General features: G+C 41.0%; 1 protein-coding gene and 1 long non-coding RNA gene across 2 annotated transcripts; one reads left to right on the top strand and one right to left on the bottom strand.

The window, feature by feature from the left end:
- Positions 1 to 33,421: 33,421 nt before the first annotated feature.
- LOC131403247 (centrosomal protein kizuna-like) lies at positions 33,422 to 107,934 on the bottom strand. Its single transcript, XM_058537522.1, is given in 11 exon segments — positions 33,422 to 33,522; positions 36,613 to 36,717; positions 51,364 to 51,429; positions 52,556 to 52,660; positions 52,663 to 52,714; positions 53,342 to 53,398; positions 60,813 to 60,960; positions 68,667 to 68,780; positions 98,886 to 99,201; positions 99,646 to 100,249; positions 107,896 to 107,934. Coding segments are annotated over 11 exon segments (1,707 nt in total).
- A 274-nt stretch (positions 107,935 to 108,208) lies between these two features.
- Positions 108,209 to 117,642, top strand: LOC131403242 (uncharacterized). Its single transcript, XR_009219325.1, has 3 exons — positions 108,209 to 108,300; positions 115,140 to 115,187; positions 117,544 to 117,642. It is a non-coding gene; the product is annotated as an uncharacterized LOC131403242 (long non-coding RNA).
- The last annotated feature ends 26,537 nt before the right edge of the window (positions 117,643 to 144,179 follow it).

Below are 144,179 nucleotides of genomic sequence, written 5' to 3'. Positions count from 1 at the left end.
ATATCTTTAAATCTTCAGCATTGTTTGCTATGCAGTTCCAACAGTGTTGCTAAGAAAGGAAGGCACTTGAACTTGCTGCCATATTGTTCTCTCTGTGTTACTGCAGCCATTTTTACTGTGGCATTAAAGAAAATGATTTACCTAACAGTAAGTCACTTTTTGTTTTTTTATTTATTTAAAAACTGCAATGTTTTTCATTAAACTGAGTGAAACTTTGATAATATCCTGGATTGAGTATCTCACAACTTTAAACATTGCTGAAAAAAATGGTAGACATTTCCTTTTACACACTGATGCTTACTATATACGTCTTTGTTATCACCATGGCTTTACACTGCCATCAGCTGACATATTCAAACCACAACAGACACGTAGAGTTAGGTTCATTGTCAATAATAATGATTATATATCCTTTTTACCAGTAGTCTTCTTTGTAATTTCTATGAGTTTTTGGCTGGATTCTTGTCATATTAATTGGATCGTTATAGTTTTTGCCTTGTAATGAGGTAAACGGGGAATAAGGGGAATGGAAGTGTCAGCTCTGCCGTTTTTTTGTTCCTTTCTGCTTGTGGTATTAGGGTTATATTCAATCTGTGATTTCTTGACTAGAATATTTTAAAGTCACTTTCCCAAATTGGGAGAGTTAATTTAGTTAAAGCTAGAATTATATAACCTGTACACCCATTTAAGGAGCTCACAGAAGTGCCCTTTGTCACAGTAGCTGGAAAGCCACCAAGCGAGCGTGCCCCTCTCAGTTCTTTGGAGTGGTGGGATTCCCACATGCCCCTGGGGTACTTCAGGTACCAATAATGCAAGACTGACACACAGACCCAGGAAAGGCATTAGTGTCAATCTGTACAATATATTTCAGTGAAGCCTAATCACTTTGCCATTTTTGTATAAAAACTTACAAATAGAAGTCTTATTTTTTTTCTTCACCCAATGGATTGTTGTGCATATCCCACTTTGGAGACTCTGGCTTAAGGTGATGTGTGTGTGTGTGTGTGTGTGTGTGTGTCTGTGTAGCAAGAGAAGTGAATCAACATTTATAAGCCATTTCCTAGTGCCAAGCACTGTGCTATGTGAGTTATTTAATAATATCACAGCAGGTCACATCGATTATTTATGATGGGTCTCACCAGGCTAAGCTCTTCATGCATATGCCCTGCAGCTATCCTGTGAGTTAGGTATCATTACTTCCCTGTTGTATAGGTGAGAGAGGCTAGGTATTTCCTTGGTTCATCTGGAGACCTGTTATGGGGGAAGGGAAATACCTGGAAACACACAACCTTGCTCATTTCTCCTTCAGAACCCAGCTCAACATCTTTGCTTTTGACCCTTCCGGTTTTTAACTATTAAAATTCTTTTAGTTTTTAACTAATACTTTTTTTTTTTATAGTGGGCATCCATGCACAATATAAAATATCTCACTTTTCACTTGTGTCCAAAATGGTAAGCTCAAGGGGCAGGAACCCAGCCAACTTCCACACAGTTATACCATTAGTGTCCAGCAGAGTATCTGGCAGAGAAGTCATGCATATCTTTGTTGAATGAACAGATGAATGAAGGAATTGCAAAATTTTACTTCATTGAATGAATGAATAAATGAATGAATTACAAGGACAGTAACATAGAAGACCATCTAGAATATATGATGACTTCATCTTTTACCGTGTCTCTTTTATAAGCATCCTTTAAAATTTTTTCTCAATTAAAGTAAACAAACTTTATACGACCTTGAAAATTGCAGTACTCTTCTTTATATTTGACTAATTTTACTAATGTTGCCTTCAGGAAGGCTTCCCTTCATAACATAGAAATTTCCAAATAGGTGATCACAATACCAGCTGAAGCCCCAGGCTTTGCAATCTGGATAAACGAAGTCTCCGCTTTAGGATATGTATTAATTGCATAGACGTGAGCAAACGGTTAACTATTGAAAATCTAACTATATTTCTAAGCCTATTTGTTTAGAATTTTAAATGGACTTTTGAGTGTGTTTCTGAGAGCATTTGTAAAAATATGCTCAACCTTTTCTGAACTGGGGCTCAGCTTATTTTTCTTTCCTCACTCTCAAACTCGGCATCAGTGGCTCATTCCTAGAGTTTTTCTACCTGACAGCCCGAGAGACTGTTAATTTCCGCAATGTTGCGTGATTTTCTGCCAAACTGAGCTTGCTCAACCGACTGGAGCTCACTGGAGAAGTTTTATGGAGAGCAAGTTTTTAAATGGTTCCTTTCAAAGTAACCCATGACCTCAAGGATTACTCTGTGGCATATATACCCTCTTGTTCCCTCAGTTCTCATTGTTTTCTAGAAGAGGTCCTGTTGAAGCCACCCTACAGAATCACAAGGGCTCCATTTGGTGACCCCTCCAGCTACACCACCTATTTACTTATAACTGAGCTGGAACCCTGGGGAGATTTCCCCTCAGCTGGCCGAGATTGATATGACATGAGCTACAGCTAAATCTAAAACTGTAAATAAGCTGCTAACAAGCAGAAAAGCTCTTTCTGGTGTAGCATCTTCAAGGATGGAGGAACGTCCACGCAACACGGGAACAAATGTGTTAAAATCAGTCTGACTGGATTAAGGGTCTCCTGGCCGGTGAGCTCTGCCAGTGAGAATCCTTCCTTTGTCTCCGCATGCCCCCAGCTGGCACGCGGGGCTCACAACTGGCTTTCAAACGTCTTGGTCTGGCCATGGAATCTGTTTAAAAGGAAAAGAGGCACATGAAGATTTCCCCAGTCTGCAACACCCTGGGCAAATAATAGTCTTTGTGGGGCGATCTCTGGATGTTGCAACACGTGAGGATTAACCATTCAAATAAAGTTCCTTCTCTCTTTGAGAACAAGCAATTCATTCAAGCACAGCTTATCTGCTCCAAGCTGTGGTCTTTCGCATTTTTGCATCAAAATTTTCCCACTCTCTCCATCCCTCCTCCAGCAGATAGGGTGATGGAAGAGGGCACATAAATTATAGTCAGGGTCCCACTCACTGCTCTGTTATAATCTGAATGGTTTAGCCAGTAGGCCCATGAAGGGCAGGAGAAAATCTGAATTCTGAGTTTCGGCAGTTGCCGGAGTGTAGCAGATGCTTTCAGGACCCTGCCCATATTCCTTTAGCCTACCCCTGAGGTGGCCTGCAGACAGTTCCCTCACCCACTAAGCTTCCGTCATTATGCATAGGGCAGACCACCAGTGCCAGGAGGGACCCTCAATCAATGAGTGGCGGGCACTAGCACAAAAACATTCCAGTGTCCTGGCTTCTGAGGAAATGTCCTCAGGACAATTCCCCATAGCCTCTCAGAGGGTCCCGCTGGATTGAGTTCTGGGTGCCCACAGTGGTAACACACTCACTAATGCACATTGGGTTCCCTCCTGCCTCACTTGCATCACTTCCTCACAGGGCTTCCTGGGATCAGCCCCCAAGCAGACCATCTGAACTCAAATCCTTCCACCTGATGCCTCAGCTCTGCTTGAGGAACTCAAGCAGAGAACTTTTTGAGGGGGAACGCAAACTAAGTAAGGCAGCCTTTACCGCTGGCTGGAGCTGCCCAGGGCAGGCCTGAGAAGCAGTGGGCAGGAAAGGCAGCCTGGTCTGTAGCATCCCCTGGAGGCTTGGGGTTGTTTACCAGGTCCCTTCCCATTTTAATTTGGTTCTTTCCCCTCATTTACAACCACCACAGCCAAAGCAAGACAGTCTCCCGTAGGTTCCTGAGTGCAGTGAAGCACAGGGCACCACTCAAGAGAGGGACCAGTGGAGACTGAGACCCCCTGTCCCAAGGCATGGGGCTGGGACAGCAGAGGAAGGGGAGCTTTTTGCTAATTGATGCATCCAGAGGGGCCACCAGTTATATCCCCACAGGGATGACTTTTCTAATTTGCCCAAAGATTCAAGTCTGGCAGCTGTGGCCAATGGAGGATTACCAATTGGATTGCCAACTATGGCCTCTTCTCTGATTCCTGTCTTCTTGAGGAAGACTCTCTGCGCTGCCCAGGGCAAGGTCCCAAGGCAACCCAAGGCTCTGTTCCCGGAGGACTCTGCTCCAAGATCACCACCTCAAAGGAAAAAACTCTGGGACTCAGGTCACCTCTCACCATCACAACATAAAAACAGCTGCAATACAGCACAGGTGTCTGTTTGATTTCCATTAAACTGATTAGTATAAACTCGTATTCACATGTTATTGAAAATAAATAACTCATAAAAGCTATTGTGCAGTTTCTACTAAAGCTAAACATGGTGGCGTAGAGATTAAGTTTGCACGCTCCACTGTGGCGGCCCAGGGTTCACAGGTTTGGATCCTGGGTATGGACTGATGTACCACTTGTCAAGCCATGCTATGGCAGTGTCCCATATAAAAAAAAATAAATAGAGGAAGATGGGCACGGATGTTACCCCAGGGCCAATCGTCCCCCGCAAGAAGAGGAAGATTGGCAACGGATGTTAGCTCAGGGCTAATCTTCCTCACCAAAAAAAAAAAGAAAACAAAACTACAGACTAATATCTCTTACGAACATGGATGTAAAAATCCTCAACAAAATACTAGCAAACTGAATCTAGCAAGATATAAAAAGAATTATACACCATGACCAAGTGGGATTTATCCTAGGGATGCAAAGTTGGTTTAACATCCAAAAATAATTAATGTAATACATCATACAAATAGAATGAAAAACAAAAAATCACAAGACCATCTCAGCAGATGTAGGAAAAAGCATTTGACAAAATCCAACATGCTTTCACAATTTAAAAAAACACTCAATAAACTAGGAACAGAAGGGAAGTTCCTCAATATAAAGGCCATCTACAAAAAATCTCCAGTTAACATCATACTTAATGGTGACATACTGGATGGTTTCCCCTTAAGATTAGGAACAAGACAAAGATTTCCACTCTTGCCATTTCTATTCTAAATTGTAGCGGAGGTTCTAACCAGGGCAATTAGGCAAGAAAAAGAAATAAAAGGCATCTATATCGGAAAGCAGGAGGTAAAACTATCTCTATTTGCATGAAGTGATCCTGTATATAGAAAATCCTAAGGAATCTACCAAAAAACTATTAGAAGTAATAAATGAGTTCAGCAAGGTTGCAGGATACAAGATCAATATACAAAACCCAATTTAATTTCTATACATTTGCATTGAAAAACCCAAAAGTAAAATTAAGAAAACAATTCCATTCACAATAGTATCCAAAACCAGGAATAAATTAACCAAAGAAATGCAAAACTCATACTCTGAAGTTGATTCTAAATTCATACGGAATTCTAAGGCAACAAGCTACAGCTAACAAAACAATTCTGAAAAAGAAGAATAAATAGTGTAAGACTCATACTTCCCAATTTCAAAAGATACTACAAAGCAACAGTTGTCAAGACAGTGTGGTACTAGTACAAGGACAAACATACAGATCAATGGAACAGAACTGAAAGACCAGAAATAAACCTATACACCTATGGTCAACTGATTTTTCACAAGGGTGCCAATGGTGCTGTGACAATTGAATAGCTATATGCAAAAGAATGAAGTTAGACCCTAACCTTATCCCATAAGCAAAAGTTTACTCAAAATGGATCATACACTTAAATTGAAGAGCTAAAACTATAAAACACTTAGAAGAACACACAGGCATAAATCTTCATGACCTTGTATTTGGCAATGGACTCTTAGATCTGACACCAAAAGCAGGAGCAACTAAATAAATGAATAAATAAGTTAAACTTCATCATCAAAATTAAGAACTTTTATGCTTCAAAAGACACTATCAAGAAAGTGGAAAGACAATCTAGAATGGGAAAAAATATCTGCAAATCATATATCTAATGAGGACCTTGTATTCGGAACACATATTAAAAAGCTCTTGGGGCCAGCCCGGTGGTGTAGCGGTTAAGTTCGCGCGCTCCACTTTGGCGGCCCAGGGTTCATGGGTTCTGATCTCAGGCACAGACCAACGTACCGCGTATCAAGTCATGCTGTGGCTGCGTCCATATAAAGTAGAGGAAGACGGGCACGGATGTTAGCCCAGGGCCAATCTTCCTCAGCAAGAAGAGAAGGATTGGCAACAGAAGTTAGCTCAGGGCTGATCTTCCCCACCTCCTCCCCCAAAAAAACTTCTTACAATTCAGTAATAAAAAGACAACCCAATTTAAAAATAGGCAAAGAGGGGCCGGCCCGGTGGCGCAAGCGGTTAAGTGCGCGCGCTCCGCTGCGGCGGCCCGGGGTTCGCTGGTTCGGATCCCAGGCGCGCACCGACGCACTGCTTCGTAAGCCATGCTGTGGCGGCGTCCCATATAAAGTGGAGGAAGATGGGCACCGATGTTAGCCCAGGGCCGTCTTCCTCAGCAAAAAAAAAAAAAAAAAAAAGGAGGAGGATTGGCGGATGTTAGCTCAGGGCTGATCTCCTCACAAAAAAAAAAAAAAAAAAATAGGCAAAGAATCTGAACAGATATTTCTCCAAAGAAGATATACAAATGGCCAATAAGCACATGAAAAGATGCTCAGTATCATTAGTAATAAGGGAAACGCAAATCAAAACCACAATAAGATACCACTTCATACCCACTAGAATGGCTAAAATTAAAAAAGTTAGATAACAAGTGTTAGTGAGAATGTGGAGAAACTGGAACCCTCAAACACTGCCACAGGAATGTAAGATGTTGCAGCCACTTTGGAAAATAGTCTGGCAGTTTCTCAAATAATTAAACATAGAGCTACCATGTAACCCAGCAATTCTACTCCTAGGTATATATCCAACAAATGGAAACGTGTCCACACAGAAACTTGTACATGAATGTAACAGCATCACTCATAATAGTCAAAAGGTGGAAACAACCCAAATGTCCACTGACACACAAACAGATAAACAAAATGTGGTATATCCACACAATGAAACATTATTTGGTCATAAAAAAGAATGAGATACTGACATATGCTACAACATAACTGTACCTTGAAAATATAATGCTAAGTGAAAGAAGCCAACCAAAAAAAAAAAAAAAAACCATATACTATATGATTCTATTCATAGGAAAGTCAGAATAGGGAAATCTATAGAGACAAAAAGTAGCTTAGTGGTTGCTTAGGGATGGGGTAAACAGGGTCAGGGGATAAAGGGATGGTAGCTGAAGGGTTCAGGCTTCTTTTTGAGGTGATGAAAATATTCTAAAATTTACTGTGGTGATGGTTACACACATCTGTGAATATATAAAAAAAACCCACTGAATTATAAACTTTAAATGGGTGAATTGTATGGTATGTGAATCATATCTCAATAAAGCTGCCTAAAAAATGTAGTAGCCAGCTCCAAAAAAAAAGCATCATAGTGAAGAAAGCAGAATGTAGGGTCAGGGAGCAACATCGCTTTTGTTCATTATTAATCCTTCCTGACCTTAAAGCCATGCCTGCATGTTTGCAAAAAAAAAAAAGGACTAAATGAAGTAGACGAGTGACAGGAAAAAAGCAGGGTAGGAAACCTGGATTTCACCACATGAAAAGAGCACAATTCTACACTATGCAATGTCACCAAAAATTAGACATAAAAATATTCTCACTTAGAGGGGTGACGTCAGCATCATGGCGGAGTGAGCTTTCCCGTGAATTCTTCCCCCACAAGATACAACAAAAGCAACAGCCACAGACCAACAACGGAATCCCAGACAGTGAAAAGCTGGAGCGGAGGGATCCACACTGCCGCACATCTGAGAGCGGAACGTGCTGGGCCCCCGGAGGAAGTGGGGAGAGGTAAGGAGAACTCCGCTCCCTCCCCATCAGATCAGCGATCCGGTCCGCGCGGCTCCCAGACAGGGGGGAGGGGCGGCCCTCGGCGGGAAACTGTAGCTCTTCGGGCTCTCTCAGCCAGTGGGAAACTCCCGCACAGAGGGCTCAGAGGAGCCACAGGGCTACCATCAACATCTGAGCACCCCAGAGAGCGGATAAAGAGGGGCAAACGAGAAGCCTCCCACGTCAGGGACCCAGAGGGCAAAAGAGAGAGCTCCCCCCTCCCCGCAACCCGTGGTCTGCAGCTCGACCAGACCTAGCGATCCGAGGCAGACCTGAACAAACTGGACTGGACCCGTGGATCGCAGTGGGGGGGAAAAAAAAACAAAAAAAACTGCGGATCGCTGCAGAAAAACTGGGGCAGAGCACAGGGGGCTTAGACTACACAGCCCTTTACCACCAGACAGTGGCGGCAGGTGGAAATTGCAACCAGAGACTTCCAGGATGAGGAAAATCAAAACCAACACAGGAACGACAATGCAAAAATATATGAAATCACCAGACCAGAAACAAAATGACAAGCACCCAGAAATCAACCCCGAAGACACAGAAATCCATAAACTAAATGACAGACATTTCAAAATAGCTATCATAAAAACACTCAATGAAATACGAGACAACACAAACAATTAAATGAGATTAGGAGTTTCTTCACAAAAGAGATTGAAATCATAAAGAAAAACCAATCAGTGCTGATGGAGATGAAGAACACAATGGAAGAGATAAAGGAGAATCTGGAATCTTTAAAGAACAGAGCTGACAATATGGAGGAAAGAATTAGTACTTTAGAGGATAGGAATACAGATATACTCCAGATGGAAGAAGAGAGAGAACTAAGACTAAAAAGAAACGAAGAAAGACTCTGAGAAATATCTGACTCTATTAGAAAATGTAACATAAGAATTATAGGTATTCCTGAGGGAGAGGAGAGAGAAAGAGGAACAGAGAGCCTATTCAAGGAAATAATAGCTGAAAATTTCCCAAATCTGGGGAAGGAGCAGGAAATACCAGTAAGCGAAGCCAACAGGACGCCTATATATATTAACAGACAAAGGCCTTCACCACGACACCTACTGGTAAGGCTAGCCAGGGTCAACGACAAAGAAACAATATTAAGGGCAGCTAGACAAAAACAAAAAATAACGTACAAAGGAACTCCCATCAGGCTCTCAGCGGATTTCTCAACAGCAACTTTTCAGGCTAGAAGAGACTGGAATGATATATTCAAAATACTAAAAGACAAAAACTTTCAGCCAAGAATACTCTATCCAGCAAAAATATCCCTCAAATATGATGGAGAAATAGTAACTCTCCCAGATAAACAAAAGCTAAGGGAGTTCATGGCCACGAGACCCCCACTACAAGAAATACTCAAGAAGGCCCTCAGGCCTAAAAAAAAGAAGAGAAAGGGAACACAAAGCTTGGAGTAAGGAGAAAAGTAGGTAGACAAAATCAGAGAAATAGTAGATCTTTACCGGAATAGGTTAGCAACCACTTAAATACTAAACTCAAAGATCAAAGGAAGAAATTCACCAAAAATAAATTTAACCTCATCACTGTAAACACACAACCACAACACAAGATAGAGTAAGGTATAACAAGAGCAACTTAGAAGGGGAAGAGGAAAGTGACTGAATTGACTTAGTATAAGGAAATAGGAAGCTATCAGATAATGGACTATCTCATACACAAGATTTTTTGCCCAAACCTCAAGGTAACCACTAAACAAATAATCAAAACCACATATGATAAACAAAGAGAAAACTAGAAGAATCATAAGACAGAACAACCAAACTGAATTGGCAGTCCAAAACAAATGGGACAAGAAACAAAGGAAATGCAAAAGAACCGGAAAATAAGTGACAAAACAGCAACATTCAGCCCTCATATTTCAATAATTACCCTAAATGTAAATGGATTGGAGAGTTCAATCAAAAGATACAGAGTGGCAGGATGGATTAAAAAGCAAGACCCAACAATATGCTGCCTTCAGGAAACACATCTTAGCACTAAAGACAAGCACAGGCTCAGAGTGAAAGGATGGAAGACAATACTCCAAGCTAATGGCACACAAAAGAAAGCAGGTGTTGCCATACTCATATCAGACAAAGTAGACTTCAAGATAAAACAGATTAAGAAAGACAAAGAAGGGAAATATATAATGATAAAAGGGACACTCCATCAAGAAGACATATCACTTATAAATATATATGCACCCAACATAGGAGCACCAATGTATATAAAACAACTATTAACAAACCTAAAAGGAGAAATCAAAAACAAACAATAATAGTAGGGGATCTTAACACCCCACTTACAGCAATGGATAGATCATCCAGACAAAAAGTTAATAAAGAAATAGTAGACTTAAATGAAAAACTGGACGAGATGGACCTAGTAGACATATACAGAGCACACCACCCAAAAACAGCTGACTACACATTCTTCTCAAGCGCGCATGGAACATTCTCTAGGATAGACCATATGTTGGGAAACAGAGCAAGCCTCAATAAATTTAAGAAGATTGAAATCATAACAAGCATCTTTTCAGACCATAAGGCTATGAAACTGGAAATGAACCAGGAAAAAAAAACTGGGAAAGTGACAAAAATGTGGAGATTAAACAACATGCTACTGAACAACCAATGGATCATTGATGAAATTAAAGGAGAAATCAAAAACTATCTGGAAATAAACGAAAATGATAACATGCCATATCAAACCATATGGGATGCAGCAAAAGCGGTCCTGAGAGGGAAACTCATAGCGATACAAGCCCACCTTAACAAACAAGAAAAAGCCCTAATAGGCAACCTTAAATTACACCTAACAGAACTAGAAAAAGAAGAACAAAGCCCAAAGCCAGCAGAAGGAGAGAAATAATAAAAATCAGAGCAGAAATAAATGATATTGAGACCAAAAAAACAGTAGAAAGGATTAATGAAACAAAGAGTTGGTTCTTCGAGAAGATAAACAAAATAGACAAACCCTTAGCCAGGCTTACTAAGAAAAAAAGAGAAAAGGCTCAAGTAAATAAAATTAGAAATGAAAGAGGAGAACTTACAATGGATACCATGGAAATGCAGAGGATTATAAGAGAATACTATGAGAAATTATATGCCAACAAATTGGACAATCTAGAAGAAATGGATAAATTCTTAGCCTTATACAACCTCCCAAAATTGAACCAAGAAGAAATGGAGAATCTGAATAGACCAATAACAAGTAAAGAGATTGAAACAGTAATCAAAAACCTCCCAAAAAATAAAAGTCCAGGACCAGATGGCTTCTCCAGTGAATTTTTCCAAACATTCAAAGAAGACTTAATACCCATCCTCCTCAAACTATTCCAAAAAATAGAGGAAGATGGAACACGTCCTGAATCATTCTATGAGGCCAACATCACCCTGATACCAAAACCAGACAGAGACAATACAAAGAAAGAAAATTACAGGCCAATATCGCTGATGAACACTGATGCAAAAATCCTCAACGAAATATTGGCAAACCGAATACAACAATATATTAAAAAGATCATACACCATGATCAAGTGGGATTTATACCAGAGACGCAGGGATGGTTCAACATCCGCAAATCAATCAACGTGATACATCACATCAACAAAACAAAGAATAAAAACCACATGATCGTCTCAATAGACGCAGAGAAGGCATTTGACAAGATACAACATCCATTTATGATAAAAACTCTCAATAAAATGGGAATAGAAGGAAAGTACCTCAACATAATAAAGGCCATATATGACAAACCCACAGCTAACATCATACTCAACGGGGAAAGACTGAAAGCCATTCCTCTGAGAACAGGAACGAGGCAGGGCTGCCCACTCTCACCACTCTTGTTCAACATAGTACTGGAGGTTTTGGCCAGAGCAATTAGGCAAGAAAAAGGAATAAAAGGAATCCAAATAGGCAACAAAGAAGTGAAACTCTCACTATTTGCAGATGACATGATTGTATATATAGAAAACCCTAAAGAATCTGTTGGAAAACTGTTAGAAACAATCAACAACTACAGCAAAGTTGCAGGGTACAAAATCAATCTACAAAAATCAGTTGCATTTCTATATGCTAATAATGAACTAACAGAAAGAGAGCTCAAAAACATAATACCATTTACAATTGCATCAAAAAGAATAAAATACCCAGGAATAAATCTTACCAAGGAAGTGAAGGACCTATACAATGAGAACTACAAGACATTATTGAGGGAAATCCACGATGACATAAAGAAATGGAAAGATATCCCATGCACGTGGATTGGAAGAATAAACATAGTTAAAATGTCTATATTACCTAAAGCAATCTACAGATTCAATGCAATCCCAATCAGAATCCCAATGACATTCTTCACAGAAATAGAAAAAAGAATACTAAAATTTATATGGGGCAACAAAAGACCCCGAATAGCTAAAGAAATCCTAAAGAAAAAGAACAAAGCAGGAGGCATCACAATTCCTGACTTCAAAACATACTACAAAGCAATAGTAATCAAAACAGCATGGTACTGGTACAAAAACAGACACACAGATCAATGGAACAGAATTGAAAGCCCAGAAATAAAACCACACATATACGGACAGCTAATTTTCGACAAAGGTGCTAAGAACATGCAATGGAGAAAGGAAAGTCTCTTCAATAAATGGTGTTGGGAAAACTGGACAGCCACATGCAAAAGAATGAAAGTGGACCATGTGCTATCGCCATTCATAAAAATTAACTCAAAATGGATCAAAGACCTGAAGGTGAGACCTGAAACTATAAAACTCATAGAAGAAAATATAGGCAACACACTATTTGACATTGGTTTTAAAGGAATCTTTTCGGATGACATGCCTACCCAGACTAGGGAAACTAAAGAAAAAATAAACAAGTGGGACTTTATCAGATTAAAGAGCTTTTATAAGACAAATGAAACCAGAATCAAGATGAACAACCAACCAACCAGCTGGGAGAGAATATTTGCAAAACATACATCTGACAAGGGGTTGATCTCCATAATATATAAAGAACTCACACAATTGAACAACAAAAAAACAAACAACCCGATCAAAAAATGGGCAGAGGAAATGAAGAGACACTTCTCCAAGGAAGATATACAGATGGCCAATAGGCACATGAAAAGATGCTCAACATCACTAATCATCAGGGAAATGCAAATCAAAACAACACTAAGATACCACCTCACGCCCGTTAGAATGGCTGTAATCACTAAGACAAAAAACAACAAATGTTGGAGAGGATGTGGAGAAACAGGAACCCTCATACACAGCTGGTGGGAATGCAAATTGGTGCAGCCTCTATGGAAAACGGTATGGAGATTCCTCAAAGAATTAAAAATAGAGATGCCCTATGATCCAGCCATCCCACTACTGGGAATCTATCCAACGCACCTGAAATCAACAATCCAAAGAGGCTTATGCACCCCTATGTTCACTGCAGCATTATTCACCATAGCCAAGAAGTGGAAGCAACCTAAGTGTCCCTCGACTGACGATTGGATTAAGAAAATGTGGTATATATATATACAATGGAATACTACTCAGCCATAAAAAAAGACAAAATCGTCCCATTTGCAACAACATGGATGGGCCTGGAGCGTATTATGTTAAGTGAAATAAGCCAGAAAGAGAAAGACAAACACTGTATGACCTCACTCATATGTGGAATATAAACCAACACATGGACAGAGAAAACTGGACTGTGGTTACCCGGGCAGTGGGGGTGGGGGGTGGGCACAAGGGGTGAAGGGAGTCATATATGGGGTGATGGACAAAGAAAAATGTACAACCCAAAATTTCACAATGTTAGAAACCATTAAAACATCAATAAAAAAAAAAAGAAGTCTAACTGCTACTTTGCAATCCAAAGGGTGAGGAAAAAACTTTACTCAAAATTTATATTAAATTTAACTCAAAACACACACACACACACACAAAAAAAAAATCCTCACTTATACCTGGACATACAAACTACTAAAAACTAACTTACCAAATAAATTTCTGAAACATCAAATGAGTCTGTGTAAGGCATTGTTTGAAGAACTTAACTTGTATTAATTGACTTAACCCACACAACCACCCTATGTGGTACATACATAGCTGATCTTCATTATTTACAAGTTCCATATTTGTGAATTCACCTACTCACTAAAATTTTTTTGGAATCCCAAATCAGTATTTGCAGCATTCTCATGGTCATTCGTAAACATGAGCAGAGCAGTGAAAAATTTCAGTCTATCAACACACACGTTCCAGTTGAGGTCAAACAAGGTGACACTCTGCCTTACTTCAGCTCTCATACAGAAATGACCAGAGAATAGAGATGGTAGGGAGCAGTGTGGTGTAATGCAAGAAGCTCCAGTTCTTTAGAGTTCAGGAGAGTTTAAGTCATTTTCCCTAGATCAGAAAGCTAACGAATGGAGGACTGTATGAGCCAAGGACACAAAGTGAAGAAATTGATGGTTGAATGAATTAATAGTTAAAAGGCTAAAAAAAGAGATAAAACGAGATCATAAAAAATACTTAAACCAAAAGAAGAAGAAATGGAGAAGGGAAACAAAAAACAGATGAGACAGAAAACAAACAGTAAGATGATAGATTTAAATCTAACCATATCAATAATTACATTCAACGTAAATGTTCTAAATGCCCCAATTACAAGGCAGAGATTGTGAAAACAGTGTGGCAGTTCCTCAAAAAGATAAACACGGAATTACCATATGATGTTGCAATTCCACTCATAGGTACATACCCAAAGAAATGAAAGCAGGAATCACTCACAGGTATACACCCAAAGCATTGATGTGGCATACAGATACTTGTCCACCAATGATCACAGCAGCATTATTCACAATAGTCAAAAGGTAAAAATAACCCAAGTGTCCAAACAAAATGTGATAAACACATACAATGGGATATTAGTCAACCTTAAAGATGAATGAAACTCTGATATATGCTAAACATGGATGAAACTAGAAAATATGCTAAGTGAAATAAGCCAGACACAAAATGCCAAATACTATATGACTCCACTCATCTCAGGTACCTAGAATAGGCAAATTCATAAGACAGAAGGTAGGGGAGAAGGGAGAACGGGGAATTATTGTGTAATGGGTATAGAGTTTCTGTTTAGGATGATGAAAAACTTACAGAAATGAAGAGTCACAATGGTTTCACAATATTGTAAATGTACTTAATGTCACTGAATTCTAAACCTTATAATGGTTAAAATGGCAATTTTTATGTTGCGTATATTTTGCCACAATAAAAAAAAAAGGGCAGAGATCATCAAACTATAAAAAAGCAGGACCCAAGTGTATTTTGCCTACAAAAACAAACACTTTAAGTATAAAGACACAAACAGGCTAAAAGTAAAAGGATGGAAATAGACCACGCTAGCACTAGTCAAAAGATCTGGCTACATTAATATTGGACAAAGTAGACTTCAGAGCAAAGAATATTACCAGGGATAAAGAGGGCCACTTTATAACGATAAAGGAGTACATTCATCAAGAAGACATAACAATCCTAAGCATTTATGTACCTAATAAAAGAGCTTCAAAATGCAAGGAGCAAAAAACAATGGAACTAAAAGAAGAAACAGACAAATCCAAAAAATTATAATAGGAGATTTCCACACCCCTACCAATAATTGACAGAACAAGGAGACAGAAAATCAGTAAATGTTGTTCAAGTCTTTCATATCCTATCAACAAACGTGATAACATTTATAGAACACTCCACCCAATACCAGCAGCACATATATCTTTTTAAAGTCAAAATGAAACATCTACCGAGACCATATCCTGGGACATACAACAAATCAGATAAGCTTTTAAAAGATTCAAATTATGCAAAGCATGTTCTCTGACAGGGGAACTAAACTAGAAATCAATAACAGAAAAAAAGTCTGGAAAATCCCCCAAATATTTGAAAATTAAATAATACTCTTCTAAATAAGCAATGGGCCAAAGAAGAAGTCAAAGAGGATATCAGAAAATATTGGTTACTGAATGAAAATGAAAACACAACATGTCATTATTTGTGGCATAGAGTTGAAACAGTATCTAGAAGGCTGTTTATGGCACTCAACACCTTTATTATAGAAAATGCAATGTACCAAAGCAATGACCTAAGTTTCCACCTTAAGAAATAAGGACAAGAAACGCAAGCTAAACACAAAGTGAGCATAAGAAACAAATAAGAGCAGAAGGTGATGAAAAAGAAAACAGAGAAACAACAGAGAAAAATCAATGAAACCAAAAGATAGTTCTCTGAGATCAGTCTAACCAGACTATTAACGGAACAAAAGAGAAAAGACAAAATTAGTATCAGAAATAAGAGAGGTGACATCACCACATTTTCTATCAATAGTAAAAGGATAATAAGGAATACTATGAACAACTTTTGTCAACACATTTGACTACTCAGATGAAATGGACAAAACCTGTGAAAGTTAAAAATTACAACAGCTCATTCAAAAAGAAATAGATAATCTGAATAGCTCTATATCTACTAAAGAAATTGAATTTGTAGACAAAAACCTTCCCCCAAAACTTCAGGCCCAGAAAGCTTCACTGGTGAATTCTACCAAATATTTAAGCAAGAAATAACACCAATTCTAGACACACCCTTCCAGAAAACTGGGGAGGGTATATACCGCGCAGCTCAATCTGAGGCCAAGGTTACTCAAAAACTAAAACTAGACAAAGACATTTCAAGAACACTACAGACAAATATCCTTTTTGAACATAAATGTAAAAATGTAAATGAAGAAATCTTTAGCAAATTGAATCCAACAGTATATAAAAATAATATACCATGACCAAGTGGGATTTACCCAAGGAATGCAAGGCGAGTTTAACATTTCAAAATCAATGTAATTCATCATATTAAAAAACTAAAAACAGAAACCATGGGATGAATTAAAACTATAAAACATCTCTAAGAAAACACAAGAGATTAGAATCTTAGTGACCTTGGCTTTGGCAAAGATTGTTAAATACAATACAAAGAGAGGAAATATAAAAAAATATATATAAAACAGACTTCATGAAAATTAAAAACTTCTGTTCTTTGCACTGGTAAGAAGTAAAAAGGTAAGCCACAGAGTAGGAGAAAATACCTGCAAAAGATATATCAACACGTAAGAAACTCTACAATTCAATAAGACAAACAACCCAACTTAAAAATGAGCAAAAGATCTGAATAGACACCTTGCTCGAGAAGATATACAGCACGCAAATAAGCACCTGAAAAGATGGTCAACATCATCTGTCATCAGGCAAATGAAAATTAAAACGACAACGAGATAACACTAGACTAGAACGGCTAAAACTAAAAAAGACTAACCAGACTAAGTGCTGGAGAGGGAGTGGAGCAACCAGAACCTGCACACATGCTGGCGGCAATGTAAAATCGTACAACCACTTTGGAAAACAGCTTGGCAAGTTTTTAAATAATCACACACCTACCACACAATTCAACCATTTCACTCCTGAGTATTTTCTCTAAAGAAATGAAAGCACATGTCCACACAAAGACTTGTACACCAATGTTCACAGAAGTGTTTTGTTTAACAGCCCAAAACTGGAAACAATCCAAATGTTCCTCAATCAGGTGAAGGAACAAACAAAATGTGATACATGCACAACACAGAATACTACTCAAAAATAACAAGAAATGAACTATTGATATATGTAAGAACATGGGCGAATTTCAAAATAATTATTCTGAATGAAAGTAACTGAGCCAGGTAAAACAAAGAGTACATATTATATAATTCCATGTATATAAAATTGTAGAAAATGAAAACTTATCTACAGAGTCAGAAACAAATCAGTGGTTGACTAACGACAGGCAGCACACAGTTGCAGGGAGGAATAACAAAGGGCCAGAAGGAATGTTTTAGAGGTGACGCTCATTATCTTGATTATGGTGACGGTTTCATGGATGTACACATATCTCAAAATGTATTAAACTGTACACTTTAAATATGTGCAGTTTGTTGTAGGTCAATAATACCTCAATAAAGCTGCGAGAGGAGGGGGAGAACAGAGAGACAAAAGAAAAATAAATCAGTCTAGGAGGACCAGGATCCAGAGTTCAGAGAGGGCAGTGAAAAAAGAGGTCAAGAAACAATCAAGGAGCATTCCCTAGAACTGAAGAACACAAGTCCTCAGCCTCAGAGTCAGCCAAGCACCGATCAAAATAAACTGAAATTTTAAAAGAATCTATACCTAAGTACATAATCATGAACACTTACACTACCAAGGATAAAGATCTTGAAAAAATTCAGAAAGAAAAATAGATCAACTACAAAAGAACGAAAGCAGAACATAAAAATTAAGCGCATGACCTTCCTGATTTTGACAATGGCTCTGCCATGTATTAGCCAAGTGACCCTGAGTACATTACTTAACCCCTCTGTGCTTCAGTTTTCTCATCTGTAATAGTAATAATAGTAAGGAGTAACAGTCATGTGGTTGTTATGAGAATTTAATAAATTAATCTATAAAGTGCCTAGAACAGTGCCTGGTATGTGTTAAATACTACATAAGTATCGGTTAAATAAATAAATCACATTAACATTCAACTTCTCATCAAAGGGCCGGCCCGGTGGTGCAACCAGTTAAGTGCTAGCACTCCGCTGCGGCGGCCCGGGGTTCGCCGGTTTGGATCCCGGGCGGGCACCAACGCACCGCTTGGCAAGCCATGCTGTGGCAGCGTCCCATATAAAGTGGAGGAAGATGGGCACGGATGTTAGCCCAGGGCCAGTCTTTCTTAGCAAAAAGGGGAGGATTGGTAGATGTTAGCTCAGGGCCGATCTTCCTCACCAAAAAAAAAAAAAACTCATCAAAAATACTGGATGACGTAAGTCAAAAGAACAGCACTTTCAAAGATTTGAGGGAAACTAATTTGCAAACTCGAACTTGATGCCTAGCTAATGACCACTCATGTGTACAAGGGTAGAACAGATTCAGAAAACTCACACCCCGCACGGCATTTCTTAAGAATTCAATTGAGAATAAAAACCAAGGAAGGATTTAGGGCAAGAAAGATGATCAGAAAATAGTACCCTCAACTGAAGAAAGGAATTTTTAAAAATCTCAGGAAGCAGCTTTCCAGCAAGCCTAAAGAACCAGGTGTGACAGCAACAGAAATAAAGACCTCAAGAAGGAGTCTCCAAGAAGAAAGAGGACTTGATAGAATACCTAATAAAACAGGGAGTTTGGATGTGGAACCATATAAAGAGGAAAACAGAAAGAGAACACCAAGAAAAAGACAAAAGTAGCACAAGAAAAGAAACAGTATCACAGCATAACTTGAATCTGGAAAGTGACAAGAATTTACAATACTATTTGATTTTTCAGCTTTTAAAACAATCCCATATATAGCCAAAGCCCTGACAATTTAATTTGGGATGCCAACAAGGCAAAAGGACAGCTGGCAAGTTTGGGGTGAAGAGTAAGAGCAGCAGAGGTAGAAAAGCTAATACCTAACCTTAGAAAGTGAGAAGTCAAGGGATACTTTAAATAGAAGATGTAATAAAAAAGACACATTACTCAAAGTTATAAAGCTTACCAAGAGAAGAAATAAAGACAGTGATTTACTATTAGGAATGGGGCAGGGGATGCCGCATAAGTGACGAAATCCTCTTCTATCATAGCTAGAAATCAATAGATAGATCCAAAACCAATAAATCAGCCATAATCATGATATCTAAGGACAGAACCAAAACAGTTAAAAATGGTTATCTCTACAGAGTAGAAATGGGATGAGATGCAAGTCAAGTTTGATGGAAGTTTTAAAAACAAAGGAAACCAGCATTCAGTTTAACAGTTTCTCTTTGGGAAAAACACAAGGAATACTGAAACTGCCGTCAAAACCAGCCTTTCGGTTCCTCCTGGATAGGAGCTAAGTAAAAATCAAGATCTCACCAACCTCAGCAAAAGAATGCAGTTCACTGTGACTGACGGGCACTTCCTTCAAAAACGAAGGGGCGAGGGGCATGAAGCGCCGCTGAACCTTCCCAATCCAGAAATTCCAAGCACAAAATCGAACTCGGACGGGATCACGGGAACGATAAAGAGAAAACTCAATCATGGCCAGAAGTCGACACATACATTAACAAACAAACAACCAAGTATTTAAGTGCATCCAGGAATTCTGAAAATTTCAACAAGCCTTCTGGCCAGCAGTCGCGGCACCTAGAGAAGGGGGCACTTATGAGACTTCTGTCTCGTCCTAGACGTTTCTAAGATGCTGCTTTCACCGTAGGATCTAAAACAGCAACAACAGTCCTTTCACACCAGGAGAAAACCTTTCGAGCACGGGCAGTAAACAACAAAAAGCTCGCCGCGGGGGGTGACTTTACAAGGCTGTGAGAGGCTGGGCTCAACACGTGCGCCTCGCTCTCCAGCTAACTCAGCGGACCAGGCGTGCGCAGCCCAACACCTTCGAGCCTGTTCTGAAACCCGAAACGCGCTGCGCCGAGAGGAAACAGCCTCGGGCGGGGCCTTCCGGGCCGGAAACAGCGGGCAGGGAGGAGCCGCCCTCCAGCGAGCACAGACCCCGCTCGGCCCTCGCCCCGCCGAGGCCGCTCTCCCAGGGCCCCGACAACGAGTGTCGGCGACCAACCGCGTGTCGGGCCGCGGCCGCCCGCGGGGCCCACAGAGCAGCGCGGGCCCCGGCGCGGCACCCCGGGGACAGGCGGCGGGTCCCGAGGGCCGCGGCCCAGACGCGCTGGGGCTCCGGGCTTGCCGCCACGCACCTCCTCACCTTCTCTTCCACGCAGTCGACAATGATGGACGGGGACCTGCGGCTGAGCCAGCGAGAGAAAGCCGGGCCTCCTACAGCAGCGGCGCGGCCCCCGACGAACGTAACCAGACAGACAGGCGGGAGCGGCAGCCGCGGCACTGGGACTTCCTCCCACGTGCGCGCCGTCAATGGGAAGTGATGTCACGGCGCCGCCGCCGCAGGGGAAGCCGGGAAGGAGGCTCGGGACCGGGCTGGTTGTCGGATTCGCGGTTCTACGGCTGACCGGGTGGTGGGGGCTGCGGCTGGCCTCGCTTGCGGCGTTAGCTTTCAGTGGTGCCAGCCCTGAAGCCCGAGGTCGACCTCATGTGAGTCGCGGGGAATCCCGGGCTGCGCTGGCGTCTTGCTTCCCCAGCCCTCGGGTTCCACTGGGCCGGGATCCCCGTGCTCCGCAGGCGCCTGGGGAGGTAGGTCTTCCTTGCCGGTTTGATCACCTCCTTTTTCTCACCCATCTCAATTCAGAGTAGAATCAAAGCATCTAAACACACTCATTATTTCTATGTCCTGGTTTCTCCCGGTTTTGTGCCACAGTACGTACTTGGACTATGAAAAGGAATATTTTTAGGTATTTTACACCAATGATGGCTGGTTTGCGGAACTCCCTTTAGTTATAAAATGGGATCTAGCCGGCATTTAGCATCTAATTGAACCTTCCAGCTACGTTTATGAGTATAAAATAATTGCTGATATCACTCTCCAGCATTTACTTGAGCGCTTACCACATACTAAAGCTTTGGCTAAGGGATTATCTCATTTAATTGTCACGTGAACCTTCTGAGAGTGTTACATATTATCATCTTCATGGAACAGATGAGAAAGCCGAGCTGTAAAGGGGTTAAGTTACTTGCTTATTCATACTGCTGTGTTTTAGTCCAAGTAAAGATCATTTAATGCTCTGTCCTTACACTAACAGGATGCTTTTATCCTTTATTTTCTGATGGCTTCAAATCCTTTTGTTAAGCATATACAAAGAGATCTGGAAGAAGAGAGATTTATGTCCATTTGTTCAAGCCTGGAAGCGTTTCTCCATGGAATCCCCTCTTGGCTTGACAAATCACGCTCAGTCCTAAAGGCTCACCTCAAGAGGCCTTTATGAAAGTATTTCTCCGTGCTACCTGGTGTGCAAATATTTACTGCCCCTTCCTCTGTGGTCTGATGCCACTTTAAACTTCTTTAAACTGTTTAAACTGCTGGTGTGGAAATTAAGAGAAATGGTTAGCCCATGTTTTACTTAAGGACAGCCAGAACTATTCCGGAGTATTGTGTCTATTGTGAAGTCCCTCATTTCTTCTGGAAACAGGCCCTCCTCATCAAGTATTTGGTTCCCCTAGGAGGTGCTGTGTTCTTGTAAGACCACACACAAGGTAGGTGATTGAACAGCTGGGCAAATTGGGCCATTGAGAGTCCTTGCCCAGCATTTTTGAACTGAGAACCATAGGAAGGTGGTAAGGCAGTCCCTCCCAGATAGCTGAAAGCTGAAAGAGAATGGGACTTGCTGCCAGTCCGCAATGAGAGAAGCAGATTTAAGTCCCTGGTTCCAGTGGTTTTTTTTTTTTTTTTTTTTATTGATATTTTAATGGTTTCTAACATTGTGAGATTTTGGGTTGTACATTTTTGTTTGTCCTTCACCCCATATATGACTCCCTTCACCCCTTGTGCCCATCCCCCACCCCCCACCCCCACTTCCCGGGTAACCACAGTCCAGTTTTCTCTGTCCATGTGTTTGTTTATATTCCACATATGAGTGAGATCATACAGTGTTTGTCTTTCTCTTTCTGGCTTATTTCACTTAACATAATACGCTCCAGGCCCATCCATGTTGTTGCAAATGGGACGATTTTGTCTTTTTTTATGGCTGAGTAGTATTCCATTGTATATATATACCACATTTTCTTAATCCAATCGTCAGTCGAGGGACACTTAGGTTGCTTCCACTTCTTGGCTATGGTGAATAATGCTGCAATGAACATAGGGGTGCATAAGCCTCTTTGGATTGTTGATTTCAGGTGCGTTGGATAGATTCCCAGTAGTGGGATGGCTGGATCATAGGGCATCTCTATTTTTAATTCTTTGAGGAATCTCCATACCGTTTTCCATAGAGGCTGCACCAATTTGCATTCCCACCAGCTGTGTATGAGGGTTCCTGTTTCTCCACATCCTCTCCAACATTTGTTGTTTTTTGTCTTGGTGATTATAGCCATTCTAACGGGCGTGAGGTGGTATCTTAGTGTTGTTTTGATTTGCATTTCCCTGATGATTAGTGATGTTGAGCATCTTTTCATGTGCCTATTGGCCATCTGTATATCTTCCTTGGAGAAGTGTCTGTTCATTTCCTCTGCCCATTTTTTGATCGGGTTGTTTGTTTTTTTGTTGTTCAATTGTGTGAGTTCTTTATATATTATGGAGATCAACCCCTTGTCAGATGTATGTTTTGCAAATATTCTCTCCCAGCTGGTTGGTTGTTTGTTCATCTTGATTCTGATTTCATTTGTCTTATAAAAGCTCTTTAGTCTGATAAAGTCCCACTTGTTTATTTTTTCTTTAGTTTCCCTAGTCTGGGTAGGCATGTCATCTGAAAAGATTCCTTTAAACCCAATGTCAAATAGTGTGTTGCCTATATTTTCTTCTATGAGTTTTATAGTTTCAGGTCTCACCTTCAGGTCTTTGATCCATTTTGAGTTAATTTTTGTGTATGGCGATAGCACATGGTCCACTTTCATTCTTTTGCATGTGGATGTCCAGTTTTCCCAACACCATTTATTGAAGAGACTTTCCTTTCTCCATTGCATGTCCTTAGCACCTTTGTCGAAAATTAGCTGTCCGTATATGTGTGGTTTTATTTCTGGGCTTTCAATTCTGTTCCATTGATCTGTGTGTCTGTTTTTGTACCAGTACCATGCTGTTTTGATTACTATTGCTTTGTAGTATGTTTTGAAGTCAGGAATTGTGATGCCTCCTGCTTTGTTCTTTTTCTTTAGGATTTCTTTAGCTATTCGGGGTCTTTTGTTGCCCCATATAAATTTTAGTATTCTTTTTTCTATTTCTGTGAAGAATGTCATTGGGATTCTGATTGGGATTGCATTGAATCTGTAGATTGCTTTAGGTAATATAGACATTTTAACTATGTTTATTCTTCCAATCCACGTGCATGGGATATCTTTCCATTTCTTTATGTCATCGTTGATTTCCCTCAATAATGTCTTGTAGTTCTCATTGTATAGGTCCTTCACCTCCTTGGTAAGATTTATTCCTAGGTATTTTATTCTTTTTGATGCAATTGTAAATGGTATTATCTTTTTGAGCTCTCTTTCTGTTAGTTCATTATTAGCATATAGAAATGCAACTGATTTTTGTAGATTGATTTTGTACCCTGCAACTTTGCTGTAGTTGTTGATTGTTTCTAACAGTTTTCCAACAGATTCTTTAGGGTTTTCTATATATACAATCATGTCATCTGCAAATAGTGAGAGTTTCACTTCTTCGTTACCTATTTGGATTCCTTTTATTCCTTTTTCTTGCCTAATTGCTCTGGCCAAAACCTCCAGTACTATGTTGAACAGGAGTGGTGAGAGTGGGCAGCCCTGCCTCGTTCCTGTTCTCAGAGGAATGGCTTTCAGTCTTTCCCCGTTGAGTATGATGTTAGCTGTGGGTTTGTCATATATGGCCTTTATTATATTGAGGTACTTTCCTTCTATTCCCAATTTATTGAGAGTTTTTATCATAAATGGATGTTGTATCTTGTCAAATGCCTTCTCTGCGTCTATTGAGATGATCATGTGGTTTTTATTCTTTGTTTTGTTGATGTGATGTATCACGTTGATTGATTTGCGGATGTTGAACCATCCCTGCGTCTCTGGTATAAATCCCACTTGATCATGGTGTATGATCTTTTTAATATATTGTTGTATTCGGTTTGCCAATATTTTGTTGAGGATTTTTGCATCAATGTTCATCAGCGATATTGGCCTGTAATTTTCTTTCTTTGTATTGTCTTTGTCTGGTTTCGGTATCAGGGTGATGTTGGCCTCGTAGAATGATTCAGGAAGTGTTCCATCTTCCTCTATTTTTTGGAATAGTTTGAGGAGGATGGGTATTAGATCTTCTTTGAATGTTTGGTAAAATTCACTGGAGAAGCCATCTGGTCCTGGACTTTTATTTTTTGGGAGGTTTTTGATTACTATTTCAATCTCTTTACTTGTGATTGGTCTATTCAGATTCTCCATTTCTTCTTGGTTCAATTTTGGGAGGTTGTATAAGTCTAAGAATTTATCCATTTCTTCTAGATTGTCCGATTTGTTGGCATATAATTTCTCATAGTATTCTCTTATAATCCTCTGTATTTCCATGGTATCCGTTGTAATTTCTCCTCTTTCATTTCTAATTTTATTTACTTGAGCCTTTTCTCTTTTTTTCTTAGTTAGCCTGGCTAAGGGTTTGTCTATTTTGTTTATCTTCTCGAAGAACCAACTCTTTGTTTCATTAATCCTTTCTACTGTTTTTTTGGTCTCAATATCATTTATTTCTGCTCTGATTTTTATTATTTCTCTCCTTCTGCTGGCTTTGGGCTTTGTTTGTTCTTCTTTTTCTAGTTCTGTTAGGTGTAATTTAAGGTTGCCTATTAGGGCTTTTTCTTGTTTGTTAAGGTGGGCTTGTATCGCTATGAGTTTCCCTCTCAGGACCGCTTTTGCTGCATCCCATATGGTTTGATATGGCATGTTATCATTTTCGTTTGTTTCCAGATAGTTTTTGATTTCTCCTTTAATTTCATCAGTGATCCATTGCTTGTTCAGTAGCATGTTGTTTAATCTCCACATTTTTGTCACTTTCCCAGTTTTTTTTTCCTGGTTCATTTCCAGTTTCATAGCCTTATGGTCTGAAAAGATGCTTGTTATGATTTCAATCCTCTTAAATTTATTGAGGCTTGCTTTGTTTCCCAACATATGGTCTATCCTAGAGAATGTTCCATGCGCGCTTGAGAAGAATGTGTAGTCAGCTGTTTTTGGGTGGAGTGCTCTGTATATGTCTACTAGGTCCATCTCGTCCAGTTTTTCATTTAAGTCTAATATTTCTTTATTAACTTTTTGTCTGGATGATCTATCCATTGCTGTAAGTGGGGTGTTAAGATCCCCTACTATTATTGTGTTGTTGTTGATTTCTCCTTTTAGGTTTGTTAATAGTTGTTTTATGTACATTGGTGCTCCTATGTTGGGTGCATATATATTTATAAGTGATATGTCTTCTTGATGGAGTGTCCCTTTTATCATTATATATTTCCCTTCTTTGTCTTTCTTAACCTGTTTTATCTTGAAGTCTACTTTGTCTGATATGAGTATGGCAACACCTGCTTTCTTTTGTTTGCCATTAGCTTGGAGTATTGTCTTCCATCCTTTCACTCTGAGCCTGTGCTTGTCTTTAGTGCTAAGATGTGTTTCCTGAAGGCAGCATATTGTTGGGTCTTGCTTTTTAATCCATCCTGCCACTCTGTATCTTTTGATTGGAGAGTTCAATCCATTTACATTTAGGGTAATTATTGAAATATGAGGGTTGAATGTTGCTGTTTTGTCACTTATTTTCTGGTTCTTTTGCATTTCCTTTGTTTCTTGTCCCATTTGTTTTGGACTGCCAATTCAGTTTGGTTGTTCTGTCTTATGATTCTTCTAGTTTTCTCTTTGTTTATCATATGTGGTTTTAATTTGATTATTTGTTTAGTGGTTACCTTGAGGTTTGGGCAAAAAATCTTCTGTATGAGATAGTCCATTATCTGATAGCCTCCTATTTCCTTATACTAAGTCAATTCAGTCACTTTCCTCTTCCCCTTCTAAGTTGCTCTTGTTATACCTTATTCTATCTTGGGTTGTGGCTGTGTGTTTACAGTGATGAGGTTAAATTTATTTTTGGTGAATTTCTTCCTTTGATCTTTGAGTTTAGTATTTAAGTGGTTGCTAACCTATTCCGGTAAAGATCTACTATTTCTCTGATTTTGTCTGCCTACTTTTCTCCTTACTCCAAGCTTTGTGTTCCCTTTCTCTTCTTGTTTTCGGGCCTGAGGGCCTTCTTGAGTATTTCTTGTAGTGGCGGTCTCGTGGCCATGAACTCCCTTAGCTTTTGTTTATCTGGGAGAGTTACTATTTCTCCATCATATTTGAAGGATATTTTTGCTGGATAGAGTATTCTTGGCTGAAAGTTTTTGTCTTTTAGTATTTTGAATATATCATTCCAGTCTCTTCTAGCCTGAAAAGTTTCTGTTGAGAAATCCGCTGAGAGCCTGATGGGAGTTCCTTTGTACGTTATTTTTTGTTTTTGTCTAGCTGCCCTTAATATTGTTTCTTTGTCGTTGACCCTGGCTAGCCTTACCACTAGGTGTCGTGGTGAAGGCCTTTGTCTGTTAATATATATAGGCGTCCTGTTGGCTTCGCTTACTGGTATTTCCTGCTCCTTCCCCAGATTTGGGAAATTTTCAGCTATTATTTCCTTGAATAGGCTCTCTGTTCCTCTTTCCCTCTCCTCTCCCTCAGGAATACCTATAATTCTTATGTTACATTTTCTAATAGAGTCCGATATTTCTCGGAGTCTTTCTTCATTTCTTTTTAGTCTTAGTTCTCTCTCTTCTTCCATCTGGAGTATATCTGTATTCCTATCCTCTAAAGTACTAATTCTTTCCTCCATATTGTCAGCTCTGTTCTTTAAAGATTCCAGATTCTCCTTTATCTCCTCCATTGTGTTCTTCATCTCCATCAGCCCTGATAGGTTTTTCTTTATGATTTCAATCTCTTTTGTGAAGAAACTCCTAATCTCATTGAATTGTTTGTCTGTGTTGTCTCGTATTTCGTTGAGTGTTTTTATGATAGCTATTTTGAAATCTCTGTCATTTAGTTTATGGATTTCTGTGTCTTCGGGGTTGATTTCTGGTTGCTTGTCATTTTGTTTCTGGTCTGGTGATTTCATATATTTTTGCATTGTGGTTCCTGTGTTGGTTTTGGTTTTCCTCATCCTGGAAGTCTCTGGTTGCACTTTCCACCTGCCGCCACTGTGTGGTGGTGAAGGGCTGTGTAGTCTAAGCCCCCTGCGCTCTGCCCCAGTTTTTCTGCTGCGATCCGCAGTTTTGTTTTGTTTTGTTTTGTTTCTTTTCCCCACTGCGATCCACGGGTCCAGTCCAATTTATTCAGGTCTGCCTCGGACCGCTAGATCTGGTCGAGCTGCAGACTCCGGGTTGTGGGGAGGGGGGAGCTCTCTCTTTTGCCCTCTGGGTCCCTGATGTGGGAGGCTTCTCGTTTGCCCCTCTTTATCCGCTCTCTGGGTTGCTTAGATGTTGATGGTAGTCCTGTGGCTCCTCTGAGCCCTCTGTGCGGGAGTTTCCCACTGGTTGAGAGCGCCCGAAGAGCTGCAGTTTCCCGCCGAGGGCCGCCCCTCCCCCCTCTCTGGGAGCCGCGCGGACCGGATCGCTGATCTGATGGGGAGGGAGCAGAGTTCTCCTTACCTCTCCCCACTTCCTCCGGGGGCCCAGCACGTTCCGCTCTCAGATGTGCGGCAGTGTGGATCCCTCCGCTCCAGCTTTTGACTGTCTGGGATTCCGTTGTTTGTCTGTGGCTGTTACTTTTGTTGTATTTTGTGGGGGAAGAATTCACGGGAAAGCTCACTCCGCCATGATGCTGACGTCACTCTCTCCTCCAGTGGTTTTTGAGTACAGCTAAATCCCTCTTCCTGCAGTTTGGTTGGTAAACCTATTCTTTAATTCTATGAGCCAGTAAATTCTCCTTTTGTCCCACGCTAGTTTGGGACAAAACAATGGAGGCCAGAAGGCAGTGGGATAGCACATATAAAGTGCTGAAGGAAAAAACTGTTAACTAAGAATTCTATATTCAGGAAAGGTACTGTTCAAAAATGAAGAAAAAATAAAGGCTTTGCCAGATAAACAAAAATTAAGAGAATTCATTGCTAGTAGACCTGATTTACAAGAAATACTAAAGAAAGTTCTTCAGGCTGAAAACAAGTGACCCCAGTAAAGGTAATTATACATATTTTTTATCCTTTCTATTCTTAACTGATTTAAAAACCAATTGTATAAAATAATATCACACAACGTATCATGGCTTCAAACGCACAATTTAATATAAGTGTAATATATTTCCTAGTAACAGCCCAAAAGGAGGTGGATGGAAGCAAAGTTGCAATGAGCTAAGGAAATGACTGCAGATGGTAAAATGATAATTATAACAATGCAATGTTGAGTTTGTAACATTAACAGATATAATACATATAACAACAATACCAAAAAAAAAAAAAAGGGAAAATGGGAATCAAGCTGCATAGCAGTAAAGGTTCTACATATTACCGAAATTCAGCTAGTACAAATCTAAAGCTGATAAGACGTGTATAGTAAACCCTAGAGCAATTACTTAAAAAAATTCAAAAAAAAAAAAAACTAAAAAACAGATCACTAATGAAATTAAAATGCTACATTAGAAAATACATATAGAAAACAAAAACTAAAATGGCAGATGTAAATCCAACTCTATCAGTAACATTAAATGTGAATAGATTGAACAATCAAAAGGGAAAGATTGTTAGATTGGATTTAAAAAAAACATGATCCAACTATATGTTGTCTACAGGAGACACACGAGAGTCACAGAGACAAAAACACTGAAAGTAAATGGATGGGGAAGAATATCATGCAAACAGCAACCACAAGAAAGCTGGAGTGGCTGCACTAACATCAGACAACACAGACTTTAAAACAAGAATACTAGAGACAGTGACATTTTATAATGATGAAACGGTCAATAGTTCAAGACATAACAATTAAAAACATATATGCATCTATTAATGGAGCATTGAAATACATGAAACTTTTAATAGAAATGAAAACAGACAATTCAACAATAGTTGGAGACTTCAATACCCCACTTTCAATAATGTATAGAACAATTAGACAGAAGATCAACACGGAAATAGACGACTTGAACAACACTACAAACCAACCAGATCTAACAGACTTCTACAGAGCACTCCATCCAACAACAGAATATACATTCTCAAGTACACAGGGAACATTCTCCAGAACAGATCAAATGTTGGGCTATAGAACAAACCCCAATAAATTTAAAAGCATAAAAATAATACAAAGTATGTTCTCCAACCATAATAAAATAAAATTAGAAATCAATAGTAGGAATAAATTTGGCAAATTCATAAATATGTGGGAATTAAACAACACATTCATGAATAACCAACGAGTCGAAGAAGAAATCTAAAGGGAAATCAGAAAACGCTGGTTCTTTGAAGAGATCAACACAATTGACAAACCTCTGTCCAGTCTGACCAAGAAAAAGAGAGAAGATTCAAATTACTTGAATCAAAAACAAAAGAGAGAAAACAACACTAAGATATCACCTCACGCCCATTAGAATGGCTATAATCACCAAGCCAAAAAACAACCAACACTGGAGAGGATGTGGAGAAACAGGAACCCTCGTACACAGCTGGTGGGAATGCAAACTGGTGCAGCCTCTATGGAAAACGGTATGGAGATTCCTCAAAGAATTAAAAATAGAGATGCCCTATGATCCAGCTGTCCCACTACTGGGAATCTATCCAACAAACCTGAAATCAACAATCCAAAGGGCCTTATGCACCCCTATGTTCATTGCAGCATTATTCACCATAGCCAAGAAGTGGAAGCAACCTAAGTGTCCCTCGACTGATGACTGGATCAAGAAAAGGTGGTATATATATACAATGGAATACTACTCAGCCATAAAAAAAGACAAAATCGTCCCGTTTGCAACAACATGGATGGGCCTGGAGGGTATTATGTTAAATGAAGGAAGCCAGAAAGAGAAAGACAAACACTGTGTGATCTCACTCATATGTGGAATATAAACCAACACATGGACAGAGAAAACTGTATTGTGGTTACCAGGGGCAATGGGGGTGGGGGGTGGGCACAAGGGGTGAAGGGAGACATATATATGGTGATGGACAAACAAAAACGTACAACCCAAAATTTCACAATGTTAAAAACTATTAAAACATCAATAAAATAAAAAGACAAAACTGGAGGGAAAAAAAAAAAAAGAGAGGACAAGATTACCAACCTTACAGAAACAAAAAGGATTGTAAACAAATACTATGAATAATAGTACACAAATTAGATAACTTAGATGAAATACACAAATTACTAGAAAAACACAAACTACAAAAATGACTCAAGATAATCTGAATAAACCTATAATAAGTGAAGAGATTGAATCAGTAATCCACAAACTATGCACAAAGAAAAGCCCAGGCCTAAATGGTTTCACTGCTGAAATCTGCCAAACACTAACGGAAGAATTAATACCAATTCTTCCAAAAAAAAAAAGAAGAGGAAGAAACACTTTCCAACACATTTTATGGGGCTAATATTACCCCGATACCAAAATCAGACAAAGATGTCACAAGAAAGCAAAACTACAGGGGTCAGCCTGGTGGCGTAGAGATTAAGTTTGCACGCTCCACTGTGGCGGCCCAGGGTTCACAGGTTTGGATCCCGGGTATGGACTGATGTACTGCTTGTCAAGCCATGCTATGGCGGTGTCCCATATAAAAAAAAATAAATAGAGGAAGATGGGCACGGATGTTACCCCAGGGCCAATCTTCCTCCGCAAGAAGAGGAAGATTGGCAACGGATGTTAGCTCAGGGCTAATCTTCCTCACCAAAAAAAAAAGAAAACAAAACTACAGACTAATATCTCTTACGAACATGGATGTAAAAGTCCTCAACAAAATACTAGCAAACTGAATCTAGCAAGATATAAAAAGAATTATACACCATGACCAAGTGGGATTTATCCTAGGGATGCAAAGTTGGTTTAACATCCAAAAATAATTAATGTAATACATCATACAAATAGAATGAAAAACAAAAAATCACAAGACCATCTCAGCAGATGTAGGAAAAAGCATTTGACAAAATCTAACACGCTTTCATGATTTAAAAAAAAACTCAATAAACTAGGAACAGAAGGGAAGTTCCTCAATATAAAGGCCATCTACAAAAAATCTCCAGTTAACATCATACTTAATGGTGACATACTGAATGGTTTCCCTTTAAGATTAGGAACAAGACAAAGATTTCCACTCTTGCCATTTCTATTCTAAATTGTAGCGGAGGTTCTAACCAGGGCAATTAGGCAAGAAAAAGAAATAAAAGGCATCTATATCGGAAAGGAGGAGGTAAAACTATCTCTATTTGCATGAAGTGATCCTGTATATAGAAAATCCTAAGGAATCTACCAAAAAACTATTAGAAGTAATAAATGAGTTCAGCAAGGTTGCAGGATACAAGATCAATATACAAAACCCAATTTAATTTCTATACATTTGCATTGAAAAACCCAAAAGTAAAATTAAGAAAACAATTCCATTCACAATAGTATCCAAAACCAGGAATAAATTAACCAAAGAAATGCAAAACTCATACTCTGAAGTTGATTCTAAATTCATACGGAATTCTAAGGCAACAAGCTACAGCTAACAAAACAATTCTGAAAAAGAAGAATAAATAGTGTAAGACTCATACTTCCCAATTTCAAAAGTTACTACAAAGCAACAGTTGTCAAGACAGTGTGGTACTAGTACAAGGACAAACATACAGATCAATGGAACGGAACTGAAAGACCAGAAATAAACCTATACACCTATGGTCAACTGATTTTGCACAAGGGTGCCAATGGTGCTGTGACAATTGAATAGCTATATGCAAAAGAATGAAGTTAGACCCTAACCTTATCCCATAAGCAAAAGTTTACTCAAAATGGATCATACACTTAAATTTAAGAGCTAGAACTATAAAACACTTAGAAGAACACACAGGCATAAATCTTCATGACCTTGTATTTGGCAATGGACTCAGATCTGACACCAAAAGCAGAAGCAACTAAATAAATGAATAAATAAGTTAAACTTCATCATCAAAATTAAGGAATATGAGAAATGTAAAGTTCCTGCTTTAAAATTTCATCAGGGGCAAGCAACTAATTCAAATGGAATGCAGTCATCTAAAGGACATCTTTTTAATGAGCAATGCTATTACTAAAGGAGACTTGGGCTGTTTTAAATGATATTTAGCCCAAAGCAACAAGGGAGGTATTTCAGCAGGTGACTGCTTCCATTCCCATCTATAAATTCTTCCCCAGTGACTCAGTGCCCTTGCCTGATCAGTATTTTATGTTGATGACAAATCTCGCACACAACTCACTTATCATTGCTTGAAAAACTTACAAGAAGTGCTACTGTTTAACAAAACTGAAAAAATACATTTTGTCCTTTATGGAAAATAAGGAAGAAAGTATCAGGAAAGGAAAGAATAATTTAGGCCAAATACTCGGTAAGAAACAGGAATACAAAAACAAATAACCAGAAATTGCTAGTATATGTATCAGCCACTTCAGAAAGAAGAAACAGGCCACTTTATTTCCTTTAAGGCCTGACATTTTTCTCTCTGCCCTTTTCCGACACCCTCCATTGTGTGGTCTCTAAGCAGCCCTACTGCGAGCAGCTGTAGACGCTAATTCGTGGTTCACTGAGGTGTCAATTGAGTCTTAAACCAAGGAAACAACAGCTGCAAAACAATACTTGGCTCTGGTGCAAATATTTTCAAAGGTAGACTAAAGTTTCAACTGTTATTTTAGATAAACAAAACCCCAAACCATAACCTTCCATCAAGTCACAAAACAAAAGAACACGCGGCCGGAGTTTAATTCATTGCGTAGCGACGTTTCTCATCTTGTTGCCACTATTTAGACAGGCTTTCAGGACTTTACCTTGACAAACGACTTCCTTCACTAGATGAAAAACTAGCTTCCGAAGCGATTTTGTTAGTTGTCTTTGTCTTGAATGTACCGCTGCCAATATTCAAACCTGTGAGAAGCACAAACATGGAGAGTGTCAGCCACCACGCAGCAACGAGTGAAGAAGAGGGCTCACAATAACTTTGGTGAAACAAATGTCAACAGGGGAAGATGCTGCTCAAGCCACAGAAGGCAGGGAGCTTCTGAGGCAAGGAACATGTTGATAGAACTCTGAAAGGAAGTGGAGTGTTTTCCGGTGATACTTAGAAGCCACAAAAAATAAAAAATAAAATCATTCGAAGAGCTCTATTCCAAATGACCACGATGCACATGTGAGCACATGGGTCTCTACTACAGCACCATGCACTGGATAATTCACCTTGTTATAACACATGGGCAGCAAGGGATCATCAAAATAATGGGTGCTGGGAACCAGGTCTCAGAAATAACTGACACCGCTGGATGACAGTTACCCACCCCACCCACCCTTAAGCCCTCTGCCAAATCCTCTGTTTTTCCATCTCCCAGGAGAGACTGAATCTCCATTGAAAACCATCAAGGCCACTCTTTAACCAGCCTGAAAAAGTTGATGGGGAAGATGCACAATCCACCTCTTTCCTGGAGCCAGGGGAACCAGACTGTTCCCATGATGCTATCAGCGTGCAGGGCAATCCTTGACCTCTGCCTGCTGGGTGACTTCAGCCTTGGATGTTTCTGCTTCAAGTCTGATTCTTAACTGGCATTCACCTGAGATCACGGATAGAGAGTGCATGGGTGTCTCTGCAAAAGGCATTTGCTGAGTTTCTATCCTGTAACCTGCTTGCCTGCATGTAACCTCTGCAGCCAAGCCATTCTCTTAACAATGTGTCCGTGCTCAGCCTGAAGAGGGCTTCCATGTGCTTAACAGCATAAGGCCTTTTCAGACATGGAAAGGAAGGCGCAAGGTGGCAGTGGCTTTCCTTAGTGACAGGTCCAGAGGCAGAGACCTAACACATCTGATGCAGAAAGTAACTGAAACATGCACTGCTTCTTCAATAGTCAGATTTGGGGTGGCTCCTGAGTTCAGGGTGCCCATCCTCACCACTACCTGTAACAGCAGTAGCGGGGTACGCTAACCACAGGGTACGTGGCTTCCATTTCCCTCCACCCTGCCAGCCTGCCTCCTGCTTCTCTTTGGAGCTCAGAGAAGTCCCCAGGATCAGAGTGAGAGCGAGAGAGTGAGAGTGAGAGTGAAAAGTATTGTGTGACCACACGTAAACTAAACGCCAGAGGCCGTATCTGACCTCAGAGATGGCTGACACCACCAGAAGGACTTCTGTGATCCCAACGCAGGAAAATGTGGAATCTTGCAAAGCACATAGTGTAAATTTGAGTGTGGAGTGAGGGAACTGAATCTAGGGGTGCTTGATTATACAACCTATAAAGTATCACTTCACTTATGAATAAATTAATAAACAAATACATTAATCATTAGTATATTAATAGTACCATTTTTTTTTTTTTGTGAGGAAGATGAGCCCTGAGCTAACATCCATGCTAATCCTCCTCTTTTTGCTGAGGAAAACCAGCTCTGAGCTAACATCTATTGCCAATCCTCCTCCTTTTTTTTTCCCCAAAGCCCCAGTAGATAGTTGTATGTCATAGTTGCGCATCCTTCTAGTTGCTGTATGTGGGATGCGGCCTCAGCATGGCTGGAGAAGTTGTGCGTCGGTGTGTGCCCGGGATGCGAACCAGGCCGTCAGTAGCGGAGCGCGCGCACTTAACCGCTAAGCCATGAGGCTGGCCCCCAACATTTTTGATATACATCCAAGGGACTACAACTTATGTCAAATTTACTCATCCTTTGAACTTGTCCAATTAACTATCCATATAAAATAAACTTACCAAACACAGATTTGTGGAGTCACCTTCCAACCACGTGTGTCTGCTAACTGGCTGTAAGGCTCCGAGGGAGGTGCTACTCTCTTGTCGCCTCCTTTTGTAAAATGAGGGGGTTGGATAAATACTTTCTAAATCTCTCTGGATTCTAATTCTGTGACTCAAATGTGAAGAAAGTGGTGAAAAGCAAACGGTTAAGGGCTCACGAGTGCTACATCTTTCCAAAGTGATGAAGCCCTCCATTGGGGCAGAGGCCCTGCTTCATACCTCAGCCAACTACAATGTCTCACATTTGCGGAGTTCACATAACACCCAGCACCACCGCGGCCAGCAGTTGCCGAGGGCTGCTCTCTAACAGGCCCTGTGCTGGGCATTTCGCCTGCAGTGGCTCACTGAATCCTCAAAACAACCAAAATAACAGAATTTTGCAGCAACCAATTCTAACACTAATATTATCTAGGAAATAGCTCTCTGAAGACAGACAGCTAAGTCTAATGCACCACATGTCCCTCGAAAAAATGCCTGTCTGATATAGACATCTTTGAGACAATTGGGAAATCTGGATATGGCCTGGGAATTATGTGATGTTAAGAGATCACTGTTCATTCTGATGGGCGAAATTATGGAATGGTGGTTTATGTAAGGATAAGGAAGTGACTAAGGTGTACTTCCTTCTGTATGAATCCATTTACTTTCACAAAGGGAGCTGAAGTGACATACTAAAAAAAGGTGTAATAAAATAAAAACCAATGAAAATAATAAAAATGCAATAAAGTATACGAAAACAAAGAAAATTACAATTAAAACAAAAATCCTAGATTGAAGGAACTACACTTAAGCTTAAAATTTAGCTTTACTGGGATTTACAGTCTTTTCATTTAAAAAACCCAAAGTTTTCCAACATTCTGGTGAGGGAAAATAGCCCAGGATGATGTTCCCCATTGATGATTAAGAAACTGGAAGATGTGGGCAAAGAAAGAACTTGGGGTGTCTCCTGTGGTACTTAGCGACAAGTTACTATCATGACATGCCAGGTATAATCCAAGGGCCTGTAAGGACCATCGCCATGCCAGGGCTGGCACATATCCCGGAGGGAAGACTCTTCCAAACTCTTGTTTGTTAAGGACTGAAAAAGTACTGGCTGATTCTGATCCAGTGATAGCTTATTACAAAGCAAACTCCAGAAACTTTCAAAGAATGACCACCCTTCCCTGAGCACAGCACTAGCTGCTGCCTTGGATCACCTAGACACTGGCTGTGAGTGCTGAATCTGCTCACTTACCTGACAGTTGTGATGCAGAAGCATCTGCCTTTTGGAACCTGTCTTCAGTTTGATTTGTATTATCCTGAAGGGTAGACCACTTCAGCAACTGGTAGGCTTTTGTTTCTACAGATTTAAAAAAAGGCACAGATAACTGGATATCCACATGCAAAAGAATGAAGTTGGACCCTTACCTTATACCATACACAAAATCAACTCAAAAAGGGTTAAAGACTTAAACATAAGACTGAAAACTATTAAATTCCCAGAAGAAAACATAGGAGAAAAGCTTCAGGACATTGGTTTTGGCAACGATTTCTTGGATATGACACCAAAAGCACAGTCAACAAAATTAAAAATAGACACACAGGACTATCTCAAACTTAACTTTTGCATGTCAAAGGAAACAATCAACAGAGTGAAAAGGCAACCTACACAATGGGAGAAAATAACTGAAATCATATATTTGGAAAAGGGGTTAATATCCAGAATATATAAGGAACTTCTACCACTTGACAACAATAACAAAAATCAAATAACCCAATTAAAAATGGGCAAAGTGCTTGAATAGACATTTCTCCATATACAAATGGTCAATAAGCACATGAAAAGATGCTCAAAATCACTAATCACCAGGGAAATGTAAATCAAAACCACAATGAGATATCACCTCACACCCATCAGGATGACCACTATCAAAAGAACAGAAAATCAGCGTTGTGGAGGATGTGGACAAATCAGAACTCTTGTGCACTGCTGGTGGGTGTAGCTATTAGGGAAAACAGTATGGAGCTTCCTCAACAAATTAAAAATAGAATTACTATATGATCCAGCAATCCACTCTGGGTATATATCCAAAAGAACTAAAAACAGGATCTCAAAGAGTTATTGGCACACCTTTGTTCATCACAGCATTTTCCACAATGGCCAAGAGATGGAAGCAACCCAAATGTCCATCAATAGTTGAATGGATAAAGAAAATGTGGCATGTACATACAATGGAATATTATGCAGCCTTTAAAAAGAAGGAAATCCTGTCACATACTACAGTGTGGATGAACCCTGAGGACCTTATACTAAGCGAAATAAGCCAGTCACAAGAGGCCAAGTACTGTATGATTCCACTCATATGAAGTAACAAAAGTGGTCAAAATCATAGAAACAGAAAGTGGAAAGGTGGTTATTAAGGGCTGGGAAGAAGGGGGAGGGAGTATTAGTGTTTAGTGGGTATAGTGTTTCAGTACTGCAAGATGAAAAAGTTCTAGAGATCTGTTGCACAACAATGTGAATATACTTAACACTACTGAGCTGCACACTTAAAAACAGTTAAGATGGTAAATTTAAAGTTATGTATTTTTTTACCACAATTAAAATAAAAAGTAGAATTTGTCCATGACAATTCAGGTTTCTGCCTGTTGTCCCAGCATAATAATTAATAGAGTTGTGTTTTGTTAATCAAAAGTTTCCTAATTTAGACAATAAATTATATGGTGACGCTACTTAAGAGACATATGAAGCAAATGCAATGCAATGGCACAGTTGGGCTACTCATCAAAAAAAATCAACTGAAAAGATATTTGCTTGGCTCCTGACTGAACACTGATTGGATATATGATATTGCTAAATTGTTATTAACTGCTTTAGGTGTGAAAAAAATACACAGAAATACTGAATTTTCTACTACCTAGAAACAAGTTTCTTGAATTCCTCCTACGACGTTAACACTTTTCAAATGCATGCAAATTAGTTTTTTGAACTGTCCCTTTTTAGAAACTCTGAAAACAAACAAACAAAAAACAATTTAGTTGAACCCAGGTTTCAAGACTCGAAGTCAAGTTGTATGAATTTATTTGAGGTGGCCAAATTCCAGTCATTATTTTGAGTGGGTCTGTGGATAGGTTCACCTCACAGTAAAATGGTTTCTCTCCAGTCCAGGCCTTGCAGAAGCGGCTACAGGAATGAATCAGAGGACACGTAACTGACTGCCTTGGTTGGGCAGCTGGTCCTCTGCAGCACGCGCTGCCCTGGCCCTCAGGCTTGCACATTTGAGTGTGGGGTCTCTGGGCTGAGTGAGGGGCGGAAAGGTCAGGAAGGGGAGGCGGCAGCAGGATGAGCTGGGGGACCCACCGCTGAGAAAATCTAACCAGGCTCATGGTAGGGACAGAGAAGAGCATCTGCAGGGAGCAAAGCCAGGTGCCCCAGAGGGGTCAGCAGCAGCCTGGGCACCCACAGGACACCCTTACCCTGCAGGACTGTTAACAGTGTCTGCTGTAAGTTAAAGTGGGGAAGACTGTTGGGAAAAACAATAAATAATGATCACGTAAAGAACCTGAGAGACACAACTTTCCCATTACCTCAAGTCTCAAGGATGCCTGGATGAAACAGAGGCTGGAGAAATAGAGTTTTAGCACAGACATAACAAAACAGCATCCACGTCCACATCTCCAACGTGGCCACAAACAAAAGGACTCCTGCTGTCAGCACCAGAGGCTGGCAATCACTGCTTTCCTGCTTTTGCTGGTTCAATTTAAGAACTTAACCATGAGCCCCTTATTACTGGATTAAAACTACCGTCACGCTGACGAATAAAAATGTAACTTATCTTGCCCTACTGAGAATCAATCAAGATAAAAATAAGTACTTAAAATGAGCATCATATTTTGAAATATTAAATGCTATATAGTTAAAATATGTACAGATCAGGGACTCAACTCTGAAAATAATAAATCCTAAGGCAACACTTTTTAACATTGCTGGATTGTGATATTAGTTGGGCAAACCTGAACTAGTATTTTGACAAATTTAATAAAGAAAACACCAGATGTCATGCATGCAGAAGGGGAAAGTACTGTTTTGCATAACTTCTGTAAATGTGTTGGGTACTGGCCTGGGACAGAAAGTGTTTCTTGCTGTAGATTAGTCCCACTGTCCTAGGACAGCATCATAACACTCTCCTGTCAGTCCTACTACCTATATTACTTCAGATTTGTGGTAAGGTACTTTTGGGAGAGGAGAAGTATCAATAAAATCAAAGAATTCTAAAAAGGTAAGGAATCACTGTAAAAGAGGTAAAAATATTCTGTTTTGTTTTTATTCTAAAAGATCAACCAAAAAGTTTTTCAGCTTTTAGGATACAAGTCCAGATCATAATGACCATATGCTATTTCTGCACTCAATTATACTGACTTGGTCAAGGAAAAGAGAGCAAAGATAAAAGTTAAAAAAAAAAAAGAATAGGAAAAGAAAAAAAGAGTAGCTTCTTGGTAAACAAAGGCTCCTGGCAGCTGGAAGCTGGAGTTAGGCTTTCCTCTCATCTATTGTTGTGAGGTAAATCATCTGACTCCAGTGAGCTGGCTCTCCTGCTCCTCAGAAAACACGTGCCTTTTATTTTTAGGAGAAGATTTTCGTGAAAAATATAAAGCTAGTAGTTGTGAGTTAATTTCACATTTGGGAGGATTAAGTATTCTGTCCAAATATAGGACAGTACGGATATTATCACTGGTCTGAGTCTAGCAAGGGAGGAATGTGAAGTGAATTCACATTAGCAGCAAGGGACCATTTTACCACTCTGGAAAAGAAAGGCCGTTTCCATGTTCCACACACTTTCCATTCTGGTTTCCTTCTCTTCCTTCCTCTTATTCTTTTTTTTTAATTGAAGTATAATCGACATACAGCATTATATTAGTTTCAGGTATGCAACATAATGATCCAATATTTGTACATATTGTGAAATGATCACCACAGTTAGTTAACATCAGTCACCATACATAGTTACAAAGTTTCTTTTCTTGTGGGTGAGGAATTGTAGGATCTACCCTTCCCTTGCTTCTTGAAGGACTTGGACTCTGTAACTGGCCTTTCCCTTCAAGGCTGCCCTGAGTCTGCTTTCAACCGTACACAGTTTTGGAGGGATGTAGCTTGTCTCTCCAGTCTCGTTCTCCCAGAGCCCACCCCGCTTCCCAGCCATAGCTCCTTACTGGTATTTGATCTTTAAACCTTCTGTAGCCCTTCTCTAAGCGGAAAGTCAGTGAAGCTCACCTGGACAATTTTTATCTGGGACATAGCCGCCCTGACCTAAGTAATAGAGGGTTGGCAAAATCAAGCTGAGGACTGCTGGGCACATGGCCTGCTCCCATCCCCGATGCATGCTTCCTCGTGTGGTTTAAGGGCAAAGTGAAGTTTAAAAGGTGAAAGGATTAAGTGTATTCACTTGGAGGAAGAAACACTAACTGAGGCAGGACCAAGACACCAAACCAGCCAGAGGGGTTGGAGCAGGCGGCAGGTGCTGCTGTCTAACAGGAGGTCTGTGTCGGGCAGCAGATGCTCAGAGCTGTGGTCATTCTCCCATGGCATGTATCACACCCTCAGTCACCCCTGTTTTAGTCAGAAGAGCTGCACAAAACATTTGAAGGACTGGGAAACAACCCAAAAAGGAAAAACAAAATTAAGGTTTGGTTAAAAAATAACAATGAGAGGATAAAGGCTACATAGCCTGCGTAGAAACAAGGGAAGAGGGTTTAAGAACAGAAATTGCATAGATTGGACAGGGCAGGATTATAAATGCAGATGCTCTGGGGCCAAGCAGGTAGCAGAGAGAAGTGAGTCTGGCCAGCTGGAGAGCACATGCCTGGCCAGGGGGACAGCTGTTCTCCGGCTACAGCCAACTGCTGCCAGGTGGGAAAGTGGGCCTAGTCTTGCCAGACTCCTGCCTTTCTTAAAAAAAAAAATACAACACTGCACAGGCCAAACAGAACACACTGGAAACCTCGAAACTAGATGGTGGTGAGCAATTTTTTCTGTGTTCCCTAAAAGTGGCACAAGAACACTCGGAGAAAAACTTCAGCCAAGGGCTAGAAGCTAGATGTTAGCAAAAGCTTTCGTAGTTGACAGAGCTGAGAGACCCGGGAACACACTATCTAAGGCAGGCTGCAACAGCTGTGTGGAGGTTTTTAAGCAGCTGTTTGTATCAAATAGACCAGGTTTCAGACTCTTTGGAGGCAAGAGTCTACGTCTTGCTAGGGGCACTCAAACAATTCAGACCTCCTCCTGGAAAAGCCTAGAGGTCTTGGCCAGGACGCCAACTTCATAAGTCAAGGAGGCAAAGCTATGGGCGTGAAGTTTCTGGTAACTCAGGCCCAGGCTTTCCTAGAAGGAAGAAGGATAGTGAAGAATCACGCAGTTCAAAGCTGCACTGTATTGCCCTGCAGATTTATAGTTACGAAATGAATGAACGAACAAAAGAGCAAAAGTAACAAGTCTAGAGTTCAAATCAGCCTGCTATAGACAAGTGGGGGCCGAGTTCCTCCAGTTCCAAGGAGAAAAGACTTGAGTCTTCTCAACTGCAAGTAAACCCTAAGTCTGCAAATTCGAGGACTAGGTAGCCCCTTAAGGCTTTACTTTCCAGCCTGTGACTGAGAACTCCAGAGCAACATTTCCGCTCATTAGTCATGTCAAACTCCCAGAAAATTATTGAGAAGTGCATATAATTAGATAAAACAAATATTTCTAAAGAATACAATCATTGTCAATTAGAATGTTCTGGTACACACAGAAACAAATATATCTGCATGCTCAAGCTTTCAGTTCTGGATCTCTCAGTCAAGCATCTATTATACACTCAAATCTGTGTCAAGATTTAATTTAAAAAGTAGAAAATATTGCAATTTAAAACATAAAATAAAGGAGTCCAGGGGGTTAAAATCCATCCTTGGCTATTAATTCCAGACTGATGACACAAAGAGATAAATATGTTTTTCCCTACTTTGTTACATAAGCCAGCCAAACCCAATCATCTATCTTCCTACAAAGTGGTGAAGAATCACTGAGATTGTTTTTTTTTTTTTTTGATATGCATTTCGTGTCTAGAAAACGGAAACAGCCAGAGAAGGAAAGTGAAAACATGCTGAATAAAGGGAGGTAGGAGAGAGATGATGTTGAGGAGGGAAGAAAGAAAAAGCCTCAACTTCTTATCTTTTATTCTCTTTTATATGCAAATGTACACCTGCTAAAATACTTCTAAATCTAGAAATAAAAAGAAAAAGAAAATATCTGATGAACAAGTGCTTTTAACAACTCATTACAAGAACCAGAGAGAGACAGGGTTCACCAGCCCCTAGGGGTGTCTCCAGGCAGAGAATCTGCCCCTGGCTTGCGCAGAAATCCCTAATGAAAGAAAGAAAAGTTGGGCCCGGAAAAGGAGTAACAAAGGGAGATGCAAACAATACCATCACTACAAATAGAAAAACCTTGAACCAACAAAGAACTGGGCATCTTTGAGTAAGGAAGGGGAATTACTATTCCTATAGGAAGTATGTAGAAATTTAAAAATTAAATTTGAAAAGTATTTTCTGTCCACTGAGTTTCCCAGTGCTGTTACTTTTCACATATTTCTACACCCATGCAAATTTTTTTCCACACTGTTACTAGATGTGTTGCTGATGCAGCAAACATAGTCATTTTTGTAAAATAAAATAAAAATTGTGACATATATTTCTAAAATTAATTCTAAAGATAAATATTATCACTGAAAATCCAGAAGTCATTTGTCTAGTAATCTGCTCAAATGAAAACAAGAAAATATTAGGATATGGGTGCCTTCACAATTCTGAAAATACAGAAAACTCATCTATATTTAGGATTTTTTTCAAAGGCCATAAGTCAATGTGAACCTGAGATACATAGGTTGGATCCATGACCAGAATCACTTTTCATGTCCAGACTTTCTGCAATAAACTCCACTCCCCCAGTGTCGTGGGCCTGTAAATCTATTGCCAAGGTTTCTCTGTGCTCTCAGAGATTGCTGATGTACAGAGAAGAGAAACTCCTACTTCACATGAGTTGCCTGGAGCTGCTTCAGAAAATAAATATTTAGGGGCCAGCCCTATGGCATAGTGGTTAAGTTCGGCATGCTCCGCTTCGGCAGCCTGGGTTCGCAGGCTCGGATCCTGGGTACCAACCTATACAACTTGTCAGCCATGCTGTGGCGGCGACCCACATGCAAAATAGAGGAAGACTGGCACAGATGTTAGCCTAAGGCTAGCCTTCCTCAAGCAAAAACAAGAGGAAGATTGGCAACAGATGTTAGCTCAGGGTGAATCTTCCTCAGTTAAAAAAAAAATATTTACATCACATTCTTAATTTCTACGGAGTAATTCAACAATTACACTTGAAGATAAATGTCAGGCTTGTAACTGAACTTTAACGAATGTTCCAAAACTGAACTGAACAGTCCTGCCGGTATTACTTCATATGTAAATTTATAACCATAGTGCCTGCCACTTAACATTGTTCAGCCATGGGAGGGGAATTTTTAACTCTCCAAGTCATGCAATCTTGAACTTTTCAAAGACTGAGTAATCTTGATCAGGAAGCTATATTTTATTGGCATAATTAAATATTTTTAAAAACAATATTTTTAGCAATTTGCATTCAATGATTTATATAATGAGAAGAATCAGAAATAAAGACAATAATATTATCATTAGCATTATAGTAGGGTCAGGAATAATCAATGTATAAGATGAACTAGATGTTAGAAATGTAAAATATGAAGAAATCTCTCTTCACCCCCTACAGTGGGTTGAATGATGTCTCCCCTAAAATTCATGTCCACTCAGAACCTCAGAATGTGACCTTATTTGGAAATAGGTTCTTTGCAGATGTAATTAGTTAAGGATCTCAAGATGAAATCATCCTAGATTTGTGGTGGGCCCTAAATCCAATGACAGGTATCCTGACAGGAAGAGTGGACACAGAGACAGGAAAGAAGGTGATGTGAAGATGGAGGCAGAGACTGAAGTCAAGCTGTCACAAACTGAGAGCCACCAGAAGCTGCAACAGGCAAGGAAGGCTTCTCCCCTAGAGCCTTCAGGAGCACGGCACTGCTGGCCTTTGGTTTAGACTTCTGGCATCCAGAACTGGGAGAGAATACATTTCTGTTGTTTTAAGTTTGTGGTACTTTGTTACAACAGCCCTAGGAAAATAATACACTTCCTGATCCTCGATTTTATTAAAATATCTGAAGCCCAACCTCTTCTCTCCCCACTTGAGTCTCTTGTATAAAATGAAGGTGTTTCACAACATGACCTACAAAGGCTCTTTCAGCTTTGAGACCCCCTGCTCCATGGTTCTCAAACCTGGGGAGTCACCTGGGGGTGTTATAAAAGACTGATGCCTGAGCCCCACCCCTAGAGGTTCTGATGTAACTGGTCAAGGGTGTGGCTGGGGCATAGGTATCCACCCAGGATTCTACTGTCAACGACCAAGGAGAATTTCTCTAGTCGTTTATGAATTAATTTCCTTGAATGCAGGAGCAACCAATCGAAAACACTCTTCAGAAAGGTGCCTTTCATTCTTTACTGACCATGTTAAACAAACACCACCGCCCTGCAATGTCATGAGTGAAGACGCTTTGCTGTAGCAGCAAAGGGGAAGCCCCAGCAGCCTGACATCTACCACAGAGACAGGGCCACAGGGACTGCAGTGGACAATCCAGCAGCATGAGATGGTTCCCCTGGTTTTGCACGAGTTGGGGCTCCCAGGCTTGGCAGGTAACACGTCTTTCCTGATTCTCATGCATTTCTGGGACAGGACAGGTGAGACCCATTCTTAGTAAAGTCTCCTTAGTGCAGTGTTACGCCACGGTACTCTGGCGTCCAACGTTGTCACCACAGTCTTCTCTCCCAGGGTAAATCCAGTCACCAATGACAACCTGGCTATTGTATGTTCCCAGCCTTTTCCAATTTGATGTAAAACTCAAGCAATAACGTTTTGAGAAGCACTGCCCAGAACCCCAAGTGGCTGACCTCCCTCACAGCTTCTAAATGGACATACCTTAGTATGACATTGAATATTTCAGCTTGCCAAAGAATATCAGTGAGAAATGGCACTGTCAGGCAACCACTTTCAACACAGCTTGACCGAGAGAATAGGAGTCAAAAGAATGAGAGGCTGAATGGACATTCTTAGAGGCTTAATCCTCTTCAGATAAAAGCTGAGAGCCCTTTTCACATGGAGCTTAAGGAGATGAGTTTTGCCAGGATGGGCACGTGGGGTGGGGAAAGCATTGGTAGAGTGACTGAGTGAAAGAGACAGCGTTCTGGCCTGAATCAACAAGCATTTAAGGAAACTCCTTAATCTTTGGATTCCAACTCGTTTTTACTCATTCGTTTGACAAACTGAGTGCCCACTGTGTTGTGTGCCAGATACCGTGTCAGGTGATGGGTTTCTATGACATTTAGCATAACCTGTGTCACTTGCTAAAACTAAAACTCACTTCACTCTCAGAGGTAAACTCAGTATGAATACAAATAAAATTGCCAACGTGGGAAATTTCACTTGGGGGTATAAGTAGTTCAGATGAGATTTTCTCTCATAGTCTAGACAAGCATGGCTTTAATCCTGGTCTAAGTGTTCCAGGGAAGCACTGGCCTGAGTATTCTAGTCCTGCGCGTGTTCTCAGGCTCGCCCCGCTTTATAAAGGGCACACACACCTCTTGGCAAAATCCATACTCGGAAATCCTTGCAAGTGCCCACCTCTCTAGGCCTAACACAAGAGGAAGGAAAGGTATAGCTTCGCTCATCGTCACTCGCAAAGCATCCTTGTGGAGCTCATCTTTTGTGATGATATACACTGATGTTTAATTAATCCAGACACCTTGATGCAGTCGCCTCTCGTAAAACGAAAGCAGCAGGCTGGTGGAACAGAAGGAGTTCAGGGATTAAATCCTGAAGTTTGAGTTCGATTCAAGATCCAACACACTAGCTATATGGCCTTGAGCAGGACTCAACCTTCCTAAGTTTCTGTTGGACTGACTGTAGAATGGGTCCCTAATGTTTACCCCACAGGACTGTTGTGAGGATCAGAGATGATGAAGACTTAGGAGGGGCAAGGACCCAGTCTTATTCCCAGGACTTAGCCAAAGTAAAGGTGTAATATACATGCAAATGATATACTATCTATTATAGGGAGAAAACCACACATTCATAGACATCAAAATTATTCTTTCATTTCTACCTTAATTCTTCAGTGTGAACAACCAGACTAATAAAAGGGGTAGATTGTGTTAACAACAACAGATCATACAGGCTGTGGGAATACTTATTCTGGTTGTGTGTGTGGGTCTGTGTACGGGAGGGTTTCTATGTAAATCTTAGCACAGACTGCAGGAGCTCAACTTATGAAACCAACACTCTGCAAATGATTAACAAAGCAGATGCCTTCAGAGTGACAGCAAACTCTTTAAGGATGAGCCCCTCTGCCACGGAGACCTATATTTGGAAGTGATAAGCAAATAAGAAAGGGAAATAAAGAAATGAGAATATTGGCACATTTGATTTCTTTCATATGGAATGAGAATCACAGTCTCTTAGCATTAGAAGGAATGTCAGTTCCAGAAACAAGAATTCTTTCCACAGTGTCCCTCTAGAGAGTAGGTTCCTGCCATGGTTCAAGCACCCAGCACAGAATCTTATACCTGGAAGACACTCAGCTTGGTTTTGCCTCAAAGAAGAGCTAGAAAGTTCTTCCATTACTGAGCTGTGAATTCTTTCCCTGCACCACTCACACACAGAGCCCCCTGAGTTAGAATCTAAAATTACGCTTGATCAACGTTCTGTCTTGTACGTGGAGGCCTCGCAAATATTTAAAGATAGCTTTTGTACCCTTCTCAGGTTAAACTTCCCCAGGGCCCTCATCATTCTGAAAGTAGTCTAACTTCAGAGCTTCCCCTCCATTCTGCCCAAACTCCTGGTGCCTGCCTGGGTTCACTTCGGTGTCTTTCTCTACTACATCTCCTCTGAGACGGCTGTAAAGCAAATAGTCACGCAGAAGGACACACACTAAAGAAGAGCACTTCTGGACTGTCCAAACTCACTACTGGAACATGCTGGTCGTCAATACATCAATTCAGAAAGCAGCTTTAACAAATAACTTTCAATCATAACATCAACTGGGTTTAGTTACACTAAAGTAGCCAAAGCTTCATTATAAAGCAATCTCATCCACAAGGGAGATTCCCACAAAAAGGACTCATGGGAAAATGTTGACGATAATTTTAGTGTATTAAGAATACTGGTGCCCTCATTAGACTCAAGGTTTTAAAAAACATTCTGTGTATATCTGTGTATATTTCCCAAAACACGTTCCACAGAATATTAATTCTGTTGGCTGTTCATAGGAAGGATTCCATTTTCAAATAGAAGATAATTATTTGAAACTTTAAGTTCCCACCTTTAAATGGGTCATTTACTGAAAGTCTAAAAGTTTTCAACGTGCTCCCTGCACTGTGCATGTTGCAGAGGGAGAGAGCGATTATGCGGGATTTGGTCAGAGAATGTGTATTCCCTGAAGCATTTTCGGGGTGGAGCCTGCACAGAACACGCTTGGGGAAACGCTGCATCCGCCCATCCACACGGTGAGGCGGCACAGCAGGGGAGGACTGTCGCCTGGGAACCATGTGCCCTGCAATGCCCTCACCTGTGAGCCTGTAAGAGTTATGGCATATAGTCACTCACAGGCAGAGATGCTGGGCCTTGACCAGTGAGATCCCCAGGAGCCACTGCACCACGTTGTTGTGATTCTTCTCTAAGGGTTTCTCCACGGGACTAATTAGAAGTTCCAAAAATATCATGCAACTCTCCTCAAGATTCCTTTTTGATGGGGTAAATATCCTTCTGGATTCAAATCATCAATTGAGTTCTTAAGCGGAAATTTCTTGCAGAAACTAATTTAGCGGTACCACTGGGAAGCACTGTCTAGGAGGAATTATGGCAGCACAGGGCTTGGGCGAGTCTTGGTCCCAAGTGGCTACCACAATTCAGGAGGTGGTGTTCAGATGCCTTTCCAAGACTCGTCTCAGGATTATGCTTTCTATGGCACTGCACCCCCAGCCCCCTGCTTCTTTTCCTCTTTGAGTTTGCTTTGTGAGATTCCTTTTAACTAGATGGCATTGGCTTGAAAAACTGGGGACTGTGGGGCCAGTGCAGAAGATCAATACTACTACTAACATTCACATGAATATTATTATTATGAATCGCAGCTTACATGTATTGAGTGTCTAGTACACGCCTGGCACTTGCACACACACGATCTCATGTAAACTTTAAGACCATCTTGCCAGGTGGTATGTCTGCTTTCCCAGTACAGAGGCTCAGAGAGGTGGAGAAATAGAGCAGGGAGTAAAATGCTGACACTGACGGCTGATGCCAAAGCCCAGGCTCAATTGCAACATCCCCTCAACCCTGAGAACAGCCTCTGGAATATTCCTTTTCTTTGGAATATTCTAGAAGGAATGCAGCCCATAAAACAGGAAAGTCTCAATAAAACTATTATAAAGGGGGAGGCAGAGTCTATCCCTTTTTTTTTTCTTTGTGAGGAAGCTCAGCCCTGAGCTAACATCCCATGCCAATCCTCCTCTTTTTTTTGCTGAGGAAGATTGGCCCTGAGCTAACATCCGTGCCCATCTTCCTCTACTTTATATGGGATGCTGCCACAGCATGGCTTGACAAGCAGTGCATCGGTACACTCCCGGGATCTGAACCTGAGAACCCTGGGCTGCCACAGCGGAGCGCGCATACTTAACCACTTGCGCCACCGGGCTGGCCCCAGACTCTATCTTAAATCAAACTATATACCTGCTTTACTCTACCAAGGCCAAATCTCCAAATAATTATGCCAAAGACACAAAGATTTAATAAAGAGATAATGGTCAAGAACTTAGAGATTAAACTAATACAATGTTATATGTCAATTATATCTCAATTTAAAAAACTGGGGAAAAAAGAACTTAGAGATCAAAGTAGTTTCAATGACAGACATGACAACAGCATTAAAGAGTCAAGGCACATGAGGCCCTCAAACATTAATTTCATGGGAAGTCCCGTGGGTGGGGAGCAAAGAAGAAAGAGAGTATGGTGGCGAGGACAGAATGGAAATGCTCAAAGTAAATGGCTTTGAAAGTTTATTTTTATATCTCCCAAGTTATTTTATATGTCTAAAACTTTGGCATGCAACAGGCACAAAGCATTTTTTTCTTTATTTCTTTTCTTTTTTTTTTGGTGAGGAAGATTGGCCCTGAGCTAACATCTGTTGCCAATATTCCTCTTTTTGTTTGAGGAAGATTGTCTCTGAGCTAACATCTTTCTCAATCTTCCTCTATTTTGTATGTAGGATGCCTCCATAGCATGGCTTGATGAGCAGGGTGTAGGTCCGCGCCCAGGATCTGAACCCATGAACCCCGGGCCGTCAAAGCAGAGCGTGCAAACTTAACCACTACGCCACCGAGCTGGCCCCACAAAGCATTTTTTTAAAACTGCCAACTATTAATTGACTGATGGCAGGTTGTTGGAATTAAAATTTCTTTAAAAATCTTAATGGTAAATAGCCCTTATTATTTCTAGGCACATCACACCTCTTTCTGCAAGAAAAAAAGAAAGATTTGAAACTCCAGTACTTGACTGTCTCTTCTCTTATAAAGAAAGTCTATGAGAAAATAACGTTTGCACTAATTTTGAGGGCAGTCATCTGCTCACAGCAAGGAATGACTGGAAAGAATACTGAAAAGAGAAGCAAGAATGGGCAACGAGATCACTTCCTGGTTTCTCTCCAATAAGTCTTTATAATTTTAACTGAAATAAATTCAGAGGTCATTAGATACTTCTGCATTCAAAGGTAAATGCAAGAGAAAAGTCTCCAAATGACTTCTTGATTATCTGCAATTTGGGATCATCTACACTTCTACTAACAAAAAAATAAAGAGGGAACGCTACCAGAGTTTTCTCAAAATGAAGAATAAAAATGCAATAAACATATCACTGGGAAAATGTTTAAAAGAAAAGAAAACCTCTGTATTTCGGAATGAAATATTATCTGATGCAGAATATATACAATAATTGCTCTACTATAAACTCTTTTTTCAAAACCAGAGTTCATCACAGAAACATGAGTTTAAAAAATTAATCATCAGGCTATGAATTGTATTGTCATAAAAGAAAGCCATTCTTTTCCGCTTATAAACAACAAAACGACCACATGTGCAGATGCGTGCCTCAGTACCGCACTGCAGTGGTGCGGTTACTTGTATAAATATTTAAAGTCAGACCTTTGAATTTATAATGAAGTAGTGTACCACTTTACAAAATGAGATCCTAGTAAATTTAGATGTATGACAAATAGAACTCTGTTCAGAATACTCATTGCTGCTGTTGATATTCTAAAACTAAAAACGTAATGATATTCAGATTCCAGCTAAACAAGCGTAATACATGTGCAGAAATCTTAATAGGTCTTGATGAAACGTTACTGCTAAAATTTTTAAATTATCACATGGGCTTTGTAACTGAGGCACAAGCAAGCTTCTTGTCTGGCATTTTTTTTTTTCCTGCTCTTATTTTAATGAGACACATTCAATTATCACAGGAAAGAAAAGAGTAAAATCAGAAACAGCTGTAGTTGGCCACACAATGACTGGTGTTCCCCATGGAGACTGACCTTGTCACACAGACGCAGGTGCTGAAAGGCTATGTGATGGGGTGCTCACACGTGTAACTGTGTAACATGATCTGAAGAATTCAATAGGCATGGTTATTTTCCACCTCAGTTTATGTTAATGTAAGCGCACATGTCATGCTCTTACAATTAATCGTCCCCTCCAGCACGTAGTAGTTGAATATACTTGCTCTTAGCAGAGTCCACACACCACTAACCTAGAATGTTCTGATTATAAAACAAGGTTGAATCCTGTGTTTGAAACTCTTAGGCAACCATAACTTTACCTGTGATTGGAATCTTTGCTGCCATGCTCTCTTCCTTGCTCTCGTCTCCGCAGCCACTTGAAACGTCTAAAAATCAAACACACGATAATAAAAGTGTATTTCAAGGTTATATTTACGGAATAGGCCTTTGCTTTTTTTTTTTCTTAACTGCCATTCCTTTTATTTTCACTGCTTCCCCACCTCCTTTCTTTGCTTAGTTTATTTCTTGTCTGAAATAGTACTGTTCCTAAAAAGAAACCTATTCTAAAACTAAGGTATCTCTATGTTGCTTTCATGCAAAATGATTTAGCCTGACATCTACCAAATTTGACTGGGGCTTAAAACAAGCGAGCCTCAAATCCTGTGCATGTGTATTAACTTCTGAATATCCTGAGCAACTCATAGCTCTCCTGGGAATACATTATAGCGGTTTATTGGCATGTCTTAACAATAACGTTAAAATAATCACAATTTTCGGGCCGGCCTGGTGGCTTAGCGGTTAAGTGCGCGCGCTCCGCTGCTGGCGGCCCGGGTTCGGATTCTGGGCGCGCACCGACGCACCGCTTCTCCGGCCATGCTGAGGCCGCGTCCCACATACAGCAACTAGAAGGATGTGCAGCTATGACAGACAACTATCTACTGGGGCTTTGGGGGGAAGAAAATAAATAAATAAAATCTTTAAAAAAAAATAATCATCACAATTTCTGGATACTAAAAATTGGTTATTAAGTTTTGGGGGGCATAAACTCTGATTCTTGATCATCTGTTTAAACTTGTAAAAGGTTCTAATATAATTAAAAAGAATGTTTACCAATTATGAGTAAATTCTATTAAGTGATATCAAAAACATCACAGTACTCTATGTGAAGTACTTGATGGACTCATTTTCATAGAATCATCTTCATCTTTGTGGGATGATAATAATTATCTACTGCCAAGTGCTGTTAGTTCTGTTAAGATTTCAATTTATAAAAACTTATTTTATTGGAAATTCAGCAGGACAGCAGATCTACAATTAGGTTTCCTATTCCTGTTAGACTAAATGAAAACATATATTTATTGGAAGGTGGTATAAAACAAATAACATATTATACATATTAAAATTAAAAGTGTTCTTGAGTCTGCTTTATTTTATAGGTACACCTTGAGAAAGGGTGTTTGCGTTGACTCTGAATGCGTTTTTGCTGTGGACAGACCCTTTAACAACAGTTACCTTGTTCCCTTGTAAGAACACTGTTGAGCCATAGAGTGGGTTTCGCTTCCTTTATTCCACTACTGTCATTCAGAATAGATGGCAAGCTGCAAGATGATTCAGAACGGCCGAACTATCGTCACACTCTTCTGTAGGGGCTTTTTTCAATAACGCTGCTGCCTACAGTGTTTAAAAGAAATAAAAATAAACTCTAGCCACATTCCCGTTGGTCTCAAAGACCCAGCCTTCAGACATAACTTTAGGTTAAGCTTTACTTTGGATTTAATTTGCTTCCTGACATTTAACTGAAATTAAAATGTCTTCAAGATAAAATAACATCTGATTATTTTGCAGCATAATTTAATTCTTTACAACAACTTACACTTGTAATAATACATTTTTTTTGTGGCCTGAATCTTATGTCATGCTGAAGTGTTCTACTTGTGAAGTACGTATGTGAAATGTGACCACTCTTGTGAACCTGGGCTGGTTTATCCAAGATCGACTCTCTCATTGCATGAATGCTGTTGGTTTGGATTGAGAAAGAGATCTGGAAAAATGTGACCTTGCAGTATCCCCATCCTTCCAGAAATGACCCCTGAACTTCCCCCAAATGAGAAGACTGTAGAAAAACTTGGTGGCTGAGAAGGAGACACTAAGCAAAAAGAGAATTGCCCTTATTTTAAAGCATAATTGTCAATCAAGGATAAACGCACTCTGCACTTTGCTGCTAAGTCTGCTGGGGAGCTCAGGAAACTTACTAGCCACACTGCCTATCTGTTTTCAAAGGGCACCAAACTGTCTTACCCATATCGCCTCATGTGTCCTGGGCAGGGAGGTGGGCACAGATTTTATCACAGCCAACTTGAGAGGCAGAGAAAAAGTAAAAATTAACAGGACAGGTAAATACCCATGTCTCTTAATTTCTAGGTCAACACTCTTCCCCCAAGAAATAAAACTGTACTGGTAACAAGAGTTAAACAACCAATGATGACATTGTCCCACTGCCAGAGTGTGTTTCTCTCTCATTTCCTACTTGGAAGTGGTGATTTGCCCAGGCAGCTGGGAGAGGAAATCTCGGTGGTGGTGCTGACCTTTCCCTGGTCTCTGGCAACAGTAGTAAATACAAGGAAATGTCCAACTCAACCTGTAGAATGGACACGAGACTCTACAAGTTAATATGAAGAGCAAAACTGGACAAAGCCTCATAGGTCATCTTTAGTTTGAGAGCGAAGGGGTAACAACATAATTCTCTAGTGAACAAGGGGGAAGATTAATCATCTCTCCTCATGAAGATGCCCTGACAGGAAGAATCACAGAGGCAGAATATGGAAGATCTTGCCTTGTAAGTTTGGCTTTGAACATACAAGGCCACTGCCATCGGCCTTGATATCCCTGCAAGGCTCCTGCCCTCTGCCCTCCCCTGGACCAGCTGGCCACCTGGATCCACGGCCTATCCTAGGGGCCGGAGCAGCTGATTTCAGGGGATTTAAGGAATTCTAGTCTCCTCGGCCGAAGGACTTGGTGTCAAGTTAGCCTTGTAGCCAGCACCTGTCTGTGGTCCAGTTCTAGTAACCAGGAGCTCTTCCTCTATTTACATAAAGTAGTCCCTGACTTTTACTCGAGTTGTGATAATTCTCTGTTGGGATGACCTGCATTGTATCCCTGTTTCTGCACACTGGGGTTCAGGTGTAGAGTCCTGCCCTCGAAGCTCAGGCCAGGGCTGGTTCCCATCACTGGCTGCCATAATGCCTCAATTCCAGCTGCCTACATGGACCACTGTACTACATCTGCTTCCAGAATCTGTCCAGGAAGACAGGTGTGAAGAAGAGTGTCACCTCCTTGATCTGCCATCTCTCAGTTGTCAGTACGCAAGCTGGACCACTGTGGCCTGTCTCATTTCCAGATCTCCACCTCTCCTGCTCTAGTCTGTCTGTTTCCACAGAGAGAAAAGCTCCTATTTTGTGTGCCCAATCATCCTGGATCTATGAAAAGCATTTTAGAATATGAACAAAAAGAACTGACCCAAATTCTGAAGTGAAAGTTATAATTTTCTTTTCCTAAAATAATTCAAACATTCTGAGAGAGCCTCAAATATGCATTTCTTCGTCGTATTACCTTATGCAATAGCTGTAACTAATAATTTCTTGGCATGACTTCATAATAGCCACTGTTTTAACACCTATTTTAAGAATAAAATTGTTAAAGGACTTTCTACACTTTTTACTGTAGAATTTGCAGATAATGGAAACTGTTTTGGATTGTCAATGACTCAGATTACTTGTAACTGGGCCCTCAATGATGACACACAATTTATCTCACTGTTTTGTGCACCCCTTTCATATTAAGACCCTCTTTTGCTTTAGCTGGGTTCCAACTGGGTTTCAAAAGAACACAGAATAAAATGCTATAATAATCCTGCAAATGTCTTTCTAATAAGTCCTTGTATGCTTGATAAGAATACCACCACTGCTACTAGTTCTACACTCTGCCCTCTTTTTTTTTTTTTTTTACCATGGTGAGGTAAATAAAGTAGTGGGCATACTGCAGGTTTTCATTTATTTCATATATTTTATCCCATTTATCTTCACTACTCAATACTCTTATCTCTAGGATTTCTCTTACTTTTTTGATAGAGATGTTTATAAAAGGACTCATCTTTTAAGATAATCCTAGAGATAATTTCTCAAAGATGAGTCTTTTATTTTATAAGGATTTTGATGGATGGTCAAATTACATGAGAATGGTTGGCTTCACTTTACTGGACCACAGAGCCAACAAAGAGAGCAGCAGATCTGCCCAATGGGTCATTCATAAGGGAACCCACAATATAAATCCCTAATAAGCAGGTAATAATGATAAGCAGGGACAGAAACAAAAGTCAATCTCAGACAAGGAATGGTTAGAGGTTTCTAGTCAAAAACAACTTCTGCAGAGTCAGGAAAAACATCTGTAATACATTCTCAGGATGTACTGTTTGCAGATGCTTTAGCCAGGCATATTTCTAAGGAAGCCCCCAATTTGAAGGAGCTTGCAGTCTGAAACTGACAACACTAACCCATACCTACAAAGAAACAAAAGCCCAGAGAAGAGGAAACAAGCTGCTTTACACAGCTCATGCTGGGACTGAATGGGCTCTGCAAATTGGAGCTCTCTATCTGAAAAATGCCACCAGACAACAGTTTTACCATGGGCCTCCTGATGGTGCTTATGAATAGACTATGCTTGGGTTTCAACTTATCTGTTAGCTAATAAAGGCTCTCTTTGATTTCATACATTTGGAGCCCAGGAGGGAGACTGGGGACTGTCTCACTGTTCTCAGCAGTCTGAAGCCTAAGTCAATAGAACAAACTAGTTCCTCACTTTTCTGCCTTCCCAGAAGCCAGGAGAAAAGGCTTAGAAATTCAATGCCAAGGCACACACTATTTGTAGAATGACTGATGGTCATATTTCACATCTTAGAAAGACAAATCGTCCTATGATTTACACTTAGCAGGACACTTAGAATTACTGGCTCAGTTCTACCAGAATTTTTCTCAAAGGTCCGTTACGGTTCCTGCTAGGTCTAGAACCCCAAGAGTCATCTAGGCTGCCTCTTAATTTATATCCAGAAACTTAACTGTGATATTCAAATGCATAAATAGACAGATGAAGATAATAACGGAAAAGACTTTGTGTCCAAAATATCATTAAGAAAAATGAAAGGCAAAAATCAAACTGCTCAAAATATTGCAACAAATTGTACGAATTTATATAAAAACAATTCTTACGAGTCAACAAGAAAAAACATTACTAACCTAATAGAAAAATGAGCAAAGGACATGAACTGGCAAATTATAAAAGAAGAAACACAAATGGCTCACAAACAGGTAGGGGAAAAGTTTGACCTCAATGGTAATATAAAGGTCAAATGAACAAAAAAATTGGATGTCATTTGCACTTCTCAATTTGGTGCTCCAAAAAAAAAAGTTGATAGCACCCAGTTTCATAAAGAGCTCAGATTATATATATATATATTTTCCTCCATTCCTTGTGACTTTGATGACCCCTCCAGAGTGAGATCTGGCAGTGCAGAGCAAAAGGCTGAAAGACACACATTCCCTTTGACCTAACAACTCTACATCTAGGAATTCATTCTAAGGAAATAGCATGGATATTTGTACAAACTGAATTGCTCAGATGTTCTTTGAAATTTTTTTACTACAGGAAAAATTAAAAACAACTTAAATGTTGAACAAGAGGCTGGTTAAAGGGACAGTGGAATATCCACGCAGGGGTTTCTGCACAGCTGTTGGAAATGATGTAGAAGAACATGTGATGGGTATGAAAGGAAGTTCACTTGTGACAAGTGGGAAAAAAAGAAGCTATGGACACAAACAGTACAACCCATGTTTGCCAATATATTAAATATTAAAAACCATACACCACAACGTCAACGGGCAATTTTATTTTCTCCTTTTTGTTTACCTTAATATTCCAAGTTTGGTTTTCTTTTTTTCCTGCTAGTTTTTTAAGAAAAACACATGCTAGCTCCAAAGGAATCTGATTTCTGCGATGCATGGTACAAATACAAACAGAAAGCGAATGTGAAAGCATTTAATAAAATTACATTTCCTTCTATATGTAAATCAGTGCTATTAATGCAGATACAGAAAAGCAAGAGAATTAAAAACCACGGATGTAGACAGTAGATGACAATTTCCCCTAATACACAGATTTAACTGACTTTTTCCTCAAGAACCTTCCTCTTGCACACCAGAAGTAATTTTTCAATGTTTAAAGAGAAATGCAAGCATCATCACCTAAGGTATGTCTAAGTTATAGGAAGGGGATTTTATCTGTGCAGCAATTAAAAGAAAGCGGAAAGTATTCATATGAGCCAGCAAATGAGTATTCAAGAGAGAAGATCAAGAGAACAGTCGATCCTTAGGGAGAGATGAAGGGATTTCTGTGACTAGTCATGTGTCTTGCTGGTATGTGTGGTGGGGGCACTCTATGAGTGCCACCAGTAAGCCACTCTGCTTTCCCTGGAGAAGTTCTCCTGGGTGGAAACAGACATCACTTAGGAGAGAAGGAGTATTAAGTCACTTTGTGTTTTAATGAAGCACCCAACTCATTTTTTTTCCCACATCAAGTAATTATAAATTTTTCTGATTTAAAAGCCTGCAGCTCAATTATGTAATTGCCTAATAGGGTATGCGGGTGCTGTGGATCTTATCTGGTCTCAAGGGGACATAATCCGAGTTGCAGCGGCTTTAATGATGTATTTACTCAAGAGACAGGATTGACTCTAGCTGACAGCAAGGGGACCCACAGGTAAACATCATTTACATGTGACTGTTTACTTAGCCATTTACCCAAGAGATCAAAGTAAATATTTCTGAGCTTCATTAGACTCTTAGCCAAGTAATTTTTAGTAGAACTTTCTTAAATTTTGAAAATCTCTTATTTTTAAGATTTTTATCTACAGAGAAATATGTAACTCATGCTATTTACTAAAGGTGTATATTGTTTCAATACAGGGAAACAACCAAAGATACTTGATTTTGCTAATAGTAAAAGCATGACATGTAAATCAAAACAGTCCTAGAACTCACAAAAGCATTTTGTTCTAAAGTTTGCAAGGCTTGCCCTGCCCACGTCATTTTGGTAACATTGTTCTTTACGGCTGTGCATTTCTTCAGTCACAACCTAACAGTTTCAGAAACTGCCTGCTTACTTCGATTTTTAAGGACAGATTTTGTGATTAATTTATTGGTAATTTTTATGATTGTCACTAAGATGAGATCAGGATGATTTAAAAGGGAACAAAAAACCTACGAGGGGAGGCAGAATAGCACTTGATTCATAAGTTATTAATTGGGCAGCCCCTTCTCATTAATAATGGAGTTATTGGGCCAGCCCCGTGGCTTGGCGGTTGGGTGCGCGCGCTCCGCTGCTGGCGGCCCGGGTTCAGATCCCGGGCGCGCACCGACGCACTGCTTCTCCGGCCACGCTGAGGCTGCATCCCACATACAGCAACTAGAAGGATGTGCAACTATGACACAACTATCTACTGGGGCTTTGGGGGAAAAAATAAATAAATAAAATTAAAAAAACAAAAACAAAAACCAAGCAACACTGAGAGATCCTTTAAAAAAAAAAATAATGGAGTTATTATTTGAAAAATTATGAGTGGATTGGTTGTCTGGAACTGGGAATACGTTTTCTAATATAAACAACACCTTTTTAAAAAAAGATGACTAGATAGGAAAGGGCAGTAGACCACTGCTTATTTCAGCCTTGACACGGCTGAAATGTGACCTACTTGAGTGAACAAGAATGGAATACAATGTTGTTACAAAATGGTACTAGATAAAATGGACAACAAAACCGGAAAACAAATCCTTCTTAAGATCTACATTTATTGGGCCAGCCCAGTGGCATAGTGGTTAAGTTTCCCTGCTCCGCTTCAGCGGCCCAGGGTTCACAAGTTGGGATCCCAGGCGTGGACAGATGCATGGCAGGTGCATCAAGCCATACTGTGGCAGGCATCCCACATATAAAGTAGAGGAAGATGGGCATGGATGTTAGCCCAGGGCCAATCTTCCTCAGTAAAAAGAGGAGGATTGGCAACAGATGTTAGCTCAGGGCTAACCTTCCTGACCTAAAAAAAAAAAGATCTACATTTATCAATAGGTGTGGAACGGATCTAAAAAACACAGGTTCTGTTTTTCCTCAAGAACATGGTTCTTTCTCAAAGAACATTCACACAAGTGGTATCATACCTCAAACAAAACAAAACTATAGGTTATTTATTGAGTCACAGGAAGTGCAGTGAAATGAAAATATGTGTGGGAAGGATAGCACAAGATTACCTCTGAAAAGGGGCATGGGCTTGAGGAGAAGCGCACAGGGGCTGTATCTCCATAATAATTTATTTCAGGAGAAAGAAATTGGGGAGGAAGGAGGTTAGAGGAGGGAGAGGAGGAGAAGGAGAAAAGGAGGGGAGAAGAAGAGGAGAGAAAGAGCAGAAGAAGGGAGGGAAGGTGCGTGAAAGGGGGAGAGAGAGAAGCCAAGAGGGAGGGGGAAAAGGAGGACGGGTAGGAAGATGAGGAGAAGGAAGATGAGGAGCAGGTCTGAAATAAATAGGGTGCAATGGTAACGACACATGTGAGTCTGGGCTGGTAGGCATGGGATTCCTGGGTTCATTTTATCACTCTCTGTTTGTATGTTTGAAATGCTTAAAAAAGCACTTCTACTCTCTTTTAATCAAAGGGGCAAAGAAAGGGGGGCTTGAGAAGGACTGAAGGTGCTCTGAGAGGCTTGAGGGGTGATGGCCGAGGCTCTGGACCGCACAGCCACACAGGTGTGTCACTTCAGTGCAGAGATGGCAAGCCGCGCCTCCGGGAGGGGCACATGCAGAATCCTCGAACTTTGTGCATGATAAAAATAAAAAGGATCAAAGCCAGAAAACCCTATATTACATATAAGGATGAGAAACCATACATGAAACTAGACACGTTCACAAGACATTAAATTTAGGAAAGGAAAGGCCATCTCTCTGAACATATGGCTTTTCCAGGGAATGACAAGGACTACGACGGAAACGCTCTAAATCTGGGCTCCTGGGTGGGAGCCCATCCTGCCTTCCTTGGGAATCTGCTCCATCGGTTCCCTTGTCTCTTCAGCAGCTCACACTCCCCTCTGTGCCAGCTCCTGAGTCAGGCCCCTTGCTGTCTTGTCTGACCCACAGCAGGGCTCGCTCCTCTCCGTCTCAGTCCCACTCCAAGCAGACAGAACTCCCCAAGGCGCAGCAGAGATCTTATTATAGCCCCGCTCGAAAAGCTCTACCGGCTTTTCAAGATCTACTCAATTAAACACAAACTCCTTAGCCTAGGCTGGACCCGGCACAACAAGGCTCCACTCCCTTGGACCTTCTCGCCCACCAGCCCACACACCAGCCACAGAAGACGGCTCTGTTTCCCGGGTCTCGATGGAGTGGAGAAAGAAAACCAGGATGCTACAAGAGGCTTCTAAGTTCCTTGGAAAATGCTGGGGTAGATATGCTTAATTAGGTTAGCTCCAAAACCTGAATCAACTTTATGTAAGGAGTTGAGATTCCTACATAAAACACTATGCAAAAGGCCTGAGAGCAGAAAGTTAAAACCAACCATAAAACCTCACTATTATTTAATCTTTTTTCAAATATGTTAACCATTGTTAAGAACATGACTATTTCCTTAAATGAATAATTTGTACATCTTGAAACTTATTAAAAAAAATAAAAATTACTAACCCCTGTCCTCTGGTCCACGTTTTTGACTAGGAAAACTTCAGACTTCTTAGCTACCTCTTCTGTGATAGAATTATCACGTTCTTTCAAGGTGGCCATGTGCTGACCCAACTGTGCCCTCAACAAGCCTGAGGCTGACGCTTGTTCAGATCTATAACACAGAAATAGGAGACACATTAGAAATTTGTAGTATTGGGTTACTTATGAGATTCCCATATTTTCAAAGGCCCCTTAATCAAGTTGGTTAAAGACAGTTCATCCAGAAAAGTCTAGAACCTAATATATTCTGGACTAAGGGAATTTCCAGAGTCTTGGTATTTCTTTTTTAATTTTATTTTGGTTATGATTTCATTGCTAGATGAGCATTCTCAACTTTGGCTGCATACTGGAACTACCTGGGGAGGTTTGCAAAATTCAGGTGCCTAATACCACCCCTACAGAGTCTAGTAAAATTGGCCTGAGGTGTGGTCCAGCCATTTGGATTTTTTAAGGCTCACAGAGCGATTCTAATGCGCGGCCATGGTTTCAAATCACTGCACAGATAGTCAGCCTCCTCTTAAGTGTAGTTAAGAGAAACAAATCACATTTCCATCTCAACAACAGTTGATTCCTGTTATATACTTACTATGAAATTTTTTAAAAATTAAGATATTATTAGGAAAGAGTTAAAAGGAAGCCTATATTGCTGCCTAGACTACGGTATTTAGATACTAAAAGGAACCAGGTTCCCTTAGGGAAATGCCCTGTTCTAGTTCTGGGGCAGGAAATGTACAAGATGAGCCTGGAAAACCTTGTCATACCAGAAAGCATGGAAGCTATCAAAGACTACTGAGTCATGTCAAAAGGCCTCAGAGGCCATCTTGAAAGGGTTCCTGCTGGCCAAAGATGGGACAATTTGAGCACCAAAAAGAACAATGAGTGCAATGGACTTAAACACAGCAAATATATAAAAATCTACAAGTTCATTTAAAAAATAAATAATAAAAAGTTTTAAAAATAATAAAAAGTCTTTGGATTCAGCCTCAAAAAGGAAGGAAATCCCGTCACATTCTACAACATGGATGAATCTTAAGGACACTATGCTAAGTAAAATAAGCTAGTCACAAAAAGACAAATACTTTATGATTCCACTTACATAAGACACCTAGAGCAGTCACATTCACAGAAACAGAAAGCAGAATGGTGATGCTAGGTGCTGGGTGAGGGAGAAATGGAGAGCTATTTAATGGATACAGAGTTTCAGTTTTGTAAGATGAAAAAGTTCTAGAGATCTGTTGCAGAACAATGTGAATGTACTTAACAGTACTGAGCTGTACACTCAAAAATGGTTAAGATGGTAAATTTTATGTTATGTGTGTTTCACCAAAATTAAAAATATAAACAAATAAACAAACCTTTGGAGACTGCTAGGGCAACAACTTGATATTCTGAAAATTGGTAATAAAGGGATAGAATCAAGCATTTATCCTGCCTTTGTGGTCAAAAAATGCATTTTACAATTAACAAGTAGTTGATGGGAAAAGTTCTTCCAACTAATAAATGCAGAAGAAATTAACAAATTAGAAAAGTCACCATTTTGTAAGTCCAAATTAATGAATGCATCTAGGAAATGATCATAATTTTGTGGAAACTGCATAACAGTAAACTTTATACTGAAGCATCAGTCTATCAATGTTCAAACCCACAGAGCAGTCTTCCTAACAACATGACAACCAGATATCACATGCGGCCTGAGGGGGTGTAATAAGAAGTACAAGCACTGGGGCAGCCCGGTGGCGCAGCAGTTAAATGCGCGCACTCCGCTTTGGTGGCCTGGGGTTCGCAGGTTCGGATCCCGAGCGTGCACCAACGCACCGCTTGTCAAGCCATGCTGTGGCGGCATCCCATATAAAGTAGAGGAAGATGGGCATGGATGTTAGCTCAAGGCCAATCTTCCTCAGCAAAAAAAAAAAAAAAAAAAAAGGAGGAGGATTGGCATCGGATGTTAGCTCAGGGCTGATCTTCCTCACAAAAAAAAAAAAAGAAGAAGTACAAGCACCACCTATGACGTTGTCTTGCCAAAATAACTGGGCTGGAGTATAATCATGTATCTGGATTGAACCAGCAGTTTACAGGTGATAGCATTTCGATCCTGATACAAACAAAGCAAATGTAAAATGACTTTTTTGAGATAATCAAGACAAACTCACAAGAAATAGGTATCAGATAAAGTAAAGAATCTTGTTAAATGGTAATGTATTATATCCTTATATGTTAGAGATATAAGTATTTGTGAGTATTTATAAGTAAAATATGTTGTCTCTTTTAAACTACTCAAAGAAAAAAGTGTGGATGAGGGAAAGATAAAACAAGACTAGCAAAATGTTGACAACTGGTGGATCTGGGTGAGGGGTACATGGGACTTCATTATGTTATTATAGTGGCTTTTGTGAATGTTTTAAAAATTTCAAAGTAAAAAGTTAAAAAACAGTGTACTAATGTCTGCAACTTACTTGGAAATGCATAAAAATAAGAGATTGTGACTGATGGATGGATGGAAATATGAAGAGACAGACATATGGGAGTGCAATCAAATGTCAATGGTAGATTCTGGGTGGTGGGTATATGGATGCTCATTACACAGTTCCTTTTACTTTTCTGTATGTTTGGAATTTTCATAAGAAAATATTTGGAAAAAAAGTAAGTCTAGGTACAATTCAGAACCGTCTTTAATAAATCTTAATTGTTATAATCTTTGCCTGACCTAACTCTAGTTTTTCCCAAGAGTTGAATAAAGTGGGATGGGTCATCGGAATCCTTGAACTTATTTAAAAACTTCCCAGAATGATTCTAAGGTTTCTGGCTGGTTTGGTAGAAAGCCCCTTCAGCAACTTGCCTTTCTTGGTTCTGTCTAGACCTCACCAATGTCATAATGCCACCCAATTCCTTTGTTCTGTTTCTATGTAAATGAAGCAACCTTTTTCTACATTTGGTTTCACAAGAGATTTCCCTACCGGGAAAATGCAATCACAGGCTACCAGCAAATTCTAGTCCATTCAGCCGTTACATTTCTCATAATGAGTAAATCAATTGTGCTTCTGGTCTGAAAAGATGCTTACTTAGGTTGAGTTAAACTTGGAAACAAGTTGAAGTAGGGTGAATTAAGTTAGTTCAAGTAGTTGGGATGGACTGAATTATCAGAGACCGTCTCGCTGGTGACTGATACACGTGACTTCTGCAGAGGCAAAGCCAAGGCAAGAGGCTACTAATGTCCCCACCAACTGTAACCATCCTTTGGGCTCTGGTATGAAAGAACTAGCTAAGGTTTCCTATAATTATTATACATACCTCACAAAAGGACAAAACCCATTAATTGACTTGCATGGGGTCAAATAGCAAATGAGCTATGGAAGGAGGTACAGCATCTAGAGTCTGTGACTTCTGAACAGTTAAGCCAACACTTACAGCACAAAACCAGGCTTTCGTGCAGATTGATTTCAGGACAAATTGGGTGAGGAGTACAACAGCCATGGCTCTCCTTGCATGGAGTCTTGCCCATGTTTCTACATAAACACACCAAATCAGAAAATTTGCAAAGTGGTACAAAGGATTTTTTTGTGTGTGTGTGAGGAAGACCAGCCCTGAGCTAACATCCAATGCCAATCCTCCTCTTTTTTGCTGAGGAAGACTGGCCCTGGGCTAACACCCGTGCCCATCTTCCTCTACTTTATATGGGACGCCGCCACAGCATGGCCCGACAAGCGGTGCGCTGGTGTGCGCCCGGGATCCTGGCCAGCGAACCCCGGGCTGCCACAGAGGAGCGCGAGCACTTAACCGCTTGTGCCACTGGGCCGGCCCAAGGTACAAAGGATTTAAAGGAGTTTTTTTTTTCTCTTTTGTCTACTTTACATTGGAAAATTTATAACATCAATGCCACAGAGAAAAAACAAAGTTCAATGTCAGCTAAATGATATACTCCTTTAATTAAAAAGATAATAAAAGAATAGACTTTAAACAGTCTATAATTAACTTCATACACTTGGAATGGCTTCCAATCAGAAAACTGCAATTTAAGTAAATGTACCAACATTTCCTAATTACAACTGATTTACAACAGATTGGTAACTTGACCAAAGTTTTAAATGCAGACAAAATAGTAAGTACCCTGAATTTTATTCTGAACATAATAGGCAGAATAAAATAAAGAGGTTTTTACATACTGTAATCCAAATAATATAAAGCTGACTCAATTTTTCAGCATGAGTTTGAGAGCACAATTGGGCAACTGTATCTGAAAGTAGCCACTAACAAGAGACAATTAATTAGTTGCACCTGGAAAAAAAATAAAATAATGAGTACTCTCAATATGGATTTCATATACGATAAAATTACTTAAGTAATCATTTTTATGTTAAAATATGTTTTCCAGAAGGCAATAATGAACAAATTTTTTATCAATTACCCCAAATGACATGAATTATATTTTAATAATTCACGATTGTCTAAAATAACAACTTGGTCTTCCACCTAATAACAGTAAACTTTTCATATGAAGGTCTTTGAACACTTAATCCCTGATATAACAAAAATCAATAATGATGATAGGAACGGTTTTGTTCTTTTTCCTTTTAAGATGCTTCACTTTGTGAGCAGGAATTCAGAAGTCTTCTCACTATCTTTTAGAGTACGCTGTGGGGCAGGTATCCCATTTTGCAGATGAGATTATAGTAAAGAGATACACCTCGACAGCCATGGTTGGGTCAGGGGCACAAGCAGGGCTGCCGCCACACCAAACACAGTTCTCTTCAACAGGCTTTAAGGAGTTCATAACCCATTAGAGCCTTCCTACTCTGCCTGGCTTAGAATTCTAATGACATCAGTGTCATTAACAATTAAGGAACAAAAGTAGATCATTCTCTCCAAATCTGTGTTTCTGAAATAGTTTATCAAGTTGACCAGTTGACTGCTTTGGTCCAGGGGAGATCTCAAAGCAGATGGGAATATATCACTTAGGGGAGTGCCCAAAATAATTCCTGGGTGCTGAGGGGCACAGAGGGTGGCTAGAGCAAGAAGAGCAGCAAGGAGCCCGATGCCATGATTAAAACTTGTTAGAGGGGCTGGCCTGGTGACCTAGTGGTTGAGTTTGGCGTGCTCCACTTTGGCAGCCCTGCTTCACGGGTTCGGATCCCAGGTGTGAATCCACACCACTCACTCATCAGCCATGCTGTGGCAGTGACCCACATACAAAATAGAGGAGGATTAGCACAGATGTTAGCTCAGGGCTAAACTTCCTCAAGCAAAAAAAGAGGAAGACTGGCAACAGATGTTAGCTCAGGGCTAATCTTCTTCAGCAAAAATAAATAAATAAATAAAACTCGTTAGAAAGAATCTGTATTTAAAGACCTGACTGCTTATCTCTCAAAGGTCATATAAACACTTGGCACTTTTTCCAAGGCTAGACAGTGAACCAGTGACAATCAGTGTGCATTAAACAGCACCCCCAGTCACAACACACAATGTGGCATAAAAGGGCAATCCTAATCGTAACAGAACATAACACTGACATTAGTAACCATTCCTGACTTTATCTGGCTTAAAAAAATGATTGTGGTAAAGAAGCAGTCTTGCAGCCTCCAGATATTAATTTTAAAATTTGTGTTGGTCATAAAGAAGGATCATTTCTTAGGGAAAGCTGATTTATACATAACTGTAGACCAACAGTCATGCAAAATGCAATCTTTCATAATGGAAATCAATGCTCTCTTATGCATGTTGAGAAACTATACAAATGTCTAGTCTAGTAGATGTAGATATTTTATCTCATCACCCACAATCACAGTTTGGCAGCGTAGGTTAAGAGAGTCACACAATGAATCATTTAGTCTAACAAGTCAGTTTGCACAGAGAATTACAAATGCATATATGCTTTCTACGCCACATACCACAACTGTGGTTTATGCAAAATAGTATATCAACAGATACAAAAAGCAGTGAGAAAGAAACAGGGGCCTGGTTACAGAGCCTCACAACACATAATCACCAAATGACCTACAGAGTGCAGAAAGACTCCACCCCAGACAGCTTCTTCCACCGCCTTGTAAAGGAGTATTTGAGACTGCTGTTTTTTATTTTGCATGATAAAACAACAGGAAAGAGGGGGAGCCGGCCCCCTGGGTTAGTGGTTAAGTGCGCGCGCTCCGCTACTGGCGGCCCAGGTTCGGATCCCGGCGCCCACTGACGTACCGCTTGAACGGCCATGCTGAGGCCTTGTCCCACATACAGCAACTAGAAGGATGTGCAACTATGACATACAACTATCTACTGGGGCTTTGGGGAAAAAAAGGAGGAGGATTGGCAATAGATGTTAGCTCAGAGCTGGTCTTCCTCAGCAAAAAGAGGAGGATTGGCATGAATGTTAGCTCAGGGCTGATCTTCCTCACAAAAAAAAAAAAAAAAAAAAAAACAGGAAAGAGGATTTTCTTGCATTGCCCTTTACTGCTTCAGGTTGAAAAGTTACTGACCAGGAAGGTCATTTCCAGCATTTTCCACAGTTTGGAGATCACTAGTACAGATGCAGAAGGTAATGTATACACATTCAGGACTTGTGAACCTCATCTTGTGCTCTGTTAAATGGAACATATGATTGGCCAAGTCTTCTTGTGACAAGGCCCTTTTAGAAACCATCATCTTGACTTCTCACGCCTTCATGGGATTTATGCTGAATTCTACTCTGAAGAAAATCATTAACATAAAACAGCCTATGTGGCACACTGAAGGTAGAGAAAATGATGTTTGATATAAGATAACCAGACCCAAAGCCCCTCTCACTCTCAGCGAAACAAGGTCCTTTCAGGTGGGCTTTCACAGACACTCATCTGCTGACCATGCTCGAGAAATAATTTGTTCTCTGCTAGTAAATAGTGGGGATATATTTTAATAAAAGGAAATATAGTCAGTCCCCAAAATAAAAATCAGAGTTAGGTCACTGGCAACAATTATGCAACATGAATTAGGCACCGACCAGGTGCCAACGCTGGACAAACCATTACACAAATTACACATATGTAATTCTATGACCTCAATAAGTCACTCAGATGCCACAAAGCTTCTGAGGCCATGAAAAGAAACCCACACTACCTAAAAGGTGGGTAGAGGGTAGAGAACAGATTTCTGATTGACTCAGGAAGGATGTACAAGAATCATGGTTCACATGTGCCAACTACCCTGCAAATAATTAACCCCCTCTCTCTCTCATCCTAGCTTTATGGCCTTTAAGGGATATCCTTGAAGTGGTGGCTCTCAAACCTGAGTGAGGGTAGTTCCCTTAAGGGCTCATTAAAACCCAGATGGCTGGGTCTTACCCCCAGATTCCTGATTCAGTGAGGCCTGGGTGGGGAAAACGTGTTCCCAGGTCTTGTTGATGCTGCTGGTCCAGAGACCATACTTGCAGATTGGGGGCCTGTATCTTCTAGATTGGGGGCCTGTATCACCAGCATGACCTTGGAAATTGAGGAATCCATCTGGGGTTTGGACTTGCCAATGACATCCCTCTAGGGTGGTGGCTAGACTAGATTATATCCTGGGTTGTTCACGAAGGTATGCTAATATACCAGATGAAGGCTACCTGTGCTCCCTCCCCCCAAGTAAGCCCTTAAAACGTTGTTATGAGTAGGGATTGAGTGGATATATCCAATTAACAATTAGAAACAAATACATTTACAAAGAAGTTAATGGTCAAGTCCATAAAACAGTTAAACTGACAACTACAAGTGTCTATCCCAGTGGTGACCGTGTGGACTAGTGTTTTGTTTTCATTTGGAAGCATCTGGGAACAAGAATGGCCATCCTTCCACAGCAGCAATTTCATCCCAATAATACCTGACTTGCTTTTCATGGCTGCCACCTCCAGGTAAGAGTCTCGGAGGCTGGTGAAGGACAGCTGTTCCACAGGCTTCAAGGTCTTCTTTCAGAATGTCACTGTGATTATAGAGCCTATAAAATAAAACAGGTGCTGCATGAGATGTTTATTTAAGCACAGATGGCCCAGCTTCTAGAATCTATGGAGGTTCTTCGTGGTTTATTGACATATCTGTAATATAATCTAGACACAAAAATGCAGCAACCAGACTATCTCTCGACAAAGATGTAAAATGGGGCATTTTGAAAACCTTGTTTGTGTGTATGTGGCAGTTTTAAATCCATCAGTGGAAGTAACTTTTAACCCTTTGAAGACTTTAATGACCTTCAAATCGACAGCTATGCAATCTCATTCCACATTCCACCTGACTGATAGGAATGCTAGATAATCTTAACAGCAGAAAAGGCTAATTTTCTATTGTCAATCATAACAAAGTTAGATCTCCACAACTCATGTGAAATTTACTTAAATCGTCACTGCTAAGAAATTGAAAACTGCTGGCTGGATACTGGTTATGTCCTCTATTTCTGAACGCAGAAAAATGACTATTATTTCTCCATTCAGATCCCACTGCAATACAATTTTCTTTATTTTTAGTAAGAAGAGGAAGGGAGGGAAAGAGGGATTTAGCCTTCATTATCTATTTCCAGTCTACTGGGGGACTGGTCTAGTCTAACAATTTGGCCACTGTTTTAGGTTAGGTCTGTCACGGTATCATAGTAGCTTCCAAAGAGACTGATTAGAAACTTCCTTTAAAAACATGTCTATTTGGGGGAAAGCATGATTCTAAAAAGCTATAGGAGAAGACATCAAAGACAAAACAGTATTTCTACTTTAAAGAAGCTGATGACATACGTAGTTGGGAATATTCAACATGTACTCCAAAAAGAAAATGAAGCAACTTGTAAAGCAATGTGTTAATTAGCAACATCTTACTAACTTGTAGTTAGTACAACAGTGGGTTAAGTTACTGGATCCACTTGATGGCCATGTGCCTAATATCAAAAGGATGAAAGAGATGTGCTCTGTTTGTCTATTAGAGGGTGAGTGACAAGTGTAGGCTCAGGCACCCTCACTCTGAAGCAGGCTTTTATCCTGGGCAGGAAATACAAATGTCGTGTCATGTCCGTCCCCCACCCCCACCCCCCCCCACCCCCCATTCAAGCCCTATTCTGGACCCTAGGCCACCCTATGGGCGCTCCAGTTCCTTGCCGTGTCTCAAGCTCTTGTCTAAACTCTAAGCCTAAGATTCTTAGTCCTTCTGGGCCACATCCTGTGTTGGATCCTTCACCTCTGAGCTCTGCTGCCAAAAACCTTCCATTTTTTGATCGGGTTGTTTTGTTTTTTGTTGTTGAGTTGTATGAGTTCTTTATATATTTTGGAAATTAACCCCCTGTTGGATATATGATTTGCAAATATTTTCTCCTAGTTGGTGGGTTGTTTTTTCATTTTGTTCATGAATGGCCAACAGGCATATGACAAGATGTTCAACATCACTAATTATCAGGGAAATGCAAATCAAAACTACAATGCGATTTCACCTTACATCCATCAGAATGGCTATAATTAACAAGACAAGAAATAACAAATATTGGAGAGGATGTGGAGAAAAGGGAACCCTCATACATAACTGGTGCAAATGCAAACTGGTGCAGCCACTATGGAAAACAGTATGGAGATTTCTTATAAAATTAAAAATAGAAATACCATATGATCCATATATCCCACTACTGAGTGTTCATCCAAAAACATGAAAGCAACAATTCAAAGAGATTTATGCATCCCTATGTTCATCACAGCAATATTCACAACAGCCAAGACATGGAAGCAACCCAAGTGCCCATCAACGGATGAATGGATAAAGAAGACATGGTATATAGATACAGTGGAATACTACTCAGCCATAAAAAAAGACAAAATCATGCCATTTGTGACAAAATAGATGGACCTTGAGGGTATTATACCAGGCAAAATAAGCCAGACAGAGAAAGATAAACACCGTATGATTTCACTCATATGTGGAAGATAAACACGTGGATACGGAGAACAGATTACTGGTTACCAGAGGGGAAGGGAGTAGGCGGAGAGTGAAAGGAGTAAAGGGACACATATGTATGGTCACAGATAAAAACTAGACTATTGGTGGTGAACACAAAGCAATCTATACAGAAACTGATATATGATATTGTGTACCTGAAATTTATACAATGTTATATGCCAATATGACCTCAATAAAATAATTTAAAAAATAAATTAAAAAACAAACAAACAAAAATCCTTCCAGACTCCTGGCCTATATGACTTACAGTACCTATAATACTTCTTTTTCCTTTGGCAAAATCTGGTTCCTAATTCTTCCTGGAAGGCTTTATCTCGTCACCACTCAATTCACAAAATAACACCTGCCCTTAAGAAAAGGAAGACAGGCCCATCGGAGGTAAGCCAATTTCAGAGCAGCAAAGGAGAGCACATAATCACTGGGAAGGCAATCAGGAGTTGTGAGGCAGTAGAGAGACAGAGAGCTCCTTGGCATCACAAGGGCTTGACTATGGAGGAGGAACTTCAGCTGGGCAAGATTTAGACAGAAGGGGAGATGACCCTTTAAGCTAAGGGGCGGCACAGGCAAAGGTGAGAGGAAATGCCATGGTAGGAGGGGTGTCGGGACCAGCAAGGACACAAGTCTGGCCAGGTGGGGGTTGCTGTTTGTGGTGATAAGATAGTAATGGGAAATAAAATTCAATATGAAACTCGGGTGAGAAAATAGTAATAAATCTTGCGGATTTCTGAGCTATGGCTGGTTTCTTGAAAGCAGTGTTTTTGAGAGGGTTAGCCTGGCAGCCGTGCACAGATGCAGTTGGTGAGGGGACAGACACGAGACCCAGACCACAGCCAGGAGACTGAACTTGTGCTCTAGACGGCAGGGGAAGAGTGTGTAAGTGGGAGAGCAGTGGTGGGGGTGGCAGAGAGGGAGAACAGTCATTCACGGCTCAGCTGGGGGGAAGTCAAGTGCCTACAGCTGGTGGGGTGGGCTCGCGAAAAACTGGGGTGTGTGCCTCACTCAAAGGGCCAGTCACTCCCAGCTCCCGCAGTGGAATGTGTCTCAGTGACGTCGATCTTCCTAGTTTTCAAGAGAAGCTGGAAATTCACAATTGCTAGTTTTATTTTTACGTGACATCTCCCAAATTTAAAAATCTGGCAGCTAATTCAAAAGGAGGTTAAATACTATGCTGGACAAACAGAGCTGGTCTGCAGGCTTGGGGTCTCCAGCTTAGACTGCCTCTAGTCTCACCTCCCACCCCAGGTGGTAGACCCTGAGCAAGGACCAGGGCTTGATGTTTTTGCACCTCCTCTGAAATGCTGGTACAATGGCGGAAGTTAGCAGACACTCACCAATGCTGGGGTACCACAGTGGGGTATAGGCAGGGTGTTCGGGTGGCAGCAGCCTCCCTCCAAGGAGGAGTATTTTATCTCTGCCATTCTTAGGAATGGTGATAAGAGAAAACAGTTTTAGTGGTTTTATTACTGTTTATAAATGCTCTACAGACAATGCACCCTTTGTTGCCTGTATCCCCCACCCCCCCACCATGGTATGCCAGTGCTAAATAATACCTGATTGTCCAGTCAGGACAGATGCCAGATAACCTTTGTTCTTTTCCAATTTGATCAATCCAAATATCAGGCTTACTTAGACTAGCTCTTCTCATACTTGTCTAGGAGCTTCTCTGACTACCTCATTCACAGGGATCTTTCTTATCCCTGAATTCCTTTAGCACAATACAGACCACATCCTACATTGTACTGTTCTCTAGTTATGTCATGTCTGTCTAGTCTTCTCAACAAGACCAAAAGCTTGTTGAGAACAACAATTGGACTTCTGAATTTTTATCTTACTTGAAGTTTCATGTTGCACTCAGCACAATACTGAAGACATACTTAACACCACGAGTTGAATGACAGGCCAAGATTTAAACCTAGATTAGAGAAATCCATGACACCTATTTTTACAGTATGTTTTTATACGGTTGCTGTTAGACCAGTCCAGGGCTTCCATGGCGTCCATGGCTTGGCAAGGAGCGATCAATAAGACGGCCACAAGTACTGTCTGCACAGAGCTTATGGTCTACTCTAGATTAATTCAGAACCTTCTCTGGCTAAAAGACAAGTTGGTCTGTGCTGAGGGTTTCTAGTAGTTATTTCTCCACGTGATACCTGACTTTAGCTTACAAAATATTCATCAGTCCTTTGCTGAAAAAACCTCTATTAAAGAATTCAAACACTATGGAGCTAAAGATTAAAGACTATGTGTTATAAAAAACACTATCCTAGAATTCAAGACCTCAATTTCTTTCATGTCTTCTATTTGCATTCCCATCAAAATAATTCCAGCTGGAGGGGCATCAGTCTGACCAGCCCATGCCCAGTCCTTCCTGGGGAATATGTAGACGGGCCTGGCACTAACACACTGGGCCTTACCATCAGTTTGTCTCTGTGAACTCCAGCAAGTGGACAAACGTGATGGATGACAAGTAATCTCTAGAAGCACAAAAGGCACTTTAAAGAGGTATATTTTATTTTACCCAACAGTGCAGGCAGATAATAAATAAATTTTTTTGGCCAAATTTAAAGTAATTGCTTTCTAGCTTCATTTTCATCTTTCAGTCATACAGAATTTAAGAGAGAATTTAAAAGAAAACAACTCCACTCCAGGCTAATGGGAACACTCAAAGGAAGGTACAATTTTTTTTGGAAGCAAGGAAGAGAGAAAAAGTGCCATGCTTTTCCTTTCAGTACTGCAAACTGAGAATTACATTTTGGCAAAAATGACCCTGTATTAGGGCTGTAGAAAATAAACTTTTCCTTAACCCCACCAGGTAACTTCCACACATTCCCGTGGGTGTTCTATCAGAGTGGACATGTTTCAGTTGCAGCACTAAAGGCATGACTTTCAGGTTTTATTTTCTCTAGGGAACAACAGTCTCAAAATGGTGTGGTAATCACTGCCCATAACTAGTAATGAGTTTACTTCATAATTTACATAATATAATGTTACTTTTAAAAAGTTTTATACATTTACTGTATTTTTAATGAGACTGAAGAATAATAAAGCACCATAGTTGGTCACATCCGGAACAACGTTTTGGGGAAGGAAATTGTATTGCTAAATGAGCAACAACAAAAAGGCATCATCTGCAGAGGTGGTCTGTAGTTCTGAGTGTGGGGTTTAGGAACATCCCATATACAGAACAGTGGGCAAAGGGCAACACGACCGGCCTTTGCTTCCCATTCCAGTGCCTGCAGAACACTGGCCTGCACACTCAACTTCTTCCTTCTCATGGGTTTGACCCTACACTCCTTCCAAAACATAAGAAGGTTTTGATCTTTAAACTAAGAACACATGGCCTGGATAGAAAAGATTACTTTTAAAACCATCACTTTGGGGCTGGCCCGGTGGCATAGTAGTTAAGTTGGAGCGCTCTGCTTCGGCAGCCCAGGGTTCTCAGGTTCTGATCCCGGGTACGGACCTACACACCGCTCATCAAGCCATGCTGTGGTGGCATCCCACATACAACACAGACGAAGACTGGCACAGATGTTAGCTCAGGAACAATCTTCCTCACCAATAAATAAATAAATAAATAAATAAATAAATAAATAAAGTCTTAGTTGCATATTTTATCTCTATTAAAAAAATAAATAAATAAAACCATCACTTGATCATGTTCTGGTTCTGTTTTTCACATTTAATTCCCAAGGAAATTTGTTGATTACAATCAACAACATTTAAAATCCTCCTAAGACCCAGGAGAATTGTTAAGTTTAAACAGAAGTAACAGAATGCATTCATGCACCCAACACTTAAAGACCACAACTGCTACAAAATATAACTAACGAACCAAAGCGGGCTGTTGTCAGTCAAACCCTGATATGCTAATTCAATTTGTGTAGCTTACTGGTCATCCTGAAGCAATTTAGCACCTTCACCAATAAGAGAAAACCTCCAGTGACCTCCCACCCACAGGTACACAAATACAACAGAGAACCAGAGAGGTCTGTAGAAGCCCTACCTCCATAAAGATGCAAATTAAGATTTAAACAGTGTAACAATTGGCGAGAGCTAATCCTTTTACAGAGGTGTAAATGGCTATTGAGAACTGAATTCCGGCTGCTAGCTTTTGTTAAGTAGCATTACAGACAAGTTTCACCCAAGAGCAATGCCACCAATTCTGAAGACTATTGATAAAATAGTTTCATAAAGCCAGTGCAATTTGTTTACTCTGATATCAAGTTTCCTGACCATAAATCCAAACATGTAAATATAAACCACATCGAGAATTAGTGCCCTGGGAAAATAAACTGGGAGGAACTATCTCAAGCCTGACACCCGATGGCTGGAACAGCTGTATGTGCGGCTACAGTGAAGTCTGTATACGGGGTTTTGTTTGCCACACAAAACAGTTGTAGAAAGGACAAACACATACATAGTTAAAGAGTATTTTTCTTTTAACGGGCTGTCTTACAAAACCTATGTTTTGGTGGCTCCCTTGGTCCCCATTGTGCAGCCCCCTGGGTGGTCCCTTCCAGGGGGCCACTTGAAGGGAACACAATGCCAAAAATGAGGGAAGGAGGGGACAGCAACACAAAGGCCAACAGAGCTGGGCGGTCTGCAGCGGCAGGCTGCAGACTAGGGGTCAGCAAACAAGGCTCTCTGTTTAGCCCTGGAAACAAGGGCTCCTTCTCTATACCTGGAAACAGCGTGATTAAGCTGACAGCTTGAATTATGGGCTGCATTTTGTAGGGTACGGTCCGTCTGCGTTAAGGTCCTCTTTATTGTAGCAGAGGCCTCACAAGCAAAACCCTTGCCTTTTCCCCCTCTTTGGCTTCAAAACATCATTCTGTTCCATTTTAATTTTCAGAACTACTCCTTCTCCCATATCACCTTTCCTTTTTTTTTTTTTTAAGTTGCTTACTGAGGTGCTGGGAGGCCTGAGAGAATTTATAATAGGGTGTTTCCCTCTACCCTTAAACAGAGATAACCAGCCTGAACCCATAATGAGATTTTAGCAGCCGAGTCATTAGCGATGGCTGCATAAAGGATGATTCCTTTATGAAATGGATGTGTTCTTTTTTTTTTTTATTATTTATTTTTTACCCCAAAGCCCCAGTAGATAGTTGCATGTCATAGATGCACATCCCTCTAGTTGCTGTACGTGGGACACGGCCTCAGCATGGCCAGAGAAGCGGTGCGTCGGTGTGCAACCAGGATCCGAACCCAGGCCACCAGCAGCGGAGCGTGAGCACTTAACCGCCAAGCCACGGGGCCGGCCCTGAAATGGATGTGTTCTTAATTTGCTCTTTGATAGGTCTGTGGATCCCAAACAACACCTGAGTTGATAAAAATCCTCTTTGCTGGGAAGGTGAACACTGGAAACATTTACTCTTGCTCCCTGGATTTCCTTTAAATCAGCACAGATGTGTCGCCAGTGGGGTGTTGTCATTAGGGTGCTGGCTGCACCCTCCAATCTGAGGTGCACACAACGGATTTATGGAGCCAGTCACCTAAAGTGACCTAGCTTTAAATATCTGCTGCAAAAAAGAACATGGAGGGTAAATGTCTTATCGTACAACTTTATGCCTTTGATGGTGCTCAGGGCATGCTACCCCAGGAAGCACCACTCTGGTATGCGGATTATTTCGAGCTGAAGACAATAAGGACTCAGAGAACTCAGGAAGAATATTTGAGTTTCCCCTCCCAAACTGCCTAAAGAATTTAAAACAAAAGATCTGTTTCAGGAAGGAGTTATTATCATGACTGCTATAAAGATAATGTAGGATAGAGGTTACAATAGAAAAGGCACCAACAAGCCCATCTTATCGGAAGCTCTGTCTCTCTGGCCACATGCTCTAGATGGCCCTGCGAGGAGTTACCAGACAATCATTTACAAGGGAAGTCTCCATTTGTAAAGGTATCTCCCTCTCTGTATTGGGAAGAGAGGGGATGACCTCATTTCTAGAGACTTATCAATGTAGAAGGTGAGGCCTTAAAACTGCATAATAAACCTTACTCTTGTTTATAGTGCTTTAGTGATAATCTCCTGTAACTAACACCCCCGCCCCCAACATCCTCCTTGTCTTTGGTTGGACATGGTATTTAAGACGAGAATCTCTGCTACTGTGTTGATAAACGCAGTGTCCCTGCTTTCTCCCATGTATACATGTTATTAAACTTGGTATTATTTTCTCCTGCTAACCTGTCTTGTTATTTGGCCAGCCATAAGAACCTTAAGGAAAAGGACAGAGGGAGATTCCCCCTCTTCCCCCGACACCTTTCAGAAATGTAATACAATCAGGCCTTGTATTTTGACTAAATTTAAAGAATACTATGAACATAATAAATTTTTTTATTAGACATTATCATAATTGGTTCTATAATTAAACTCTAGAGGGCGCTTTTTGTAAAAGGGCATCTGATATTTTCAGGGTAGAATCATCTTTGCTGGAGCTTAAGGACTAACAGAGGATCATAAAACAAAACACCAGACTTTTGCTGTCACACGGCTCTCCGTCTGTCTCCACATGTGTGTATGTGCCGGTGCGGGTGTACGTGCGTCTGTAAGAGAAGAGACAAGGAGGACCAGACTGGGCTGGCAAAGATTATGCTACGTGAGGGGATCCAGGGAGAAGGCAAATCAGAAGGCATGATGGGATGGTGGATGGGCTTACTGAGGGCTCAGGCAACGTTCAGACTCTGAAATAAGTTAGTATGTCACTTCTCTGGGATAAGTGAGTCTCCTTAGAAGCCAATTAACTCTGATGAATGGGAATGGGGTCTAGGGCAGTCACCCTCCACTGAGGGAGAGCTCAGACCTGTAGGGCAGGTCCCTCCCTGGGTTCTGACTCAGTGTTCCGGGCCCACCTCCATGATGACAATGAGATGGGAGTGGCAGCACCCTGGGAGGGCACCAGCAGGAAGGAGACTGAACACTTGGCTATTAATGATTGCCTCCTGCTATGTGAGTATGGTAGAAATCAAAGACAGAATTACTGACAAAATTGTGCTGGTTTTCTGCTGGCTCCTTCAGAGGGCCAATACTGTATTAAAATGAAGAAGCTGAATCAATTTATTATTCAAATGCTCATTCACCTAAGAAGCTGCTAAAAGGAAGCCAAAAGAAACAAGAAAGTGAATGATAACAAACCATCATTATGAATGAATAAAGGGGATTAACCGGGAGGAAAGGCAGGCGGGATGCAAGCTAGGAAATAATGCCCTCCTGGGTAGACCCTGGGAGCCAGGTGAAAAGGCTTCTCGTCAGTGTGAAAGTTCAGGGGATGTAAGACAAGCACATCCCCAATTCCAGGTAAGTACACCTTTCAAAACAGCAGAAACCAGTTTCAGCTGTGCCCATGATTACAGATGTAATAATGCTCCAAAACAACCATGTCCAGCATACATCCATGTAATATATAACATCTGATCAGCAAGCACCATCAATCCCAGACCCAGCACTGGAAATTCTTTTAGGGATTCAATTATCCTAGAAAGTAGTGCTTTTCAATGTTTAAGGTGGCAGAACACCTGGAATTCTTAGAACTTTCTGTAAAATATCATGAAGTACTGATATACGTCATTTCATCACACAAATTAGGAACATTTTTACTAGCGGACAATGAATATACAATATAAAAATCAAACCACTAACACAAATACCCATGATGAAAAACCAATCTATCAAACCTAACAGGATCAGCTGATTTCACATTTTTCATTATTATTCATTTGGTACTCTCATTCATTTTCTCTTCCAGTAGGCAAGCTATAGCAGGTAACCAAAGTTTTATTAAAATAATTTTGAGGAAGTTCTCAAAATTACAAAGATTTATTTTCCTAAAAATTGGAAAAGACCACTTGACTCAATAGCAGGAGAATTCTACTGGAATATATCTGAGAATCACTGCACTAAAGAAAACGAATCTAGCATTGTTTTAAGCAGCAGATTCAAACACACTTCCAGTCCACAAAAATGACAAGCAAATTAAAATGAATTTACGCTGACAAAGGAAAATAGAAAAAAGTTAGACAACTAGTTGAAGGCCATTAAACACAAGGTGTTCAGAAGTGCTCCTCACATCTCTCTTGTAGGTTAAAGTAATACTGTAAGTCTCCTAACTGGGACTCAAAACAGTGAGATTCAGTACAAAAGCACAAGAAAACATATCAAGGTCTCACTTATTGCTTTTTGAGTTTTTCTTATCTGCTTGGCCTATCTGCACAGATTCCCTCACAGAAGCCATCACTGAATGGAAGCTTTCCCACTCAGTTATCAAGCTCAAATGTTCCTTATCAAATCCCACCTTAAAATAAGTTTCATTTTTCTAGAAGCCTATCACCAATAGCTCAACAACTGCTCTTCAAAAGGTGAGAAATACAAGTTTAAGAGAATAAAAGGGAAGATGAGCCATAAGGAACTGATCAAGTCTAAGATCAAGGTGCTGGCTGGCTTGGTTCCTGGTGAGGGCCCACTTCCTAGCTTGCAGACGGCTGCCTTCTTGTTGTGTCCTCACAGGGCAGAGAGAGGAGGAGAGCTCTCTCAGGTCTCTTCTCATAAGGGCACTAATCCCATCACGAGGGCCTGACCCTCATAACCTCATCTAACCTTAATTACCCACTAAGGGCCCATCTCCAAATACCATCACATTGGGGGTTCAGGCTTCAACATATGAATTCTGCAGGGACACAACTCAGTCCATAAGAACACCGCTGCCACCATCTTGTTCCTGGCCTAAGGATGAGGTCAGCACTGAGGATGACAGAGCAGGGAAACGGAAAGGACCTGGGTCTTTGATGACAAAAGTGAAGGGCAGTATCAACCAATCCCAGGGCCTGCTTTACTCCCGGACTTCCAGAAATAAACAAAAATGTGTTTATTGTTTAAGGCAGTTCGAGACAGTGTTCCCGTTATTTGTAGCCTGGTATATCAAGATAATTAATAGGTAAATGTTCAACAAGGCCAGAAAGCCAAGTTTGAAAAAAGAACTCTGATGGATGGCTTTTCCATAATTCAAATTTACATTTCATTGAAAAGAATTTAAGGGAGGTATCTTAAAATGACGATCCTACCCCTGTCACTCTGCTCCCCTACCATGTCTCCTTTTTATAAATACCAGTAACAGCAGAATCTTTGCTCTTGGTGTGGCTGGGCCAGCACAAAGCAGGATCGAGGGGCTGTTCATGTGCTGGGTGTGGAGGGATAAGAAAAAGACCCCTGTAGCCCCTGAATGTGTTCCCCTGGCCTGCAGTGGTGCTATACTCTGCCACATGAGCCACTCCTTCAGCTGGAGTGACCAACAGTTCCCTAGACATGGGCCATGCTGGTCTGTCTTCAGGCCTGTGCTCCAGCCATTCCTCTCTTAAAATCTGGAATGGCTAATCTCCTTTCATCAGCCAAACCAATCACCATGGCTATTCTGGTTTTCTATTGCTTGTAATAGCTAACCTGAATTTAGTGGTGTAAAACAACAATCGACAACTTTTTGTTATGCTCATGGCTTCTGCGGGTCAGGAATTTGGACAGGGCACAGGGCAGGTGGCTTGTCTCTGCTCTGCAATGTCAGGGACCTCAGTCTGAATATCATGGGGTGATGTGGAACACAGGTGACTGGAATTATCTGGAGGCTTCTACACTCACATCTGGAGCCTGGGCTGGACTAAATTCAGGCTCAGCTGGGCCTGCTGACTGCAACACTGACACACGGCCTCTCCCTGAGGCTTGTTTGCTGTTAGCCCCACTTTCTTGGAAACCTGGCCATATTCCAGTCTCTCCTACCTTATTTGAATCTTAAACAACCAAGACTTGACCCCTAGAGTCTCCTCTCCAACTTTTGAAACCATAGGTAAACTTGTTCCACTCAGAATAAACTACTTTTAGATCTCAAATTTGTATTGAAAGAGGTCTCATTTTTCTGCAGCCCTCGTGGAATTTGGGCTGCTGGTTCCCTCCCTAGCAGAGATGCAGGCCTGCTATATTCTCTCATCAGCCTCCCTAGTCTCTCTTTCCCCCTGCCCTCCCTTTCTCCCTCTCCCCAATCGCCTCCTCCCTCCTCTCCCTCTACATCTCTTATTTGGCTCCCGGAGTGCTGGGATAGGGCCTCTTAACACTCCATTGAGACATCTCCCCAAAAATGTTGTAACTCACTTAAACATCAAATGATAAGAGGGATTCTAGGAAAACAGTGGCAGCACAGCCTTTATTTTTAAAAATCTCCCTGAATTCCCTTATATAAATATAAAAAAAAAGATAGAACAACTAGGAGAGCAAACCAAAAATTCATGCATAATATCTATGACAAAATTATGTGACAAAATATGAGTGAGTGGAACAAACTACTGATAGCAACTAAACCCCCATTATATCTGCAATTGTACAGAAGGAAGTGGAGGGACAGCAAAAGTATGAATGACGTTCCTGAGAATGCAAGAACCTCCACATCGTCAAGCGGTACTCACTGGCAGGCTGAGGTGAGAAGGGCAGCCCATCTGGAAGGGGGCTGCAGGTCCATTTCAAGGGTTAGAACAGAGGGACTGCGGTAGGTGCAGGAGCAATCCGGGCCCTACCACTCCAGAACCTTACCAGTCTAAGTGCCCTTTCAGTAGAGCTCTGCACTGAGGAGAAGCTGCTGGGAGTGAACTCTAAATTGAACTTAACTGGGACAATAACGGCAGAGGAAGAATCTTCCCATTTCAAGTGGAGGAGGGGAAAAGAGCCAAGGGATCTAAGAAAGTAAGAGGCCACATACAAACATTCTGGGAGAACAACAGAAGAGGGAGCTCTGGAGCCATAAAACTAGGAAAGCCAGCCTGGCCCACCTGCCCCTCCTGAGTGCAGGAGAACTCCTCTCACCAGACATAGGCCCAGAAAAGATTCCAGGTCTCTTTATCAGTAAAGCGCAGGTAACGACACCTCCACTGCATAGGGCTGAGGCAGCAGATGAGATAATGTATGTAAAGCAGCTGGCACAGCATCGGGTACACAGTAAGCACTCAAAGATGATCGAAATTATTACCATTATTATAAACATTAGCATATCAAGTTTATATAACAACCTTAAGCCTAACTCTAACAAAAGATTAAAGATTTCAGTCAGGCCACAGTGAAGTGTGGTAAAACACCACTGTCCCACTCCAGAGGACATTTCCCAAGTTGTCCACCCCGGACTCAGCACCCTCCTCCGCAGAACAGTACTACCCAGTACATAATTGCTCAATTCTGCCTCTCGCCTTCCCTTTCCCCAGCTGCAAGCTGACCCTTTTCCAGCTGCTCACACATCCTTGCTTCAGAGAGCCTCTTACAGCTCCCTGGTCTACGATTTTCCTTTATGATCAATTTTCTGCCCTGATTATCTTGTTTCTGGAAGGTATCTCAGGTTTTAGGAAAACTTCTGATCACACCCAATTGGATGATGATTTCCTGGTTGAACTCGCAGACTTCTGGAGCCTCGCTGGTGACCTCATGTACTGATGCTAAGCACAAGCTCTACTTACAGGGCATCATATCCAACACTTCTCAGTGAAAAGGGCTAAATAAAACAAACTGTCCATTTTGTCAGGATTCTGATTCATTGATGCTAGAAATTAAATTTATCAAATTGCTAAGAGTCAGAGTAGGAGAGACAGAAGCCAAGTTCATTTCTGACTTAAAAAAAAAAAGAGGTTGGCCATTCCCTTTATATGTCATGTATGTCCCTGCATCTTGACTTCCAGAACCACACTATCAGATTACCATTAACTATCAAATGCCAACATGTGCCAGCCACTGTACCAGGTGCTTTAGCTGAAAAAATCAATCTGATGAAGATAGTAAACTAGAACTTTGAAGTCAAATTTAATTAGTCAAAAGATGATACTGGTCAAAAGGAGATCCAAGACTATAATCACAAAAGGTCATGGCTCTGCCAGTCTTCCTGTGGTCTAGAGCAGGGAAAGAGAAAGAGAACATTCCAAACAAATCAGTAAGTTCCTGATTTGTTTCTTGTGATCCTCTCTAGTTAAAGAAAGGGAATTAGGGACAGGGCTAGCCTGACAGGAGAAATAAAAGGGAACAGGTTCATATTCTGGATAATTTTTCATAAATGTGTACAAAACATAATATTCTGAAATCACATATTCTCCATGTCAGCAGACGGTTATGAGTTTGGAAGGCTTTCTAGTAACCACACATAATAAAATAAGAAAGTACTGTGTATAATCTAAAAGGACAAATTGTTAAAAGACTTGGGAGGGCTCATCACAAGGAAAGAAAGATGAAATGGAAGGGGAGAAAACTGTTCCACCAATAGATTTAAAAGGTAAAAGACAAACTAAATTAGAAATGACTTTGTCAAAGCTATGCATTTCATAACTAAAACTGAAAGTGGCCAAACAATATCTGGTTTCCCCGGCCTTCAGAAAGGAAGCAGCAGCCAAGTGGAAGCGACTATGAGGGAGAAGGGAAGAAGAGACACCAGGTAGGCTTCAGGGTGCTGATACTATTTCTTGACTGGGTGGGGGTTACCAGCTGTGTTCACTCTGTGATAATTAATGGAGCAGTACACTCATGATTTGTTCACTAGTATGTAGGCTATACTTCAATAATAAAATTCATTTTAAAAAGAGCACATGACAAGGACTTCTGCTTCTTGTAAAGGCATCCTAGGTAATGCAGGCCAATCCTTGCACTAAGAACAAAAAAAAGTATAAAAAATATCTCTTTGATAGCTTAGAGAGATAAGGCAGTGATGAATTACAGGATCAAAACCTAGAAAAAAAGGAAATTCAGAGAGATAAGCCTAACATCTGGGGCAATTTTTCTTTGAAGGGCATGTGCCAATTCCAGAAAAGGCAGCTGAGAGTCTGAGAAGCTGAGTGGAGCTCCAGGCAATCCCACAGAGTGGGAGAATAAAAACTGAAGTCCAGGTCTACCAACGAAGGGGAACCCTAATAAATCACCCACACTTTGAACTGGAACTTCAAAGGGCTGCTTCCTGTGGATAATGGTGAAACTGAGTCTGGCCCTCAAAGGGACCAAGGCCTGGCTTCACACTGTCTCAATTCTTCAACCTGGATGAAAGGGACCCAGGATCACTTGTGCCCCAGGCGCCTGCCAGAAGCAAATGCAAATCCTCTTTAGAGGAGGAAAACTTCCTTGTCCTCAAATCACTCCCAAAATGCTCCTACACAATATCCATTCAAAAATTGCCAGAGATTTGAGAAAAACAAGACAAGAGTGATTAAAAAGCGAGAGAAAGAAAAGAAAACAGAAGCAGACCCATGGGGAAGAAATGGAGATCCAGTCTCTAAGGTACTTATACTGTCTGGAAAGAAAGTAAAAATATTAATTAACAATAGATTTTGAAAGGTCAGAAACTTATAGATGAAACAAAAATTAGTAAATATATAGGTGATTAGAATCATGTAATTATTAAGCTCGAGCTAACGGAAACATACAGAACCCTACCCAATGAAGAGTGAATATACATGTTTTCAAGCATTATGGGCATTTATAAACATTGGCCATTACTATGGCCAATCAACAAAGACCAAAGCACAGATGTTGTTCAGAACACATTTTCTGCCAACAATGTGATAAAATTGGAAATCTATAATGAAAAGAGAATCCTCTTTTCCCCTAATATGTTTAGAAACAACCAAAAATCATTTTACATAATACCTATGTCAAGAAAAAGATATAATAATTATAAACATTTAGATAATTAAATTAAAATACTTAAAACTGAATGGGAGTGATAGCATTATTTGTCAAAACCAGTGGGGTGCAAGTCAAGCAGTACTTACATGGAAATTTAAAGCCTCAAAAGTATATGTTCTAAAATGGGAAAGATTGAAAATTAGGCATTCAACTCAGTTAGAAAAAACCACCTGGTAAAACCAAGCAAAGTAAAAAGGGAATAATAAAGATAATAACAGAAACAAACGAGATTTTTAAAAAGCAACAGATGGGATGAAATCTGATTATTTGGAGAAATTAATAAAATAGACAAATCTCATGCAGGATTGATTGATGAAAAAAGTTGGGCAGACATAAAATTATGAATGAAAAAGAAACATAATTATTGACACGGTAAAAATTCTAAAATATAGGGTCCAGCCCCGTGCCCTAGTGGTTAAGTTTGGCATGCTCTGCTTTGGCGGCCCAGGTTCAGTTCCCGGGCGTGGACCTACACCACTTGTCGGCAGCCATGCTGTGGTGGTAACCCACACCCAAAATACAGGAAGACTGGCAACAGATGTTAGCTCAGGGATGATCTTCCTCAGAAAAAAAAAAAAAAAGAAAAAAAGAAAAAAAAATGTAAAATATAAAAGCTGCCCACAAATTTGAAAACTTAAAAAAGTATTAAGAAACTAGAAAATTTTTCTAGTACACTCTACATTTTCAAAATTGACTCAAGATGAATGAAAACATCAATATATGTATAAGAATTTAAGAAACGGAAAAAGTAGACAAAAATTGAGAGAATTTTCATCAGTGCACCTGTCTTGCAAGAAATGTTAAAAGTTCCTCTGGTTTAACCTCTGCAGGTGTTCTCAGTATCCCCGACTCCTGTCTTTGCTCTAGGGCACCCACCTCTTCTGACTGAGGCCAGAAGCCTATGGTGAGAAGGGTGGGAAAGGCTGGGGAACCAGGTTCAGGTCGGTCAATGGAGACTTCTTTTAACATCTCCCGCACAGACACTGAGTGACAGTTAATGCCTACTTTGCTGACCATCTGGTCTGAGGACTGCTGCCCTCTTGGAAGCCTGGTTCTGGACTTTTAAAAATTTAAACCAAAATAAAGATAAGGAAAGTCTTAGATTTTTCAGATCAAAGTAGGTGAGCTAACAGGAGAGGCACAGGCAAGACTGGGGAATGAAGTGCCAGGCAGAACAGGAAGGGGATACACTGACAGCCCCACCTGCTGGCACCAGGTTATCTTTTCAAAAGTGTAATGCACAACCTTACTTTGGGAACAAAAGCGATCATTTGTGGGGCAGCAAGAAAAAGCTCAGGGGGCCACTTGTTGAGGGGCAGAGGTCAGGTCCAGGAAAAACAAGAGACAGTGGTGAAGAAAAAAAGCAAGTGAAGCAGACACCTGAAGGCATCATCACATCTGAAGGAACACTGAATCGATAAACATGCTGCCAGCTCCGCTTAGAGTGACTTGCGGGTAAATGCTACAAGAAACACAGTTTTATGCAAGAATTTCAGATGCAAGAACTTCCTTCCCATATTTAACTTTGAAGAGGGGCTAAATTAAAATCACTAGAGGAGATTCACTTCATGTGATCACATTTTTATGACCCTGAGAAACCAAGGCTTTCACTTATTTAGTGTAAAAGGCAGCATTACGTTTTGCTTTCAGCCATACTCCAGGGGGGAAAGAACAAAGCAACTCTGCGAGTGCTTTGCTCGGGCTTGAAGAAGGGCACACAGCACTTCCTCAGCTTATTTGAGGCTGGAAGGCACAAAAATCAATACGGACAGAGCCAAAGGTCAAATTGCCACCGCTTAGTTTTCTTTTCTTTTCCTAATTAAATAATCTCATTTGCTTCTGGAGCTTCCTTATTCAACCTAATGAAATATTATCTCTGATATTCCAGTTTTTTAGGCAGTAGAGAGTTACTGGGAACCAGCCCAGGGTATCAGTTAAGAATACAGACTCTGGACCCAGACGGCCGAGCTCAAAGTACACTGAGCCACTTTGTGACTTTGAACATAACTTCCCTGTGTCTCAGTTTTCTCCTTTGTAAAAGGGTAATGATGATAGGAATAAATGGATTATTATAAACAAAGCTCTTCACAACAGTGCCTGGCACAGAGTGGGTGCTATTGAAGGGTATATCACCATTATGATTGTGATTTGCATGGTAGAGCACAGAAATTAAGAGCATGAATTCTGGCATCCGGCGGTCAGTTCGAATGCTAGCTGCACCTCTAAGGTTATTTAATCATTCTAAACCTCACTTGAAATACTCCACTTGGCATCTGCAGCACAACTTCTTCTCGGTTCTCTTGATTCTTCCCTGCAGCTTCGCCTCAAACTCCTTTGCTGTTTCCTGCTCATTTTCCTGACCTTGAATGTGGAGCCAGGCCTTGGGCTGCTTTCCTATTCACACTCATTGCCTAATGTTCTTCTCAGGGTCCACGGCTTTAAAGTGCATTTATACTCTGATGATTCAGTAAAGTTGCAGGATACAGAATCAACATACAAAAATCAGCTGCATTTCTATATAACAATCCAAAGAAAACAATCCCATTTACAATAGTATCAAAAAGAATAAAATACTTAGGAATAAATTTAACCAAGGAGGCAAAAGACTTGTACATTAAAAACTACAAAACATAGCTGAAAGAAATTAAAGAAGACACAGACAAATGGAAAGATATCTCATATTCATGGATTGGAAGATTTAATATTGTTAAAATGTTCACACTATCCAAAGTGAGCTACACATTCAATGCAATCCCTATCAAAATTCCAATGGCATTTTTCACAGAAATAGAAAAACCAATCCTAAAATTCATATGGAACCACAAAGGACTCTGAATAGCCAAAATAACATGGAGAAAATGAACAAAGCTGGAGGAGTCACACCTACTGATTGCAAAACATATTACAAAGCTACAATAATCAAAACAGTATGGTACTGGCATAAACACAGACACACAGACAAATGGAACAGAATAGAAACCCAGAAATAAATCCACATATATATAGTCAACTGATCTTTGACAAGGGCATCAAGGAGGCACAATGGGGAAAAGATAGTCTCTTCAACAAATGGTGCTGTTATTCACGTGCAAAAGAATAAAACTGGACCCTTATCTTACACTATACACAAAAATCAACTCAAAATAGACTTAAAAATCAACTTAAACGTAAGACCTGAAACTGTAAAACTCCTAGAAGAAAACATAGGGGAAAAGCTGCCTGACATTGGTCTTAGCAATGATTTCTTAAATATGACATCAAAAGCACAGGCAACAAAAGCAAAAATAGATAAGTGGGCCTACATCAAACTAGAAAATTTCTACACAGCAAAGGAAACAATCAACAGAGTGAAAAGGCAACCTACAGAATGGAAAAAATATCTGCAAACCATATATCTGGTAAGAGGTTCACATCCAAAATACAAAAGGAACTCTAACAACTCAATTGCAAAAAACCAAATAACCTGATTAAAAAATGGAGAAAGGGGGCCAGCCCGGTGGCGCAAGCGGTTAAGTGCGCGCGCTCCGCTGCGGTGGCCCGGGGTTCGCTGGTTCGGATCCCGGGCGCGCACCGACGCACTGCTTGGCAGGCCATGCTGTGGCGGCGTCCCATATAAAATGGAGGAAGATGGGCACAGATGTTAGCCCAGGGCCGTCTTCCTCAGCAAAAAAAAAAAAAAAAGAGGAGGATTGGCGGCTGTTAGCACAGGGCTGATACCCTCACAAAAAAAAAAAAAAAAAATGGAGAAAGGATTTGAATAGATATTTCTCAAAAGACGATATATAAATGGCCAACAGGTATATGAAAAGATGCTTAACATTACCTATCATCGGGGAAATGCAAATCAAAACCACAATGAGATATCACTTCATACTTGTTAGGATGGCCATTATTAAAAAAAAAACGAAAGAAAAGAAAATAACAAGTATTGTTGAGGATGTGGAAAAACTGGAACCCTGTGCACTATTAGTGGGAGTGTAAAATGTTGCAGCCGCTATGGAAAACAGCATGGAAGTTCCTCAAAAAATTAAAAATAGAACTACCATATGATCCAGCAATCTCACTCTGGGTATTTATCCAAAAGAACTGAAATCAGGATCTCAGAGACACAGCCTCACTCCCATGTTCACTGCAGCATTATTCACAATAGCCAAGAGGGGGAAACAAACTAAATGTCATCGACAGATGAATGGATAAAGAAAATGTAGTATATAAATGCAACGGAATATTATTTAGCCATAAAAAGAAGGAAATCCTGTCAGATGCTACAACATGCATGAACCTTGAGGACATCATGCTACACGAAATAAGTCAGTCACAGAAGGACAAACACTGGTTGGTTCCACTTATATAAGATATCTGAAGTAGTCAAATTCATAGAAGTAGAAAGTAGAATGGCGGTTGCCAGGGGCTGGGGGAAGAGGGAAATGAGGATTTACTGTTCAATGAGTATGAAGTTTCAGTCATTCAAGATGAAAAAGTTCTAGGGATATGGTATACAACAGTGTGCTTACAGTTAACAATATTGTACTGTACATGTAAAAATGTTAACTTTTCAATAAATGGTGCTGGAACGGGATATCCACATGAACAAAAATGAATCTAGGCACAGATCTTACACCCTTCACAAAAATTAACTCAAAATGGATCACAGACCTAAATGTAAAATATAAAACTATAAAACTCCTAGAAGATAACACAGCAGAAAGCCTAGATGACTTTGGGTATGGTGATAACTTTTTATTTGTTTATTTATTTTTTATTTTTTTGTGAGGAAGATCAATCCTGAGCTAACATCCACGCTAATCCTCCTCTTTTTGCTGAGGAAGACCGGCTCTGAGCTAACATCTATTGCCAATCCTCCTCCTTTTTTTTTTTGTTCCCAAAACCCCAGTAGATAGTTGTACGTTATAGTTGCACATCCTTCTAGTTGCTGTATGTGGGACGCGGCCTCAGCATGGCCAGAGAAGCAGTGCGTCAGTGCACGCCCGGGATCTGAACCCGGGCCGCCAGTAGCAGAGTGTGCGCACTTAACCGCTAAGCCACGGGGCCGGCCCTGGTGATGACTTTTTAGATACAACACTAAAGACATGATCCAGGAACAATATAACTAATAAGCTAGACTTCATTAAAATTAAAAAACTTATGCTCTGCAAAAGATAACATCAAGAGAATGAGAAGACAAGCCACAGACTGGGAGAAAATATTTGCAAAAGACACATCTGATAAAGGACTTATATCCAAAATATACAAAGAGCTCTTTAAAACTCAACAATAAGAAAACGAATAACCCAATTAAAAAACGGGAAAAGATCTGAACAGACACCTCACCAAAGAAGATATACAGATGGTAAATAAGCATATGAAAAGATACTCAACATCATATGTCATTAGGGAACTGCAAATTAAAACAAGAAGATATCATTACATACCTATTAGAATGGCTAAAATCCAAAAAAACTGACAATAACAAATGCTAACAAGGATTATAGAAACAAGAACTCTCATTCATTGCTGATGGGAATGCAAAATGGTACAGCCACTTTGGGAGACAGTTTGGGAGCCTCTTATAAAACTAAACATAGTCTTACCAAACAATCCAGCAATTGCACTCTTCGGTATTTACCCAAATGAACTGAAAACTTACATCCACACAAAAACCTGCACATGGATGTCTACAGCAGCTTTATTCATAATTGCCAACAATGTGGAAGTCACAAAGATGTCCTCCAGTAGGTGAATGGATAAACTGCAGTACATCAAGACAACATAATATTATTCAGCACTAAAAAGAAATGATCTATCAAGCCGCAAAAAGACATGGAGGAACCTCAAAGGCATATTACTAAGTGAAAGAACCCAATCTGAAAAGGCTACATACTATACGATTTCAAGAATATGACATTCTGGAAAAGCCAAAACTATAAACTGTAAAAGGATCAGTAGTTAGCAGGGGGTGGGGGTGGGGGTATGAATAGGTAGAGCACACAGGATTTTTAGGGCAGTGAAAATACTCTTTATGATACTATAATGATGGATACATGTCATTATACATTGTTCAAACTCATAGAATGTACAATACCAAGGGTGAATTGTAATATAAATTGTGGACTTTGGGTGATTATGATGTGTCAATGCAGGTTCATCAGTTGTAACAAATGTACCACTCTGGTGTAGGATATTGATGATGGGGGAGGCTATGTATGTGTAGGGGCAGGCGGTATATAGGAAATCTCTGTACCTAATTCTTAATTTTATTGTGAACCTAAAACTGTTCCAAAAAATAAAGTCTTAAAAAATGTTAAGAGGATAGATCTCATGTTATGTATTATTTTATTTTATTTTATTTATTTATTTTTCCCCCCCTAAGCCCCAGTAGATAGTTGTATGTCATAGTTGCACATCCTTCTAGTTGCTGTACGTGGGACGTGGCCTCAGCATGGCCGGAGAAGCGGCGCGTCAGTGCGCGCCCGGGATCTGAACCTGGGCCGCCAGCAGCGGAGCGCGCGCACTTAACCGCTAAGCCACGGGGCCAGCCCTGTATTTTTTTTTAAACACAAAAAATATATGTATATCCAGAATTTGACACTTCTCACTGCTGCCACCCTGACCCAAGGCACCACCACCTACTCCCTAGATTACTGTAATATTCTCTAAACAGGTCTCCTTGCTCCCACCCTGTCCCCTACAGTTCATTTTCCATTAAGCAGCCAGAGTGGTTCTTCACCTCCCTTGAAGCACAATCCAAAGTTCTTCCGACAGCCTACAAGACCCTTTGTGATGTGGCCCACTGATATTTCTCTCACTCCATCTCCTACCTTCCTCACTCACCTGTTGTGGTCCAGCTGCACTGGCTTCTTTGCTGTTCCTAGAAACACCACGTATGCTGCCACTAGAGGGCCTCTGTACTTGCTGTTCCTGCTGCATGGTATTCTCTTCCTCAAGATATATCCCACTCATCTCCAAGACACTGAAGGAGAGAAATGAAACATAAATTGATAAACAAACAAATATACCAGGGTGAAAATTAAGGTAACAAAGAATAAAGCAGGTTAAATAGACAGAGAAGGCATGGGTACAATTTAATGTGGCTTACTCTCACTCACTTTAGATCTCCTCTCAAATGTCAAATCACCACAGAGACTTTCCCTGAGTATCCTACACTAAATTGCATCTATGCATTCTCTATGCACTTAACCTGCTCGTTCTTTGTCATAATATTTTCACACAGATTGTTTATTGGTTTGTGTTTTCTTCCTCCCCTCCACACGCATGATCATAAATACCATAAGAGCAAGAGTAGTGCCTGGGACAGAGTAGGCACTCAGTAAATATTTAATGTTAAATGAACAAAGTCCTATACTAGCTATCTATAGACTCGTAACAAACTACCCCAAAGCTTTGTAGCTTAAAACAACAACCATTTTGGGGCCGGCCCCGTGGTGTAGTGGTTAAGTGTGCGCTCTCCGCTGCTGGCAGCCTGGGTTTGGATCCCGGGTGGGCACCACGCACCACTTGTCAGGCCATGCTGTGGCGGCATCCCATATAAAGTAGAGGAAGATGGGCATGCATGTTAGCTCAGGGCCAGTCTTCCTCAGCAAAAAGAGGAGGATTGGCATGGATGTTAGCTCAGGGCTGATCTTCCTTACACACACACACACACACAAAAAACAATAATAAAAAAAAAAAACACCACCATTTTATTATATCTAATGACTTTGTGGATCAGAAAATCAGTCAGGGCTTGGCTGAGTGGATTCTTCTGTTTTAGGTATTATTGAGAGAGGTTATTCAGTGATATCAGCTGGTGGATGCACTTGGTAGAGGGTCCAAGAAGGCTTCGCCTACATGTCTGGTACTTTGGAGGGGATAGCTGCAAGGATGGGCACAGCTGGGACCACAGTCTAGAGCACCTACACATAATTTCTTTACCACGGCAGTCTCAGAATAGTCAGACTTCTTACATGGTGGTTCAGGGTTCCAAGAACACATGTTCCAGCAAAAAGAGTGGCAACTGCACGGCCTTTTATAACTCAACTTTGGAAGTCATAGAGGATCAATTCTACCATGCTCTATTTGGTTGAAGCAGTCATAAGCCCATCCATATTCAAGGGAAGGGGAGAGAGATCCCATCTTTTAATAAGAGGAGTGTTGAAGAATTTGCAGCCATATTTCAGATTGCTACAACCCCATACCTCACAGTACAGAGCTTTGGGCCTACTAGGTATTCAGGAAATTTTGGTTGACTCAAAATGGAATTACAAAATGGGATTTTCAACTAAGGTACTATAACTAGAAGAGAGAACAGTTTGGTTCTTTAATACAGGGGTTTATAAAAAATAATTAATTTTAAATGGTCTACATAATTTCAAAACCAAAAAACTAAACATCAAACTCAAAACAGACCATCTATGAGGGGCTCACCAATACACTGGACATAGCTGAGGAAAGAATCAGTGAGCTTGAGGATATGTCAGTACAAATTTCCCAAACTGAAATGCAAAGAGAAGGAAGAATGAAAAAAAAATGGGACAGAACATCCAAGAATTGTAGGATAATTACAAAGGGTGTAACATACAAGTAATGGGAATACCAGAAGGAGGAGAAAGAGAGAAAGGAGCAGAAGGAATATTTGAAGTAATAATGGCTAAGAATTTTCCGAAGTTAACAACATATACCACCAAACTACAGATCCAGGAAGCTCAGAGAACACCAAGTAGGATAATTACCCAAAAAATCTACACCTAGGAATATCACAAAAATCCTTAAAGTGTATGCACCTAACAACAGAGCATTGAAATACACAGGCAAAAAGTGATAGAACTGTAAGGAGAAATAGATAAAGCCACTATTATAGTTGAATATTTAGTCACCTCTGTCGGTGACTAACATATCCAGCAGGTAAAAAGCAGCAAGGATATAGCTAAACTGAATAGCACCATTAAATTGGATCTAATCGACATTTATAAGATACTTCATCCAACAACAGCAAAATACACATGGTCACATGGAACGTTTGCTAAGACAAACCACATTCTGGGCCATAAAACACACCTCAACAAAGTTACAAGAACAGAAGTCATAGAAAGTATGTTCTCAGACCACAACAGAATTAAACTGAGATCAATAACAGAAACATAGCTAGGAAATCTCAAAATATTTGGAGATTAAACAACACACTCCTAAACACATGGGTAAAAGAGGAAGTCTCAGAAGAAATTTAAAAATATTTTGAACTGAACGAAAATGAAAATACAACTTATCAAAATTTGTGGGATGCAGTGAAAGCAGTGCTTCCAGGGAAATTTATAGCACTGAATGCACACATTAGAAAAGAAGAAAGCTCTAAAAGTCAATAATCTAAGCTCCCACCTTAGGAAACTAGAAAAGAGAAGAGCAAATTAAATTCAAAGTGAGCAGAAGAAAAGAAGTAATAAAATTTAGAACAGAAACCAATGAAATTGAAAATAGGCAAACAATAAAGAAAATCAAAAGACAAAAAGCTGGTTCTTTGGGGAAAAACCCAACAAAATGGATAAACCTCTAGCCAGGTTTATTAGTCTGCTCAGGTTGCCATAACAAAATATCACAAATTGGGTGATTTAGACAACAAAAATTTATTTTTTGCAATTCTAGAGGCAGGGAAGTCCAAGATCAAGGTGTCAGCTGATTTGGTTCCTAGTGAGACTTGCAGATGGCCACCTCTCACTGTGTCCTCACATGGCAGAGAAAGAAAGCTCTGGTGTCTCTTCCTCTTCTTTTAAGAGACCAGCCCCATTGGATAACGGCTTCACCCTTATGATCTCATTTAATCTTTATCATCTCCTCATAGGCAATCTCATTTAAAGCTCAGGGTCCTCTTCCAAGTTCACTGGTTGTTGGCAGAATTCAGGTCCTCGTGGCTATAGGACTGAGGCCCTCAGCTCCCACAGGGCACATACCATCGTCTGCCACGTGGCCTTCGTCACAAGATGGCAAGTTTGCTTCTTCAGGTGAACAGGAGAGTATCTCAGCTGCTTTGAATCTGATTTCAGTAAGTGCCCAGTCCCTTTTAAAGGTTGATCTGTTTAGGTCTGGCCCACCCCGAACAATTCCTTTTTGATTACCTCAAAGTCAACTGATTTGGGGACTTTCATTATGTTTGCAAAATTCTTCACCTCTGTCACGTAACATAGCCTAATCACAGAAAGGAAATCCTTCAAACTCACAGTCCTGCCCGCACGCAAAGTGAGGGGATTATACAGAGTGTACATCAGGGGGCAGGAACCTCAGGGGCCATCTCAGAATTCTGCCCACCAGTGTATACAATTAATCCTGATGAAACTAATGATGTCAGATTAATTCTCCTAAATCAAGTTACTCACCATACCACTCTTCTCTTAAAATAACCTTCAATAGTTCTGGAAAACACAGAGAAGGAACTTTAAATTCTTTACCCTGATATTCAAGGTCTTTCTCAAACATGACCCAGGCAACATTTTAAACCTTTACTCCAACAAGCCCTGCTCAATGAGCCCTTAGTCACACGCTTTGCTCTGCCCTCCCACGCCCTTTGTGTTCTCTGTATCTGCATTCCTTCTTGCACTCTTCCTCCAGACCTCATTCACTCCTTTCCCTCCTCCTTCTTATTCAAGCCTTTACAGCCTTCAAGATGCTGCATCAACACCCTGGGATAAAACCTTTCCTGACCCTTTTGACTCACACTGAGGTTATCTTCATTTGAATTTGTCCTCAAGTACTGTGGTGGATTGCAAAAAGCAACCGTAATCTTCTCATTCCTGTGTGCAATCATTTGCAATGTGACTTTGCCACTCATCCCATCAAGAGGTGGATTATATTTTTTCACCTCTTGACTCTAGGCTGGGTCCTGTGACTTTCTTTAACCAATGGGACATGAGCAAACCTGACACAAGCAGACACTTTAAAGCATTTGTGCACTGGGGCTTGCCCTCTTGCTGTGCTGGGAACCCTGCTACCACCACCAGGTGACTGAGGTTGGACTACTCTACTGGACGATAAGGGACATCTGGCCAAATAATTCTTGTAGCCCCAAATGACACTGGGCCAACCACCTGGCACCTGAAAAATAATAAATGTCTGGTGTTTTAGGTCATGGAGCTTTGTACCAATGTTTGCAGCAAACTACTCTTTAACAATGAGATTCAAGGTCCTCCTTTTTAACAACATTGCTTTTACTCAGCTTCATTCTAGTATGCTTCCTTGTGAGAAATGTGAATTATAGCTTGCAATGAAGGAACTGTGCAGGAAGCACAAGCTGGTCTTCAATTATCTGGAAATATCCATGGGGGTGGGTCATGAACCTTCTCAAAGATGCTTGGCTTTTAAACAGAGAAGCAATCCATATGTCCATCAACAGATGAATGGATAAACAAAATGTGGTATATCCATACACTGGAATATTATTTAGCCTAAAAAGGAATGAAGTTCTGATACCTGCTACAACATGGATGAATCTTGAAAATGTTATGTGAATTGAAATAGACCAAAAGGACAAATATATAAGGGGGACAAAAAAGTTTTGGAAATAGGTAGTGGTGATGGTTGTACAATATCATGAACATAATTAACGTCACTAAATTGTACACTTAAAAATGGAAAATTTTATGTTATATACATTTTAACACAGCATTTAAATATTAATAATATAATATGCCAAAAACTCTTGAATTATACACTTTAAATGGGTGGATTGTATGGTACGTGAATTATATCTCAATAAAGCTGTTAAAAAGTTTTTTTAAATAAAACAAACAAAAAACAAGAGAAAACACCACCAAAAGTCACCCTTGATTTCACTTTTCTCCTCAGATGGAAACTACGCTGCATACTGCACATCTATTTTCCCTTCACTGCCAGGAAGCTTAAGACCAAGTTTTATGTTCAAGGTCAGCAACTCAGCTGGCACATAGATGTGCTCAAACATAGTATCTATCATCATTCTCATCAAATCAGAGGTTCCGCTTTCCTGTTCAGATCCTTCTATGTGTCTTCCTTTGTCCCATCTCTCGATCTTTGTTAACTAAAATTCATTCAAGTGACTTTTCTCCAGGCCCCCAACAGACCCTAAAGTAAACTGAGATAATGAACCTTTGAGGTCATAGTATTAGCTCTGTAAATATGACACTATAGTCTCAGATGAATAATTAACCCTCAGAGCAAGGAGAAGAGCTCATGCTAAAGAGGAAATAAGAGAACGCAGCGCCTCAAAAGCGGTGAGGATGTCAGCAGGTTAACCAGGATCATTTAAACCACCTTCAACCTATTCCTGGGTAGTACTTTTTTTTTTGTTTTGTTTATTTATTTATTTAATTTTTCCCCCCAAAGCCCCAGTAGATAGCTGTATGTCATAGATGCAAATCCTTCTAGTTGCTGTACGTGGGACACGGCCTCAGCATGGCCCAAGAAGCGGTGCGTCAGTGTGCGCCTGGGATCCGAACCTGGGCCGCCAGCAGCGGAGTGCGCGCACTTAACCGCTAAGCCACAGGGCCGGCCCCTGGGTAGTACTTTTACCACAGAAAAATCAATGGGCTCAAATTTGGTAACAGACAGAAAACAACCATTGGTGACTGACCTTTCATTCTGGGACCATTCCATTAGGACAAACTATTCAAAAATTCCCCAAATGCCCATATTTTCTAACAAATTTTGGAAAACTATATCCCAAAATTCTGAGGAACTTGGCTTTAAGATCATAGGAAAAAGTCAGTCATATAGGAGAAGGAGAGAGAGAACATTCTTAATTCTATACACATACCCAACTTTTTTCATCTCAGAAAAAGCCTGAGTCCTGGGTAAGTACGCTAGTCCCCCAGTTAATCCACCAAACTACTTACTGGTCCAATGAATTGCTATAAAAAGAAGCCTACAAATACGAAACCCAAAACAGATACATTCTATCTCTAGTAATAAAGTTTCTGATGATGTAGTATATAATACCTGTACCTCTTTGACGAGAGAAGTATTCTTACTAGAAAAATCCAATGGGGGGCCAGCCCGGGGGCACAAGCGGTTAAGTGCATGCGCTCCGCTGCGGCGGCCCGGGGTTCGCTGGTTTGGATCCCGGGTGCGCACTGACGCACCACTTGTCAAGCCATGCTGTGGCGGCGTCCCATATAAAGTGGAGGAAGATGGCCATGGATGTTAGCCCAGGGCCAGTCTTCCTCAGCAAAAAGAGGAGGATTGGCAGATGTTACCTCAGGGCCGATCTTCCTCACACACACACAAAAAAATCCATTTGGCTTGCCACTCTAATAAATCAAATTTCCCAATGACAGGAACCATGTTGGTTCTTCCATCCACAGTACAAGTACTTTGTACTTGGATGTGCTATTAATAAATATTTCTTGAACATCACTTTAAAGTCAATCAGACTATAAATTAAAATTTTCACCATAAGTAGATAATGAATGGTAAGAGGCAATACATTAAAGGTGCAATGCTGCTCTAAAAGAGAACATATCCCCTCATATACAAGGATGCCCACTTGGCTTTTCACTGTTGCTGGGACTGTTGGAAAGAAAGAGTGATGGCATCACAGTGTAACAGAAAATTCTAGTGGTGGCATGTGGGTTGGGGAGGCAGGCTGTATGGAAGGTCTGCCCCAACGGCCTCCGTGTCATTCCTATGCCCCTAGCCTTGATTTCTTCATTTTTAAAAGGCGAGATCTACCTTAGTTTGTTACGTAGGTTCCTTCCACTCCTAAAAGAGATTTGATGCTATTAGAGTTATTTTTCATTGCAGAATTGGTTTTCAACAGTTTCCATGTTTTCTACACAATTCCACCTAGTACCTCCAATCAATAATAAAAAATTATACATGAGCTTTCATGAGTTGGATATTATAATAAGTGCTCAAAATGTATAACACTGATGTTGTTCCTATTTAACATTAAAGATTCCAGTGTTCTCATATTTACATTCAGAAAAGGAAAGCTGGCTTAGATATACACTTAGAAGAACTTATTAACTCATATTTAATCGTATGACAAAAATGACACCATGGCAAGGGATATTAGGATTAAGCAAATTAATTAGATACAAAGTTCCTAGCCTCTAAAGCTGAATTCCTAGTAAGTTTAACCGTTTGTCACCTTCTGTGTTACCACAACTTCAAAATGATTTGTTTTCTTAAAAGGCTGGAGGGTAGGGGTGGGGGGAATGACTTATGAATTAACCAGGGATTGTTTGGATATAATTATAAACTGCAAATCACCATGATTTCAATGATATTCAGACTTTTAAAGCTATTTTATAAAAAAAGAAAAGAAAGCAAATTAGACCTTTGCTAAGAGATTATTTATGAGTAAGGAACTTATACATTCATGACTGAGTGTTCGACAATACATTCCCAGTGGAATGATCTCTAAAAATGTCTATAATTAAAAACAGAATAGTAAAAAAAAATTCAATGGCTTACTCTCTTGTTGGTGAGTTAGCGGAGGATTCCTTTTTTGAATCAGGAGAGCTTAGAGTTTGCAAAATACAATTATGTTTTTCGGTGGATAGGGCACCTCTTTCTTGCTCAGAGTGGATTAATTTTAAGGCCTCTATTCCATCTTCTCCCTCCATCTTGTCACTGGGATCTGGCTGTGGTTCTGGACTCTCTAAAATCAGATCATCTTCACTTACGGCAACTGTGAGGTCACTGCTGCTGCTCAGACCTTCCTCTTCCTGCTGTTGCTGCATTTTCCTGAAGGGCTTCTGTGCCTCGGGGTCCCCGTGAGGAGGATGATCTGTAACAGGGGATATGAAGAGACTACTGATCACTAAGTGCAGGGAGAAGCGAGGTAAGACGTTCCACCTCACGGAGTGCGATTATTCATCAGTTAAAACATGTAGAAACAATCTATGATTAATTACAGTATTTAAAAACTCATTAAAAATATTTTATTAAATATATTAAAAATATAACAATGAGTTTAAAAATCAGAGAATTCGCTTGTAAGAATATTTCCACATACATATTTAAGAATTCATTAGAATGGAATTTGTTGGCAAAGTCAGCACTGTACTTTGTTTTTTGACAAAAGATAAAATTAGAGAGTACACTTTGTTCTTACATAAGACCACTACCACCCAGAAAAACTAAATATCAACAAAAATCAGCAAACAATCTCAGCCTCTCACCCCACCTGAGAAACCTTCCTGAGCAGAATGCTTCTCTTGAGAACACTTACTTTCAGATGCACAGTATTCTGAGACTGATATCGGAGCGACTGGTAGTCTGGCACTGTCTTCCTTGACTTCAATATGTTCCCGTGTCAGTATATCTCCCTCTGATGCCCCTGATCTGCTGGAACTGTCACACTTTAAATCAGTGGTTCTGCTCCCTGGACGTAATCTTCCCCGTAACAGGGAATGGAGTTCAGCAGACTTTCTGCTTTCAGATAAATTACTCTTGCCGTGATGTGAGTTGCTTCCTATCTCCAAGCAATGAGTCTCTTCCTCCTCAGACAATGGGCTGGCTGTGACTGGCATTTTCTCATCAATCTGAAGAGATGTCCTTCCATCTATTTTGTCAGACTTATTTAAGCACTGTGTGCCACTATTAGTGCAGACTACATAGCTGTCTGTCACATCACTGCTCTGGGCTGTCTGTTGCTGTGAACATGGGTCAGGAATTGTTCTGAAGTTCTTCGTGGGTTGGGGAGATTTCCGCTCTGTACTAACATCTCCAGTGCTTGAGATGGCTGACATTTGGCGGCCCATAAAGATTGTTGCTGGTTGATACAATCCTCTTGACACAGCTGTCCCCAAGTTAATCCCTGCCTGCATTGCAACCTGCAGCACCAAAAGAGACGTGAGTTAAATGTATTGTGTATGAACAATTAGGTTGTTTAGGTTGTTTTCAGAAATGAAATGAGGTAAAGGAAGCATGACCATTGAAATCAACAGCTACCATGTTTATAAAACTCATGGCTTCCTACAAAACGAATGAGCAAAAAACTGGTATAGTCCATACTCTTTAATTTTAAAAACAGTGTTGGTTCACAAAGCAAATATTGTCAAGGAACTATGGAATCTATATTTTTCAAAAAGAAATGCATACATTGCACAACTATGTGAATGTAATTAACGCCACTGAATTGTACACTTAAACGTGGTTAAAATGGTAAATTTTATGTTATGTATATTTTGCCACAAGCAAAAAAAACAGCTGTGAGTTCTAGCCTCTTTCCTCAGAGATGCTCAGATTTGATGGAGCTAGGAAGGTACCTGATGGAAAAAAAAAAAAAGGGAGAGGGAGAGAGAGAGACGCATACAAAGGACTACCAGAGGTTTCAAAACTCTATTTCTGGTATTATGTGTAATATAAAAAACCCTCCAATAATCACATTCGAGATTGCATTAAAATATTCTGCATATGTGCAAACAGCCATAATTTCTAGTCAACCTCAAATAACAACAGTTTTTCCTGAACATCTTCAAATCATTTTAAATACATTTAAAGCAATTTAAATTTACTGGCATGTCTATCAGGAAAATGAACATTGTCTCTTCCTTGAAAAGAGAGAGGGGAGGGGAGAGGTGGAAAAAGAAACAGAAGCAATTGGTTCAGTGGCTTGATCAAGGACACACAGTGGGAAGCAGAACTGGAAGTAACAACCCTGAAGCCTTGAGGAATTTAAGTGCTTTTCTTCCAAAGAGACCAAAGCATCTCCACATATACAGTAGCATTTAGTTCACAGAGCCCTACAGAATAGATGGGGAGACGTATTTGCACCCCTTTTCTGCATATGGAAAAACTGAGGCCCAAATGTTCAGACAGAAAATGCTATAAACACAGCTGCAACAGAATCAGGTGTTGCTTCTCTTCAAATATACCATCTCTTCTATTCCAAAAAATAAAAGAAACAACTTGGATGTTAAAAACAAATGAACAGAGATGTCAGAGAAAATGGTAGAATAAGAACCTCTCAAAATTCTATGTTTCATAAAAGAAACAGTGACACTGGAAAACATCTTCAACACTGGAAAATAACTTAGAATTCCGGAGATTAACCACAGGCTTGCAGCAATCAGGGGAGCATTTACTCAAGAAAAACAACTGAATCTTGGTAGGAACAGTACACTTTATGGTGCTTTAACTTGTCCTATTCTCATTTCCCACTCTTCAGGTCTGCGGTAACTTTGAAAATCCACAGCCTGTAACCCAGCAGTCTAACAGCTACTGGAAGGAGTGGAAAAGAGATGGAATTCCTTCAACGCCCCATTCTCAGAGAACTGTCATTACGTGACTTATCTGGTGGTTTCCTGGAAGGCTACACTCACAAGACTGTCTTTATTTGACTTGACTTGGAGCTCACACAGTGCAAAAAGCCTTCTCCTTGGGGGTATTTGTCAAAAATAATCAGAGACAGGGGCCGGCCCAGTGGTGCAGGCGGTTAAGTGCACACACTCTGCTGCGGCAGCCCGGGGTTTGCCGGTTTGGATCCCCGGCATGCACTGACGCACTGCTTGTCGAGCCATGCTGTGGCGGCATCCCATATAAAGTGGAGGAAGATGAGCACGGATGTTAGCTCAGGGCCAGTCTTCCTCAGAAAAAAGAGGAAGATTGGCATCAGATGTTAGCTCAGGACTGATCTCCCTCACAAAAAAAAAAAAAAAAATCAGAGACAATTGTTTAACATCAAGGCTGTATATAAAAGTTGGGCAGTAGATAACAGTTGGGCAAACAACAGGCTAACCAAAAACCTTAAAAGGAAAAGCTGATTAACAAGATGTCCATAGGGGGCTTTGAAAAGCTCCAACATACTCCTGGAAATCCAGATGGCCACCTGCACCCTCAGGCCTTGGGCATGCTCAGCAAAAGTCCTGAGAAGGGCCTAAGCTCTCACCTCAGGCTTACCCTGAGGCTCTGTGCAAGCACTTAGCAAAGGTCAAGGTGGAATTGTAAACTGTCTGGATGAGGGCTGAAGGTGTGCCTGAAGACACACTCAAAGCCCCTTGTCAAAGACTGTGAAACTTACTGGTTTTAGGCATTTCAAAAAACTCTGTCTAATCATTAGCTGATCACTAATAAGTGAATAGACCCTTCAGTGACCACACATGACAAAAAAATACTTTACATAATTAGTCCAGAAAGTCAGTAAACAAACAGCAACAACAAACTCTGAGAGGAAGAGAATCAGATGTTCAGAGTTGTCATATTTTATTATTTTCAAATGTCCAAATTTTAACAAAAAATTATGAGACATGAAAAAAAACAAGAAAATAAAGCCCATACACAGGAAAAAAAAAAAAAGCAGTCAAAAGAAACTATTCCTGAGGAAGCCCAGATGTTGGACTTACTAGAAAAAGGCTTTAAATTAGCTATTTTAAATATGTTCAAAGAACTAAGGGAAATCATGTCTAAAAAAATAAAGGAAAGTATGAGAACAATGTCCAAAAAGAGATTATCAATAAAGAGATAGAAATTATTAAAAAAAAAAAAGAACCAAATAGAAATTCTGCAGTTGAAAAGTACAATCACCAGAATAAAAAATTCACTAGAAGGGTTCAGCAGCAGATATAAACAGGCAGAAGAAAGTATCAACAAACTTGAATATAAGTCAATTGAGATTATCAGACTGAGGAAAAGAAAGAAAAAAGAATGAAGGAAAATGAACAGAGAGAGATCTGTGGGACACCATCAAGCATACCAGCATAGGCACAATGAAAGTCCCAGAAGGAGACGAGAAAGAAAAAGGTGCAGAAAGAAATTCTGAAGAAATAATGGCAAAAACTTCCCAAATTTGATGAAAAACATTAATCTACACTTTAAAGAAACTCAACAAAGTCCAAGTATGATAAACTCAGAGATCCTTACCTAGATACATCATAATCAAACTATTGAAAGCCAAAGAAAAAGAGAATCTTGAAAGTGAAAACAGAGGAGTGACTCCTCATATATAAGGGATCCTCAATAAGATTAGCAGTTGATGTCTCATCAGAAACCATGGAAGCCAGCAGGCAGTAGGATAACATACTCAAAGTGCTGAAAGAAAAAGACTGTCAATCAAGAATTCTATATCTACCAAAACTTTCCTTCAAAAATGAAGGAGAAATTGAGGTATCCCTTGCTAAACAAAAACAGAGAAAATTTGTCATTACCATACCCGCCCTACAAGAAATACTACAGGGAATCCCTCAGGCTGAAATGAAGGGACACTACACAGTAACTCACATTCATAGTAAGAAATAAATAGCACTAGTAAGGGTAACTACATTGGGAAATATAAAACAAAGCATAAATATATTTTTTGTTTGTAACTCTTCTTCTTCTCCTATATAATTTAAAAGACAAGTGCATCAAGCAGTAATTATAAATCTATGTTGATGAGTAGCATATAAGATATAAAGATTAAGTTTGTATTACAATAACATCGCAAAGGAGTGGGAAAAGAATGGAGCTATATAGGAGCAAAGTTTTTGTATGCTATTTAAATTAAAATGGTATTAATCCAAACTAGATTATTATAAGCTAAGATATTAATTATGACAGCAAGGTACCCACAGCAAAATAAATGACAGAGATTTAAAATGGTATACTAGAAAATATATATTTAGTGCAAAAGAAGGCAGCATGGAGGATTAAAGGAACAAAAAAAGATATATAGAAAACAAAGAGCAAAATGGCAAATGCAAATCCTACTTTTCCGATAATGACATTAAGTTTAAATGGAATAAATACTACCATTAAGGTAAGAGACTGGTAGAATGGATAAAAAACATGATCCAACTATATGCTGTCTAAAGAGACTCATTTTAGATTCAAAGACACAAAGAGGTTCCAAGCAAAGAGACAGAAAAGGGTATATGAACAAAGCCTCATGGAAAAAATATACTATGCAAACAGTAACCAAAAGAAAGCTAGAGTGGCTATATTAATATCAGACAAAATAGACTTTAAGACACAAAATTGTTACTTGAGACAAAGGACATTTTATAATGATAAAAGGATCAGTTTATGACAAATTTATAACAATGAGAAACAGATATCTATACCTATATCTATATATCTACACATATCTTAACAACAAAGCCCTAAAATACCTGAAGCAAAAACTGAGAGAATTAAAAGGAGAAATAGACAATTCAACAATAGTAGTTGGAGACTTCAATACCCCACATTCAATAATGGATAGAACAACTGGATAGAAGATCAATAAGGAAACAGAGGTCTTGAACAACTATAAACCAATGAGACCCAATAGACATATACAGAAGACTCAACCCACCCAACAGCAGAATACATATTCTTCTCAACTGCACATGGAACATTCTATATGTTAGGCCATAAGTGAAGTCTCAATAAATTTAAAGGGATTGAAAGTATGAATTCTGCTGACAATAGAATGAAATTAGAAATCAATAAAGGAAGGAAATTTGGCAAATTCAAAAATATGTGGGAATTTAAAAACACACTCTTAAATAACTAATGGGTCAAAGAAAAAATCACAAGGGAAATTAGAAGATAGTTTGAGATGAATGAAAAGGAAAACACAACATACCAAAACCTATCAGAAGCAGTGCTTAGACTAGGGAAATTCATAGCTGTATGTGTCTATATCAAAAAAGAAGAAAGAACTCAAATCAGTAACCTAAACTTCCATGTTAAGAAATTAGAAAAAGAAGAGCAAATTAAATCCAAAGCAAGCAGAAGGAGGAAAATTATAAAGATTAGAGCAGAAATAAATGAATTAGAGAAGAGAAAAGCAATACAGAAAATCAACAAAACCAAAAGTTGATTCTTTGAAAAGATCAACAAATTGAGATACCTTTAGCTAGACTGACAAATAAATAAATAAATAAATAAATAAATAAATAAATAAATAGAGAGAAGATTTAAATTACTAAGTAAATCAGAAATGAAAATGGGTACTATGTTACCTACCTTACAGATATAAAAAATATTATAAAGGCATACTAAAAATAATTGTATGCCAACAAATTAGATAACCTAGATGAACTGGACAAACTCTTAGATGGACACACACTAACAAAATCTACTCAAGAAGAAATAGAAAATCTAAATAGGCTTATAACAAGTTAAGCAATTGAATTAGTAATCAAAAAACTTCCCCTAAAGAAAAGTCCAGGACCAAAGGCTTCACTGGTGAATTCTACCAGACATTTAAAGAATAGTTAACACTAATCCTTCATCAACTCTTCCAAAAGCAGGTGAGGAAGAAATACTTCTCAACTCATTCTATGAGGCCAGTCCCTAACACTGAAACTAGACAAAGATGTCTCAAGAAAATTACAGACCAATATTTCTTATGAATATAGATGTAAAAAATTTCAATAAAATACTAGCAAACCAAATTCAGCAACATATAAAAGGGATTATACACCATGATCAAGGAGGATTTATCCCAGCAATGCAAAGTCGGTTCAACATATGACAATCAAGTAATGTAACATACCATATTAATAGAATAAAAGACAATCCCTCTGAATAATTATCTCCATAGACACAGAAAAAGCATTTGACAAAATCCAACGTGTTCATGATAAGAAAAAAACACTCAACAAACTAGGAATAGAAGGGAACTCCCTCAACTTGATAAAATGCATCTAAGAAAAACCCACAGCTAACATCATAGTCAACGGTGAAAGATTGAAAGCTCTCTCCCTATGATTCAGATTAACACAAGAATGTCTGCTCTCATCACTTCTATTTAACACTGTACTGCAGATTCTAGCCAGGAAGTATGACAAGAAAAAGAAACGAAAGGCATCTAAACTGCAAAAGAAAAAGTAGTCACGTGCTGAATAATGATGTTTCAGTCAATGACGCACTGCACATATGACGGTAGTTCCAAAAGACTAGTACCATATAGCCTAGGTGTGTAGTAGGCTATACCATCCAGATTTGTGTAAGTACACTCTATGATGTTTGCACAACAGTGAAATTGCCTAACAATGCATTCCTCAAAACATATCCCCATCGTTAAGTGATGCATCACTGTAAATCTATCTCTATTTGAAGATAACGTGATCTTATATAAAGGACTCCACAAGGAACAAACAGAGCTAATAAACAAGTTCTGCAAGGTTGTAGGATACAAGATCAATATATAAATAGAAATAATGTACTTCTATACATTAGCAATAAACAATCTGAAATTGACATCAGAAAACAATTCCATTTACAATAGCATCAAAAAGAATAAAATACAACAGAATAAATTTAACAAAGAAGTGCAAGACAAATACACTGAAAACTATAAAACATTGAAGAAAAAAATTAAAGGAGACCTAAACAAATGGAAACACATTCTGTGTACAAGCAATGTAAGACTTAATATTGATAAGACAACAATACTCCTAAACTGATCTACAGATTCAAAGCAATCTCTATCAAAATCCCAGCTGGCATTTTTTCAGAAATTGACAAGCTGATACTAAAATTCATATGGAAATACAAGGGACCTAGAATAGCCAAAAAAATCTTCCACAGAAGTGCAAAGTTGGAGGACTCACACTTCCCAATTTCAAAACTTACTACAAAACTAGAGTAATTCTAGTCTGTACTGGTATAAGGACAGACATACAGATGAATGAAACAGAACTGAGAGTCCAGAAATAAATCCATGCATCTAAGTCAATTGATTTTTAAGACATCATCTTTTTAGAGCAATTTTAGGTTCAAGGGTAGAAGGGGCTGGAATTGGTTATTTCCTTTTCTCCACATAGAAGCCTAGGGCCTTCTGGAGTTGGGTATTTCCCTTCCCCTAGATCAGTTAGGCTCTGGTTAAATAGCTTCTCCTGAGGGCAGATACTGCTAAGAACAGAATGCTCTAGTGCATTTCAAAAATGGTTCCTTTTCCCCATTCCTCTACCTGAATTATGAGGGAATTTTTCTCCGATGTTCACTGTGAGGACCTGTAAACTCACAAAAGAGGGGAGTCTCCCTATGACTAGTCCCCCTGGAGTTTTTAATCTCTTGAACCTATTTACACTGAGCCTCCAGCAATTTGTCAGTTACAGTTGAGGTTTCTCTCTCTCAGCACTGGTTATTGTAGAGGTTTCAGCTCTGTTCTGGTAAGTTGTGTTTTCTCTATGCACCTGGCGGTCCCTCCAATTTTAGGAGTAGTGGACTGCCCTATGATCTCACTTCTCTGACAGACTGAAGAAGAGTTGCTGATTTTTTGGTTTGTTTGTGTTTTTACTTGTTAGGATGGAGTGGTGACTTCTAAGTTTCTTACTTGTTGGACTGGCAAAGAGACTATATTGCAATTTTAACAGCTGCATATTATCCTGTTCTATAGATGCACCATAATTTATTTAACCAGTCTCATTTTGATGGACCTTGGTTTGTTTCCCACCATCTACCACTGCAAACCATGCTGCAACAATATCCTTGAGTGTATGTCTATCTGCAAACGTGACAATACTAGTGGGACAGCTTCCTAGAAATAAAATTGTTGGGTCAAGATTGCCTTAGAGGATATTGCAATTTCACCATCCAAAGAGGCCATTACGTCATTCCTAAGAGTTTTCCATTATACCATATGGTTTAATTAGCAAAATTATATTAATCAACATTCTGATTTATCAATATGAACAGTATTTGTGATACAATGTGTCTTCTATTCCTTTTGTAATTGAAAAGCTGATATAATAACAAAGACAAATTTTAAAACAGGCAAAAATCACCTATTACCAGTACCCTAATGTAACAACTACTTTCATTTTTCCTGTTCTCAAAATAAGTTATTTATAAAGATGGCTCCAAGTGATGTGCTACTGTGCTTGAGCTTCAGCTGGCTGCACGTGAGGACTCAGAGTAGGTACACAATAGCGGTCATTTAGTGAAGACCTGAGGCAAATCAGTGACCAGACTTGTGAGTTTGGAAGGCCCTGGATATTTCACTTTCAAGACTCATTTAGGGAGTGTTGATGAACCAATACCAGAGAAATTACTAACCCAGCTCAGGGAGTACACAGCAGTCCCTCCCTCTTTGTTGGTCTGTTAAAGGCCAAGACATAAAGCAAAGGTGTAGGCCTGTCTCAGAGATGAGAAAGCCACCTGGGAGGGCCAAAGGAAGTGCCTTGAGTTACTCCTTGCAACCAGTAGTTCTCAAACTCCTCTGACCCACTAAGAGAGGCAGAAGACTCCAGGCCCATTTCCACTGGACAAAGAATGCAGAGAGCCAAGAAGCGGAGAGAAACAACAAGAGTCTAAATGGTAACCTGTGCGATCAACAAAAGTAGCACAAAACCATGATTTAACTTACAGTAAACGCTTCCGTAACCACAGGAACTGAAAACAATGACCAATTCAAAAAAGCACTGTTAACAGTGGGTACTTCCTAAAAACAGGAGAAGTTACAATTCTCTGTGATAGCAAGTAGTTATTAAGTGCCATTTTGCCAAGAATTCCAGACTTTTTAGAATATGGAACTCTGGGTCCTCAACAAACTCTAGTAATACACTAATTAATGAGAACATTATATTTTAGTGGCATGTAATAAATCAGGAGTTATAAAAAGATTACCCTTAATTATGCATAAAAATCAGTCTGGTGCATTATTCCCCCATAAGGATCAAAGGAGGCAACTTGTATTTGAGGATCTGCTGAGACCCAATAGGAATAAATAGAAAATTATTTAGGAGACTCAATAGGGAAAAAAGTTCTACTTTTTTGGAGGGGGAGAGGGGTAACTTTTTATTTTGATATAACTTCAAACTTACAGAAAAGTTGCAAGAATCATACAAGAAACTTCCCTAATACTCTTTAGCTGGATTTAACAATTGTTTATGTTTTGCCCCATTTATTTTATCATTCTCTCTCCCTCTACATACATGCATGTGAGTATGTTTATATATATGCATACTATTTTTTCCTGAACCATTTGAAGGTAAGTTACAGACATCTTCCCTCTCTCCCCCTAAACAGTTCAGTATGTATTTCCAAATGTCCACAGGGACATTCTCTTTCATGAGCAGAGTTCAATGATTAAAATCAGGAAATTTTACATTGATACAATCTTATTTTTCATTCCACAGTCCACATTCAGATTTTGTCAATTGGCCCAACAATCTCCTTTGTAGCCAACTTTTTTCCAGGTTCAGGATCCAATCTAGGGTCATGTCTCTTAAATTTCTTTTAATCTGGAACAGCTCCTCAGTCTGTCTTTGTCATTCTTGACCTTGACATCTTTTTAAGAATATAGGCTGGCTACTTTGTAGACTGTCTCTCAATATGTGTTTGACTGATGTTTCCTCATGGTTACATTCTGGTTATGCATTTTTGGCAGGAAGACCGCAGAAGTGTGTTTCTAGTTTTCAAGTGACAGGAATAACACTTTCATAAAGTAAGTTTTTTTTTTTCTTTTGTGAGGAAGATGGGCCCTGAGTTAACATCTGCCAATCCTCCTCTTTTTGCTGAGGAAGACTGGCCCTGGGCTAACGTCCATGCCCATCCTCCTCCACTTTATATGGGACGCCGCCACAGCATGGCTTGACAAGCGGTGCGTCGGTGCGCGCCCGGGGTCCGAACCAGCGAACCCTGGGTACTGCAGCGGAGCGCGCGCACTTAACCGCTTGTGTCACCAGGCCAGCCCCGATAAACTAAGTTTATTGGGAGGGAAATTAACTTCCAATCTTTCTCCTATCAAACAAAATAGTTAGAAATATTCCCTTAAAAACTTGGCTTAAAAAAAACAAAAAACAAGACTGACAACAATGTAATATCATTTTATACCCATTACATTAAATTTTTTTAAATTAAAATTATAACACTCAATCCTGGACTGGGTCCTGGAACAGCAAAGAGGCATTAATAGAAAAACTGGTGAAATCTGAATAAAGTCTGGAGTTTAGTCAATAGTGATGTACCTATGTTGGTTTCTTAGATTTGACAAGTGTGGCACTATAATGTAAGAGGTTAACAATGGCGGACACTGAGTAAGGAATTCAAGGGAAATCTTGATATTATCTTTGCAGCTTTTCTGCAAACCTAAAATTATTCTAGAATGAAAAGTTCACTTAAAAAATTATAACCCCCAGTACTGATGAATGATAGGTAAAATAGAAGCTCTTGCATTCTTGGTAGCAGAATAAACAGGCAGAATCCTCTTGGAAAAGAGTCAGACATTAAGGGTCCTAAATATCCTTGTTGCCTTTGATTCTATAATTCTACATGGAAACATTGTAAGGAAATAAACCTAACAGAAAAAAAAGCTACGTGGACAAACAAGTTCATTTGCAGCATTATTTATAATCATGAAAAGTTGGAAGCGACCTATATGACAACAAAATAGGCAAGATTAGGAAGTCATAAAAATGAGGCAAATGAAGACTATGTCACATCAAGGGAAATGCTGAAATATGGTAAATGAAAAAAAAATTATATATTCAGTATGCTTATACCTATGTAAAGATCAATCTAAACACAGGAAAAAGAAATTACCCAAAATCTGTTTGTAAAGGATTATGCCAGGAAAATGAACATTGTCTTCTTGGCTTTTTTTCCCCAAATTTAACAAATTTAACTTAATTGAAACTGTTAAAAACAGTTTTATTGAGACATAATTCACAGATCATACAATTCATCTTTTTAAACTATATAGTTTAGCAGTTTTTTAGTTTATTCACAAAGCTGTGCCACTATCACCACAATCAATTTTAGAACATTTTCATCATTCCAGAAAGAAACTCCATACCCTTTAGCAATCACTCCCCATCCTCCCCAACCTCCAGCCCTAGCAACCACTTACCTTCTGTCTCTAAAGATTTGCCTCTTCTGGACATTTCATATCAATAAAATTATACAATAGGTGTAATAGGTGGTCTTTTTTGAGTGGCTTTTTTCTTTTTCGTTTTTTTGGTGAGGAAGATCGGCCCTGAGCTAACATCTGTTGCCAATCTTCCTCTTTTTGCTGAGGAAGATTAGCCCTGAGTTAACATCTGTCCCCATCTTCGTCTGTTTTGTATATGGGATGCCACCATAGCATGGCTTGATGAGCAGTGCATAGGTCTGTGCCTGGGATCCAAACCTGCGAACCCGGCGGCGCCAAAGCAGAGCGCGTGTACTTAAGCGCTACACCACTGGGCCAGCCCCTGACTGGCTTTTTTCACTCAGCATAACGTTTTCAAGGTTTATCCATGCTGTAGCAGTTATAAGTACTTCCGTTTAACGGCCAAATAATATTCCATTGCATGGATATACCACATTTTGTTTCTCCATTTATCAGATGATGGACATTTGAGTTGTTTCCACTTTTTGGCTGTTATGAATACTGCTGCTTTGAAATTTGCACATAAGATTTTGTGTGCATGTTTTTACCTCTCTTGAGTATATACCTAGGTGTGGAGTTGCTGGGTCATATGGGAACTATATTGAACATTCTGAGAAACTGCCAAACTGTTTTCCAAAGTGGCTGTACCATTTTACATGCCCACCAGCAATACTTTAAACTTTTATAACAAAAAATGTACAAGAAATCTGCAAAAATTAACTCCTGCTCACCATAAGGTAATGCTACATTTGAACGGGCTCAACATTTGCAAAGTAAAATATTGGCTCTAGCGAAATACAAGCTGGGCTTTTGCAGGTTGGCAGATTTCCCACTTGCCGAGAACAGGCACAAAGACAGGCGTCTCTTTTCTTTTTTAAAATAGTCTGTCAGTTGGTTTGCTTAGCAACAGGAAATAGGGTGGTCTTGAATCTTAAAATTCTGAACATAATTATGCGTCTTCTCAAAGCAGTTTCTGAACCAGGGAAGCTGAAGAGAGAATGTCGCGTTTCACATTATTGTTGACACTAGAATAATATTAGGAATTGACAGGTTTTTGAGAGACAGATGTTATTGCCGAAAGAAGGATCGTGTATCAGAATTTAAGGATCTGACATAATGATCAACTTTTTTACGCCTTCCTATTACTTTCTGTAGTTGAGTGCTTGAGGTAAATCTATAATCAAAGATTTTAGTTCAGTTCTTCCTTTTCCTGTCACAGTTACCCATCTGCAATTTCTTAAAAAATATTGAGAGTTGGGCAAAGTGATAGCAAAGCAAACAAACACAACTGAAAATACTTATTAAGGAACAGAAGGTAACTTCTTCAATCAGGCATTCCTCTTTGCTGGAGGAAAAGAGGGGACATATATAAGGAGATATCAGCAAGTTTAGAATTATTGTAATGATGTCTCGGTTAATAATTACTAACCGGAATTTTCAAAGCAAGAGGATCTTGACCACTACTGTACTTTGAAAAAATATTTGTTATACTTCGTTTTACAATATGCTGAGGAAATTTTAATTTTTTCTTAATATATTTTTTCCCCAGACAAGGGAATTGGGAAGCATCAAGGTGAATGTAGAATGGAAACAGAGCTGTCAGACTAAATTTTCAGCTTTTCACACAGTATAATTATCACTTTTTAGTTTCCACATAAACAAGTCCTTAAATTACATTAAGAAGATTTCAAAAATATCCCTTAATAAAAACACATATAACAATCCTGAAGGAATTATTTTACTTTACCATGTGTTATAAACTGAATTGTGCTGGCCCCAAATTCTTATGTTGAAGCTCCAATCCCCAATGTGACAGGGCCTTTAGGGAGGTCATTAAGGTTAAATGAGGTCATAAGGGTAGAGCCCTAATCTGATAGGACTGGTGTCCTTAGAAGAGGAAGAGACAGCAGAGATCGCTCTCTCTCCACGCACAGGCACAGAGGAGAGGCCATATGAGGACACAGAGGAGGGTGGCCACATGCAACACAAGGAGAGAGGCCTCACCAGAAACCAACCCTGCTGGCACCGTGCTCTTGGACTTCCAGCCTCCAGAAGAGGGAGAAAATACATTTCTGTTGTTTAAGCCACCCAGTTTGTAGTATTTTGTTATGGCAGCCTGAGCCAACTAAGACACCACACCAATGTGATTTGTAACTGTTCTTTCCTTTTTGCCACTGTGACAGATTATAGACACAACCAAATTTTCTCAACTGAGGCCACAAAGAGATGTCTCTGGCCATTAAATCCAATAGTCATTGGAACTATCTAAATTTTAAAATGGATCCATTAAATTTAGGCTTCAAAGGATGTATTCTAAGTTATTTTGTAGGATAAATCACTATAAAATCAATATATTATGAGTTGTTACCACCAGGGGGCTTTACTTCCCATTTCTTTAATTCATAGCTAGCCTCTCTACCCCCATAGCTGGCCTCTCCACTATCCTAGATCAGCGGCAAGAAGCCAGGACCAAAGTATGGCTAACCTAGTGGAGAATAAAGATGGTGATGATGGTGACAGTGGTAAGAGTGGTGGTGACAAGATCAGTGAACATTTGTCAAGCACTTACCAGATGTCAAGCAGATATCTATTACCTTTTTTAATCTTCAAAACAACCATTATTATTATCCCCACTCTTACAAGATTTAGCAAGGTTGAACAATTTGCTCTCTGTCACAGGATTCAAACCCAGACACAAGCACTCCAGTGCCCATTTCTTATGCTACAATTCTCAAAACTGAATCATTTAAACTCAAATTGTGTTACTGAACCATAGCTTTTTTGAAAAAATAAATAAAAATCCCTAATAATGAATCTGAAGTCTATGTCTAATTTCTTAGTAAATACAACCAGTACAAAACCAGATCTACTAAAATAGACTCTAAATGGAACTTGTACCTGATAAATAAAATCAAGTCCCTGTAGGGTAAATGGGAAGAGTAGAAAAGCAGACAGAAGCTTCAGGAGAAATTCAGCATTCCTAAATTGTACCAGTAGGTGATTTTCCAAAAATGATGGAACATTTTTTGTTCAACATTTTCCCCAATAACTCTAAGCCAAAGCAACTGCCTTCATCAAAACAATACAAGTTAAGTCTTGGTTTCAAGTAAAGAACAGAAGCTTAACAAGTGTCTGAGAATATCAAGGCAACAGCTCATTCTTTTATAATACAATTTAATATGCCCTGTATCTGCTTGGAAATTCCCAAATAGGGTGACTCAGGATATAACTATGTCTCTTAGAGTTCCCTGTTCACTAAAGAATTACCACAGAGAGACAGAACACCAACTCCATTTTCTAATTCTGAGAGACCTGAGTAAAGATAAAAGCAACTCATACTCTACCACAATTAAAAAAGCAATCTCATCCACAGGCAGGCTCCTTTTTCCTAAAATGGATTAACCACCTGTCCATTCCTTCCTCATATATTTAATTTTTTTTCACTATATTAACATTATTAAATTAACTAGAGCTTCTATTCCTAGAGCATAGATTACCAAAAGTTGGATGGCTGGGATAAAGTATATATGGCTATTAACTGTGATGGTTATTGCTAGATTCCTTTCCAAAAAAAGTTCTAGGCACTAACATTTTTTTTCAGACTATATGAAGCAGGCTGTCCTTTTCTACTAATACAGTATTTCATAGAATATAAGTACACAAAGTTTGGAAAGTCTTCTAAAGAACAAGAAATCAATATTTGTTCTCCTGTGGAGGCCTCTGTAATCCCTTGTACTATCAAAAGGAGAAAAGAAACTGTTACTCACAAAATTTATCTGCCTCATGCAAAATCGACTTATGTTTCCTTTTCCCATTCTCGTTCACTTTTTCTCTCTTCCCCATCACTCCACTGTAAGATGTGCACCTATATGTATGAACACAGCTTTCTCACTTGTAAGAGCCTTGACACCTAACACACTTGTCCCATAATTTCACCACAGAGAAGGCGAAAGGAACGATAGTTGGGTAGCCAAACATTTCCACAAAAGGTAAGACTTTATTGTTATTTTCTTTCTTGACTACGAGAGAAGCTAAATCCCTTAAAGAAAGTCTCCCTCTCATCATTTTCCTAAGTGAAATCTTTCTTCCAGTAACTGAAAAGTGAGTAGATATATTTATTAATTAAGGCTCTGAACCAGTCTGCTGAGATTTGCTCTTCTACCGACCAGTTGTGTGACCTGGGAACAAGTTACCTAACTTCTTTGGCCTCTGTTTCTTAATCTGTAAAATGGGTACAAAAATAGTTCTTACTTTGTAAGGTTGTTGCAATGAGAGTGTGTATATGTTTATGTTTGTGTGTATATTTATAAATATTTATATACACACACATATAAAGACCTTAGTACCTGAAACACAGTAAGACCAATGTAAGTGTTAGCTGTAAATCTGAGCCACATTCCCCACTACCCACCTGGAAGGCACCCCTAAAAGGAAGCAGGATGTGGAGAGTTCAAACTTCATTTGCCCTCTAACTCCATGTGAAATGGGAGGCGTGCACACCTGGCTCAAAGAGAATAGCTGTCTCCTCTCCCTCTTTGAAGTCAGCGGGCCATTCTCACTCACCAGGTGTAGCAGGGGAAGGGGCCCTGGGCCCTGCCCCACGGGAGCTCATGGTCTAGCGAGCCTGGAGAGAAGAGCAGTTACTACCCTCTCCTGAAAACAGGCCTGCAGATCTAGTTTTAGGGCCAGGACTTGAAAAACTGTTTGTGTATTCAGTTTAATTTCTAATTGTTTTCTGAATAGAAACACACATGAATTAAAAGCTATTAAGATAAAAGAGGTCCAGCTGAACACAGAGAGACTACCTTTCGACTTGTCATCGCTCTGGGTCAAATGAAGTCACATCTTTGAGGATGGCAGAGCTGAGGGGTCACCATCCCCATGAAGGCACAATGGCTTGGTATTAGAAACCTGGGCAACCGCTCAGAGCCGCACATTAGGGAGATTCTTGTGCACTGTGTATAACTGAGCAGTGATTCAAGGGGACTGTTGGTGAAGGAAGCACTGTGGGCCAGCAAGGATAAGAAACTGAGGCTTATACAGACAACTTTAAGTAAGAACCCAACTCCTTCACCCCCTTCCCCTACTGTTCTTTCCTGTAGCAAGTATGACAAGGCCAGGCCCATATCCCTGGGGCCCTCACCACCCCAGTACATGCCCACAGTGTCCTCCTACAAGCACCCATGCCTCCTGGCCGGAGCACTTCCCTCGCTGCTGTGCAGCTGCCAGAAGTGGAGCCAGGCACAACACTCAGTCAGTGACAGACGGGAGGGGAAGGGTAAACGCCTCCCTTTCCCACCCCCGTGTGCAATAACTCTGAGGCATGTTCTACAGTCTTCCAAGGTTCCGTAAGGGGACTGAGCTCCAGCTGCTCACAGAGGTAACCTACTCAGTCACACTCTTTATCGGCCCTGTCACTTTCCTCTCTCCTCTATTTGGGATTTTTGGGACCACCTCCTACATAAACTACTTATACTCAAATCCTTGTCTCAGGATCTGCTTCCCGGCAATTCCAACCTAAGTCATTTCCTCTTTAAATATGGGCACTTCAGGATAGTCTTATGACTCCTTTCCCCTTGCCAGGATGTTTATTTTAACCAGGTGTCCCCTCCAGAACACGGGTCACTTCACCCCTTGGAGATAAGCCTGGGCTCTACAGTGGCTGCCTTGGTCTTATGAATACTACTCAGATCCTGGGAGCTGCAGGCTGTCCTCTCAGGATGGAACTCTTCCCACTGTGTAACGCTGGGGTGTCTTCGTCTGGTGCGTCTCCTGCTGTGGGGCTTCTTCCGCTCACAGCTCTACCACCTCTCCTGACATGGCTCAAATCCACAGCCAAAGCCACTGCAAAGCCACTGCACACTAGGCACACATCTGTCTTCTTGCTTGAAGTTTTCTTCAGTGGAGCTTGAAGGTATTTCTTCTCTCCAAAAAAGCCAACTCAAATGGATGCTCCTTTTATTGGAAATGTGAGCAGTTTAGAGATGGGCACTCTGCTTTTCACGGCTCACCTGATTCAGCTGGAATATTACAGCACTAAGGGAGACCATTTCACTAGCTCCCAGAGTTAGATAAAAATGCAGAATCTAAATAAATAATTGAAATATTTCACATGATGTAGCTAGGATGTTTTTATCTGATCAGGAATTCCTCCCAACTTTTGAAGAGCCTTTCACCCATGCTCACTTATAAGGCAGTGCAGCAAGATGGCTAACAGTATGGCTGCTGGGGCCAAATGGTCAGGGTTTGATTTTTGCCTCTGCCTAGCTGTACAGTCTTAGACAAGTTAACTTACCCCTCTGAGGCTCCCTATAAAATGAGGATAACAACAGTATCTACCTCCAGGATTGCTGAGAAGATTAAACGAGTGGGCCCTCAATTCAGTGACTGGCATCCTTATAAGAAGAGATGAGGACACAGAGACATGGAGGGAAAAAGATCATGTGAAAGACATAGGCAGAGATTGGAGATCTGCTGCCACAAGACAGGGAAGCAGGAACCACCAGGAGCTGGAAGAGGTGAGGGAGGGTTCTCTGCTGTGTGTAAACTGTGTGTCAATTGTAGGCCTCTCCCTTTGTTCTCACTCAAACCATAAAACCTAACAGTACCTTGTCTTAAAAATTCTGATTATCATGTGGCTTATCATATGGCTATCCTGAAGATCATGGACCATGCCCGATGCCATCATTTAAATTTCTCAGGTCCACAGTTATCACCCCTGAACTCCTTCATTTTTCATTGTAACTCACTGAAATCACAGTCTCCATCTAAGAATCAGTAAGGAATAATTTTAAATGTATGGGAGAGAAAACCCAGCTAAATTTAACTTAAAATAATTTAACAATATAAGAAGAAGGAAGAAAAGAGTCAATGAGGGAAGAAATCAGCTCTTGGTAACGAGACTTGAGGAGTAGATTGTGTCCAGGCACAGAGATGCAGCATACAAATGAGGGGGCAGGTCTTGTCCTGACCGTCCCTGATGCCCACCCCTACTCTGCTCTCCTCCCAGGTGGCCTCAAACCCTGTCAGCGGCTCCTACACTGTGACCTCGCTCAGCTCCACTCCCCAGAACTCCAGGTCTGGCAAGTAAGAAGCCCGTGTATACCCAGCTCCTCCTCCTGTTCCATAAAGGGTCCTGTGCCTGGATCCTGCTGGACCAGAGAGGGCCATTTGACACCCCATTGCTAGGACATTGGGGATTTGGAATATGCAGATTAGCTCACACTGAGGAATTAGAACACCCTAGTCCTAGTGAGGAGTCAGCCCCACACCAAAGCTGTGGGCTCTGGGACGGAGCCATCACTGTGTTAAATCCAGAGGCCACTGTCAGGAGGCACAAGGCACAGCCGTCCACCTCCACTCCCTCTCTGCCCTTCTGTTTCTCAGTCACTCTTTGACCCTCTGAAATAGGCTTCCTTCCCCATGACTGCTAAGACTGCTCTATCAAAGCTCTTCGAGAAAGTCCAGAAAATTCCAGATCCTTCCAAAACCACCTCAGTCCTTTTCCTTCCTGACCCAGTGAAAGATCCCCCCATCTCACTTCTGTAACTTGACCCTTTTTGGTTAATTTCAGGTGTCAACTTGACAGAGCTAAGGGATGCCCAGAAAGCTAGTTAAGCATTATTTCTGGATGTGTTCACACTGCTGTTTGTGGAAGAGATTAGCATTCAATTCCATAGACTATGTAAAGAGGCCCACCCTCACCAGTCTGCGACCTGATACTACCACAAATACGCAGGCAAAAGATAAGTTCATCAAATACCATAAGAAACTGCAGTAACAATTCAGAGCAGAAGGAAATGACAAATCTCCAGAAACCAACCTTGAAGTCACAGAAATTTACAATCTAAATGACAGAGAATTCAAAATAACTGTCATAAAGAAACTCACCAAGTTACAAGAATGTTCAGACAGTTCTATGAACTCAGGAATAAAATTAATGAGGAAAAGGAATACTTCATCAAAGAGACTGAAACTATTAAAAAAAAAACAAGCAGAAATTCTGGATATAAAGAACATAATTAATGAGATAAAAAAGAATCTAGAATCCTTACAAAATAGAGCTGATATCATGGTTGAAAGAATAAGTGATTTAGAGGATAGAAATATAGAAATGCTTCCAGTGGACGAGGAGAAAGGACTCAGATTTTTAGAAAATGAAGGAATTCTTGGAGAAATATATGACGCAATTATAAAAGCAACCTAAGAATTATACGTATTCCAGAGGGAGAAAAGAGGGAGAAAGGAGCAGAGAGCTTGTTCAAAGAAATAATAGCTGAGAACTTCCCAACCCTGGGCAAGAACCGGACTTACAAATACATGAAGCCAACAGAACGCCTAATTACATCAATGCTTAAAGACCTTCTCCAAGGCGTATAATAGTAAAATTGGCAAAAGACAATGACAAAGAAAAAATTTGAAGGGAAGCAAGACAGAAGAAAATAACCTACAAAGGAACCCCTATCAGGCTTTCAGCATATTTCTTGGCAGAAACTTTACAGGCAAGGAAAGAATGGAATGATATATTAAAAATACTGAAAGAAAAAAACTTTCAGCCAAGAATACTCTATCCAGTGAAATGATCCTTATGATACAATGGAGAAATAAAAGTTTTCCCAGATAAACAAAGGCTGAGGGAGTTCATCGCCACGAGATCTCCCATACAAGCAATGATCAAGAACGCCCTCATACCTGAAACAAAAAGAAGGCAAATGTCTACAAAGCTTTGAGCAAAGAGATAAATAGACAGAATCAGAAAGCTACAGCTCTGTTTCACAACAGGGTAGCAAATACTTAATTATAACTTAAAAGAAGAAGGGAAGGAAGGCATCAAAAGTAACTATAAACACTTCAACTTAGTCACAAACGCACAACACAAAAATGAATAACTTGTGACAACAATAACTCAGAAGGAGAAGAGGAAAGGGATGGAACCTGCTTAGGCTAATGGAGATAAGAGGCTATCAGAAGATGGACTGTCTCATCTATGAGATCTTCATACAAACCTCAGAGTAACCAGCAAACAAAAAATCAGAGCAGAGCCTTGGATCGTAAAAATAGAGAAAACTGCCACAGAAAACCCCCAAAATGAAATGGTAGTCAGAAACACAAAGGAAGAGGAACAATGGAAATATAGATTAGGTGGGATTAAGCCCTCATGTATCAATAATCACTCTAAATGTAAATCGATTGAATTCTCCAATCAACAGACACAGAGTGGTGGGGTGGATTAGAAAAGAAGACCCAACGATATGCTGCCGCCAGGAAACACATATCAGCTCTAAAAACAAACAGGCTCAGAATGAATGGATGGGAGACAATACTCCAAGAAAATGGCAAATAAAGGAAAGTAGGTGTTGCCATACTTATATCAGACAAAGCAGACTTCAAGATAAAAAAGACTATGAGAGACAAAGAGGGGCAGTATATAATGATAAAGGGGACTTTCCACCAAGAGGACATATCCCATTCAACATAGTACTGGAGGTTTTGTCCAGAGCAATTAGGCTGGAAAAAGAAATAAAAGGAATCCCAATTGGAAAGAAAGAAATGAAACTCTTGCTGTTTGCAGATGACATGACTGTAAATAGAAAAAACCATAAAGAATCCATCAGAAAACTATTAGAAATAATCAACTACTACAGTAAAGTTGCAGTGTACAAAATCAACTTACCACAATCAGTTGCATTTCTACTCTAATAATGAACTAACAGAAAGAGAACTCAAGAATACAATCCCATTTACAATTGCAACAAAAAGAAAAAAGTCTCTAGGGATAAATTTAACCAAAGAGGTTAAAGACCTATACAATGAAAACTATAAGACATTAGTGAAAGAAATCAATGATGACCTGAAGTAATGGGAAGATATTCCATGCACATGGATTGGAAAAATAAACACAGTTAAAAAGTCCATATTACCTAAAGTAATCTACTGATTCAATGCAATGCCAATCAGAATTCCAACGACATTCTTCACAGAAATAGAACACAGAATCCTAAAATATATATGGAATAACAAAAGACCTCGAACAGCCAAAGCAATCCTGAGAAGAAAGAATAAAGCTGGAGGCATCACAATCCTAACTTGAAAATATATTACATAGCTATAGTAATCAAAATGGGCATGGTACTGGCACAAAAGCAGACTCATAGATCAATGGAGCAGAACTGAAAGCCCAGAAAGAAAACTAGACATCTGTGGCCAGTTAACCTCTGACGAAGTAGCCAAGATCATACAATGGAGAAAGGCAAGTCTCTTCAATAAATGCTGTTGGGAAAACTGGACAGCCACATGCAAAAGAATGAAAGTAGATCATTATCTTCCACCATACACAAAAATTAACTCGAAATGGATAAAGACTTGAATCTAACACTTGAAACCATAAAACTCCTAGAAGAAAATATACGCAGTACAGTCTTTGACATCGATCTTAGCAGCATCTTTTCCAATACCATGTCTACTCACGCAAGGGAAAGAAAAGAAAAAATATACAAATGGGACTACATGAGACTAAAAGGCTTCTGCAAGGCAAAGGAAACGATGAACAAAACGAAAAGACAGGGCCGGCCCCGAGCCTTAGTGGTTAAGTGTGCACGTTCTGCTACTGGCGGCCCAGGTTCGGATCCCAGACGCACACAAACACACCACTTTTCCCACCATGCTGCGGCCGCGTCCCACATACAGCAACTAGAAGGATGTGCAACTATGACATACAACTGTCAACTGGGACTTTGGGGGAAAAAAAAAGGAGGAGGATTGGCAATAGATGTTAGCTCAGAGCCAGTCTTCCTCAGAAAAAAAGAGGAGGATTACCATGGATATGGATGTTAGCTCAGGGCTGATCTTCTTCACCAAAAAAAAAAAAAAAAAAGGAAAGACAACCCACCAACTGGGAGAAAATATTTGCAAATCATATATCTGACAAGGGGTTAATCTCCAAAATATATAAACAACTCATACAACCCAACAACAAAAAAACAGATAATCCAATCTAAAAATGGGCAGAGGATATGAACAGATACTTTTCCAAAGAAGATATACAGAAGGCCAACAGACAAATGAAAAGATGTAAAACATCACTAATTATTAGGGATATTCAAATCAAAACTACAATGAGAGATCACCTTATACCTGTCACAATAACTAAAATTCCCAAGACAAAAAGTACCAAATGTTGGAGAGGATAAGGAGAAAAGGGCACGCTCACACATTGCTGGTGGGAATGCAAACTGGCGCAGCCACCAGGGAAAACACTATGGAGATTTCTCAAAAAATTAAAAATAGAAATAGCATACCTTCCAGTTATCCCACTACTGGGTATTTATCCAAAGAAATTGAAATCAACAATTCAAAGAGATTTATGCACCCCTGTGTTCACTGCGGCATTATTCACAATAGCCAAAACATGGAAGCAATCCAAGCGCCCTGCTACAGATGAATGCTTAAAGAAGACGTGGTATGTATTATATACAATGGAATACTACTCAGCCAGAAAAAAAAGACAAGATCATCGTGTTTGCAACAACCTGGATGGACCTTGAGGGTAGGATGTTAAATGAAATAAGCCAGACAAAATCAAATATGCATGATTTCACTCATACGCAGAAGATAAACATACACAGGGATAAAGAGAACAGATTAGTGGTTACCAGAGGGGACGGGGGCTGGGCATTGAGTGAAAGAGTTAAAGGGGCACATATGCATGGTGATGGATAATAGTTAGACTACTGGTGGTGAGCATGATGCAGTCTATACAGAAATTCACAAATAATAATGAACACCCGAAATTACACAATGTTAACACCCTTTATAATTTCAATAAAATAATTAAAAAAGAAAAAAAATAATTCATTCTTTTTTATGGTTGAATAGTATTCCACCGTGGGGATATACCACACTTTGTGTATCTGTTCACCAGTAGATGGACATTTTGGTTGTTTTCCGTTTTTGTCTAGAATAAATAGGTTGTTATCAACATGTGTGTACAAGTCTGTGTGTAGACATATGAGTTTATTTCCCTTGGATGGATTCCTAGGAGAGGAATGGCTGGATAGACGTATGTAATTATTAAAGACGCATCCAAGCTATTTTTCACCAGCACTCGATGAGAGTTTCAGTGACTTGACATCTTCAACAACACTTGCTATAGTCAGTCTTTTTAATTTTAGCCATTCTCAAGTGTGGTAGAATCTCATGATGACTGTCACTTATATTTCCCCAATGACTCATGTTGTGAAGGAGAAGGCAAGCCACGCACAGACTGGGAGAAAACATCTGCAAAACATATCCCTAGAAAAGGACGTGTACTTATAATATATAAAGAGCGATTACAACCCAATGGTAAGAAGACAATCAACACGTCATGGCTTACCAGGAGACAGCAGATCAGGCCTGTGATGAGCACCAGGAGGCCTGCCAAGCAGATGAGGATGAGGGTCCAGAAGGGGAGGTCTGGGGAGACAAGTGGTGGGGTGAGCCACCTCCTGTCATCGCCCCAGGGCTCCTGCTGACCCCACTGTGCCTCAACCGTCCTTGACAAGGGTTGGCCAACTTTCCTCATCATCCAAGACCCTGTGCGCATGGTTCTCTTCAATGAGGCACAGCATCAAGATACTCGCCCCCTACCATGGGCTGGGGTTTCCTGCAGGTTTACCATGCTTCTCAGTCAAGGTGTCATCTCTGTTGGGAGAATATTCTGGAAGTGAATGAAATGGAGAATGCATGTGAGTGTGTTTCACTCTTTTTAATAAAACTTTTTAGACACAGAAAAATAAAGGGAACAGTCTCATAAACATCCATCATCTAGATTTAACAATGTACATTCCATCCAATTAAAACAATATTTCATCAATGTATAAATTATTAACACTTGCCACCCTTGATTCATCCCATGTTTTCAATGAAATATTAAACTCAAGTAGACATCATGATGTTTCACCCCATTTTACTTTCCATCTCTAAAAAGTGAGCACACTTTGCTACAAAATCCAAGGCCATTATCACAGAACAAAAATGTAATAAATTAAACCAAATTAATACCTCTGGGCACAGAGGACTGAATTTGGGTTGGACTATCTTATGACGGCCGGGGGGGAGAATGGGTCATCACAGTTGGCAAGCCTATGTGATCTCTCTAAATTCGTAAATTCCCACTCAAAATTGTTCTTCCGTGCCTAGAAACACATCATCCCCTTCTCCTTTATCTATTTGCTTAATATTCATTTCCTAGGATTAACCTACAATGTAATTTCCTGCAGGAAGTCTTCTCTGGTTACCCCCTAAAAATATGAGTTTGTTCAGATCAAATAATTGATAAGTTTCAATTCTCTATTCTTGTTATTGCCAGCTACAACATAAACTCCAGGAGGGAGTGGGCATGGGGGGAGGGGTGCAGGTCACCCTACTTGTGCCTCTACCCAGACAACCTCTTAGAGGTGTGCTGTCTGATATGCAGCAGCAACAAGTCTCTTTTTGAATTAAAATTAATTTTAGTTAAATAAAATAAAAATTCTAACCTCAGTAACATTAAAAATCAGTAACAATAAAGACCAGTCACAATACCATCTTTCGAGCACTCAACAGCCACATGCAGCTATGCACTGGACAGCACAGATATAGAACATTCCACCACTGCAGAAAGTTCTAGTGCATTGGTGCTCACCTAGAGCGGGACTTGGCAAACTATAGCCTGTGGATCAGAAACCACATCCACCCCCAAACCTGTAAGTCTGCTTCACACACAGCTGGAGGCCCTCATTGACCATCTGGCCCAGTGGCTCTCAGTGCAGAGATAAGGAAACAAAAGTCCGTAGAGGGGAGGTGACTAGCTTGAGGTCACTGAGCTGTCTAGGAGAAGGTGAGGGCCTCCCATACTACACTGGTGTCCTTTTCTCTCTCTCAATGGTGGGTAAAGACTGGGGGACTATGCCACCTCCTGCCAGCCTGAGCAAGTTCAGTGTTCTCTCAGTCCCAGGCCTCCAGAGTCCCTAGAAAGGCCTCACTTTCTTCCCCAATGACCAGGGAGCCTTACCATCCCCAAGGGCATTCTTTCCGTCCAGGGTCAAGTTCTGCAGCTGGGTACCCTTCTGGTCAGCCGCAGGAATTCCTCATAGATGGCAACTCTATCCAGTCTCTGTGCCAAGGCGGCTAGGTACACAGTGAGTCCACCCAGTGTGGTTACCATGGGAGACCGACCTGGAAGGACACAAGGGATGAACAAGGGTTTCTGGAATTCTACCCTGATTCTAGATTCCCTGCTTCTGGGTCCTGTCCAAGAGAACTTTCAGCAATAATGTCAACATTTGCCTGCACTACCAAATACACTCATTATTAGCCCCATGTTGTTATCAAGCACTTAAAATGTGGCTAGTGTGTGTGAGTGAGGAACTGAATTTCTCATGTAATTTCATTTAAAGCTTGGTGACCTAGAACAAACACAAGGGAGAGTGGGTGAGAAGATGGAGGTCTCCTGGAGATGCAGGGGGCCACTGGAGCCAGTGAAAGATCACAGACCTTGGGGCAAGGGAGACCTGACTTCAAATCCTGGCTCTGCCCCTAACTCACTGTGTGACCTTAGGCACAATAATCCCCTTTCTGAGCTTCAGTTTACCCACGTGAGAAATGGGGAAGGCAGCTAGGACATCACCTCTGGACACTGAGAGAACCCAGGTACGCAGGGAAAGTGAAGGGTTGAAACAATCACGTAACAGATGTAAGTCAGATGGAGGAATGACGGTGCCCTCAGGGCAAGGAGAGACGGGACAGGGGAGAACCCACCTGGTCCTGGGTGTCCCTCAGCAGGGCGGTGTATTCCCAGGATGTGGGCTCCGGGTTGCTGAGGTTCCAGCTGATGATGTGGAAATGTAGCTGGTGCTCTCTCTGGATGGATAAACTCTGTGCTGCAGAGCCTGGAGCCACCAAGAGGAAGAGCAGACAGGTGGAGACTCTCCGTTCCCAGCACACAGGCATGGTGGCCCACGGGGTCAGGATGGTAGGTGCAGACAGCGTCCACACTGCTGGCTTCCCCATCCTTTTCAGGCCTGGGGAGAGAGGGACGTGGGGACTCTAGAGAGAGGTCCGGAAACCTCTGGGGTGGGGGTCAGAACAGGAAGGAGGAAATGGGAGGACAGGGGCGAGACAGAGAGGGGTGGTGACAAAAGTGGTCATTAGGGGCAACTAATCAGGGGAGGGTCTCACCTGAGGGAGACCAGTCTGCAACTCAAGGAGAAGAGGCCCAGGCTGCTCTTCTTGAACAAGGATCCAGCTGGGGAGGAAGGAGGAGGAGGAGGAGCAGGAGGGACAGGGATTGGGGGAGGGGCTGGGTGGGATTAACCCAACGGGAGCTGCTGGGACCAGGGTCTCACCAGGCTCTGCAGGACCCTCTCAGTGAAGTTGAACGTGGCTGAGCCGTTGCTCCTGTCTGATGAATACTTGAGGGTGGAGATGGGGAAGGTGACTGTGAGGGACTTCAGGTTGTGCCCCAAAGCTGCAAGACGAGAGGGAGAGCGATGGCCATCACTGAGAGCAGGACCAGAGTCCTGCACTCATTATCATCTGTCGTCTTCTCTCCCAGTGGCACCACCACCCACCCGTGTGGTCACCCAAGTCAGAACCAGCACATCTGCTCAGCTCCTCCTCCCTCCCAGTAACACAAATTCCAGTTGCACACTGGTCCTCACATATACTCCCTCTCTCCATCCCTGTCCCAGCTTAGGTGTTAATTTCCTTCACCGGGACCAACACCCCAGCAGGCTCACTGGATGCTCTGTCTAAAGGATGTTCTACATGACTACTAGAAGAATCTTTCTGAAATGAATACCTCACTAGGGCCACCACTGCTCTAGTACCACCCATTGCTCCCTATGGCCTTCAGTGTTTAGTTCAACCTTCTTGACCTGGCACTCAAGGCTCTACTCAATCTGGCTTCTGCTGACCTTTCAGTCTCATTTTATCCATCTACTGCGGGTTAAACATTATGCTTCACGCAATCCAAATTCATTTCAATTCTCATCATACAGCATGTTGTTTCTGGCCGGAGCCTTTGATCATGGAATCCTCTCTGCCAGGAAAACCCTTCATCCTCTAGTTTCCAGGGTCCCTCCTACTTATTCTCAAAGACTCCATTCTGGTGAAACTTTCTCTAGCAAGCTCTTCCCTTCCAAATTATGCCAGGCGCCTCTCCCCAAAACATCCCACATCATACTATAATGGTGTGTTAATTTCACAATATTAGGGGCTCTCTGAGGGCTGGCATTAGACTGAATCGTCAGTATAATCTTTGTGATCAGCATGATTGCCCTAAAACCAGAATTTCACACCCTGGCTTCCCAGCTCCTGGATCACAACTGGCTGGTGGAGGAGTGGGGCCGGAGAGCTTCTCTTGGGAAGGAAAAGGGGCCCCCAGATACCTGTGGTGGCTTCTGGTGGCACAGGTGATGATGAAGTATGCAGGGACGTGGTGGCTGGCTTGGGAGCTGTGGCGAGGGCTGTCATCAGGGAGGGACAGAGTGGGAGGAGCCCCCAGGCTCACCCGGGCTCCAGCAGTGGCTGTGCCAGGACCACCATTCACAGGTGAAGCATAAATGAGAGTGAGGGGACGGATGACTGTGTGAGTAGAGGGATGAGAAAGCCTGTGGATGAGAGGAGCCCGAGAGAGAGAGATAGGTGAACAAGAGAGACTGAACTCGGAGGAGAGACAGATGGACGGGCAGAAAACTGGACAGACGGATGGGATACCTGGAAAAGGAGGACCAAGGGCGGGGCTTTAGGAGAATTAAAGTGAAAACCACATGGGGTCAGAATGTGGTGGAGAACACGTCTGTGTCTAAGGCTTTCTCACACTGGGCTGGGACTCTCCACCAGAACCCGGGAGGGAGAGAAGGGATGAATTAGGGCCCTTCCAGGTGCTTCCCTCACCAAGGACAGCGGGTGAAGGAGAACAAGTGCTCCCCAACCCCAAATGTCGACGGGACCCAGGAGATCAGGACCAGGAATACTCACTGGTGGTAGTCGGGGCTGCGGCTCCATAGGTGTAATCTGTGGAGAGAAGGCGAGAGGAGCTGAGCAAGAGTTGGGGTGAACATAAAGGATTAAGGGAGAGGGAGGATGTAGGGAGCTTTGTGGGGAAAGCAGAGGGGAAGAGGGGAGGGGAAGAGGGGAGGGGAAGAGGGGAGGGGAAGAGGGGAGTGGTGTTCAGGGGGGAGGCGACGAGATGGAAGGTGGCTGGACCCAGTGATCACACAGTGATGAGGAGACTGATCCCAGACCAGGAGCATAGAGAGATGGATCATAGCTCACTTTAGAGCAACGCAGGCAACACAGAACTCTGACTGGGAGAGAGAGTGTGGCTGTAGCACAGCCCCTCACCACTGACGTAGAGGCTGTCCCCGTCCAGGGTGAGGGAGCCCAGGTGGGTGACGCCCTGGGTCTCATGGCACGGCTCCCAGTAGAGTCACTCTCTGTCCAGCCCGGGACCTGCGGGGGTCAGAGTGGAAGGTGCAGATGATGTCCACCCCAGTGGCTGCCCCACCCTTCTCAAGCCTGGGGGAGGGAGAACCTGGGGACATGGAATACTGAGCAGGGGTCATTCTGGGTGTGGAAAGCGAGAGAGGGGAAGGGAGGAGGCTGAGGGAGAGGCTGAAGGGGCTGCTCTGATGTCTGGAGAGGCTCTCCTCGGTGTCTCCCATGTGAGACAACCCCCTCACAAGTAAGGCCTGACTTCCTGTAGGATGTGGAGGGGGGCCTGTGAGTGACAAAGAGGGGTGAACACACAGCCCTGGGTGAGGGGGTGCCTGCAGCTCTGCACGGACAGCAGCGAGGAGAACAGTCTCTGCCCTGTGCCATCTGACACATGCAGGCAAGAAAGTAACGTTACGTTCTCTCGGTTCTACCCTCCAAGGTCTTTTCTTTCTATTTGATTAATACTCCACAGCCATCACCCAGGCCTAGGGAACAATCATCTTATTCCTCATCTTATTCCCAGCACCTCCCATCTTGCCTCTTAAGTCTACATTCTTAACCATGAAATCCATTTGAACCAACGTGCTTAGACCAAACGCTAATCACATCCTCCTTCTACTCGCATCTCTCCAGAGTCTTCCCACTGGTCTTAGAACAGAGTCCCAAGTCACCCCTGATCTGGTCCTGCCTGTCCCCCATCGCCGGCGTGGCTCACACCCCTCCCCCTGTGTTGACTCGGCTCAGCCATCCCTCTTCTCAGTTCATGGACACACCAGGCTCTCTGCTTCAGGGGTGTCCTCATGCGGGTCCCTCTGTCTGAAACGCTCTCTTGAACACACTCCCACATCCTCACTCCAGTCTAACCCTCCAACTAGCTAAATCCTGTCCAAACTCTAGCTCTCAAGCTAAATATCAGTCCTTCTCAAGAGGGCTTCCCTGCCCCCTCAGGTTGAGTCCCCTTGTGCCAAACTCCCACATTACTCTCATCATTAACTGTTTAAAATCCAAATTCCCAAATACAATATAAATTCCACGGAGGTGGGACAAGGTCTCTCTGGTTCTCCAGGTCCCCATGCATGTGGCCCAGAGCCTGGCTCATCAGATGAGGAACCATCCCAGTTTGTCTAGGACTGCCCTGGTTTGAATACTAAACGTCCTGTGTCCTGGAAAACCCCTCTGTCCTGAATAAACGAGGATGGTGGGTCACCATAAATTATAAACTCAAAGACTATCTATTGCATGACAAGCACACATTCCCCTCAAGAACATCACAGGAAAGCTAGAATGAAAAAGGCACACACACACACACACACAATTAGTAGAGGCCAACAACTAAATACAAAATTACTTAACAAGATTCTCTGCAACATGAATCACCAGACCGTTATTTCAGAAAAGTTTCAAGAAACAAAGTTAATTCCCTTTAGAAGGCAAGGTGGTGAGAACAGGTTTTTTAGAGACTAGTGCCCTGCCCTGCAATCTACAGTGTTGCTTAGTACTCCTCCAAATGATTTGAAATGTCATAAAGAAAAAAATGCTCAAAATAAATCTGGCTACTGGCAAATTCAATGTTAAATTTGTTATTAATACAAAGAAGTTCCAATCATCTTTTTCCCTGAATGCTCCTTTATTTCAAATTTTTGTGGAGGATTTATAGGACTTTAGAAGTCAAGTTGAATGGGTCTAAGGAATGTTGCTGAGTATCCCTGCTAATATTTAATGGGATGTCTTCTAATACTACATACACACGCAAAACATTTCTGTATTTATATTATATATAAATCCTGACTTTTGAGTATTATGCAATGCAAGTAAATCTATATTTTCTACTATAATACACATTTGCAGTTATTTACATTTGTTTTATGTGTTCTTATTTGCATATAACTGTACTTACTGAAATATTTACCACACAGAACCACACACAGCTTACCATCTTTCCCTTGAATATAATCCATCAAACATCAATAATTTTTCTCAAGATACCCTCACTCTCAGTGTCCATGTGGTGACAACCTGAGCCCAGGAAAGCCCACTGGCAGGTCTTCTGCACAGCGGAGGCTGCCGGAACCTGTTGGTACCAGGTCCACAGGGTACTCACCTGGTCACACAGAAATCCATGGATCAGCGAGGACAGGTGGACTCTGAGCCTGCTTTCACCTCAAACTTGAGCTCCACGGATGTTTTCGTGTCTGAGGGGAGAAGAAAAGCGCAAACAAGCTTTTGAGGCCTTTTCTAGGGTGTTGGATGGAAAGGCCACCCAATTCACTTTTCTTTTTTGTATTTACTGATTTAACTGTAACTGTTGGCTGAAACTGGATTTTTCCGATTCCTATCCAGTCACCTGCTCCCCAAGATGGGAGGAAGCAGCTTCGTGCTGTGTGCACTTGTGTCGCTCAACTCACTTGGCTGGACAGAGACTTTTTGCTGACTCTGGACCCTTTAAACAAGCTTGTCATTTAGGGCCCCTGTAAGTGACTCGCTGACTTGTAAACAATTTCCACACTTCATTCAGGGCTCGGGAGATTTTCAGGCCCTGGAGCAGGTTTCCCAACCTCGGCACCACTGACATTTGGGGCCGGATGATTCTCTGTCGGGCCGTCCTGGGCCCTGGAGGACGCTGAGCAGCATCCCTGCCTCCCCCTCTAGATGCCAGGAGCGCCCCCATTTGTAACAACCCAAACACCGCCTCCAGACGCGGATAAGCGCCCTGCGGACAAAATCACACGGAGGACGGTGACGGGGACTCTGAGGAGGGGCCGGCGGCGCCCGGAGCCGGGAGGAACAGCAGCCTCGGGCGCCCTGAGCGAACAGCCCGGGGAAACGGGGCTCCGGGGGGACGGAGGGACGCCGGGCCGTGACGGGGCTGCCCGCGGCCCAGGCCCCTCCCTGGACCGCGACCGGAGCCGGGACCGCCCGCCGCTCACCGCGCGTCGCCCCTTCGGCCGAAGGTCCAGGGGAATCCCGTCCGCGCCGAGAAGACTGGACACACCGCGCAGACCTCCCGCTCCATCCAGGGCGCCGCCCGCGCTTCCGCTTCCGGTCTCGGGCGGGCGTCTGGGAGGAGAGAAGTTCGGGGAGGACGGACGATTGGGGGCTCCGGGTTGAGGCCGCGGGGGGGACGGGGCGGGGCGGGGCGGGGCCTCTCACCCCAGCCTCGGGGGAGGTGTCTAGTTTCTAGAGTTAATGTGAGACCGGTCCGCGGGCTGGGTCAGCACCAGGGACAGGGACCAGGTCTAGGGGCGGGGCTGTGGGTGGAAACCAGTTAAAGAGGCGGGGCTGTGGGCGGGGACAAGGGTGCGGGCGGGGCAAGGGGCGGGGACCAGGCTGTGGGCGGAGCCCGGGACCTGGCGGGGAGAGACGGAAAGAGCCGAACTGTGGCCGCGAAATCGGAGAGAGACGAACCCGAACCGCTGAGCCGAGGAGCGGCTGAAGATAATGTCAGTTTTATTTCATCCTTTCCAATAAATCATTCCTTTTGTATCATTTCCTGCCAATATTGCATTAAGCAGGGCCTCCAGTGTGTGTTTCGTAGAAGCAATGATAATGAACGTTCTTCTCTTATCCTTGATTTCAACACTGCACCATAAAGTTTGACTCTGTAAATACTCTTTATGAGATTGACAGAGTTCCCTTCTATTCCTGATTTTGTAAGAGTTGTTTTTGTTGTTGCTGTTTATTTTTTAATACACAAATGGTGTTGAATTTAATTAAATGTCCTTTTCTGCAGTTATCGAGGTTATTATTTCTCCCTTTTCAGGGACTAGAGTACTGAATTACATGGCATGACCCAAGCTTAGTCATGATATGGCCTTCTTATAAAATATAGCTGGATTTGGAATGCTGATTTGATTTTTATTTAGGATACATGAACTTAATTCAAGAAGGAGAGTGGCCTGTTATAATAGTCAATTACTAAATTGACTAAGGAAGCATTTCAACTCTGCAGTTCTCATCCAGAATATTTCCTCGGATGAATAACGGACATAACAGAGAGGTAGAGAAAGTCTCTGTAAAGCATATACTCACCTGTCTCATTGGAAATCTCATTCTCTGGGCAGGGAGTGCAGTGAAAACAACAGAAAGCCTCTCTCTCCTGAGGGCTCTTCCTAAATCCAGGACTACAATTCTCCCTGCATAAGGAGCATGAAGTCTGGAGATAATCAGATACCTGTTGGTAACAGCTGTGACTTTTAACTAATTTTCTAATAACTAGAATGTTTTAGATTATTGGGCATTTAACAAATATATATATATATATTTTTTCATTTTCTGAGGAAGATTCACCCTGAGCTAACATCTGTTGCCAATCTTCCTGCATTTTGTTTGTGGATTGCTTCACTCCTTTCCATGGCTGCATAATATTCCAATATATAGCTATGTCACATTTTGATTATTCATTCATCCATTGATAGACATCTAGGCTCTGTTTACCTTTTGGCTATTGGGAATAGTGCTTCTGTGAATGGTTTTTACATTTTTAAATGGTGAAAGAAAGTCAAAAGAAAAATAATATTCCATGACACATGAGAAGTATATGAAATTCAAATTTTGTTGTCCACAGATAAAGTTTTATTGGCACCCAGCCACATCCATTCACAACATCGATGGCTGCTTTCACATTATAACACTGGAGTTGCAACAGTGACCCTATGGCTTGCAAAGTTGAAAATATTTACTACCTGGCCCTTTACAGAAACAGTTGCTGAACCTTCGGCGAAGGAATCAGAAGGTTCATTATTAGTCACCTCCTTTGCAATCTCTGCTTGGATGAAATATTAATGCTCTCTTGTTTCTTCTTATTATGTTCTCCCACATTTGCGGGCTGCAGACAAATTAAGAGAGAGCCTCATTGTAATATCCTGTAAAAATAATATATGTACATATTTGTATGCAGTGTATAGTAATAGTGATAGTAGCTGATAGATATTTACTGTGTACATCCTACTCTGCCAAATGCTTTCTGTGCATTGTTTCATTTAGTCCTCAAGATAACTGTGTGAAGTAGACAAATATTTTTTAGTAGATGAGAAAACTGAGGGTCAAAGAGACTGTCAATTGTTAAGGTCACATATTACATGGTTGGATCTGGAATGCGGATGTTATGGCTGAATTGCATCTCCCCAAATTGGTATGTTGCCACCCTAACCCCCCGGGACCTTAGAATGTGACTGTATTTGGAGACAAGGCATTTAAAGTGGTGATTAAGGTAAAATGAGGTCATTAGGGTGGGTCCTAATCCAATATGAGTGGTGTCCTCATAAGAAGAGGAGATTAGGACACAGACATGCACAGAAGGGAGACCATATGAGGACACAGGGAGAAGGTGACCGTCTGTAAGCCAAGAAGAGAGGCCTCAGGAGAAACCAACCCCACTGACACCTTATCTCAGAATTCCAGACTCCAGCACGGTGAGACGATAAATGTCTGTTGTTTAAACCACGTAGACTGTCATATTTTGTTACAGCAGCCCTAGCAAACTAATCCTGTGAAACTCATGCGATCTGCCAGAAAAGCCAGTCCTCTAAGCTCACAGAATTTATTGTCCCTGATTTGGGCTGTACCCTTCAGACGTCCCTCTCCTTCTAGAACCTCTTCCTTCTCAGAGGCTTAGGCCTGGAGGCTCACGTTTTTTCTTCTCTAGATTCTTGCAGATCCACTTCCCTGAAATTCTGGCCCGTGGGCCCTGTGCTTGGGGAGCAAATGTGATGATGTATTATTTTCCTCTCCAAGCTTCTGCACTTTCACATCTTCCTCTGGTTCTACTTCTGGGAGTGTCTGAAGGTCTAGGGTGACAGTTCTTCTAGCTGTTCCTTCTGCCTTTGAGATAGAATGATAAGTAAGAGCATTCGTGGAACTGAGTTTCTGCAGTAATCTGCAGAGGGAGCGTGTGTGTCCATCAGGGCTTGCAAACACCAGGAATCTGCTCCAAGGGGGTGGGAAAGCAAATTGTGATACACTCACAGAACAGCACACAATGTAGATTGAAAAGAGTGTGGCCGAGCTCTAACTATTGCTAAGGAAGGGGTTTCCAAGAAATATTTCTTATCAGTCAGAGTGCAATTAGGAAATAGAAACTGTACACATTTTTATTGTTTTATCTTGATTTTTAAGGAAGTATAGCTAGAGGTTGTATCTTAGCTTTCTAAGGTCAAATGTATTTATCTTTGTGAAATGAGATCAAGCCCCATATGAAAACAAATTTAAGAGACCGCGATTCTCTGGAGAAACTCAAAACTCATGTCTTTTGGTCCCTTTGTATAGCATAAAATAATTTTGTCCCTTTATATAGAATGGGCAATAAAATAACTTGGCAGAATGGTGGGCACTCTTTATTTTGGAGCCAATCTTATCAACTTTTGGAGGGATGATTCACATACAACACACGGCTTCCTTTCACAATGTAAAATTTGCTGTGTTTTGACAACCTCTGTCACAATCAAGATAAAGAACATTTCCATCATCCCCCTCACTTTCCTCGAGGCTTTTTCTGATACATCCCTCCCTCTGCTTCACTCTAGGCCACCATTGATTTGTTCCTCCTCTCTCCCCTATATATGGTTTGCAACCTCTAAAATTTCCTATTGTTGGACTGTGTGATGGCTAACTTTATGTGTCAGTTTGGCTAGACTGTGGGGACTAGTTGTTTGGTCAAACACCAGTCTAGGTGTTGCCGTGAAGGTATCTTTCAGATGTGATTAACACTTAAATCAGTAGATTTTGAGAAAACCAGATGGCCCTCCATAATGTGGGTGGGCCTCATCCAGTCAGTTGAAGGACTTAAGAGCAAAGATTGAGGTTTCCCAGAGTGGAAGGAATTCTTCTTCCAGACAGTAATGTAGAAATATAGAAATTCTGCCTGAGTGTCCGGCCTTCAGCCTCAAGACTAGAGCATCAACTCTCACCTGAGTCTCCAGCCTGCTGGCTTGTCCTACAGATTTTGGACTTGCCAACCCCCACAACTGCATGAGCCAATTCCTTAAGATCTCTCTCTCTCTCTTCTATTGGTTTTGTTTCTCTGGAGAACCCTGACTAGTACAGAACTATTCCAGCATTTACTCTTTTGTGTCTTTTATGTCAGATTTCTTTTCCTCAGCATAATGTCTTAGAGATTCATCCACATCATTGAGCAAGTCAGCGCTTCATAGTGTAGACATATCACCTATCAATGGACGTTTGGGTTCTTTCCAGTGTTCAGTACTTGTGAATAAAGCTGCTGTGAACATTGGTGTGTGAGTCATTCTATGGAGGTATGTTTTTATTTCTCTTGGATAAATACCATATGATCCAGTAATCCAACTTCTGGGTACATATGCAAAGGAAATGAGAACAGGATATTGAAAAGATATCTGCACCCCCATGTTTATTGCATCATTATTCACAATAGCCAAGATGTGGGGACAACCTGTCTGTCAACAGAAGAATGGATAAGGCAGATGTGACATATATATGATGGAATATTATTCAGCCATGAGAAAGAAGGAAATCCTGCCATTTGTGACAATATGGATGGACCTTGAGGGCATTATGCTAAGTGAGATAAGTCAGACAGAGAAAGACAAGTACTGTATGACCTCACTTATAGGTGGAATCTAAGAAAAGCTGAACTTGTAAAAACAGAGAGTAGAATGGTGGTTTCCAGGTGCTGGGGTGTTGGTGCAATGGGGAGATGTTGTCCAAAGGGTACAAACTTGCAGTTATAAGATGAATAAGTTCTTGGGATCTCAAGCACAGCATAGTGATTATAGTCAACAATACCGTATTGTTTACTTTAATGTTGCAAAGAGACTAGATTTTAAATGTTCTCACCACAAAAAAGGATTGATAATCATGTGACATGATGGAGATGTTAACTGATGCTGCAGTGGTAATCATGTTACAATATGTAAATATATCAAATCAACCCGTTGTACATCTTAAACTTAAAAAAGTGTATGGATATATTTCCATTCTAGTTGGTAAATCACGACTTCAGTCCAGCTGCATATCTAGCCTTTACCATAAGATATCCCCCAATCCAGCTACTGATGAGTTAGTGGCTGGCACCAGGGGTGGCCCCTAGGATCTTGTCTGAGGCTCATAGCCAGTGTCCGTTCTGTATGGTCAGTGCCCTGCCCAGACCAGGAATCCTATACTTTTAATATCACCTGTGCAGAAAAATATTAACATAATTGGCCATTGGTTGGGGTCTGGGAACTTGGACCCTGCCATGAGGATTCTTGTGCACTGGGTTTATTGAGGGAGGACATTTAGCAGAGGAGGAGCGAGAGGAGCAGGGTAGGACAGAAGGAGGAGCTGAGCAAGGAGGTGGTCTCAGTTGGAATCTAGCCTCAGCCTAATCCCATGGGGAGCCCTGTAGCCTGAACAACACCACCGAATTGATCTCACCTTGGGGCGAGGGCTGGCTTTTTGTACTTCTGTGACCAGTTATTGGCTGTGGGCTGGGTCAGAGGGCTTGTGCAGCTGTTGGACTGGAAAGCAGTCCTCTGGGGAAGCGGAAGCTGTGAGCTTTGAGCAGGCGACACCCCCGGAAGCTGGGGGATGGGTGCACCAGCTGCTCAAGGGTGGCTGGACAGGGAGGCATCAACAGTGTCTGCTACAGGGGGCTTCAATTAGTTTAGGATGACTGGGGTTTTGGGGGAGTGGGGAGGCTAGAGGGGGAGACCAGTGTAAGATGAGGGAGGGTCTCGAGTGCCATATTAATGAGCATGGACTTCATCCTGAAGGTAATAGGGAGCCATGGGAGGGTTTAGAACACAGAAGGAGCATAGTCAAGGTGGGCAGGGCTTCCCTGGAGTCCCCCACACACAGTGTGAGGATGAGTGACATCTCTGGGGCTCCTCCAGGCTGACCTCTTCCGTCTTGAGTGTCCTTAGATTTCCCCTTTGCTGGGAAAGTCACAAGGGGTTAGGTTTCTGCAATCGCTTGACTAGAATGGTTCATTTCCTCCATCCCATCTTTCCCCTTTTTCTCCCTTTACGACTTCCCTCATCCTTGCAGGACCTCTGTGGTCCAGATATTATAGCCTTGGTCACCTCTTTTGGGTTTGAAGGGTGAATGGCATCTTGTGTGCTCAATCACTCACTAAGACCCCAGACCCCATCTGTGGTAGGTAGAATAATGTGGCTCCCCACCCCAAGTTGCCCACATCCTAATCCCTAGAATCTGTGAATATATGACCTTACACAGAAAAAGGGACTTTGCAGATGTGATTAAGTGAAGGATCTTGAGATGGGGAGATTTTTCTGGATTATCCAGGTGGGTCCAATGTAATCACAAGGGTCCTTTTAAGAGGGAGGCACAAGGGTCAGAGAGAGAGAATAAGAGAAGGAGATGGAGGGGGAGAGAGAGAGATTGGGATCTATGTGTCTGTGTATCTATATATGTATCTATGTTTCTATGTATTTATGTATCTATATATGTATGTATGTATGTACGTATGTATGTATGTATGTATGTATGTGTGTATCTATCTATCTGTCTATCTATCGAGAGGGTGAGAGAGAGAAAGAGGAAAAGGTAGAAGAAGAAGAGAGAGAGAGAGATTTGAAGCGAGAGATTTGAGGAGGCTACACTGCTGGCTTTGAAGCTGGAGGAAGGGGTCTTGAGCCAAAGAATGCAGGTGGCCTCCAGAAGCTGGAAAAGGCAAGGAATGGATTCTCCTCTGGAGCTTCCAGAAGGAGCACAGACCAGCTGCCGTCTTGATTTCGGCCTCATAAGACTCATGTGGGACTCTGACTTCCAGCCCTGTGACATAATAAATTTGTGTTGTGTCAAGCCTCTAAGTTTGTGGTGATTCATTATGGCAGCAGCAGAAGACTCATTCATCACCTCATCCCATTCCCATCCCCAGGAGGAATCTGGGCTTGATCAGAAAACCTTCCAATTCCTTAATGCAACCTCCAAAAGTCAACTCTTCCTTCTGTCTCAGACTCCCCACCCACATCCTGATGTTACCCCAATTCTCTTCCTACTTCCCAAATTCCTCTCCATCTCCACAGCCCCTGTCCTAGACCAGACCACCACCACTCTTTTCTCTCTCTTGGATCAGCCTCACTTTCTCCCTGTCTCCCCACCCATGACCACATCCTGTGCAACACCCACTCTACACAGCACAAGTGTTGTAAAACACCAACCTGCCCATTACTCCCTTCCTGAACCTCCTTAATTGTCCTGAGGATAAAGCCTCAACCCTTTCACCCACTTCAGAAGATACTGGATGAAATGATCTTTAGCGACCTCTTCAATTCAATTGTGGCTGGTACCATGCCTCCTATGAGTAGCTGTAGCTATTTGACATAGTGGGATAATGATATTGACAACAGTAACTAATACTCTTGAGCATTTAATCTGTCATGCAGGATTTTTTGATTTTATCACATGAAACCTCAAACCTTATGAAGTTATTATCGTCATTTTACTGATGGGGAAACGTTGCTTCTCAGTGTGTTAGTTACTTCTTGCTGTGTAACAAATTACTCCAAAACTTAACAACTTTAAACAACATATTTTTATTTTCTTATACTGTATCGGGGTCAGGTATCTGGAGGTGGCCTAGCTCGGTGGTTCTAGATTGGGGTCTCTAATGAGGTGGCAGTCAAACAGATGGCTGGAGATCTCAGTTCCTCCTCACAGGGGCTTCGCCACTGCGCTGCTTGAGTGTCATAACAGCATGGTGACTGGCTTCACCTCAGTGAGTGATCCTGGAAAGAGAGAGCACGGAGGAAGCCACAATGACTCTTACAACCTCAGGTGTCTCAGATGTCACACAATGTCACATCCTGCTTTTCCTGTTCATTAGAAGCAAGTCACTAAATCCAGCTCACACTCAAGGAGAGAGGAATTAGGCTCCCCCTCTTGAACCCAGGAGTATCAAAGAATTTGTGGACATCTGTTAAAGCTACACCATTGGTCTTTCTGCCTCTAGGGTCCACACTCCTGGATGCATTGAACAAGGATTATAGAAGAAAGTGCAAGTCCCAGCATCCCCTCCCAGGTAGCAATGTTACCAGACATTACTGCATGCCTTCCACAGCGATCCTTTGGGACAGGACCTATTGTTATTCCTCTTCTCCAGATGAAGAAACTGAGGCCCAGACAGGCAAGTCATCTCCCAAGGTCACTTTGGGAATATCTTGCAGAGTCAGCATTTGATCCCAGGTCTGTCTGACCTCAGACCCTCTCACTGTGATAGCCAACGCTTGGAGATTTCCTGTGTGCCAGGCTCTGTTCCAGGCACATCACATATGACCACTCCTCGGATGTTCATGTCAGCCACACGGAGTAGATCCTACCATTACTGGGCCCATCTTATGGATGGGAATGTTGAGGCATAGAGAGATTGAGAAGTTGCCCAGGACAACACATGATTGGCAAGTGGTGGAAATGGGATTTGAACCCCCCAGCAAGCTGGTTCTAGAGTCTGCTTTTACCCTCCAGTGCTTCTCAAACACAACACAGCTCTGTTTATCCTCCTTCTTGGTGGAATTTGCTGCATTTTCATGCTGGCTCTTAACTGCAGCCTCACTGGGGCAGGGTCCCTTGATGAATCTGCTTCAGTGATCATAACTCCAAGATGGGTATCTTGCCTTGCACAGATCAAAAGGGAGAATGCAAAGACAAGTGGGGCTTTTCTTCCCAAGAACTTGGGGCTGGTCTTTCCATCTCACTTTTTAGCTTGTAGCAGATAGTCTTGGTGCCTGCCCACCCCCGTGACCCTCAACCCCTCAAGGCACACTAGACTGACATCTGCCAGCCACTGCATTTTGTTATCAAGAGGGTTACACTCTGGAGCCTCAATCTGTGAGTGACAGGAGCTGGTGGATAAACACCCCAGTTCCTTCACCCCTAAGTTGGGATAACTCTGAAAAGTGCTGTCTATGCTGCCTTCTAGAGGTGCCAGGGAGATTAAGATCCAGTTTCTCGCTATGTAACCTGCTTGATAACACACCCACTGTGGGCTCTTTCCCTTCCCTATCTCACTTCTCCTCCTAGCTAGCTGGAGTTTTTGGGTACCTCCTTGATGAACTACTCTTACCAGAATTCTTGTCTCAGCATCTGCTTCTGGGGGACCCCAACTAAGGCATGACTAGACCTCCATATGTATGAGATTGTGCATGTGTGTGTGTTGGGTTGGGTTGGAGGGCTGGGAATGGGGTGGGAGTATTGTTGTGCATTGTGGTGATGATGGATATGATCAGATATAATGGAGAGCTGAAGGCAGATGAAATGATTATACTCTAGACCTTGGATTCAGAGGGTCCTGGATTCAAGTTTCAGGTCCAAGTAATCTTGGACAAGTCACATCTCTTCTCCAAGCCTCAGTTTCCTTTTGTATTTTTTGGTAAAATAGGTGGGGGTGGGAATCCCTACTTTACAATGTTGACATGATGATGAAATTAAATTTTGTTGGCAATGTGTCTACACAGTGCCTGGTACATGATGGCTATGGTGCTTATTTTTATGGAGCAGGCTGGGAAGAGACCCTTGAGTTGGGACTTGCCTCATCGGGGTCAAGTGGTGGAAGCCCATTTATTATTGGGTGCAATGGAGGAAGGTGATGAGAGATGGGAGGTAGATGTTGGTGGGGAAAGAAAAAAGAGAGCAGGAGGGAAGGAGAGAGAGAACATGGTGACACAGCAGCCAGACCAATTTTTCTTCACGGTGATGAGAGGAGAATATAAGGGGTTTGCCGCCCTGTCCTCATTTAGTGGGAGCAACTCAGCAAAAAGGGTCATGATATTCTCACAGTGTTGAGCAATTCCAGCTCCACCCCTGCCCTCTTCCCACACTTTCTGTAATTGAAAACCCGGAGAACAGAGAAAAGGTTCCCCTCTTTGAGTGACAGAAACGCAGCACGATGTGGACCTTCAGCTTGCTCCTCTTCTGGGGTGAATGTGAGGCTGAATGGGGCACTCGGGGAAGCCTGGGCTGGAAACAGGCTGTAGGAAAAAGGGAGGGCCATGGACCGTCCAGCCAAGAGGTCATAAATGTAGGTTGTACACTGCAAACACCTTTATTGGGGGACCTTCAACAAAAATCACTCTAGCTCAGGGAATTCCATCCGTCAGAGCAGAATTCCTTTATAGCCATTCACTTGACATGTATTTCCTGAGTACCTACTATGTATCAGGAGCTGTTCTAGGCAATGAGGATAGAGAAGTGAATAAACAGGCGAGGTTCCTACTCTCGTGGGGCTAACATCCTAGTGGGAGGGGGTGGGTGGAAAAGAATCCACTAACAGTAACAGCAACCACCCACTTACCATCATTCTAAGTTCCTCAAATATAGAATGCATTCAACCTTCACAGAATTTCTCTGATATTGGGTCATCAATAGCTCCATTTTACAAAGGAGAAAATTGAGGCAAAAGAGATTAAATATCTTGCCCAAGACAGCTTAGCTGGTAAGGGGTAGAGTCAGGGTTTAAAACCAGGCAGTCTGGTCCAGAGTCTGTATGCTTTATCACTACACTATGCTACCACAAATAATAAACAAAAGCATTTCAGGTAATAATAAGTGCTATGAAAGAAGTCGTTATAGAGTGTGACTAGGGGTTGTATTGAAGGCGGAAGTCAGGAAAGACATTTCTGAGGGGATGATATTTGTGCTAAGATCAGAACAATGAGATGGAGACTTTCTGTCTGTCCTCTTATTGCTTCTTCTTTAGGCGTCAGTTTTTCTTGGTATTGTTTATCTTCTATGTTGTGGTTTCTTTGACATGTCTTGTGAGTTTGGGTCATGAGTTCAAATCTAAGAATGAGGGATCTTTTCTAAGTGACAAGTGTGGGTTTCCTCTGCTGTTGTAGAGTTTCTCCTATTTTATGAAGGAGGAAACTTAGGTATGATGAGATTAAATAACTTCCCTGAGGCCACATGGTCTGTAATTGGTGAAGCCAGATTTTTAAACCCGCATATTTTGATGCCAGATTTGGTATGCTTAAATACGATACTCGGTTGCCTCTAAGATAATTCATGAGCAAGAGGATTTCAGTTAGTGATGGTGAGTTGGAGTGTTGGGAGTTTGGGTCTGTGGAACTGGTTGACTGGAAGGCTTCATCAGAAGGAGCAGATAAGTCATGGACTCCAAATGCAGGAATGCAGGGTTGTTGCTTTGGGGGGTCAGCACTGGTATTAGCCATTAGCACCCCTCATTATGCCCTGAAGTCAACCAGCAAAGAGTAGTGATGATGACTTTGATGATGTTGATGGTGAGGGTGATAATAATGGTGGTGGTGGTGGTGATGATGGTGATGGTGATGATGAAGATGATGATGGTGGTGGTGGTGATGATGATGGTGGTGGTGGTGGTGATGATGAAGAGGATGATGATGGTAGTGGTGGTGGTGGCAGTGGTGCTGATGAAGATGATGATGGTGGTGGTGATGAAGGTGATGATGGTGGTGATGATGATGATGGTGGTGAGGGATAATGATGATGATGATGATGATGATGATGATGTTGAAGAAGAGCTAAATGCTGGAGGACTACACTGCCTTTTAGATATTTAAAAAAACTAATTGCCCTACCATTTCATGAGATTTTAATACCACAGGTAGACTGTACATCTATTTGTGTATTATATGTATATCTATATGTGTATTATACATAAAGGAGTAAGATTTTTTTCATCTTTCCCAAAAGAACCAAGTTTTGCCCTTTTGGGGGAGATGTCATTCCTTTTGAGAATGCGTGTTTTATTGTACATCTTTGAAAACCGGCTGGAGCTATTTTTGTAATTGAAAAGAAAATGAATACAATCAAAATGAAAAACCAAAATAAAGTGCAGAAAGGCAGGAATGGTGGCTGTGAAGATTATGTGCAATAATGTATGTTTCTCACTCAATTGGGTCTCTCATGTAAGCTCATCAAACCTGAGGCCATGCCAGGAGTAATTTTTAAGGTTGAGCCCAAAAAGCTTCTTGCTGCTTCACGGTATTTTTCTTTTCTTTCTACACAGGGTGTTGTGGTATATGTAGCTGCAGAATATTCGCATCAACCCCACCGGAATCAGCGACATGGCGTAAGTTGGTCCAAGAGAATCCATATGACCAATGTGGTGGGAGGACGTCTTCTGGAGAGGAGATTCTTTTGTTCAGAGGCTGACAGCTGGTCACTTGCTGAGAGCTAGTTAGTGGCAGAACAAGGGATAACTTCCAGGTCTTCTGGTTCCCACTCCAGGCTCTTTCCTTTGTACCTTAGACTTGCTGTGTGACCTCAGGCAAGTCACATAACCTCTCTGATCTTCAGTTTCCTCAGCTATGAAATACAGATAACAAGATTCCTATCCCACAGGGATGTTGTGAAGCTTGAATCAAAAGAGGTAACTTTGTAAACCACCTGGTATGTGTAATAAGAACTTCATAAATGGTAGTGTGGTGGGTATTGGGATGAAATTTAATCAAACTACAACTCAATGTGAAAAAAATACATTTTTTATGTTTAATTAAGAATTCTCATCTTCCATATAAGCTCCTGTTGGATAGAGGAGGAAAACGTTGTCAGCTCTTAGTGTTCTCAAT

The sequence above is a fragment of the Diceros bicornis genome, unplaced genomic scaffold, assembly GCF_020826845.1.
Source record: "Diceros bicornis minor isolate mBicDic1 unplaced genomic scaffold, mDicBic1.mat.cur scaffold_61_ctg1, whole genome shotgun sequence".
Taxonomy (NCBI): Eukaryota; Metazoa; Chordata; class Mammalia; order Perissodactyla; family Rhinocerotidae; genus Diceros; species Diceros bicornis.
This window is presented reverse-complemented; position numbering and strand designations above follow the sequence as displayed.